Genomic DNA, 144,179 nt, shown 5'->3' with positions numbered 1-144,179 from the left:
GCCGTACTTTGAGTACCGTTGGGTTAGAGCATATACAAAATAAAAATACATAATTTATTTAAAAACTTTAAAAAATTAAAAAAAAAGATACCATACAAAAAATAAACAAATACATTTTTAAACAACAATTGACATCCCTCACTACGAGCCAAAAAAAAAGAAATACCAAAAAAATATAAAAATATAACCAAAACAATAGTAACATTGACATATTGTTTAACTAAAACAAAGACAATATAAAAACACTTATAAATAAAACATACATTTTACAAAGTTTATCATTAAATACACATACTCAATTACGAAATAAATAAAATGCAACAAATAATTTACATAAGAAATAATTAATTAAATAAATAATTTACATGAATATTTACCAAGTAAATATTTGATCAGCAGGAAAACTAATTACAACCAAATTGCGGAGCGCTACAAAGAGCACTGGTTACTCCCGCTACATGAGACACACAGGGAGGAGGGACAGCAAGCTTCACAAACACTTCTGAGAGGGTCGGAGAAGGAGGTGGGTCCAAGGTGCTGATCACTATAAAGCGCACTGGTTATTCCTGCCTGCTGTGGTTGACGCATGTGGGCCGCATCCCAGCAATGCCCGGACCAAGGGCAGGCCCTTCTGCGCCAGGAAGAGGCAGGGCAGGGCCACTCCCTTGGCTCTGCCCGCAAAATATTTTTTTTTATAGCTACCACATCAAGAATTTTAGATTCTATTAAGGACCCGGAGGTGAGGATTATGCTTTCTCTTTCTTTTACTGACAACACAGGAGCCAATGAAAATCAGTAAAAACTTTAAATGACATATCCCATAAACACTAAGCCAACCAATCATGTCCCTGTGGATATAAATAGCTTTAACACTAGAGTTCGTCCCGTTTCTTTGCCATAAACAACAATATTAAGAGTCAATATAGAACTTGCAGAACACCGGTCCATTCACAGTACTCCTGGAACGTGACATCCGTTCGAAAACCACTTCATTTGGTGACCTCAGCCGTAGTACAGACAAACTTCAATTTTGAGCCAACATCTCAACCGGAGAAATCCAGGAAGCATTATTACTCGTCCCTGCAGAAGGAGACAAGCAAAAACTAATATCTACACATGTGTGTATAGGGTTGGGTACTTTTATCAACTATTAACATTTCTGTGATAAACAACAGTTATATCACACAACGCATGAATAGCATAAACTTATGAAGGGTGGGATAATTCTCGCCTCCACGTCCTTAATAGAATCTAAAATTCTTGACGTGATAGCTAGAAAATGTCCAGTTCTATGGCAGGACCGGAGGCTTCGGATTATGCTAGTTTAAAGTCTATTCAGCACTTCAGATACTACATCAACAATAAGCTTGTGATAAAATACTTTGAAAGTAGAATCATTTGACCAGTCTTCTGCTGCCATAATATCCTCCAATCTAGCTCCTGTTGAAAACGCTTTAGAAGCCATAGCTCTTCTGACAGAATGAGCTCCAAAGATGTTTACATCTATACTTGCTTCTGCCAATAACCATTTGACCCAACAAGCCAAAGTTGCTGCAGTGCCTGGTCGAAAAGGCTTCTGCAAAGAAATTAATATTTGACGAGAAACATCCAGTCTGAATTCACGAATACAGTCCGCATAAGCCTTTATATATTGAACAACACACAGCTTTTTATTATGTGGAAAAGACAGATATGAAATACACCTTGATGAAGTCTTAGTACGTCTGATAATGGAAAAGGATACTCCTTACGGAGTAAATACTCTACCTGATAAATCCAAAGCCTTGGCATCTGAAACTCTTCCACAGGAGAGTAAGCACAGTAACATCGTACGTTTCGCTGACAGTTGTTTATGAGGCATGTCCTCGTTAGAAGGCCAACCTCCAAGGCATCGAAGAACAATATTAACATCCCAAAAAGATGAATATTTCGGTTGAGGGTATTGTACCATACGAATGCCCCTGAGAATCTTACAAATTAAAGGATGTTCACCCACCGGTCTACCCTGAATATGGGAATGCCCAGCTGAAAGAGCTGAACGCCAGTTATTAATTGTCCTGTAAGCCAAACCCTGTGATGCTAAATCAGAAAATTGGCTATGACATGAATCTCTGACCCCATGGGATCCATACTCCTTTCACCGCACCAACATGACCACTTCCTCCAGGCTTGCTCATATCTTTTATGAGTGGAGGGGGCCCAAGTCTGGGATAAAAAAAACAGCATGGATTCTGAAGCTCCAGGCACTTGCCATCGTACCCTGAAAGTCTCCAAGCCATCATAGACAATAGTCCTTGTAGAATCAGAGGGTGCGAGTTGCCCAACGGATACTTGAGAAGATCCTTGCACACTGGCAGCATCACTGTTAAGTCGCACGAGAGGGCCATCGCAGATGGGAACCAAGGCTGTGCTCTCCAATAAGGAGTCACCAAGATAACTTCCGCTTGATGTCAAAGTACTTGGGCCAGGACTTGCAGAATCGTGGCAAGGGGGGAGACACATACAGCAGATCCCCTAGTCAAGGCTGAAGGAATGTATCTGTCCCCGTTGACTGAGGATCCGGCCTCCAGCTGAAATAACACAGAACCTGGGTGTCCAACCAGTAAGCAAACAAGTCTATTCCCCATCGCAGTTGCAGAGCATGGAAAATCTGCGGCTTAAGCTTCCAATCCCTGCCATCCTGCAGGAAGCGCGAGTTCTAATCTGCTGTCATACTGGAATGACCCTAATGTATTCCGCTAGACCGATATTTGGTGTTGCATACAGTAATGCCAAAAATCATTCGCGATCTCTGCTAAAAGGCGAGATCTGGTCCCTCCTAGGTGATTGATGTATCTGACCGTGGAAACATTGTCCATCTGGAGGAGGATGCAACATTGGACTTTGCAAGGGGAAAGCGATCTGACTGCAAACGCCTCTGCTAAGAGTTGCCAACAATTTATGAGGTAGTTTAAATCCCCTGGGGACCAACGACCCATGTCTCCACTGAGCCGCAACGAGCTCCCCAGCCCCTCCGGCTGGCATCCATCTCTATTATATTACAGCTGGGCCGTAGGTAAAAATCATTCTGCCATTCCAGGCATCCATGTGGGAGAGCCACCAAGATATCTCGGTCTTGGCTTCCTCCGTGAGCAGAACCAACTCCGAATACTGTAGACCTTTCTGAAGATGTAAAAGCTTTAGTTTCTGAAGAGCCCTGTAATGCAGAGGCCCCGGAAAAATTGCTTGGATTGAAGCTGCAAGAAGGCCTACAAGTCGTACCAACGTCCTCAATTATATAGTCGGAGAGGCAAGGGCTCTCCTCAAATCTTTCTTGATCTAAGCCCGTTTGCAGAGAGGGAGAAGTAACAGGGCTTTGACTGAGTCAATCTGAAAACCTAATAACTCCATATTCTGTGCTGGCACCATGTTGGATTTCTCAGAATTGATGATGAACCCGAGATCCTGTAATAATTGGACTGCCCAACTGAGATTACAAAGGATCGTGTCTTTTCCTGAGCCATAATTAGGATGTTGTAACCAAGGAGCTGAAGACAGCCCGAAGGGAATAGCGGTGAACTCGAACCAATGGGACCCTCACTGGAATTGCTGAAAACGTCTGTGGGATGCGAAAACCATCACTGAAAGGTACGCACTTTTGAGATCCAAGCGTACTATCCAATCATCATTTCTTAACAAATCTTGGAGAAGGTGTATGCCCTCCATTTTGAAATGGCGATATACAATCCATGACTTGAGGTGTTTGAGATTCAATACCAGACGAGAACCGCCTCCTTTCCTTTGTACTAAGAAAATCATGCTTACGAACCCGTGAGAATGAGGCACAGACTCTACTACCGCCCCTTTTTGTAGTAGCGCAAAAATCTCCTACTTGTTAAATGCGCGATCTTTGAGGGAAAAAACGAAGAGAAGGAGGGGAAACCCTCTGAATTGGAGGAGCATAGAACTCTAATTGGAACCCTTGGACAGTTTGTACCACCCACAGATTTTGTGTGATATTCAGTCAAGCAAGGAGGAACTGTTTAATTCTGTCCCCCAAAACTACCTTGGAGAAGGGAATGATCCTTACCTGAGGGATTGGTGTCCTGAGAGGAACCTCCTCCATGGTACCCTATGGAGGAACAGCCAAGTCCTCGGTAACGACTGGAGTAGAAGGTCGCAGAGTCGTATGCACCTCCCCTGCCCCTTTGGGTAGCAATTCTTGAAGCCTGGAATTTACAGCCTGGTGCTTGGCCCCTGAAGCGCCCGGCCCGGGCAAAAAGAGCGTTATTGATAACCTTTTTAACATTAGATTGAGCTTTGTCCAGTGCTGTGAACGCTGCAACATATTTGCCCAAATCCTTGACAAATTTGTCCCCAAAAAGCATGCCATTAGCTAATGATCCAGCTTCGTTCTTTGCCAAGCCTCTCAGTTTGGGGTCCAAGCATATAAGAAAGGAGCGCCTTAGTTCGGTTGATATGGCGCAGTTCGCGTTGCCCAAAAGACAGATAGAACACAGCGCCAATTCCAGCACGACCTCAGGATCCAGCAGGGTATTTGTTTCTTTAGACTGGATAGCCAAATCCAAGATTTTTGTCAAAGGCCAAGCACCGTCAAGTCCTTTTTTGGGGTCTTTGGCAACTTTTTTCAGTAACGTCACCATACTGGGATCTAACTCTGGGGTATCCCCTGCTCTGCCGACCAATGAAGGTCAGAGGCATTCCGACCGGAGAGTGTTGCACGCTTCTTTTTCAAATCTTTTGCGGAGCCTATCCTGCACATAATGGACCAACTCAGCACTAGGGACCCACTCTGTGGATTGTGGATGAATTATATCCTCAGGGGAGAAGAGGAGATTCTGACCACTTGGGACAGGTACATCAGGGGAACATGACAAGATTTGCATTTCTTTTTGAGCGGAATGGAGTCTGTATGTGAGTTGTCCGTCTCAGACATAGAAGAAGAAGACTGATCTTGCAAGTCAACTTGAGATTGAGAGGGCTTGGAGAAAGGACTTGCTGATTCTTGTGGGAACAAACTCCCATACTCTTGATCACGCAGCACTGAAGCTGCATCTGCACCAGTATTTTAGCTGAGGAAGATCCCCCAGAGTGCTGTGAAGGGAGGCCAGAAACCTCCAAAGGATCATAAATTTGCGAACAAGCTTGCTGACTGCCTTCGCCCAAGAGATCTCTCCTGCCAAAGTTGGTCAAGGGTTGAGTGAATGGCTTTAAGGCCCTGATTAGAGCCCAATTCACGGAGTCTTGCACATGATGTCCAAGTGCCTCCACCAATCCTTCCTCCATTTAGGGCTTAAATGGCACTTACTGCAGTTCCTAAAACTGCTCCTCCTCATCGGCGTAGTATACCATGATAGTACTGTTGGGAGGTATGGAGAAGTTCATGGGTGGAGAAAAAAATCCATGGAGCAGGTGAAGTTGAAAATAAAAAAAAGAGCAGCAATATAGCTTCGTAGCCAGTCAGTATACTGTGGAGGGAGCCACCTGCTAATATTCACATCAAAGGATTAATTTCCTATTGGGCCAAGCCCTAGAAACATTTATTACAGCCCCGTCGGGTGATATGAAGAGGCCGAGTGCACTGAGGCGGAATACACGCGTTGATCCGATCGGAAAACAAAAATCTTCCAATTAGGGTCAACGCACATGCGTGTCAAACGTAATAGAAAGAAGACTGCGTCCTCTAAAGAAATAACACACGGAGAAACCTCCGTCGGCCTCGCTCCCGCTCCACACTGGCATGGACGAGGGATCAGGGATCCCTGTGAAATTATTAAGAGAGCAACAGCGTTATAAAAGCAAAAGGAGCGCTCGAGCTTGAAATAATCAAATTACACCATAAAATGGAAACAATCAGATCATGCACGAAAATCACCTATCTAGCTGCTGCAGCAGCAAAGAAAGAGGATGGACTCTAGTGTTAAAGCTATTTATATCGACAGAGAAAGGCCATAATTGGTTGGCTTAGTGTTCATGTGATATGTAGTTTAAAGTTTTTACTGTTTTCATTGGCTGCTGTGTTGCCAGTAAAAGAAAGAGAAAGCATAATCCTCACCTTCGGGTCCAGCCATAGAATCCCTTGTAATCCCGGCTGCCCCCCTCCAGCTTCATAAGTGTTTGGGAAGATTTTGCTCTAAGCCTATGGACCCACTGGGGCACAGTTAAGCCTGAAAACCTATCAGTCGCATTTAACAGTGGATATATTCTTCTCAGCCCTGTGCCATAGTAAACTCTAGAAATGGTAGGCAATTAATTTTTAACATTTACTATTCAACTGTTTTGAAAATCTGTTTTAATCATGGGGCATGGAAAGGCGGCTGAGAACTGTACCCTCCAGGATACAGACGATCTGATGGTGGAAGTTGAGGATGTCCTCAATAAAGAGAGAAAGCAGCTTTCTGTCGGGTTCCTAAAAGCAAAATTACACCATTTTGCAAGGGTACAACTAATTTCAAATGTGATACATCCAAAAGAAACTCACTGGTTGCCAAGACATATCTAGCACCCCCCTAACCTGGAAATTAGGCTCAACATGCTACAAACACGACGAATGTGTTTGGTGCTCAGTTAATCACTTCACCTAAAACAAACCCTCCCCTTCCAGAGAAATTCACTCGCTCCAACAGGGTGCACTGCAGACAGATTTGGACACTTTAACTTATATTAATCCCTATGCCTTGCTTGCGAGCCCCCACTGATAGCCTAAATCTATTCCTGAACTTGATTACGAGTCTTCTACAAGGGATAAATACAATATTATGGTCATTTTAGACTGCTTAAGAAAATATCTTGGTGAACTCAAAAAGCCATTACTATCATTGAATGCAAGCAGCCCATCTGGTTCACCAAGTGGAGTTACCTACAAGTCAACTGGGGACCAGCCCCCACTCCGCATTAAACAGTAAAATTAGCGAGGACACCATGAATTGCCAAACGCTAGTTGGCCTCCAAGTTCTGATTTTGCTTTTATTTCATCTAGATTATACAGTAACAGCCATCGAAATCTTGCTACCTAAGAAAACTTGTGGTCCCGACAAGGTACATGTACCATTCAGAGCCCGCAGTATGGGTCCTTTACATTACCAATTTGTCCAACAGGATTACAGCAGGGGCTAGGGTCCCTGATTTCTAGTGAGGTGCAGAAATAATCCCCACATTCAAAGAAGGAGGCAGGGGTCACCTAGAGAATTATCATCCTAAAGGTCTAATCGACCATCTGCAGAAGATGTTTTGCCACCAACTTGTTGATAAATTACAGGGTTGGATGGCTGAAGCTCAGGTACTGTCTTCGCAGCAGGCTGGCTTTCACACTTAAGTTAGCATAATAGATTAGATATTCTGCTTTACACTAATAATGTAGAAGTATATGCAGCTCAGCAAGGACCATCTGTATATTGCATTAGTTGATTTGAGAGCGGCATTCAGTCTTGTCCCCAGGCAATTCTAAAGTCCGCACTGAAGTCTATGGGCAGACCTCCAGATCTGGTAAGAATCCTCATCTTGCTCCATGAAGGGAATCATGCTCAAGTGAGGTGGGGAGCACAGAGAGAGCTTACAGACCACATATCCATCGAGGGAGGGACACGTCAAGGGTGTGTGCTGACCCCTATCCTATTCTCTCTGTACATAAATGATGTCATATATTTTTTTAGTGGCTGTACCCATGACTCTTCCAAACTGGAAGGTACCCCCATATCAACTCTTATTTGCAGAAGACACCCTTTTAATCTCACAAACACCAATGGGGCTGCAAAACATATTGACCCAATTTTCAAATTTTTGTCACCAGCGGGGACAGGAGGTGAACACGTCTCAAATTATATATATGATTTTCAACTCCCACAAATATAATAAAAAGCTGAGTTATCCTACTAAGTAGAGCCTCAGCCGTTACTAAGAGACATAAAGTTACAACACTCAGATCTGTCTCACAGGCTACTGAGGTTTATCACGCTAATGCACAGAGTGCTGCACTTCATGGAACAGAAACCTAGGGACCCAGGAACACTAAAGAGCTGACAACTAAAGAGTACAGCTTTCTAAAGTAATTATGTAGCCTGCCCCAAAGTACACCCATCATCCCCTTATTGTTTTACACAGAGCTTAACAAGGTAGGTTACATAGATGCTATAAAGCCCCTTCGGTTTTTGGATCAGACTGTGGTCAACTTCCTAGATAATTCCATATAAGAAAGCTCTAGTAGAGATCAGGGGTATGGATAAATCGCACGCCATAGCCTGGATGGGTCATATATAATCTTATTTCTAGACCACAAGGATTTAAAGTCTCTAAAGTGATCCATAAAAGGGGGCATTAGATATAGCGCAAAATCAGCCTTTTGGAATCACGTTATTAAACAGTGTCACAGAAGCTCAAAACCTAATAGCTTGACGGATGGGCTCTTAAATTAGTAATTCATGCCAGCAATAAAACCTTTTATGGACTCCATCATGCCTTCACAAGCCAGAACATCGTATATCAAACTTAAGTTGGGTACTTTGCGTGTGGGTCAGTTTACCAGCAAATGGAAACAAAACACAGATCACCCCTAGTCCTTTGTCCACTCTGCAAAAACAGTATTGAGGACATAGACCATCTATTATTTTTTTGTCCACTAAATAAAAGGGCTAGAAGGACCTGAAACCGACAGCTTTGCAAGAATCCAGGCATCAGGCACTCTCAAGTCACTACCAGGATATTTTGAACGGTTACCAGCCCCATCATTGTTTTTACTCTAAGCAGAAATGTATATGCTGTTTAATTCCAAAGGATGCGGCTGGGGCATTCACTCTGATGTATGGCTACCTAAATTTCTTTTAGCGTACTGTGTTTTATTAGATTTTGGAGCACATCTTTGGTGCTGATGAAAATATCTCCAGTCATCCTGGGATTGTTAAGGCTTTATTGAAGAACGTTTGATATAGATTGTGGAATCTAAAAATGGATTTGTATATATAACTATTTCATTATAGCTTTTCCTCCTCTCTCTTGTGAATGCTACATTCTGTGTTATAATGTATTGTGTTTTTAGCGTTGTTTTATAGGTTTTTTCCCAAAATAAAATTAATCTTGAAGAATAAATAACTAAAACATTTAAGTAACTCTGCACCCTATTCCTCTACAAACCCAACAACCAGCAACTAAATTATGTTACTAATTAAACGTTAAAGAATGTCAGTAACGCCTGTGTGCAAGTCTATTCAGTGCTTATGACTATAATGAATGTTGCCCTGGAGGAGAAACTTTGTTCAGTGGAAAATCGGATGTATTTTCTACAAATATAAAGTTTGTAGCTGACTCACCTTTCAGACCAATGTTACATGTTGCAAGTCTGCTTTGTGCATGGATTGAAAAGTGGGGGCTCATTAATTTAGAAAGGACATTTTTTGCCACCAAAGAGAATTCTTTATGATTGGGATTGTGAAAAAGGATGGTTGAGAAGCCCTCTCCCAATAGGCAGTGATGGCAGCCAAATGTAATTTATTACAAGAAAACTGAAGGCCAGATTTAACCAAGCAAAGCAGATAAGATAATACCATATCTTTTTGACAAGTTCTGTGTTCCACCTCTTCATACAGTCATCTGGATGATTCAATTAGCCCTATTTCAGGTACTCAGGATCCAAGAAGTCAATTTCAAAGAGTTCAGGTTGAGAAAGAAAATCCTGCCTGCACCCCAGAGGGAAGGTCTGGTTAGAGGGACCAATGTGAGAAATTGGGATAAGATCAGAGGTGCTAGAGCCCCACTCAAGTAATAGACACAAACCTTGTCAGGGTGAACCCAAACGTAACTAAATAAATCTGTGCTCAGCACTCTGCTAGCTTGGCACAAAGCATTCAGGCTTAACTTAGAGGTACTATGTAAAGTATTTATGCTGCACTCAAACAGTAATAAAGTGAAAACACAACACAAGAAAAACCTCAAATCAGTTTAATAGAATAGAGTATATTTTAATAAATACAATGACACCAAAAGTGACAAAAACCCTATCAATAGAACCAGAGTTATCAATTTTGATAGTTAATAAGAGAAAACTGCACCAAAAAGCTCTAAGTGCCAATTGTGGTCATCTGGTCGCACTGGACGGAGTCGAAGTCACAAGTTCAGGCCGACCACGTTGGAGCACGGGTCAGACACAGGGACCGGATTTGTCCTATTGAAAACTTTAGCTTCTTAGAGTCCAAGTCCATGTGGAGAGCTGCAGAGGGACTTGGTGTTGCCGATCGATGCAAGGAGACCATTGACACCGTGAGAAGCAGGTCTGGCATTGCAGACAGTTGCTATTTGTCATGAAGACCTGTTCAATCCTGGAGCTTTGCCATGGCGGCCGAGACAGACAGTCAATGTTTGAGTGAGGCTGAAGAAGCAGGTGAAGCATGTCTGAATACCACTACAGTCTGAGCCAGTCCAATGATATGAGGGTCAACTTAATTTTGCACTGTATTGTATTAATGATGACACTAGATAGAAAACGTTAATCGAAAAGTGTAGACAAACGTCTTTGACCAGTCTACCACTAGGGCATTGCCCTTGGATCTGGATTCTGGGAACCTAGAGAAGAAAGTGTGGTATTTCACATAATTCTTCCATGGCAAACAAATCCAGTCACAAAAGATGTTTTGAAGTATGACATCATCTAGCGCCAATTTGTGATGTTCTGTAAGATTCCTGCTGAGCACTTCTATTCTATTGTTTTGTGAGCCTGGCAAGTGTATTGGCATCAGAGAGACGTTCCTTGCTAACATCCAGTGGAAAATCAGCTATGCTTCTCCTGACCGGGCCCTTGATCTAATTACCTCTAGCTTGCTGATTTAGGTCATGGTAGTTGTGTGGTCCATTTGAACAAGTACCGTCCTTGCAGATTTGGAGTGGAGGAAAGAATTTAGAGCTACATGAACAGCTCTCTACTTGATGTCGAACAGTTTCCCCAAAGGGATCAAATGCCCTGGATTGAAAAATGTCTCATGCGGATGCCAAGCCTTCAGTGACCCATATCTGACTGCTGAGACAGAAGACAGAAGAGGGATGTTTCTAGAACAGGACTCCCTTCAGGATGTTCGCTCTTTTGACAATCACCTAAGAGATGGAATCAATGAGATGTTTGAAGTTATTACCTCTTCTCAGTCCCCTGTCCTGAGACACTACTTGGTCTAATGCAACAGGGGCATATGCATTCTGATACTGGGAAATTAGATGATACAAGAAATCTTGCTGCCCTCCATGGTTTCATACTTGTCTGACTGATGGTGGTACTGTTGCTTTCGGTGAAATAATATTCATACAGTCTTTCCTCTAAAGAAGACACTTTTGTTTGAGTGTGCCTGTTGTGGATCCCAAGTAGAGTTTGCTTTGTTCTGGGTGAAGAACATTCAGCTCAAGAGCCAGGTTGCAGAGGAGAATATTATCCATGTTTTGTTGAAGTTTTAGTGCAGAACTGACTTTTATCAGCCAGTTATTCAAATAAAGGATAACACATGCTGCCACTATGAGCATTTGGAAAAAAAACACCCTTGGAGTTGGCTTCAGAGACAAAGGGAGGACATTAAATTAATAGTAAAAGTGTCACACTTGAAAGAGGAGAAACGTCCAATGTGTCTTGCAGATGGGGATGTGGAAGTAAGTATCCTGTACGTCGACAAGGGTGGGCCTGGCTCTGGGGGAAGTGGACAATAGTGCTTTTCTTCAAAGAACCGTGTCCCTGGAGACTTGAATGGGATTAATTGCTCCCCAAATTATAATAATACTGGCCAGAGGAAGGAAGTCTAAACCAGTGAGGAATACCAGGGATAACATCATGAACACGAGCAGGAGAGGGGGGCTTGTGACCAGGTATATCGGTCGCGGGACAGGGAGGCCTGTGACCAGGTATATCGGCCTCCCTGACCAGGGACAGTTTTGCTGCTGTGACTCCCCTAGAGGTCCAAAGCGTGCGAGGCCGGACCCGGAGTCACTGACGGGTTGGTGGGGATGCAGGGCAGCCTGCCATAGAACTGACCATGGTCAAATAACACGCCTTGTGAGAGATGTAGGGAGGCATTTAAATGGCACTTCCTCCCCGCATGGAGGTGGGGATGCAGGGGATGCAAAAACAAAATGGACAAATATGCGGTGGTGGTGTTGGGTCAGTGGTTATTTCAATTAAAGTTATGTTTAACAGTTTTTTGTTTCAGCGGCAAGGCGATACAGACCAATACTGGTGCTAAATGTGTGATGCATTTAGAAGGTGCAGAAAATGGATGCTATTACAGCTGGGGTGGATACAACAAGTAGGGATTATTCCATGGCCACCCTGCTTGGGGGTGGGAGGTTATGAGGCGTTAAAACAGAATATTTTAAAGGTAATGAACTGGAATGCAAATGGGCTGGGAAGTAAATTAAGAGAACCTTGTTACTGCAGTATCTGAAACAACACTCCTCGGACATAGTACGATTGCAAGAGACCCATCTGAAGGGCACTGATACCAGGTGCTGGACAGGATAGGGTACTCCTTGACAGCACATGCGGGTTTCATGACCGACTCCAGAGGGGTGGGGATACTAGTTAAAAAACTGACTTTATTAATACCGCACCACATGTGGCACGACCTCTCCGGGAGATCTGTGGAACAGTCAGGTAAATGGCAGTGGTGTGCCTTGAACTTTTGCTCTGTCTACATTCACCAAGGATGTACACACAAACATTGATGGAACTAAGCTCCACAATGGTGGGAATGCCACCTGGTGTCCGTATTTGGGAGGGACATGAATGCAGTAATGGACACCAACATTGATAGATCCAGAAAGATAGACGGGTATGGTTGGACCTTCTCTGCCAACTTTGTAGACACAATTGGCTTGGTGGATCTTTGGAGGTAACATAACCCATTTGAGCCTCAATATACATTTTACTCAGTGGTGCATTCCAGTAACTCACTTTTAGATTACCTCTTTACACACCGTATGCATGTGCAAAGGTACACTCAGACCCACCATAAGGCCAGGGGTATTTCTAATCACTCCCCGGTAAAGGTGGTCTTTAGTGGTCAGATACCTAGACGAGATGCAATGCCACAAATCGATCCCTCCTATTTTACGGACCGGTCTAAAATGACGCACCTCAAGGGGGTGGCAGTACATTATTTCCAGGTAAGTGTGGGCACTGTTGACTCCTCTAGTATAGTGCGAGAAGCTTTCAAGTCAAACCTACGGGAAACGTTATCTGTATGATAGCAGGGATCAAAAAAGATCACTCCACAGAACTGGAGTACCTGGAGGAGGAAATTTAAGAGCTGGAGAATAGCAGCCAAGACCAGAGGGACCAGGAGAGGGGCCACAGACTGAGGCTTGAATGGAGCTAATTCCTAGCGATCTCAGAGGAGATGGTGGGAACACGTGCCTTGAGTACTCAATGTCAGCTATTCGAGGTTGGAAATAAAGCAGGCAAACTCTTTGCATGGCTGTAGAAGAGCGATCAGGGCAGGAGCTGGGTACCCAAGGTATGTGAAAGGGCAGGGAACCTAGGGGGGTGGCCTCCAAGATTGCAGACGCTTTTGCTTCTTACTATGAGACCATCTATGCACCTACCTCTGAGGCCACACCGGAGTACTGCATTGAGCTCCTCAAAGACAATAAGGTCCTATCCCTGTCAGACGAACAAAAAGAGGCCCTGGAGGGTGATATTAGAGAGCAAACTCATGGGCAACCTGAGGTCTCTATACTCCAGGAAAGTGGTGGGTCCAAATGGTCTTCCTGTTTTGATATATAAAGGAATGGCCACCAAGGTAGCATAACACATGTTGGCAATGTATCAAGAGGTGCTGAGGGAGGGAGAGCTCCCTCTTGATCAAAGCATGTCCACTATCATGGTGCTCCCCAAAAAACACAACCCCTGACTAAATGCTCATCATATTGACCCATATCTCTGCTAAATGTAGAGGCCAACGTCCTGGCCAAGGTACTGGTGTGTAGGCTGCGCAAGGTAATTACCACAAAAATACGCCCTGACCATTCGTGGTTTTTGCCCCATAGGGGAATGTAACTCAATCTACAACACTTATATGGGGTGTTACCCATGACTAGGGACTCCCATGCAGATCCAGCAGCAGTCCTTTCCCTGGACGCAAGAATGGCGTTCAATACTATTGAATGGGAATATCTTTTGCCCGTCCTCCAGCGCCTGCGATTTGGCCCTAGAGTTTGAGCCTGGGTTCGTATGTATATATGTATGTATGTATGTGTGTGTATTTGTAAAGCAGATTCCGGCCATAGCATTGAAGCGCTGGGAAACAGTATGTAGAGTGACAGAGAACAGAACAAGTGGGAGAAAAAGAAGAGCTACCTAGGAATGAGCCAGGTTTTCAGCTGCTTCCTGATGGCCAAAATGTTATGTTCTTTCCTAATCGTCAGTGAGAGCCTGTTCCAAAGTTGGGCGATGGCCACTACAAATGCTTTGTTGCTCCATCTGACCATGCGAGTGCGAGGGGCATGGATAAGGTGAGATCCTGCTGACCTGAGCTGATAACCAGGCATGTACCAGCGAAACGTAAAGGAAAGGTGTTCATATCCTAACAAATGAAGGGACTTATGAGCCAAACACAGAGTCTTGAAAAATATACGCTTCCAGACAGATAACCAGTGTAGCTGTTTAAGGCTGCCGCTAGCAGAGGCTGAGCGGGGAAGATCTAATATAAGACAAGCGGCCGTGTTCTGGATTACTTGAAGTTTACTAAGCAAGTCTTTAGCAATATTTAGCATCAAGGCATTGCAGTATTCCAGTTTGGAGATCACCAGAGCGAGGGACACCGTGATTCTAAATACTTTTTGTAAATATGGAAAGATTGTTTTCAAAATATTGAGAGTCTAAAAACAAGCTTTGGTGATCAAGTTAGCATAAGTCTTAAAAGACAGACAGTTGTCAAACATGACCCCCAGATTTCTGGTGGAGGTTATGGGGACAGGCAGGTCGCTGCATGATGGAGGCCACCAACGTGAGCTCCACAAATCCCTACATGAGCCAAAGAGCAAGATATCTGTCTTATCGCCATTCATTTTGAGCCAATTAAGGCCCATCCATCTGTTAATGTCACTCATGCGGCGATGGGAGCGATTCGCAACTTCCTCCCAGTTCTTATGAACGGGAATCACTAGTTGAGTGTCGTCCACATAAGAGGTGGCCAAAAAGCCAAATGACCGGATAACTCTGGCCAATGGGGCTGCGTACAGATTAAACAATGTGGGGCTAAGAGAGGAGCCCTGAGGGACCCCACATGGTAATTGATATAAGGGAGCTCTGAAATCACCACAGCTTACCATCGTCGATCTTTCCCCTAGGAAGGACTTCAGAATATTTATAGCTGTACCTCTGACACCCGCTCAATGGAGACGGTGTGCCATGAAGTGTGGCAAGATGGTGACAAAAGTGGCAGATAGGTCCAATAGAACTAAGATGGCTCTCTGACCCTCATCAACTAGTCTACGAATTGTGTCTGATGTAGTAATAAGGGCAGATTCAGTGCTATGGGCTTTCTTGAAGCCGTGCTGAGAGGGACCCAGGCCACCAGAGTCTTGGAGAAATATGGCTAATTCTGCATTAATATGTTTTTCAAAGATTTCAGACTGAAAAGGCAGCAGCACAATGGGCTGAAGATTCTTAAGATCATTCACTGCTCCATCAGTTGTAATTTTTGAAGAACCACTATTGCTTCCATCCATGAGGGAGGAAAATCTCCAGTGTTCAGAATCTCCTGGCATACCGGAACAAGGGCTGAGTATACTAGCTCAGGGGCAAGTTGCAATATGTGGTGAGGGCAGGGATCCCCGGGGGAGCCTGACTTAATGCCCATCATGAGCTCTTTGATTTTCTCCAGCTGCAGAGGCTGGAAATTATTTATCAAAGGAAAATCAGAGCTTATTGAACTATTTAAGCTCTCATAGGGGTCTGCTACCCCCAGTGGTTGAGCAAAGCAGGCTTAAATTTGCATAAATTTGTTTTAAAACAAGTTGGCGACCTTGTTGCAGAATTCTTGCAAATTCTCCAGTTGTGGGGGTATGGAGGGAGACGTGATGGAGTGTACCACTCTAAAAAGTTCCCTAGGGACATTTTTTGCTTCCTTAATTTTACGTGAGTAGAACTCGGTTTTAGCTTTTTTTAACACATCTTTATAGGCACTTAGCACTGCTCTGAGCTTTCCTTTTTCCTTTGATTAGGGTCTAACTTCCACCTCCGTTCTTGTTGGCAGTATTTTCTCTGCAGGCTCTAGAGATCATTGGTGAACCAGGGGCAGCTAGCTATTTTTTTGTTCAGAAAGCGAGGGGTCCTGAGAGGTGCCAACTGGTCAATCGCAATTTTGACCCCAAGATTAAACCTGTCGGAAGCCTACAAAGGGAGTTGCTTTACTGCTTCCCCGCCTAGAGCCAGGGCCGGTCTTAACTGCTGTTCCTTAATGCTGTTCCAAAGTCTAATAGGCTTTAGAGAGGGGCCGGGATACAGAGGGGACAGAGATTTTGTCAACCTAAAAGTGAGGAGATGGTGGTCTGTCAAGTCAAGGACCCTATTCTCCAAAAGTATGCAATTATCATGATGAGAAAATATCCCGTCCAGCAAATGGCCTGCCCGGTGATGGCCCGCCCAGTGAGTGGCTGTGGTGACTTTTAACTTCCAGTCAAAACTTGTCATGGAGTGCAGGAACTTGTTAATATGAGAGTCCTGGGTATCATCGCAGTGAATGTTGAAGTCCCCAGAACGATATACCTAGAAGTCATAGTTATAGGTTCAAGTATAGCTGGCCAATGGTGTAGGAAGGTGAGTAAGGGCCAGGAGGCCGGTAGACCAACAGACCCTCAAAAAGCACATTGTTTTTCTGACGAATCTCAAAGAAGACACCCTCACAGATCTCAGATGTGGCATTAATGGCTTCCCAATGGCAGCAGTAAATGGACTTAAAAATGATGGCCAAACCACCTGCTCTACCCGTAATTCTATCGAGTCCGAGGAATGAATAGCCAGGTGGTGAGGCTGCTATTAAATCGGGCCCGAGTCTTCTTTGGCCCAGGTTTCGGTGATGAAGAGGCAGTCTAAATTTTGGTAGACAATCAGGTCTTCAATTTCGGTCTTATGTTTGACCAGGGAGTGCGCATTAATCAGGGCACAGGTCATGAAGTTAGTACTGACGACCTCTACGTTATTACAGCTTTCGAGCACATGCTGTAAAGGAATGTGAGGGAGAGAGGTGCAAGACGGTGTCTCGCATGTCCAACTGCAGTGATCGCAACTCCACCCGTCTAAATTATCTGGGGCAGCCTGAACCCCATGCTTGGTTTGCCTTCTTTATACAAAACTGATAGCAAGATTCAGAGTCAATGGAGTGCTGCCCCAAATGTTCAACATGGGCAAGGGTACCAGACAGGGGTGCCCACTATACCCACTGATTTCCGTGCTCGTTTGGCTGCCTGGGTTTGTGATAACTCACTCATTTGGGGGAATCAGTGGTATAGGTAAATGGGAAGAACGCATATATTTCTTTATGCAGATGATGTTTTACTGTATATAAGCAACCCCGCCTGTCAATTGATAGAGTGTTACAAGTGTTTCCTATATCTAGAGACCACTCTGGTTATCATATGAATTGGGATAAATCATATCTCTTCCCTCTAGCACACTTGGCACGGGGATGGCATTGCCGGTGGAGTTAGATGGCTTTATCTACTTGCACAATGCCACAGAATTCCTGCAGAGGAATTTATATTCCATCCTGGATAGGCTCTGGCAAGACATCAGTCATTGGCAGACGCTGCCTTTGTCCCTGATGGGAAGGCCAGCCCTGTATAAAATGATGGCCTTACCTCAACTTTTATACACCCTGAAAAACACACTATTCCCTATACCGCATACTTTGTTCCACAGAAAAGACCAGCAGGCTCACCTTCTCCTGTGGGATCGATGGAGTGCGCAAATAGCATTGCATAAGCTCCAGAGGGGAGTGTATGATGGTGGATTGGTGGTCTCAGACATCCTTAAATATTACTGAGCTTCCCCAATAGTGGTCATAAATGAGTGGGTATCTGCCGACTGTCAGGAACCAACAATCCAGGCGGACAGAGGGGCAATGGGACCCAGAGACTACCCTAAACTCCTACATATGAAAGGGCTGAGACAAGACTTACCGACACACACTAGGAAATTGGTGGAGGCATTCTTGGTGGCCCTAAGAATTCTGGGTTTCATGGAAGGTGACGGAGCAAACTCCCCTCTGGGAAAGTGATTTGCTGTAGGAAGAGGGTGGACTAAAGGGCTTCTCACGATGGGAGCTCCTAAGTATTGAACGGCTGGGGGATATTTGGAGAAGAGAGTAGCTCCGGCCCTTTGTGACAGTACAGGCAGAGTTTCAACTCGTAAACTCAGAATATTATCACTACAAGTAGTGCACGCCCTGGTGGTACATCTGCCCACTGGATCTCAGGTGGAAGAGTCCTCCCCCCTCAATGGCAGATTATTACTCGACCCACTGTTAGAAAACGCTATTTCCCTAAAATACAAGAAAATTATGAATAACACCCCAGATGTATTGGGTCCCCTTTGAAAACTGTGGGAGGTGGATTTGGGGGTACATAGTTGACGAGGAATGGAGTGAGGCGTTGGAGAGTCTGAGAGTCATAGCTATGAGGACTGGGTTCCACCTGGTACAACTCCTAACTCTACACAGATCATACTATGCAACAACACGGCTACATAAGATGGGTAGGACAACCACATGGGACTGCATACAAGGCTGTGGTCAGGAGGGTACATTGATACACATACTGCAGGCTTGTCCACCGATCCAATCCTATTCGGAAGGTGTCATAAGATTAATGTCCAGAGTTGCAGCAGTGGAGGTCCTGACGGATGCCAAGTGCCTTCTCCTGAATGTGAAGGGGGAGAGGACCTGGTCGAAATATATTATTCTATGGCTTGAGGTTGGGTCCGGAGTGACAAAGAGGAATGTGGCGAGAGCTTGGTGGGGAGTCAATAACTCCCAAGATTCAAGATCGAGAGAGAGACATGGACTAGTGCCAAGAGGCTGTGGAAGTAGTGTATCAAGGCCTGGGCTGTGTCAAAAAATGAGAGTTTTGGGGAAATTAGTGCGCTTTCTGTGATGATGGAATGGGAATGGAATAAAGATGTATGAATTATAGGGCGGAGCAGCCTGGAATGGGTAGAAGCTGAGGAGAGTGTCCAGTACCAGCATGTGAGTTGGAGGAGATCCTGACGTTGTTATGCTGTCAAATGATATGCCTAGTCATGCTGATGCACCAAAAATTGCTTGTATTGTGTAATGCCAACACTGCTATTAATCAAATAAAAAGTTTACAAAAATAAAAAAGTATCTTGTATTTCTATTAATACTATGTATCTCCTCTGTGAAGACAGGAAAAAACTTGGTGTAGAGCCAGAATTCAGAATTTTTCTTTTTGTTACCTATTTGATGGCATATTCAGATCCAGGATGAGACAAGACTAACAATTCTGAGTTTTATTCAGGAAGTGAATCCAGTTGTTCCTTTGCAACTTGGGGACTTTCTCAATAGAGTTTTAAAACAAGAATATTTGAAGGGTCTGCTAGTGAGCCCATGGCAACATGGCCGCAGTCTAGTGCAAATCCGCTGGTTGGGAATCCCAATCTGCCAACAATCCTGCAATCTAGAAAGCATCTGGCCTCTAAACTGGAGATATGGTGTGCAGGGGCATCCTGCGGGCACACCTTTAAAGAATCACGGCAGTGGAAAGCCCCGTACACGAACATATGCGGGCCCAAGGCGCGACTCCCTAACCAGGCCTAAGATGGCGGCCACGTGAGCCACAGTGGTTAAAAGCCACTCTCCCCGTGGGATCCTGCCTTGAGACGGGACAGGTGGTGACAGCCTGACCTCCTTGGCCCTAGCGACATGGGTTCTGCATCGCAGTGAAGGTGAGCACTGCAGCTGGTGTAGTGGGCACCGAGGGAGGCCCTGAGTCCTTATCCCTGCAGAGGGACGTAACTGCAATAGCCGCGCAGCACACACCACTGACGACCACTGAAGGATTGTGAGACCTGCCGCACGGGTATGAAGGAGCGGGCGTGGGCTCGTGGAACCCTGGGAGCAGTGAGGACCCCGCGGGAGGCGATCCCAGTGGCGGGGCAGAGCAGAATGTGAGGTGGCCTACGTGGGGGTGAACAGTTGTGGCCTATGTAGGGCAGCAAGGCCTGTGCCAGCGCTGCACTGAGCTGAGGTTGGCGGGCGCGGTCTCTTGCTGGCCTACTTTACCTGACTGCATTAGGACCTACGACGTAGCCGTTGAGCGCCAGTATCCTTAGAGGGAGTGCCCGTGCTGGCTATCCCTCACATGTGGGGGAGAGAAGCAGCCCCCTCTAGAGAAATTAATGAGGGGCACGCAGCTGTCTGGAGCACTTCGTAGTGCCTGAGGCATGACTGATTGTGTAGCTGCTGATGGGGTCAGATATGCTGAGAGATGATTGATGGGGCAGTGTTGATTACTGAGGGACACATTGACCATTGTGGAGGATCTAAGTCATTTACCAGTTCCTGGGCCTCGCTTCTCCTGCAACATGGCACAATCCCCACACCTAACAAGGGTGGAGAGATCTTAAGGGGGCACCTGAGTGTGGGCTGTCATGTGGACAGCCAAACTTATAGGAACCTGGCCCTTCGCAATGCTGTGTCTGAGGACCAGGTGCAAGGATCGCACCCATGGATAGGCCCTTGAGGTACTCAAGAGTACGTACCAAGAACCAACTACTAACTACCATAGACCGCCTCCTCTGATGTGGTACCTGGGAGTAGAGACCCCATTCTAGCACTCCCTTTACTGTGGCCTATGCTCTGACATCAAGATGGGGAAAGTCAACAAGAATCAGCCTCACCTTACATGTGAGACTCATGACTCACTAAATCTCAGTCTGACCCCCTCTGATCCTGAGCGAGATCCGCTGCCCCAAGGAGCAACTGCACTCAAAAACACACAGCTAGCCATGCAAATTGTTAATCTCAAAATCCACATGGACCACATGGAGGCCAAGTTAGATGAGCAGAACACGTGTATAACAGCAGCGAAGCAATGCATTTCAACTGCAGACGATGACCTGCAGGCAGTCTCCTTGCGATGCTTAAACATTGAAAAAGTGCTGGCGGTGATACAGGCCAAAAATGAAGACCTGGAGGCGTGTTCCTGCTGAAACAATCTGAGGAGTATAGGTGTGCCTGTATCCACTAACACTGGCAAAATGAAACACTTTGTGGTGAATATGCTTAGGGACATCTTTGGTGCAGAGAATCTGTCAGCCATGATGGTGGTGGAGCCGGCACACAGCTTGCTGGTAGCTCTGCCCCCTCTGGGGAAGCGGCTGCATTCCATTATTGTCAGACTCCTCAACTAATGTGATCAGGACACAGTGCTCCACCTTGGGCAAGAGAAAAAGACTATACACTACCAAGGCAATGCTATTCTGTTTTTTCTTGACTTTACGGCAGCGGTACAGGCGTCCTGTAAGAAATTCCTTCTCATCACAAAGAAATTGCAGCAGTTAGAGATCTCCTACGCCATGCTGTACCCAGCCAGGTTGCGCATTCAGTATGGAGGTTTGCACAAAATATTGGGCACCACGTAGGGCAGCACTTGAATATGTGAAAACACACAGTGCAAAACGTCGTAAGCAGACCGAGTCAGATTTGGATGAAGCTGTTGACTAACAAGGCGTATTTCTAAGATCTCTGTTTCAGTCCAAGCTTTTTATATACCATGCCTATGAATAGGGATATGTCCACGTATTTTGGTAATTGGGAAGCCGCCCTTCATGTGCATGGATGATTGTGGTAAGTGACCAGACACCATATCATGGAACAGTTTGGGAACTCTGGGGGTGATTCTAACCCTGGCGGTCGGTGTTAAAGCGGCGGCCAACCCGCCAACAGGCTGGCGGTAAAAAACATGGGATTCTGAGCCTGGCGGGAACCGCCAACACAGACAGCCACCTTAACACTCCGACCGCCACGGCGGTACAAACAAACAGCGCGGCGGTCACCGCCAACAGACAGGCGGCAGACAATGTACCGCCCACACTATTACAACTCACCAATACGCCACCTTTTCCGGGGCGGGAGCACCGCCGATAAAAACACGGCGGAAACAGACTACGGACGGGAAAACGCTCACCACTACGCACTCCAGGAGGAAGGAGGACAGCATGGAACCCGAATTAAACATCCTACCTGCTCTCGTCTACCTTCTCATCTACCACGAGTACGAAGTCCGGCGCAGACGACAACGGTGAGTACTGCACCTACGACACACGGGAGGGGGAGGACGAAAGGTTACGGGCACACACATATGCGACCCCCCCCCCCCAACTATGTACTCACCAATGCAGAGCACCAAGTCACAGTGACACCACCCAAACACCCCTGAAAAATGCTAGGACATAATCATATTTGGAATAAATATTTATGTACCAAAAAGCTCCAGAAAATTAGCGTACAACCATGAAAGATATTCACAACAAAACTAATGACATACACATCCTACGAATTCAGCATGTCCGTGGGCCAAAGTCTTGAGAAACAAGGGCAAAGCCCACACAGGAGACCTGAGTCCTTTGGAGAGAACACTGCAGGGGCATCAGATGTAAAAACTACAGGCACCTCAGGGGGAAGAGAAGGGGGGGGCACCACAGCCACATGAGTCCACAACGCCAGATCCACGAGGAGCCACCATGCCCACTGGACCATCCTGGGGAGTGCAAAGCCACAGTCTCTCAATGTCTCTACAGTGGGTGGGCTGCCCACTGGACCATCCTGGGGAGTGCAAAGCCACAGTCTCTCAATGTCTCTACAGTGGGTGGGCTGCCCACTGGACCATCCGGGGGAGTGCAAAGCCACAGTCTCTCAAGTCTCTGCAGAGGGTGGATTGCCCACTGGACCATCCGGGGGAGTGCAAAGCCACAGTCTCTCAATGTCTCTACAGTGGGTGGGCTGCCCACTGGACCATCCTGGGGAGTGCAAAGCCACAGTCTCTCAATGTCTCTACAGTGGGTGGGCTGCCCACTGGACCATCCGGGGGAGTGCAAAGCCACAGTCTCTCAAGTCTCTGCAGAGGGTGGATTGCCCACTGGACCATCCGGGGGAGTGCAAAGCCACAGTCTCTCAATGTCTCTACAGTGGGTGGGCTGCCCACTGGACCATCCTGGGGAGTGCAAAGCCACAGTCTCTCAATGTCTCTACAGTGGGTGGGCTGCCCACTGGACCATCCGGGGGAGTGCAAAGCCACAGTCTCTCAAGTCTCTGCAGAGGGTGGATTGCCCACTGGACCATCCGGGGGAGTGCAAAGCCACAGTCTCTCAATGTCTCTACAGTGGGTGGGCTGCCCACTGGACCATCCTGGGGAGTGCAAAGCCACAGTCTCTCAATGTCTCTACAGTGGGTGGGCTGCCCACTGGACCATCCGGGGGAGTGCAAAGCCACAGTCTCTCAAGTCTCTGCAGAGGGTGGATTGCCCACTGGACCATCCTGGGGAGTGCAAAGCCACAGTCTCTCAATGTCTCTACAGTGGGTGGGCTGCCCACTGGACCATCCTGGGGAGTGCAAAGCCACAGTCTCTCAATGTCTCTACAGTGGGTGGGCTGCCCACTGGACCATCCGGGGGAGTGCAAAGCCACAGTCTCTCAAGTCTCTGCAGAGGGTGGATTGCCCACTGGACCATCCTGGGGAGTGCAAAGCCACAGTCTCTCAATGTCTCTACAGTGGGTGGGCTGCCCACTGGACCATCCTGGGGAGTGCAAAGCCACAGTCCATCTTGTGGATGACAGTCTCCACTGGTCAAGGAGGAGGCATGGTGGGCACAGTGAACCATAAACGGTGCTTGAGACGGCGGTGCCCAGCAGAGCGGTGCTTGAGACGGCGGTGCCCAGCGGAGCGGTGCTTGAGACGGCGGTGCCCAGCGGAGCGGTGCTTGAGAGGAAGGGCCCAGCGGAGCGGTGCTTGAGACGGCGGTGCCCAGCGGAGCGGTGCTTGAGACGGCGGTGCCCAGCGGAGCGGTGCTTGAGAGGAAGGGCCCAGCGGAGCGGTGCCTCAGAGGAAGGGCCCAGCGGAGCGGTGCTTGAGAGGAAGGGCCCAGCGGAGCAGTGCCTCAGAGGAAGGGCCCAGCGGAGCGGTGCTTGAGAGGAAGGGCCCAGCGGAGCGGTGCTTGAGACGGCGGTGCCCAGCGGAGCAGTGCTTGAGACGGCGGTGCCCAGCGGAGCGGTGCTTGAGAGGAAGGGCCCAGCGGAGCGGTGCCTCAGAGGAAGGGCCCAGCGGAGCGGTGCTTGAGAGGAAGGGCCCAGCGGAGCGGTGCCTCAGAGGAAGGGCCCAGCGGAGCGGTGCTCTTCTCCACGGCGGGGCCCGGTTCAGCGGTGCCTATCTCCACGGCGGGCCCTGTTCAGCGGTGCTCTTCTGCACCGCGGGCCCTGTTCAGCGGTGCTCTTCTCCACGGCGGGGCCCTGTTCAGCGGTGCTCTTCTCCACGGCGGGGCCCTGTTCAGAGGTGCTCTTCTCCACGGCGGGGCCCTGTTCAGCGGTGCTCTTCTCCACGGCGGGGCCCGGTTCAGCGGTGCCTATCTCCACGGCGGGCCCTGTTCAGCGGTGCTCTTCTGCACCGCGGGCCCTGTTCAGCGGTGCTCTTCGCCACGGCGGGGCCCTGTTCAGCGGTGCTCTTCTGCACCGCGGGCCCTGTTCAGCGGTGCTCTTCTCCACGGCGGGGCCCGGTTCAGCGGTGCCTATCTCCACGGCGGGCCCTGTTCAGCGGTGCTCTTCTGCACCGCGGGCCCTGTTCAGCGGTGCTCTTCTCCACGGCGGGGCCCTGTTCAGCGGTGCTCTTCTGCACCGCGGGCCCTGTTCAGCGGTGCTCTTCTCCACGGCGGGGCCCGGTTCAGCGGTGCCTATCTCCACGGCGGGCCCTGTTCAGCGGTGCTCTTCTGCACCGCGGGCCCTGTTCAGCGGTGCTCTTCTCCACGGCGGGGCCCTGTTCAGCGGTGCTCTTCTGCACCGCGGGCCCTGTTCAGCGGTGCTCATCCAGCAGGTCAAGGGAGCCAGACCTGGCCTCGACTCCCTGCTCAGTCGCCCTCGGACCGTGACGTTTCTGGAGCCTTCGGGGACGGACTCCTGGCCTCCTTAGTGTCCTCCTTCCCAGCTGGGATGTGGCTTGTGGGGTCCACCTTCTCCGCGCTCCTGCTGCCCTTCCGCTCCTTTCATGGGGCTCTCGGGCCCTTGCCTCCCCTAGATGGTGTGGGTGGTGAAGTGGCCGCACATTGCTCCTTGGGGGCAGCCCTGTCGGTCCTCGCACGGCGGTCCTTGTTTTTGCGGGTCCTCTTGCCGGGGGGGGGGGGCTGGACATGTCCTTGCTGCTGATCGATGTGTCACTGCTGGCAAAGGGTGGGCTCCAGAACCCAGGCACAACAGTGACACCCGAAGCTGGGCTGGTGGTGGCTGCGGTGCTCTTGGGACTCTTTGAAGATGGATGGGGGAGGTCATCGGGGGGAAAGAGGTTAAGGTTAGCCAGGAAAAGTTTTTTAGGGCCAAGGTAAAGGGTAGGAGAAGTGGAGATGGAAGTGGAGGTAGAGAAGGTGGTTGTAGGAGAGTCAGGTGTGCTGTCATTGGGTGAAGGTGCTGGTGCTGTAGGCTGTCGTGAGGTGGATGGCTGTTGGGTGGGTGGCTGCCTGCGTTTGTGTGTCTTGGAAGAGGGGGTGACAGACACAGTAGGAGAGGACACAGGGGACGTGTACATGGCAGCGGGGGTGGTGACTGCACGAGTGTGGACTGTACTGGAGGGTGAGGTGGTGATGGAAGCACTGGCTGATGTTGGGGTGCATGCAGGTGTGAGTGTAGACGTCACAGGGAGGGAGGAGGGAGACGAGGAGGAGGGGGACACAGGGGTGGCAGTGGCTGTTGGCATGTCTGCATCTGGGTGTTGCTCGGGTGAGTGTTTGCGGGATCTGTGGTGCTTGTGTTTGGATGAGCTGCTCTTGGGTGTTGAGGTGTGTGCAGGCTGGTCTGATGGTGTGGATGGGATAGGCTGAGGAACAGGAGACAGAGACAGGCTGGAGGCAGTCAGAAGAGGGAGGCTGGAAACAGGGACAATGGCTGCCGTCAGTGCTGAGGCCAGAGCAGTGAACGCTCATTGATGGGCAGCCTGACCCGAATGAATGCCCTCCAGGTACGCATTGCTCTGTTGCACCTCCCTTTGCACACCCTGGATGGCATTCAAAAGGGTCGTCTGCCCAACAATGAGCGTCCTTACCAGGTCAATGAGCTCCGCACTGAGGGCAGCAGGGGCAACAGGGGCAGGGGCTGAGGTGCCTGGGGCGAAGGAGACGCGCGCCTTCCTGGGCGAACCGGCACGGAGCGAAGACTGAGGGGCTGCTGGGAGGGCGGGGCTGGTGCGCTGGGTGGCGGCTGTACCTGTAGAGGCGGGGGGCACGGATGTTGCCGCCACCCCTAGGGAGCTCCCATCCGAGGACGTGTCGCTTTCGCTGCTCTCACCAGTGGTCCCCGTCGTGGTGCTCCCCTCGCCCTCCGGATCACTGGTGCCCTCGGTGTCTGTTCCTGGGCCCACCGGGGCCTTGTTTCCTGCAGCTCCCTCGTGCTCCGATGCCATATCTCCTCCGCCTGATGATGCTAATGCACACATGCACAAGAAGATGAAGAGAAAGGGTGGGGGGAGAAAAAAGAAGACCAGGTTGAGTGCATGCAATGTCAACACCGTTGGCGGAGAGGACAGACACAGGTGCCTAATGCACTAAGCCGCGCATTCGGGGTACACTACTCAGTACTACTGACTAAGACAACAGGCCAAGAGACGTCAAACGCGCACATGGGAGATGCTGGACCTTCAATGGCTGTACTTGTCACCCTACAGAGGTGGGGGCCGGGGGCACAGGGCCATGCCTAAGGGAGTGGACTACACTACAGAAAGCGCCCTGGCCTAATGTCACCCACAGCCCTCCTCCCCCACCCAGACGCCTCCACTGCGCAGAAAGATAGGAGAATGTGCTGATACTCACCCCCTTGTGTCTGCTGTGATGTCTTAAAGCGCCCATCCAATTCAGGGTAGGCCACCGCCAGGATCCGGGACATCAGGGGGGTCATGGTGCGACTGGCACCCCTCCTAGGTTGGGAGGCCATCCCCAGCAGTGTTTCTGCGGTCTTCCTTGTTCCGCGGCGGATGTCCTCCCACCTCTTGCGGCAGTGGGTGCCCCGTCTGTTGTGGACCCCCAAGGTCCGGACTTCCTTGGCGATGGCACGCCAAATCTCGATCTTCTGATGGGCGCTGACCTATTAGACATGTACAGGGTGGAAAGGAGGAAATCATCAATGACCTGCATGTTAGATGTAATTGCCCCCCCCCCCCCACTTTGCCATATGGCACATGCTCTCATCTGTCGGGCGTTGCACTCCTCATTCGCCCCCCACCCCACCAACTTACATCCACCCCAATCCACACAGGCATAGGCCATTCCATTAGCACCCGGTGTATTCACTTGTTGGTCTGGAGGACCGTAGAGTAGCGCATACTGGGGGAGGACCCCATCCACGAGCTTCTCCAACTCTTCAGACGTGAAGGCAGGGGCCCTTTCCCCAGTCGCAGCAGCCATTGTATCTTCCAGACCGAGGTCACAGCAGCACTTGCAGTATAGGTCCTCTCCTGTGGATGATCAGGTCTCGAGTGATTAAGCAGATAGAAAATGGCGGTCACGCCCGCGGCGGTGCGTACCGCGGCGGTGCGTACCGCGACCGCCGGCGCACTTCGTTATTGGCTCCTGAAACCCATAGGCTTCAATGTTAACCAATGCGGCTTTGCGCCGCGGTCTTCGACCGCCTACCGCCACGGTGTGCCCCGCCAGCGCATTGACCTCACATCCCATTGTCCCACTTCACAGGTCAGGCAGCCGCCATTTCAAGGGCCTACATGGCTTAATTTTGACTGCGACACACAGGCCTAGGCCTTGCATTGCCACACATACACGCCTTTCAACCCATTGCCATTCTTTAACTGTGCAAGCTGTCTGTACGTACCTGTGGTTTGGCTGACTCTGTGCTCCATGTTGTCCTTCCTAGGCACCGTCCGCTGGGACTTGCGATGAGAAGGAGGAATCCTCGCGTGTACCGACCGCTGGTGGACCTGTCGACAATGGAAGAACGCCATATAATACTTCGATACAGACTTGACCGTGCCACTATCCATGAACTGTGTGCCCAGCTGGAGCCAGCCCTGATGTCCCCCATCCGCCAACCCACAGGGATTCCCCCTCTGGTGCAGGTTTTGTCAGTCCTCCATTTTTTGGCCAGTGGGTTATTCCAGACCACAGTGGCCATGTCATCTGGAATGTCTCAGCCTATGTTTTCTAAGATTTTGAGCAGAGTGTTGTCTGCCCTGATGAAACTCATGCGGAGCTACATCATTTTCCCCGAGGAGGGTGACTTGCCTACAGTGAAGGGTGATTTCTATGCCTTGGACATATCCCCAACATCATTGGTGCCATTGATGGGACCCATGTGGCTTTGGTACCCCCAAATGACGATGAACAGGTGTACAGGAACAGGAAGAATTACCATTCAATGAATATCCAGGTGGTCTGTTTGGCTGACCAGTACATCTCCCATGTAAATGCCAAGTTCCCAGGGTCAGTGCATGACGCGTATGTGATGCGAAATAGCAGCATCCCCTATGTGATGGAGCAGCTACAGAGACAACGTGTGTGGCTAATAGGTGACTCTGGTTACCCCAACCTGCCGTGGCTACTGACCCCAGTAAGGAATCCCCGGACAAGGGCAGAGGAACGCTACAATGAGGCCCGTGGGCGTACTAGGAGGGTGATTGAGCGAACCTTTGGCCTCCTGAAGGCCAGGTTTAGGTGCCTGCATATGACAGGTGGATCCCTAATGTACTCACCAAAGAAGGTGTGCCATATCATCGTGGCGTGCTGTATGCTTCACAACCTGGCTTTGCGACGCCAGGTGCCTTTCCTGCAGGAGGATGGTCCAGATGGTGGTGTTGTAGAAGCCGTGGAGCCTGTGGAGAGTGAAGAGGAGGAAGACTCAGAGGACGACACAGACAATAGGGACAGAGTGATACAACAGTATTTCCAGTAACACCCAGGTAAGAATCACCCACGCCATTTCCCAATTGCTTCTAGCCTCCTGCATCTGTACTTTCTGTAGTTCCCAACAGATATTTTTGGGTAATTTTTGATTTTCCCTTCCCTTCTCAGTGCTGTATGACGCAGTGCCTGACTTCTGCTTGGTTTGCCCATGAACTACAGCGTATTGACATTGGTATGTTGTCATCACTAATTGACAGAACAGATATTGAACATTAATATGTAATACATTTGCTAATAATACAGCATGACTCCAAACTGATTTGTGTGCAATATGTGATTTATTTACAGGGCTAGATATTGGTACATGTGATTATAAGGGTGATGGGTGGGGGTGGAGTAATGTCCATGGCAGAGTCCAGTTCTCATTCTCACAGGTGCATTGTCCTTTTGCCTGTGGAAGGATGGAGCAGAGGCAGTTCATGGTTGGACAGGGTGGCAATGTGGAACAGTGGGAAGAGTTCAGGGGGTATGTCCTGCTGGCGGGGGTCTTGACATCCTACTCTGTCTTTTTTTTGGATCTCAGGCTCCTCTTACGGGGTGGTTGTTCTTCAGCAGGAGGTGGGGTTCTGGTGGCCTGCCGTGGTGTTGGGGCCTCCTGTCCACTAGCGCCGGCGGAGGTGGGAGGCTGTTCCTGGTCCGGGCTAGTGACAGGGGCCCTGTGTGGTGCCACATGGTCCCGCAACGCCTCTTCTATCCTGTTGAGGGCCAGGACGATGGTCCCCATTGCGGTCCCGATGATTCTCAGCTCCTCCCTGAACCCCATGTAGCGTTCCTCCTGCTGTGCCTGGATCTCCGTGAACCTGGCCAGTACCGTCGCCATCGTCTCTTGGGAGTGGTGCTATGCCCCCATGATGGTGGTGAGGGCCTCTTGGAGAGTGGGTTCCCTGGGCCTCTCCTCCCCCCCCTGTCGCGCAGCAGCCCTCCGAGCTGCCCGGTTTCCCCCGGCCTCTGTCCCCTGGACGGTGTGCCCGCTACCACTGCCCCCAGGTCCCTGTTGTTGTTGGGGTGTTGGGTTAGCCTGGGTGCCCTGTAGTGGCAGACACACCGCTGATTGAGCTGTCCTAGAGACAGAGGCATGGGCCCGCTGGGTGGGAGCTGTGCTGGTGTCGGCAGAGGGGGTCGGGTCTGGTGTGGCCAGTGGCTGCCTGAGGGGAACCGACTGCCCAGAGGTCCCCGATGGTCCGGGCTGGTCATCAGGTTCACTGTCGACAGAGCTGCTATCCTCAGTGTGGGCCTGTTCCGGTGGTGGGATGGACACTTCTGGACCCTCCTGGCTGGTGTGTTGTCGTTCGGGTCCTGCATGGGGTAAGAGAGTTTGGTTATTGTTTCTGTGTGTGCAATAGCATGCGTGTTATGGGTGCCCTTGTCCCCCAGTGCAGGCATTCCCTGGAGGGAGGTGTTGTGAGGGTATTTAGTGGGGGGGAGGGGTTAGTGCAGTGGTCATGCTTAGGTGCTGGGTGCCCATGATTTGTGTTGGCATGCAGGAGTTGGTGTTGGGATGGGTGGGTTGTGCTGGTGAGACATTGTCAGGGAGGATGTGTGCTGGGGGGTTGGGGGTGAGGGTGGGGGTGTGGGTTGGCATGCTGGTGGGGTGGGGGGGATATAGTAGTTGAGATGGGACTTACCAGAGTCCATTCCTCCGGCTACTCCAGCGAGGCCCTGAGGATGTAGGATGGTCAAGACCTCTTGCTCCCACGATGTAAATTCGGGAGGGGTGGGTGGGGGTCCGCCGCCAGTCTTCTGGACCGCGATGTTGTGCCTGGAGACCATCGATCGGACCTTCCCCCGTAGGTCGTTCCATCTTTTGCGGATGTCCTCCCTATTCCTGGGATGCTGTCCCACCGCGTTGACCCTGTCCACGATCCGCTGCCATAGCTCCGCCTTCCTGGCTATACTGGTGTGCTGCACCTGCGAGCCGAAGAGCTGGGGTTCCACTCTTAGGATTTCCTCCACCATGACCCGGAGTTCTTGGTCCGAAAAGCGTGGGTGCCTTTGGGGTGCCATGGGGTGGTGTGGGTGAGGTGTGGGGTGGTGTATGTGATGAGGAGTGTGTTGGTGAGTGGTGCTTTGTGCTACTATGTGGTGTGTGTGATGGTGTAGTGTGCCTCAGTGTGTCTTGCTATGGATTGTCTGCTGTGTCTCTCTCTCCTTCTCTCAGTAATTAGGGTCGCAGGGGTTTGTGGGTGATGTGGGTGTGTGTTTTATAGTTGGTTGATTGTGTGGGAGTGGTGTGTGTATGTGTATCAGGTGTGTGTATTTCAAATTGTCCAATGTGGCTGTGTTTTGGGGATGTGTGTGTATTCTGACCGCGGCGGTGTGTACCGCCAATGGAATACCGCGTTTGAATGACCGCCGTGTGGATTCGTGGGTCGTAATGGCATGGGCGTATTTCTGTTGGCGTGACAGTGGAGGTTTGGTCATCTCCAGTTTATCGCTGCCCGCCGATGTGGCGGGCTGCAGTGGAGGACGGATTTTTGGAGGTTTGGCCGTTGTGGGTCAGAGTGACCGTGGCGGTTGACCGCGGCCGCGGCGGTGTTATGGCGGTCTTATGACCGGCGGTAAGGGCATTTTACCGCCGAGGTCAGAATGACCCCCTCTGTGTCCATGTGTGACAGCTGCTGGGCAGTGCATGCTGCCTGAGTGGCTGTGAGATAGGCCTGCTAGCCGCGAGGGCCACATGCCTTCCCTGCAGCAAGACTCTACATAGCTGACCATACATTGTTTCCTAGCCACCTCCACTCAATGGGAGGTTGTTTGTGCCTACAGCTGTCCGATACATGGGAGCACCCCAAACAGATTTCTGCTGTTGTATGGTACTGATTGTTATGCACTGCGCTGTTGTTTCTACTGACTCATGTCAGTTGTTGTTGCTTACGTATAATGATGTCTTTGGCATGTTTGGGATGCTGAAGTGGGAGTGGTTATGAGTTTGGTGTTGGTTTATCACCACTGTACTGCCAATCATAGTTTCCATGAAAAATGTTGTGTTGAGACCTGTCTAACTTGTAATGTCTTCTGGTAAAGGGCACATTACACTGTTGATTTGAAATGTTCATGGGCTGAATAATCCTAGGAAAACGAGGCAGGTGTTGGCATACTTAGACAGGCACTGTGTTCAATTCACCCTGCTGCAAGAGAAACACTTCACCAAAAACACAGAGGGAGGTATTAGGGCACATTGGGTAGGTATTCCTGTGGACTCTTCCTATTCCTCGTACTCTAGAGGGGTCATGCTATTGGTATTGAAGGGAATGCCGTTCACGGACTCAGAAACAGATGACCTGGGGCGCTATATGGTGGTGCAGGGTACCCTCTTTGGTACACGGGTCACCCTGGGGACTACTTACGGACCAAATACAGATGATCCTGAATTCTATACACAACTATGGCACCATTTGCATGTGTTACATCCCACAGCTATTCTTTGAGGAGGGAATACACCTAAATATGTACTTGGACCAGACACTTAACCATTCTGCCACCAAGTACTGACAAGGCAAGCATTCTGCCCGGTTATACGTGCAGGACAGCCTAGTGGATTTATGGGAGCTGTGGAACCCAGATAGTGAAGAAGGCACATTCACTTCCACAGTACACGGCACACGGTCAAGGTTAGATTACTGGTTGGTTACGCAGGTTAGCAACTGGACGGTTGAGGTGCACCATATACCCTGAACACTATCTGATCATCCTCTGGTAAGGCTGGTGACAAAGATACCCGCACATGTCCCTGCACCATTCACTTGGAGATTCCGGCCCACGGCTTTACTGACAAGTATTCCTTGAGTATTTTAAACACAATAAGGACTCTGTGGCGGAAGCTGACACTTTATGGGAAGCGTTTAAGGTATCTGACGGGGGTTCTGTATTGGCACAGACAGCAGTATTAAAGGCCTTACGCACACAATTGCAGATGATAGAGCAGGATATTTGGAATCCGGAAGTTGAATATGAGATTGCACCTAATCCTCTCATTTTAGCTACTATCAGTGATCAAGTTGCAGAGTACAAAGATGTAGAATCTCTCTAAATGACACATGGCATGATCCTATGGTAAGAGGGGTTCTCAGGCTTCAGTCTGGTGGCCAAGCTGAAAGAACCCTGGGCACATACACACAATACAACCAAAACTATCCCGACTTTTCATGATACCCCAGCTCTCCTGGCCACTTTCACTGACTTTTACACTCAAATATATGATACAAGGACCTCAACATTAGAGGCAGAAATGTCTGACTATTTAGAAGATATAGCCTTGGCATGGCTCTCCCAGAGGTAATGACAGTACTTGCTACAGCCCATTACAGTAGTTGAGGTGAAGGAGACTATACGCACCCTGCCTAATGCCAAGGCATCAGGTATGGAGGGCTTCATGGGTGAATACTATAAAGAAGGAGTATGCTGAGATTCTGGCACCACATCTGCATGCCATTTATGAGGAGGCTTATACAAAATAAACATTACCTCCTTCCTTCAGGGAAGCCCTCATCATTACTTTACTTAAGCTAGACAAACCACCTGACAAATGTGAGTCCTACAGGCCACTACTGTTAATAAATATCAATGCTGAAATATTGGCAACAATTATGGCCTCTAGGCCCCAATCCCTACTTATTAACATGGTGTTACCAGACTGATCCAGATTTATTCACTCTTAGTCAATGACTTGGACCTATGTTTGGAGGCCGCAATACTCCTACTGGACGCCGCTAAAACCTTTGACTCCATCGAGTGGACATACATGTTCACAGTGCTACATCGTATGGGGATCCCCCAGCACTTTCTCCAGTAGTAGCGGACAAATGAATACGCACCTGCGCCATTGCACATATACAGAGAAACCCAACAAGACTGCCCGCTATCCCCAATATTATTTGCATTAGCCCTGGAGACTCTGGCGTGTGTAATTCGTATCTCCACCTTTATTATCAATGTGCTCAGGCGCATTTTTCTCACTACTGCTCCGCCCCTACCTACATGCCACATTTAGCAATAGTAAGTGATGAGGCTTATCCTATCCCGCTCGCGGCAAGGCTGTCTTAGGGAAGGCCGAAGAGACCATAGGCAGAGATTAATACCATCAATTGCACCACGAGGGCCTGGAAAGCTCTGTGTGCCCTGAGCAGATAAGCTTCCACTATATGCCCTGGCACTCCCATTACAATATCATCCCAATCTCTCAGTTACTCATGAAATAAGGTTCCTTGAAAACTGAAGGAATACAGGCTAAACAGAATGGGGAACTTCTACAGCAGAAAATTTGTTGTTATAGCGGACTTGCAGCAGACACAGGGACGGACCCCACTCCAGGGTTTTACCTATCACCGATTGCGGACCACCATGAGGGACTTATACCCTCAATTACCTGCTGAACCCCTGAGACACTGCTCACTAGCTCCACAAGTTGGAAACTTGTCACGATGCTGTGCAACACCTCCCAGAAGGATAGACAGATTGCAATACACAAAGCTAAGAAGAAGTTAAATGCAGCCCTAGATGCACCTATAAGGCCCGGAGAATGGAACTTCTGATATGCGTCAACAGGCATAATCACTTCAAATTGTAAATCTGAGAATCATTCATATTAAATATTTGCAGCAAATATTTTACACTCCTGTACAGTTGTTTATGTATGGTTTGTGTGAGGATGCCAATTGTGTGCGCTGTGGGGTGGGGGAGGCAGATTTTCTGCACCTGGCACGGCGGTACGCACAGGTCGGAAGGTTCTGGGAACAGGTGGTCACCGCTATCTCTGATATGGTGCTTGAGTCAGTAGAATGCATGCCTCAGCTGTGCCTGCTTGGAATGGCAAAGCCACTGAAGCTGGTGAATCATAAATTGGTAGCAGTGATACTTGTTAGCGAAAAGAAGGGTTGAGATACACTGAAGAAAAAATTAATACTCAACGTTAATCACTGGCTTAAAGACATGCATATTGTCTAGAACAAATTGAATTCTATGCAGAAGAGCTACCAAGATCCTCAAGAACAAAAGACATTTGGAGCCCGTTCACAGCATACTTATGGGCCAGATCTGAGGAACCCCAAAGTTAAGCAATGTATTGATGTATCTGATCTGTGATGTTCAGATGTGTATACCTGCATTATCTCAGTGATGCCCAACGGCCTGAAGCACTGATGATAAATTGTGCAACATGTCTTGGCAGTTCTTGTATTTTTGGTGTATGTTGTTGTTAGACCTTGATAAAAATAATAATAATAATAAAAAAAAAGAATATTTACCTCATTAGGCAGCCACTTCAAGTACAGAGATTTTGACATCTTTGGAGGGATGTAAAGTGGAATAAACAAATGTGATTTTGTAGCCAGATATGATGATATTTGGCACCTAAATGTATTTTCTTTCATCGTCTGCCACAAGGGAAGTGGGTGCAAGAGTATCCCCTATTGGCTCGCTGGAAGGTGGTGGCAGGACAAGAGAGTCATTGGTTTGCTGGAGGAATCTTAGAAACAACTGTGCATGGCTGTGAGAACCCCCCATTATTCTGAGATGTTGTTCCCAGAAAAAATGTTGTTGAGATTGTTTCTCTTGGCTTCGCAACTGTTACTGCATTTTCCAACAGGGTATATACGTTTGTTCTTATCCATAACCATTACATTTAATTTTAGGGTGTATACCACCAACAGGGAAGGACTGGTTTATTTCCTGTAATCCTAGTTCTCTCCCAGGGGAATCTCCATTAGCACTGAATATTCCCGCTCATGTGCTAGGAACCCGGAGTACTTCTTTACAATAAATATTCTTAAGTGTAGATGTCCACCTTTCTTTGGTAAAGTTAGGATAGGCACTTACTTTATTAAAATGTTTTGCAGCTTATATATTAGGCAATATAGGTCAATTGCTTTAATTTGTATTTAAAAAGGGTTCCTGTATCATTTTAAAAAAACAGGAAAGATTAGCAGAAGTAGCGGTATTTGTCCTTATAACAAACCTTTTTTTAAGGAAAATGGTGAAGAAGGAAGAGGGCATTGTAGAATTATAGGTTGCAGCTCTGCAGATATGAAAAGAGAGCCTGTGCCTTTAGCTGTTCACAGCCCATGATCAATATCCCATCATGCCCAGTAGGTAGCAGTTATCTGAGTTCTTTTTTACTGAGCACACAGATTGTCTGTTAATCGTCTGTTGTTTCTTCCATCAGTAAGGAGGGTAGGTGGCTTATGATTTCAATGGAGATTCCTTGATATTGAAGTAGGATTACAGGTAAGAAACCATTCCTTCTCTGTCCTGGGATATCCATTGATAAATCACAACCACTGAAATGAGTAGCAAGCCAATAGCTGCATGTAAGAGCAAAAAATACAACTCACAGAGAAAACTAAGCAGTGAGATTCCTCAGAGAACCCTGTCCTACTTGGGCATCTGTTTTCACACGAGTCCAAATAATAGTGTCTGATGAAGGTGTGAACTGATCTCCACGTAACTGTTTTGCATATTTTATCAGTATGAATATTCCTCATCAAAGCAGCTGCAGCTGCTTTCCCTCTAGTGAAATGAGCTTTTGGTCTACTAGAAATAACTTGATTTGCTTTCTAGTTGCATAACAAGATGTAAGAAACTATCCACCTGGATATAGATTGTTTAGAAGTGGCTAATCTATGAACGGGACCATAGTTTACAAATAATTGATTAGGCTTGCATATATCCTTTGGTTTGTGTCAATAAAATGTTAAGACCGGCCTAACATCTGAAGTGTGGAAAGATCATTCTGCTGGAGTGGCAAGGTGCTGAAGGAATGTAGGCAAAGTAATGGACTGGTTAATGTGAAAATTCACAGTAACATTGGGTAAGAATTTCGGCTGAGTCCTCGGAATTACCTTTCTGCTTTGCAGTACTTTAGATGGATCATGAGAACATAAAGCTTGAATCTCACTAACCCTACGTGCTGATGTCATACCCACTAGGAAAGCAGCTTTCCAAGTAATGTGCAGTAATTACTTTTTATGAATGGGCTCAAAAGGCAATGACCATGAGATAGGAGAGTACTATGTCCAATTCCCAAGAAGAGGAAGGCCAGGTTATTGGAGGACTAAATTTCTTTATACCTTCTAGGAAGTCTTTAATTCTGAGACTTTAAAAAAAGCGGTTTGTCAAGGAAATTTGCTATACGAAGTAACAGCTGCCAAATGGACTTTAACAGAAGAGAATTGTAAACCAGACTGGACCAAATAAAGCAAGTATGGAAGTATAGCTTCTTCTTGGCACGTAGTTGGATCAAAGGTCCTGTCAGAAAAACAAACACAGAATTTCTTCCATTTAAAAGAGTAAGCTGAATGAGTTAATTAATTTTTAGCCTCTTTGAAAATGGTAATCAATTCCCGTAGTAAATTTAAATGCCCACATTGTACGAGCTCAGGAGTCATACTCCCAAACTTTAAGAGGAGAGATTGGGATGAACCATCTGGCCTCTGAATTTGATCAGAAGGACCAGTCTGTATGGCAGCTTCATGTGTGGACACTACGACAGGTGGAGAAGATCTGTAAGCCACCATTTTCGACGTAGGAATCCGCGGAACAGCCCTGAAATGGATCCACTCCTTCCTCTCCGGAAGTACTCAAAAGGTCAGGCTCCCTCCCTACACACCTAAACCCACAGGAGTCAGCTGTGGAGTTCCCCAAGGATCCTCTCTGAGTCCAACTCTTTTTAACATATACATGACCCCACTTGCAGCCATCGTCAGATGCCATGAAATGAACACCGTGTCATACGCCGATGACACACAACTCATCATTTCCCTCACTGAAGGCCCGGACAGGTCAAAGGAATTTCCACTCAGGAATGAAAGCCGTTGCCACCTGGATGAGAGAAAGCTGCCTCAAGTTCAACTCTGAAAAGACACAGCTCATCATTTTCAGAAATGCCATCTCAGCATGGGACGACACCTAGTGGCCCTCATGAGCATGCCCGAAACCTAGGCACCATCCTCAACTCCTCCCTATATATAACCCGACAGGTAAACTCAGTCACCTCCTTCTGCTGGGACACCCTCCACAAACTCCAGAAAATGTTCAAATGGATCCCAGCAGACTGCCGCAGGACAGTCACCCATGCCTTAGTCACAATCAGGCTTGACTACGGCAATGTTCTCTACGCCGGCACCACAATGAGAAACATCAAAAAGTCGCAACTCATCCAGAACTCTGCTGCCAGACTTCTCTTTAACTTCCCACACCAAGAACATATCTCCCAGCACCTGAGGACCCTCCACTGGCTCCCAACAGAAAAAAACTAATCACCTTCAAGCTACTCACCCACACGTACAAAGCCATACACAACGTCGGACCGGCCTACCTTGGCCACTCCTTCTCCTTCCTCATCCCGCCAGATCCCTCCGCTCTGCTCAACTGGCTCTGGCAACTAATCCTCACATTCGAAAAACTACAGCCAGAGGAAGACCCTTCACCTACATTGCAGCAAAGAACTGGAACCACCTGCCCCTATATCCCAGAAAAAGCTCATTGCTCACCATCTTCAGGAAGAACCTCAAGTCGTGCCTCTTCGGTGAGGCTGCACCCCCCCCCCCCCCCCCAACGCCTTGAGACCCTCATGGGTGAGTAGCTGTGCTTTATAAAAAATGATTGATTGATTGCAGGCCCTTTGAGTAAGACAGGTTGATGATTACTGTTGGAATTAGGAGAATCGAGGGGAAAGCGCAGAGAAATTTGCCAGACAAGTCGCTCCACAGGACATTCCCCAATGTCCCTGACAGGTAGTACGCAGAGGTGAAGTTTGGGCATTTATTTTTTGTTTTCTGTGGTTGCAAATAAATCTATGTGAGGAAAACCTCACATGCAGCAGATGTTTTGAACGACGTTGTCAAGTAGAACCCACTCGTGAGTTTCTTGAAGAAGCCTGCTTATGGAGTCTGCTTGAACATTCTGCACCCCAGAAAGATGGGTTGCAGGGATTCTCAGTTCTCTAGCTAGCAACCACTTCTATATTGTTTGGGCTTCCAGTGACAGGGTTCTGGACTTTATCCCTCCTTGCTTGTTCAGATAGTACATGGTTGTTGTGCTGTGTGTCTGAAAAAGAAGGGTTTTCATCTTTAAGGATGGTACAAAAGTCTTCAAAGCCAAATGACCAGTTCATAGTTCCAGGCTGTTGATATAAGTCACTTCCTTTGTGGACCATGTTCTCTGAATCTGAAGATGATCCATGTGTGCTCCCTAACCTAACAGAGAGGCATCTGTCACTATTGTCTAAGAGGGAAGATCCTGATGAAAAGCATCCCTTGAATTAGATTTTTAAGCTAGCACCACCATTCGAGGGATTGCCTCACTTTGAGGGAAAGTGTGATCTTATCTTCACAGTTGCCTGAGTATTTACTCCACTGGTCTTCCAAACACTTTTGTAGTGATCTCATGTGGAGATGTCCATTTGGATCAGACATATGCAAGAAACCATAGATCCCACAAGAGATTACTTTTCTCACCGTTGGAAGAAAGACTTTCATAAGAAATTTACACTTCAGATGTAGGGATAACAGCGTCTCCAACGAAGGATACACTTATGCTTTTATGGTGTCGATAATTGCTCCTAGATAATGAAGCGACTGAACTGGCGTTGAGGTAAGTGTCTGATGACTGACCTGAAGAGCTAGCTGGCTGAGAAGAGGGTGTTATTCAATAATGAAGCTGTGCTTGTTGTGTAGACGCCTTGATATGCCAGTCTTCCAGGTATAGACAGACAAATATTCTGAGCTTTCGGAGATGTTGAGCAACCACTGCCATCCACTTTGAAAAAGTTCTAGGGGCAGATTTGAGGCTAAAAGGAAGAACTTTCTACTGGTAGTGATTGTGTCCTACTACAAATCTCAGGGCTTTGGGGGGTTTCCTAGTTGGCTGGGAGGTGCAAACTCCACTGCATGCTTCTGCAGAATGATGCTCATTTCTGATGTCAGCATTTGCAGATGCTGACTGGATGATGTTGGTGGAATACTTGGTGAAGAACTGGTGAATCTGAGACAATAACCATTCTGTTCCTGCTTGTGCAAGTTGGAGGCCAGCTCTTCCCTTTATTTGACACCTTTGGTGCTGCTGGAAATGTCTTTGCTGCTGCTGATGGTGGTGTCCTTGCAACCACTGAGGGGTGTGAACCCTGTGGATAGAAAAGCCTTCATAAGATTTCTAAGGGTGCTTTTATTGCTCATTGTGTTTCTCCAGGCCAATCGCCTTTAAGGTCTCCATCTCAGTCTTAATTCAAGCCATTTCATCATCTGTATGACTCCCAGGGTGTTACAAGAGAAAGGAAGATTAAGTATTCTCTGCTGGGATTCCTGCTTCAGTGCCGTATAACAAAGCAAAAAATGACGTGGGAGGGCCAAACCATGACAGTAACTGTGGTTTGCCAGCAAAGATGAATCAGCAGCAGCACCCAATCACTAGGTTCAAGATCATCATGCATTCATTCATGATTTTGAGGATGTCTTCTCTGCTGTCTCTTAGGGGATCTTCAACAAACTGCTGTAGGGTCCCATAAGAATCTGTTATACATGCTTAGCAGGGCAGATGCACTTGCTGCTTTCATGATTGTGGCAGCTGTGTCGCATACCTTGCTTCCCACTGAATCTAGTTTCCTACTATCTTTGTCTGATGGAACTATTGATGAAGGAGTTGCAGAATGTACTTTCCTAGCAGCCAAAATAACAACTGAATCAGGAGGAGGATATGTCCTGCTCTGAAAGCTAATATTTTGTCAGAAGCCTAGCCAGAGCTACTTTGGCTGCAGGTAAAGGAAAGAAAAGTTCCTTGACTGGTTCTAATAAACCTGGAATTAGAGGTAGATGGGGTCTTGATGCTGCACATTGAAGAGTCTAAAAAATCATTGATGTAGATGTTGATGTAGCCAGTAATAAAAATGTTTAGTTCTGCAGCCCCTCGTACAAGCATCTCTTGAAACATGCTGATGTCATCAACAGGCAAGACCTTTTGCCTGGGGAGAATCTGTCAGTGTTGATGAGTATCTTCCAGTAGTGAGGAAGAGGTGGAGGCTAAATTAGTGGAATAGGCACTGAAGGAGCTGACTGAGGAGGTGGCGGAGAGTCCGAAATGAGAATGGGTGATGATTGCGAGTAGGCCCTGGAATATTCTGAGTCAGAAGTTGATAGTAATCTTCTTGGTCTCAATCTCCATACCCCTTCTGCATGTCTGGAATGCCTCAACATCGACAGGTTACTCAATGTCCATTTTTCTTGATGTCAACAGTCGTTTTGACGTCACGTGTCTCCTGTGTCTTAATGTCATGGAATCCTTCAACATCGACCTCCTGTGTCTCAACATTGAATGTCGTCTCCTTCTTGACGTCGACCCAGCTCTCGACGGCGACCATGTAGGCACTGTACCTTGTCTCGATGTTGATGTCCTCAATGTCGACTTTGGACAACTACATTTTTGAGGATTTCCTCTCTTTTTGCATCTGCCTCTCCTGAAGTCCTCAGTGGAAAGTGAAAGAACCCTGGTGGAGGACTGACCCTCTACTTGCACATGTGATGACCCAGCTTCGGCATGCGCCTCATGGTCTCTTCATTTCTCCTCTGCTCCATGAAGGCAAATCTTCTCACTGTCCCTCAGGGTGTGCCTGGAAAAGGTCTTTCAGTATTGACATCTTTTAGGGATTTGGCTGTGAGGAAGGCAGATGATGCATGCATCATGAAGGTCTGATTTCGCTTTCTTTCTGCCATAGGCAGGGAATCTGTCAAATAAAGACTACAAAAATAATTTAATTGACTACGAAAATAATTTTCCTGTCAGAAAATGATAGAAAATGAAATCTGTCAAACGAAGGTGTTGAAAAAAAAAAAGCTTAGAGAAATGTTTGAAGGAAAAGGCCAAAAAAGGCTGACCTCAGTGCTCCAAGATCCTGTCACCAGGAGCCACAAAATAGAACTGAGGTGACTGCCACCTGCTGAGTATAATGGGATACTGGTGTGCTGTGAGCTCTTTTAGGCCCAGGCATTCTTTTTATATCTGCAAGTCTACACTGTCCTCTTCCCTTGTCACCATTTTCCTTTAAAAAGGTTTGTGAATAAGACTTATAAGGACAAATAACAAAACACCTGCTATTGTTCCCTTGTTTTTTTATAATTATATAGTAACCCCTTTTTAAATGCAAATTAAAGCAGTTGGACAACATAGCCTAATTTATAGGCTGCAAAGCATTGTAATAAATTGTTTACCCTGGTTTAGCCTGGCCTTAATGAAGATAGGGGAACAATAACACTTAAGAATACTTATTATAAAGAAGTGATGAGGATCCCCACACGTGGGCAGGCCGATTCAGTGCTGAGAGAGAAAGTAGGTTACTGGCTGGCTGGTATCCCCAGGGACAAATGACTGGGGTGTATTTGAATTAACGGCATTACTGCAGGATAACCCAATACTTCATACGGCTGATGTTTCAGGTTTGGGAGCGCTACTGGAAATATGTAGTCAGAGGTGTCTTCTTTTTGCCTGATATGGTGATATGGACTCACCCAGGATTTCACTCGCTGGCAAGCATTGCAGGAACAGCAGGATGGACTGAGGATGGATGTTGCTAGATGGGAGATCCATATGACAGTTAACTGTTTAACACTTTTGAGTAGGCCAGAGATAGGTTTCAAATTGGTCTAGACCAGTTTCTGACATTTGCTAGATTGACTCCAGCAATAAGTCTTTCCAGGATGCCCCCCTGAATTACATACACCAACTGCCATTATGAAAGTACAAGATGGAGACAAATATGTCTCTGTAGTCTATAGAGCGTTATTGAAGGACAGGATACATGACCCCCTGACAATACGTACCAAAATGGAGCCCAACGTTGGATACCTGATTGTGGATCAAGGCAGGGATACAATACTATGATACCATAAGGTGGTTTGAAGTAATGCTAGATTCTGCCTCTTACTGTTTAAACTCTTGCATCATACTATTTAACCCAATATGTTGTTGGGAAATGTTATCCAACAAACAAAAGAGATTGTCTGTGATGCGCACATTCAGCTGCAGAGCTTTTGCACATGACATGGTGGTGTTTCATGATCAAAGAATATTGGTGTTTGGTGATGGAGGCCTTGGCCTTGGTCAAAATCCCATAGACAAAGGTTGAAAAATTGTTGAGGAACTGTATACTGAGCTTACATCCCATGCCACAGAAGAGTAAAATCCAATAAAAATACAAATCACTGGTGCTGATACTGACCAAGCGCAGGATTATGCTACACTGGCTGCAACCCAGAGTCCCCCAGATACAGATCTGCTATAAGGATCTCAAGGAATGACTATTGGCAGTGCAAATATGAATAAAAAAGGTCTGCACCAATTAAAAAAAACATGAGGACATTCATGACTGGTGTTCAATGACAGACACAATTCTGAAGGAGGACATGCCTCCTAGAGAATTTTCTCCGAGAGTGACACCATCTTAGTGGTCTTTGGCTATATCAAATCTATGACTTGTTGTTATAGGTTTTGTTGATATTATTAAGGACCGAATGCATCGTCTGTGTAATGTCTTTTTCTAGTACTTTGAGCCCTTTATCAAAAGGCTTCTATGGATTACAATGTTTCATGTCACTTTCACTCAAACAATTAATAAAATTGCATTCAAAAAATGAACTTTAGTAAAAATCCTTTCTCTTTTCTAAACTGACAGTTGTCAAGGTACATTTTCTGTTCTCAATCAATGGAGCTCTTCATTGGTGGAGAACTAAAAAGGATATACCTTAATAATGTCCCTGAACTCTTGTTGTGCCAGTGAGGTAAACAAAAATGTGAATGTTAGCCAAGTGTTGTATTTCAAAGAGTAGCCATGACAGATGCCTCATGCTGTCAGACATTACAAACACAACCAATACTTCATCTCCCTAACACTACTAACTAGAGTAAGGATAACTCATCACTGATGCACACATGGAGCAGAAAATGAGCACTTACAAATATCAACAAATGCAATTTTAATTACACAAACTTCTTAATGAATATTCACATTATTACATATACCAAATAGATGACCAGTTTTTATAATAAATATCAATACAACAATTATATACCCTGGGTATCTTAAGCTCCTAAACTCAATTGTACAGACAACTTACATACCAACATACACTCACATACAACTCCAAACAACTGTAGGAGGCTGGCCTGGTGTGTGGTGGGTACCCAAGGTACTTACACCTTATACCAGGTATCCCTCATAACTGTAGTGTAGTCAGTGTCTAGAAGCCAGGCTCTCTAGAGGTAGCCATGGATGAGCCGCCAAGGCTTATCTAGGAAACATACAAAGCTCATGCAATACCACTGTAATCATACCCAGTACACATGAAAGAAAACACTCAGTGTTACAAAAATAAAGGTACTTTATTTTGGTGACACAAATACCAAAAATACCAGAGGCTATACTCCCTTAGTAAGTAATACACAAATTATATACACTAGTATGCAGAAATAGGCATAAAAATAGTTAGAAAACAGTGCAATTAGTAAAATCACAATAGAGAATAATGGCCCTGGGGGAGCACAAACCAAATACTAAAAACATGGAATGCGAGAGTCGGTCCCCCACCTAGGTAAGTGGAGTGTGACGAGGGGAGCTGGGAGTACTAGGAAATCCCAAAGGTAAATACCACAACACCCCCCAGCAACCAGAAAAGCAGCCCCCCAGCAACCTGTAAATTCCCCAGAACACCCACTTGGAAGAAAAGAAGAAGAATGCAAAGCCCAGAAGAGACTGCAAAACACCAACAGTGGATTCCTGGACAAGAGGACCTGTGGAAGAAGGGGGTCAAGTCCCACAAGCACACAGAGTCCAGGAAGGGCCAGAGCCCCTACCCACCAGACTGAGGGTGCAAGAGATGAGTCAATGGTGATGAAGAAGAGTCAGCATTGCACCCAAGACGATGGAGTCGAGTTCCTGGAGGATGCAGGTGATGTCCCATGCTGAAGGGAGGATTGCAGACGGATTTGCGTCTTCGGATTCCACCAACAAGCCTTGGTACACACAAAAATCTACAGGCTGTCTGAGAGCATGGGGATCAGCATTAAGGAGGAAGTCTCCAAAGTGTTGGAATTCAGAGTGATTGAGCACTTCAGTAGTCCCTGTTCCAGCACAGCGGTGCTGGTACCCAAAGCTGCCCCACCGGGCAACATACCAGAACTCAGGTTGTGTGTGGAGTACTGGGGGCTCAGCTCAGTCACCAGGACACATACAAACCCCATTCCCTGAGCTGATGAGCTCATAGACAGGTTGGAGGCTACCAAATTCCTGAGTACTTTTGATGACCTCACTTCAGTGTACTGGCATGTAGACCTAACTTAGGAGGCACAACAGAGGTCCTCATTCTCTAACTGAGAGGGCCACTTTCAGTTCAGAGTGATGCCCTTTGGATTGAAGAATGCCCCTACCACCTTCCAGAGGTTGGTGAACAAGGTCTTAGGTAAGATGGAGGCCTTCAGTGCTGCTTACTTAGATGATTTCGAACTTCAAGAACATTTGAAAGTGGAACCTCCAGAAACTTCTCCTACTTCAAAGGAGGCACCAGGTATTAAATTAGAAGCCTCACACCCACTCATCAGTTCACTTTCTGGATCTGTGGAAGACTCTCAGCGGGCTGTCTACTGCTGTGACTTGCTGTGTACTTCAGAAGACTGCTTTGCTGCAGCAAGATGGAATGTTTTGCTGCCTGCCCTGAGCCCCAGAGGTCTGCCCTGCTGCTTGTGCCCTGCACATCTTCTTAAACCCAGAGTGACTCCAAACGCTAATTGGTTTGCCTCATGATCAGAGCCTCAGGGACAGAAAAGGCTCAATCATCTTGAACCCACATCTGAACCCAGCCTGAGTGAGCTCTTATCCTCCACGTGGTTCTCCTCCAGTCCTGGATCTTTGGATGTGGTACTAAAGGTGCCCAGATAGCCAAATCCAAACCCTTGGACCAAAAACTGATCTGATATCCGACCGAAAGGGGACCGGGACAAATCTGCCCAATCCGCCAAAGTAGCATTGCAGGTCGGCCTGACGTCGCTGCAGCTTGTGGTTGTTCTTCTCCGCAGCAGCAAATCCTGTTAAGCGGCTCCTCGCACAAGGGCCATCTAACCCTGTGCGGCCCTCGTTGGCTACAGAGACTAAACTTTACCTTCTCAGACATTTTTCTGCCAAATGTCTTGTAAGGTAAGCAAAGACCTGTCACAATCCACTTCTTGGTACTCAAACCGCACTCCATCGCAGTCATCCATAACTTTTGACTTTGCCTGAACTGATGTACGCAGATAGTGCTTTGATCTTTTAGATGCTAGTATTCACTTACAACTTTAAAAATTCATTACTCCGGCTCTACTGATTTGATTTCCCGTTTTGATGTCAACTAATTTATTAAAATGTACTCTTGTTTATTAAATTGGTGTAGTGGGTTTTCTTGTGTTGTGGTTTTACTTTATTACTGTTTGTGGGCTGCATTAATACTTTGCACATTGCCTCTATGCCTGAATGCTATTGTGTCAAGCTACCAGAGGGTTAAGCACAGGGTAATTTAGTAACTTTTAATAGTTCACCCTGACAGGGATTTGGCAGTTGCTTAAGCAGGGTTTGGCCCCCTCAACCAACAACCTAATTTCCTACAGTCAGTAAGGAATATGCAGTGAGGTAGAATTTCTACCAGATACGGTTTTACCGAAAGTAAGAAACTTGTTTATCTTATAAAGAATTCTAGCCACAAATTCCTTTCTTTAGATATGTATGCTCAAGCGAAATGTCTCAGGAGGTGGTTCTGAAAACAGATTTTTCCAGGAAGTCCTGAAGGACCAAACAAGCAAAGTTCCCATCACAACGGACCCAACGGTCTGGGCAGTAGTGCTTGGTGAACATGTGCAGAGAAGCCCATGTCACGGTTTGACAGATGTCCAGGACAAGGACTCTGCAAGCTAACACAGTGGTTGCATCCTTTGCTCTAGTGGAAGGGGTGCGCAAGCCCTCATGGGGTTGTCTTCTTGGGCACTGTGTAGCAGATTTTAATGCAGAGTACAATCAATCCTGTGAAAGTCTTTTCCTGCATGACCTTTCTTTTCTTTGCTCCTGCAAACCCAACAAAGAGTTAAATGTCCACATGTATTTCTTTACAATGATCAATGTAGAATGATAACAGTCACGCCGGGGCTCGAAGGGCAATCATATAAAGAATGTGAATACCATATTCAAGTCCCATTGGGCATAATGAAGAGCTTTGGAGAGAACCTATGTTGCAAAATGTAGGAGGCTGGCTCTGTATTTATATTTTTTACAATACCAAAATAAGGTATAGTGTGCACAGAATCCAGGGGTTCCCCCAGACGCTTTACAAAGGATAAAGTAGATAATACTAATGCTCACTTTTGTGGTAGTGTGGTTGAGCAGTTAGGATTATCAGAGGGTAGTGCTAAGCATGTGTTGTAGACACACAGTCAAGAAATGAAGCACACACTCAATGACTAACTCCAGCCCAACGTTATTATGTATAAAAAAAAATACATATTGTTACTTTATTTCAAGAACCAAAATGAACTGTATTGCAGGTAAGAACAGTTTCAAGAATGTATCACTTTCAAGTATCAAATTCACTTTCTTTGTAATTCACAGATAAAACAGTTTTCAGGCAGGTAATACTTTTCAATATCAAAAGTAGATACAATGAAATTGTCATTCAAGATACTGCAGTCCTAGGGGAAGAAAGTACACACACAGTTTACAGGTAAGTACTATACTTACGGTCCCAGTCTTCGGAGTTAAGGTGTCCATGCGGCAAAGTTTAGGAAGACGCCAAGAGTGTACCACCAGCAACACAGTGCGGGCCGGGTGCAGAGGTCAAAGAAGCCCCGGCCTCCAGCGCTCTCCAGCTGCAAGAACGATGTCCTCTCTGAAACTCCTGTGATGCGGGCATCGCTGTTTGCTGTGCTGTTGAGGTCTACCGTCAACTCCCGTTGCCTGCTGCCAGTAGGTCCTCAGGGGTGTGAAATTTAACAAAATATCTACTTGCCCATGGAACCTGTTGCTTCATAAATCTACTTGCCCCTTTGTTGCCATGTAGTGCAGCAACAAATTATGGCAGCACATATTATGTAAGAGCTCTGGTAATAGCCTCCCTGATTATGGCAGGGCTAATACCATAGTAGGGCTTGAATTCTAGGAATTTCAAGCCTATATTCTAAGGGCACAATTTCCTGGACTACGTCTGTAAATTCTTGTGAATTCATGAAAGTCACTGTTATAAATGAAGTCTCTAGTTGGCAGTGGTCTGCACCTTGTCCTAGTAGGGATCCTCACTCTAGTCGAGGTAAGGGAGTCACACAGGTAAGATAACCCCAGCTCACCCCCTTTGGTATCTTGGCACGAGCAGTCAGGGTTATCTCAGAGGCAATGTGTAAAGTATTTGTTTACACACACAGTAACACAGTGGAAACACCACAAAAGTACTCCACACCAGTTTAGAAAAATAGCAAATATTTATCTGAGTTAAACAAGACCAAAATGACAAAACTCCAACATACACAAGTTGAGATACAAATTTTCAAAGATGAAATCTTAGTAAGGCGCTTAGAAACACAATAGCTCCAACTGGGGCTATCGCAGCTTCTTGATGGAGTCATTCCTGAAAGTCCGACTCCACTAGCGTGGGAGTGTGGGACGGTTAGGGAGTCGCACAGACCCTGGGTACAATACCTTGGAAAATGATGAGGAAACAAAGACCGTGCACGGAGCCGGGGAGGTGAGGCATTGTTGGAGCCGGTGTGGCATCAGTGCCTTACTGCTACTGGGGAGGTGAGGCATCGGTTCCCTACTGCTAGGCAAGGGAGGTGAGGCGTTAGTTCCTTACGGTTGCAGAGGAGGTGATGTGGTGTTGATGGCAAGGCATCGGTTCCTTACGACAAGGCAGAGTTGATGAATCCAGCTGGTCAAGATGTCAGGCATTAACTTAGCACTGTCGCAATCACACCACAGGACCACAGAGTTGGGTGTCACAGATGTCAGGGACACTGTACTTGGGACTCACACTGTGGTGGACTTCGGGGGTGTTGATGCGCCATCGGACCTGTGTTGCCTTGGCAGTCTTGCCACTCAGTAGAGGCCATGGCTCTGGTGCAGGCAGCGCCATGGAGTCAGACAGGGGCACCAGTTCCAAAGTCGCTCTGGAGTCTATGTGCTTAGTTTCTTCTTAGTTGCAACAGAGCTCACTTCCAAGGGCCCAGGGACTGAATTTGGCACCACTTGGCAAGTCAGGAGTCTCAGCAAGAGAGTCAAGGCGCTGGCAGGTAAAGTCTTTGATGGCCCTGAGACTTCTTAACAGGAGGCAAGCTCAGTTCAAGCCCTTGGAGAACCTTGGAAAGCAGGATATAGAAAGCAAAGTCCAGTCCTTTAGCTTCAGGACAGAAGCTGCGAGCAGCAGGCCAGCACAACAAAGCAACAGGCATAGTGTACGTTCCTCCTACAGCATCCAGCTCTTCTTCCTGAAAGAATGTCCTCAGTCAAGAAGTGTTCTGAAGTTGTGGTCTCAGAGGCCCAATAATTATACTAATGTATGCCTTTAAAGTAGGCAAACTTCAAAGGAAAGGTTTTGTAGTGCACAACACCCTGCCTTTCCTGCCCTGGCCCCAGACACACCCCAGGGGGTTGGAGACTGCTTTGTGTAAGGCACAGCCCTATTCAGGTGCAAGTGTCAGCTCCTACCTCCACTCTAGCCCAGGAAGACCCAGCAGAATATGCAGGGCACACCTCAGCTTTCTTTGTGTGACAGTCTAGAGTGATTTTACAAACATGCCAACTGTCATCCTGACCCAGAGGGTATTCCACAGCCAGGCAGAGGCACAGAATGGTTAAGCAGGAAAATACCCACTTTCTGATAGTGGCATTTTCAATCTTACAATTTAAAAACCAACTTCGCCAAAAAATGTTATTTTAAATTGTGAGTTTAGAGACCCCAAACTCCACAACTCTATTTGCTCCTAATGGGAAATTACACCTAAAAGATATTTCAAGGCAATCCCCATGTTAACCTATGGGAGAGAAAGGCTTTGCAATAGTGAAAAACGTATTTAGCAGTATTTCACTGTCAGGACATGTAAAACACACAAGTATATGTCCTAACTTTTAAAAACACTGCACCCCGTTCCTGGGGCTGCCTTGGGCCTAATTTAGGGGTGACTTACATGTAGTAAAAGGGAAGGTTTGGGCCTGAAAAGTGGTGCACTTGCAAGGTCGAACTGGCAACTACACCCACAGACACTGCGGTTGCAAGTCTGAGACATGTTTACAGGGCTCAAATATGCCAATCATGGGCAAACCAACTACTAATACAATTTAGATAGAGAGCACTTGCACCTTAGTACTGGACTGCAGTGGTAAAGTGCCCAGAGTTCTAAAGCCAGCAAAAACAAAATTCAGCACAGGATCAAAAACAAGAGGTCAGAAGACAATAAGACAGGGGAACCCCTGCAGAAAGGGCCATTTCCAGAAGCCACTAATGCAAAAACATACACCATGGGTGCCCTTCTGTGACTTTCTTTCAGAATTGGGCCCTAATTAGGTCTAGCTTTAACCCAGACAGTATGGGGGTGATTTACTAACATTTTGCGCTGGCTTTGCCTCACAAATGTGATGCAAACCAGCACACAATGTTTTTTTAAATAATTTATTTTACAGCGCAAAACTTGTTTTTCGCTAGAAATTAACTAAAAGTAGCGGAAAGCAGTACAAAGCGCTGCTTTTCTTTACTTAGCGTCAGGGGGCATTACACAGGTGTTCCCATGCAACTAGTCACACTTTTTGACGCAAAACCCTTTCTACCAAAAAATGTAAGACAAAGTTTTGCATTAAAAAATAACTCCAGGCATTAAAAGGAGAAATGCTGCAGTTGTTCCTTTCTTTTCATACTTTGCATGTATGCTGCACTGTGCAGCACATATATAAAGTAGGACAAGTTTTAAATGTTGTTTAGGCATAGTATTTTGTACTGGAAGGGAACCCTTCCAAGACAAAACCTATGCTAGACTCTCGCACACACCCTTGCACTATGGCGCAAAGGTGTGTATATGGCACTAGGCAGTGTGGAGAAGAGAACCATATCTCTGTAGATATGGCACTCTCCTGCTTCCTCCCTGTCACGCAACGGAGCGCATCACAGCATTTTTGGCTGCTGTGCTGCACTGCTTGACAGTTTAGTAAATCTGCCCTGTTGTTTTTATTAAAATTCTATTTCTCTATCTATCAGCTGACTTTACTGTGTGTGATAGCTTTCTGCTCTTCCACAAGAAGCATACTGGCACACAAAGTAGTTTTGTTCAGTGCCAGGAACTACTGTAGCAGTGTCTGCTTTTTTAGACCAAATTCTCTTTTGCTTTTTGCCAATGTTTGTTACAATGGTAAGGGCCTGGCAGCGCCCACAACAATAAAGTCATATCAAAAGCCATGTCAAAACAAGACGTGCATTGACAAAACCAAAAGACTGACAACCAATATCAGATAGGTTGGCTTTGCTAGTACTTGATTATTTTCATGGTTTCCATAATCTTGTTGACAATGGTTACACTGATTTTCCATTATGAATATTTTTGCAAACACTAGCATGCATCAACACATTTTACTTAATGATGCTTCAAAGAAATAGTACATAACATTTTACAGTAATTTAGGAATACATTTTTATCCCACTTGCATTTTTTGGAACATTTTATTTTGAAAGCAAAGAATCATTAATCTTGCTTACAAGCTGCTGCAAACACTTGCATCTAATCAGAGAGCATTTAAGGGAGTACTATACATAACCTCATATTGTTAAACATTTAAAAAGTGTGTGTAAAATGTTTTTTACTGGAGCCACTGTCAATAGTGCGGTGTGACCTTCCAACGTTTATTTAGAGCGCTCTACCAAGTAATAAGAGCTTTGCATTAATGAACCATAAGAACAAGTTACTTACCTTCGGTAACGCTTTTTCTGGTGGATACATTAGCTAACTGTGGATTCCTCACCTTATGAATTCTCCCAATGCACCAGCATCCAACGTAAAATCTTCTTCCCAGCTCTCCACGCCGACGAGGACGTCACAATTGCACAGCTCCACGTGACTCCGCCTGACGTCACCGTGCCAATAAGAGGTCCTTGCGGGCGTGCTGACGTCAGTTTCACCCATTTTTTACATGCCTTACATGCCAGGTGAAAACCGACCTCATAATAGCTCAAACGAATATATACATAAAACCATAATGATGTAATACAACTATAACCATCATTTATATTTACATATAATAGTAACCAAAACATATATACACTTGTAAAACAAAAGCCTTGGTATGACCAGACAGGCAACGGGGAGGCGGGTGGGACTGTGAGGAATCCACAGGTAGCTAATGTATCCACCGGAAAAAGCGTTACTAAAGGTAAGTAACTTGTTCTTCTGATGGATACAACTATATAACTAAAATCTGCCCTGGTTTTCAGCACCACTTTATCGGGAAAGAATAAAGTAAAGGGAGGCTTAACACTAAAAGCCTGAAGCTCACCGACACACCTAACCGATGTTATAGCTATCAGGGAAACCGTCTTAAGAACTAAAAATCTTAACAGGCAAGAATGCATGGGTTCAAACGTGAACCCACTAAAAAAGTTAAAAAGAGATTCAGATCCCACTGAGGCATAAGAAAAGGAGTGGGAGGAAATGTATTAGTTAAACCCTTTAAGAACCTAATAATAATAGGCGATTTAAACAAGGAGGGTTGATCCGGAAGGCAAAGAAAGGCTGACAGTGCCGCCAAATAGCCTTTAACAGTAGCAACTGCACAACCCTTTTGTGCCAAAGCTAATGCAAACAACAGAACATCAGACAGATGGGCCCTCAAAGATCAATTTGTTTCTCTCCACACCGAGCCACAAATTTTGCCCACCTGCCGGCATAAACAGTCTTAGTGGAGTGTTGCCTGGCCGATAAAATAACATCCACTATCTCTGGTGGGAGAGAGAAAGAACTCAGATTGCTCCGTTCAATCTCCAGGCATGAAGGTGCAGGCTCTGGAGGTGGGGGTGTAGAACCTGCCCCTGCGACTGTGAGAGGAGATCAGCCCTGAGATGGAGACGGAGCGGAGGGCACAGTGAGAGTTGGAGATGGTCCATGTACCACACCCTTCTTGGCCAATCTGGAGCTATTCAAATGACCTGAGCCCGATCTTGGCGAATCTTCCTCAAAACTTGAGGAATCAAGGGTATGGGGGGAAACGCAGAAAGCAACTGGTCGCACCAAGAGATCTGAAACGCGTCCCCCAAAGCTCCTTGCACCAGATCCTGGAGGCGGCAGAACAACGGGCAGTGCGCGTTCTCCCGAGTGGCAAACAGATTTATACTTGGAGAACCCCACATCTGAAAGATGTGAAGGACCAGATCCGGATGGAGACGCCACTCGTGATCGGCCGAGAAATGTCAACTGACAGTGTCCGCACATACGTTGAGCACTCCGGCCAGAGGATTTGCTACAAAGCAAATCTAATGGTCCTGAAGCCAGGACCAGAGCCGCAGAGCCTCTGCAGAGAAGGTACGACCCCACTCCTCCCTGCTTGTTTATACACCACATTGAGGTAGTGTTGTACGTCAGGACCTGAACTGACCGACCGTGAAGGGACGGGAGGAAGGCCTTGAAAGCCAGATGTATCGCCCGCAATTCTTACAGATTGATATGAAAAGTCTATTCCACTGGAGACCAACGACCCTTGATCTCCAGGTCCCCCAGATGAGCTCCCAACCCTGGAGTGGAAGCATCCTTCATGACCCTGGCCACCGGAGGCGGCAGTGAAAACGGCCTTCCTTGAGAAAGGTTGCCGTCCACAGCCCACCATCGTAGATCTGCTGTAGCGTCTCTGGAGATAGATATCGACTCCTTGAGATCCCCTTTGAGTTGAAACCACTGCTTCCGGAGGCACCATTGGAGAGCCTTCATGTGCCAACGTGCATGAATGACCAACAGAATGCAAGAAGCGAACAGACTGAGCAGGCATAGGACCTTGAGGACTGGAACAACTGCTCCATTTTGAAACATTGGAATCAACGCCTGGATGTCCTGAATCCGCTGAGGCGGAGGATAGGCTCGATTGAATGCTGTATCCAGCACTGCCCCTATGAACAGGAGGTGCTGCAAGGGCTCCAGGTGATACTTGGTTAATCAAAAACCCCAGACTGAACTACAACTGAGTTGTCATTTGCAAGTGATGCAGCACAAGCTCCGGAGACTTGGCTTTGATCAACCAATTGTTCAGGTAAGAGAATACCGACATTCCCTGTCTTCTGAGACTTGATGCAACCACCGCCATCACCTTCGTGAAGACTCGAGGTGCTGAAGTCAGACCAAACGGAAGGACCGCAAACTGGTAGTGTTGCAACCCACAAACCGGAGATACTTCCTGTGTGACTTGAGTATAGGGATATGAAAGTAAGCATCCTGCAAGTCGACAGACACCATCCAACCCTCTTTGTTCAACGCAAGAAGCACCTGCGCCAGAGTCAGCATCTTGAATTTCTCTTGTTTAAGGAACCAATTCAAAATCCTCAGGTCTAGGATTGGTCTCAATCAACCATCCTTCTTGGAAATCAGGAAATATCTTGAATAACAACCCTGACCCCTTTCCTGCTCTGGAACCAACTCCACTGCACCTTTTGATAACAGGATTTGAACCTCCTGCTGCAACAACAGGAGATGGTCTTCGGAACAAAACAAGGGATGGGGAGGGATGGCAGGGGGAAACTCCTGAAAAGGAAGAGCATATCCTTTCCTCACAATGTTCAGAACCCAGGAGTCTGATTTGATTAGCTCACACTCGCGGAGAAAAACACGTAATCTTCCCCCTACAGGAGAAGTCTGGATGAAAATGGGCAGAAAACTAGGGCTGCTTCCCTTGTTGTTATCCCCCAGAGGAAGAGGATGATGCAGGGTGCTGCTGGGTGGCCCCTCTTGTCCGAACCCTCTCCCACCCTCCAAAGGACCTATATGGGAGGCTGGCAGGCTGTTGGACTGTGGACGGAGGTCCCCACGGTAAACGGCTCCACGCCCAAACCCCCTGAACCTCCGGAAGGACCTGAAAGAGGTAGTAGTGGAAGCCTGCAGACCCAAAGACTTTGCTGTGGCCCTACTGTCCTTAAAGCACTCTAAGGCAGAGTCAGCTTTAGCACCAAAAAGCTTTTCCCCATCAAAAGGCAAGTCCAAGAGAGTAGACTGGACATCCGAAGAAAAGCCAGAGGACCTCAACGACACATGCCTCCTGGTAGCGATAGAGGTACCCATAGCCCTGGCCACTGAATCTGTAGAATCCAGACCAGACTGGATAATCTGTTTTGCTGCCGCCTGAGCATCTGACAGGAGTTCTCCAAATTGTCCTTGCACCTCCTGCAGTAGGTCTGGAACCATAGCCTTAGCTGTGTCCATCAGTACGTGCACATATCAACCTAATGCACAGGTAATGTTTGCTGCTTTGAGGGCCATACTACAAGAAGAAAAAGTCTTCTTCGATGATTGCTCCATCCTCTTGGACTCCCTGTCCGACAGAATCACAGGGAAGGAGCCTGGTGCAGACCGTGTGGAACATGAGGCTTGAACAACTAGACTCTCCAGGGTAGGATGTTTTGACAAAAATCCCAGATCTCCAGGAGCCACCCTATACCTCCTTGCCACAGATCTGTTGAAAGCTGGGGACAACACAGGCTTCCTCCATACCTCTAAGATAGGCTCCTTAAGAGCATCATTAAAATGAGGTAATGGTTCCGCTGAAGCCGAAGAAGGATGCAGGACCTCAGTTAGAATATTCGTTTTGACCTCTGCAGCAGGCAACGGAATATCCAAAAAACTTGCCGCCTTCCTGACCACAGCATGGAAAGAGGCCGCCTACTCCGTAAACTCCCCTGGAGAAGAAAGGTCCCATTCCGGGGAAATGTCTAGCCCAATGGCTGAGTCAAGTCCTTGATATTCCCCCCTCGGGCTCCACAATCTTTCCTTCCTCCAGCAGCTGCCTTTGGTACTCCTGCTCCTCCAAAAGCCTTAAAGCTTTTCTGCACGACCTCAGCCTGGCCTCTAACCTTGGCGTCGACATAGAATTAGCCGACGTTGATGACACCGGCTTCAAGACTGAAAGACGCGGACCAGGAGAAGAAGGCTGACTACGGCCTAATCCGGAGCCATCCGGCAACGGAGCGGATCCCATCGGCGCCGTGGTCACCTGAGGCTCTGTCATCAGCATCGACTGATAAGATGATTTATAAGGTGATGTCATCGACGCCGCAGGTCTTTGTGGCGACGTACCAACACCCTCAGCCGGATAAAAGGGCATAAACAACGGCGCCTTGTAAGGAGCCGGGGAGCCCCACGTAAATGCCAAAGGATCCGTGGGACCAGCCGGTGAACCAGCAGGGGTCAAAGCATTAAACATACTAAACATGGCATTTAAAAATGCCGCCGGATCTGGTCCCGGAGCCGGGAAGGCACGATACCGCTGTTCTCCATGCGGCACTTGCGCCAGTTGAGCATCCAAATCCTGCGCCACAGGTGAAAAGGGAGGACTCACTGGAGGCGCGACCACCTCGAAGACTGACGGCGCCGGAGAAGCCTGAGGGCTTTGAGGCTGTGAAGTCACAGTAGGACTCCCAAGTCGCACAGCGCTGTCTAGATGGAGACCAGCACCTTGAACGGCTCCGAGCCGAACAACGCAGAGAGTCATGACGACGTCGTTTCTTGTGCTTCTTCGACGAAGTGTGAAAGACGATCTATGATGGCTCTTATGTCCTTTCTTCGCCTTAGCCAAAAAGAGTCTTTGGATTCATGCTCTGGCAGGATACACACTCCTCGACGTCATGCTCAGAGCTTAAACACCAAAGGCAATCATCATGAGGATGGGTAACCAACATGCGACCCCCGCATTCTTGCCAAGGTTTAAATCCTGACTCCCTAGGAGGAGACATTGTAACCAGAAACAAGAATGTAACCAGAAACAAGATGGAAAACCTTCAACAGTTGCAAGAGGTGGGAGAAAACCGTTAGCGTCAAAGGCACGGAAAAAAGGGAACTGACGTCAGCACGCCGGTGAGGGCCTCTTATTGGCACAATGACATCAGACGGAGTCGCGTGGAGCCATCCAATTGCGACGTCCTCATTGACGTGGAGAGCTGGGAAGAAGATTTTCCGTCAGATGCTGGCGCATTGGGAGAATTCATAAGGTAGTTGTATCCATCAGAAATACAAATTGGAACAGCAAAAACAGGGACACAAATATTACCTCTGCTGCAGATAATTTCACTCCATGTAAAATGGCAGCTAAAGGGTTTGTGCTGCAGGGGTTTGGGCCTACTTGTCTAAAGGACAAAATAAACAAGAAAACTTGCTGTCCCTGACCCCAGTCAATATGTGCTGGGTGTCAGGCTATAGGAATTCCATCCACGGGGGTCCTGCTGGGGGCTCCATCAATTACCACTGGCTCACCTGCTTCCTGAGAGCTGGTCTACCTGCAAAGTTTGGGTCACCTGGACCATGCTGGTCCCCACAAATCCTGCAAAACTTCGTGCAGAGTTTCCCTGCATTTGCCAAGGCTTGTTGGTGGTCCGACTGACCTCGGACTACCCTGCAATTCGACAACCATTGTGGGACAGCTTGTATACAACTTCAAGGGTCTTCCTGTGTCACTTGGACTCCACAGCTGCCCTTTTCGACCACCGTCCAACAGGTAAGCATCTCCTACACCACCTCTGCACCTCCAGGTGGTCTGAACTCTGTACCCTTTCTCCTTGGGTCTGCTTCTTCAGGAATCCACACCTGGGTTCCACCATCCCAGTCCATGGGTCACAACAGCAACTGGACAACCAAGGTCTCCAATGGCTTCAACTGAAGGTACAGACACACCCATATGCACATGGGCTCACTGGTGTAGGAACTCCACTGTTCTGGATATCCACGGGTGGGGACACTATCCAACCTCCCTTGTCACAGCAGGGTCCTCTGGGAAGGGTCTTAGAACTCACAAACTCCAACCCCAACTTCACCATATTATCATATGGACACTGACCCAGGGTTACAACTCTGCACACGGGCACCCAGGGAATCCTATCTTCTTACCTTAGGTGTTCCTGTGCTTCGCCACTCCTAAGGGTCCTTGGGTGGTAGTTTGGGTTGGGAGTGATTTTCGCATTCCATTCACTTAGTACATGGTTTGGCCCTCCAATAGGGGCACATGTTATTATATGTCTGTACATAACTTTTTCTAAGTATATTTTTGTATGGCCATATCTCCGGTTAGGAGATATACCAAAGTTAGTTCTAGTGTGTGTTACAGTAAGTATTGACTATTTTTTCGAACACTGCTGTGGTTCTTCCTGTGTGTACATTACCGAATGACTTCTGTGGTATTTGCAACTGCTTTAAACCTACCTGGATTAGCCTTAGCTGCTCTCCACATGTACCTCTCCGAGAGCTCTGGTTATCTAGAACCTCTTGCACTATCTCTAAGGGTTGCCTGGACTCAGTACAGGGTGCCTCACCTATAGGTGACACCATATACTCAGCCAGCCTCCTACACTGGATGACCAGGGGCAAGCAGGACGCGCTTCCAAGCCATTACTGAGTGTTTTTGTAAGTACTATGCTAATTTATATAGAGCACAGACTGTCAAGGAAGAGAACTGAACTGAAGACTACCTGGTGCATATAGCTATGCTGTGGTTTACTAATGAGCATAGAGAAAGATTGATGGTCCCATTACAACCCGGAGAGATACAATCAATCAATACATCAATCAATTAAATTTATAAAGCGCGCTACTCACCCGTGAGGGTCTCAAGGCGCTAGGGGTGGGGGTCACTGCTGCTCGAAGAGCCAGGTCTTGAGCTGCCTCCGGAAGGCGAGGTGGTCCTGAGGTGGGCGGGGAGGGAGTTCCACGTCTTGGCTGCCAGGTAGGAGAAGGATTTCCCACCTGCAGTGGTACGGCGGATGCGAGATACGGCGGCGGATGCGAGGCTGGTGGAACGAAGTTGACGGGTGGGCGTGTGGAAGGTGAGGCAACGGTTGAGGTATTCGGGGCCCTTGTTGTGGAGGGCTTTGTGTGCGTGGGTGAGGAGCCTGAAGGTGATCCTTTTGTTGACGGGTAGCCAGTGCAGGTGTCTCAGGTGGGCGGAGATGTGGCTGTGGCGGGGTACGTCGAGGATAAGGCGTGCAGAGGCGTTTTGTATTCGCTGAAGACGTTTCTGAAGTTTTGCTGTGATTCCTGCGTATATCGTAGTCTAGGCGGCTTGTGACGAGGGCGTGGGTCACAGTTTTTCTGGTGTCGGCGGGGATCCAGCAGAAGATCTTTCGGAGCATGCGGAGTTTGAGGAAGCAAGAAGACGAGACGGCGTTGACTTGTTTGGTCATGGTGAGAAGGGGGTCCAGGATGAATCCGGGGTTGCGTGCGTGGTCTGAGGGGGTCGGTGCGGTGCCCTGGGCCGTGGGCCACCAGGAATCGTCCCAGGCGGACGGGGTGTTTCCGAGGATGAGGACTTCCGTTTTGTCTGAGTTCATCTTCAGGCGGCTGAGTTTCATCCATTCTGCAATGTCTTTCGTTCCATCCTGCAGGTTGGTTTTGGCGGTGGCTGGGTCTTTGGTGAGGGAAAGTATCCGCTGGGTATCGTCGGTGTAGGAGATGATGTTGATGTTGTGTTTGCGTGCGATGTCGGCGAGGGGGCTCATGTAGACATTTTATTGAAGAGAGTCGGGCTGAGCGAGGAGCCCTGTGGGACGCCGCAGATGATCTCGGTGGGATCCGAGCGGAACGGCGGGAGGTAGACTGTTTGGGAGCGGTCAGAGAGAAAAGAGGCGATCCTGTCCAGGGCCTGTCCTTGGATACCGGTGGAGCGGAGGCGGGATATTAGGGTGCGGTGGCAGACGGTGTTGAAGGCAGCCGAGAGGTCGAGGAGGATGAGGGTGGCTGTTTCTCCATTGTCCAGCAGAGTTCGAATGTAGTCGGTGACTGCGATGAGGGCGGTTTCCGTGCTGTGGTTGGCCCGGAATCCGGATTGGGAGGGGTCGAGCAGGTTGTTGTCTTCGAGGAAGTTTGTCAGTTGTTTGTTGACGGCCTTCTCGATTACTTTGGCCGGGAAGGGGAGGAGCGAGATGGGGCGGAAGTTCTTCTGGTCGCTGGGGTCCGACGTGGGTTTCTTCAGGAGGGCGTTGACTTCCGCATTTTTCCAGCTCTCGGGGAAGGTGGCAGATGCAAACGAGCTGTTGATGATGGTCTGGAGATGGGGGGCGATGATGTCGTCGGCTTTGTTGAAGATGTAGTGTGGGCAAGTGTCCGAGGGGGCACCGGAGTGGATGGTGTTCATGGTAGTTTTGGTCTCTTTGGCGCTGATGGGTGTCCAGGCGTTGAGGGTGACGGCTGGGCTGTGGGATCCGTGGTGGTCGGCGGGGTCTGTGGACCGAAGCTGTCGTGTAGGTCGGTGATCTTTCGATGGAAGAAGGTAGCGAGGGAGTTGCAGAGTTCTTGTGTGAGCGGGATGGAGTTGGAGCTGGCGTTGGGATTGGAGAGCTCTTTGATGATGTTGAAGAGTTCTTTGCTGTTGTGAGTTTTCTTGTCCAGTCTTTCTTTGAAGGATGCTCTTTTGGTGGCGCGGATCAGCTGGTGGTGTTCGCGGGTGGCGATTTTGAGGGCTGACATGTTTTTTGCGGTGTGATCTTTGCGCCAGGTTTTCTCAAGGGTACGGCAGTTTTTTTGGGATTCTTTGAGGGCGTCTGTGAACCATTGAGGTTTCCTGGTGTTGGTCTGTCTTGGGAGACGTCTGAGGGGGGCGAGGTTGTCAGCGCAGTTGGTGATCGACTGTGAGAGGCTGAGGGCTGCGTTGTTGGCGTCGGAGGTGATGGTAGGTTGGTTGTGGTTGAGAGTGAAGAGTAGCTGTTCTGTGGAGATTTTGTTCCAAGGTCTGCGAGGGATGAGTTGTGTGCGAAGGTGGAGAGTCTTGCGTCTGAAGGTGAAGTGGACACATCTGTGGTCGGTCCAGTGTATTTCGGAGGAGTGGCTGAAGGATACATGGTCGCTGGCGGTGAAGATGGGGTCGAGCGTGTGTCCGGCGATGTGGGTGGGGGTGTTCACCAGTTGCTTGAGACTGAGGTTGGCGAGGTTGTCGAGCAGGGTGGTGGTGTTGGTGTCGTTGTTCTGCTCAAGGTGGAAGTTCAGGTCTCCGAGGAGGATGTAGTCTGGCGAGGCTAGGGCGTGTGGGGAAATGAAGTCTGTGATGGATTTGCTGAAAAGGGCACGTGGTCCAGGGGGCCTGTAGATGAGAGTTCCTCTGAGGGTGGTCCTAGGGGCGGTGGGGATCTGGAAGTGCATGTGTTCGGTGGCGAGGGGGGTGTCTTCGGTGGAGGTAGTGACGTCGATGGAGTTCTTGAATATGATGGCGATTCCTCCTCCGACTTGGTTGGTGCGGTCTTTCCTGGCGATCTTGTAGCCGTCGGGGATGGCTATGGCGATGTCGGGGGCCGAAGAGGCATTCATCCAGGTCTCAGTGATGAAGGCGACATCTGGAGCGGTAGAGTCCAGGAGGTCCCATAGTTCAATGGCGTGCTTGTGGACGGAGCGTGCGTTGATGAGGATGCACTTGAGGTGGTTATTGGCGCGTGGGCTGGTGGGCGGGGGTGCAGTCGCGGTGGAAGGTATGCTTGCAGGTTTGACATGCGTAGGGTCCATGAGTGCGTTTCGGGCTGGCTTGGTAGCAGGTTGTAGTACGTCCCGGGTTGAGTGCATGGAGGGAGGCGGCGTCGTAGTGGTGCTGCAGGGTTTGGGAGTGCTGGGGGCCAGGGGTACTGGCACTGAGCGCGGTCCAGGCGCGGACGGGCCCAGATGGGCTTGCCTTTGGCGCGCCAGCGGCGCGGCCACCATAAGAGGGAGGTGGTGGGGAGGAGGGGTCAGCTGGGGGCGGGAGGGAGGTCGACGAATGGGAGCGGGGGGTGGGGCCGCACGGGTGGCAGCAGCGGAAAGGCAGAGGGCGGGGGGGGAAGGGGGCCAGAAAGAAGGGAAGGGGTGAAAAAGGGAAAAAAATCACAGGAGAAGGAGGCGAAAAACAAGGAGCAAGGACAGAGAGACAGCAGAGGACGGAGGAAAATGGACACTACAAGAACAGCAGAAAACAAAGGAAAATGGACACAAGGGAGAAGAACAGCAGAAAACGAAGGTAAATGGACACTACAAGAACAGCAGAAAACAAAGGAAAATGGACACTACAAAGAACAGCAGAAAACGAAGGTAAATGGACACTACAAAGAACAGCAGAAAACGAAGCTGAATGGACAAGGGAGAAGAACAGCAGAAAACGAAGGTAAATGGACAAGGGAGAAGACCAGCAGAAAACGAAGGTAAATGGACACAAGGGAGAGGAGCAGCAGAAAACGAAGGTAAATGGACACAAGCGAGAGGAGCAGCACAAAACGAAGGTAAATGGACACAAGGGAGAAGAACAGCAGAAAACAAAGGAAAATGGACACAAGGGAGAAGAACAGCAGAAAATGAAGGTAAATGGACACAAGGGAGAAGAACAGCAGAAAACGAAGGTAAATGGACACTACAAGAACAGCAGAAAACAAAGGAAAATGGACACAAGGGAGAAGAACAGCAGAAAACGAAGGTAAATGGACAAAACAGAGAACAGCAGAGGACGGAGGAAAATGGACACTACAAAGAACAGCAGAAAAGGAAGGTGAATGGACAAGGGAGAACAACAGCAGAAAACAAAGGAAAATGGACCAAACAGAGAACAGCAGAAAACGAAGGTAGATGGATAAGGGAGAAGACCAGCAGAAAACAAAGGTAAATGGACACAAGGGAGAGGAGCAGCAGAAGACGAAGGTAAATGGACACAAGGGAAAAGAACAGCAGAAAACAAAGGAAAATGGACACAAGGGAGAAGAACAGCAGAAAACGAAGGTAAATGGACACAAGGGAGAAGAACAGCAGAAAACGAAGGTAAATGGACACTACAAAGAACACCAGAAAACGAAGGAAAATGGACAAAACAGAGAACAACAGAAAATAAAGGAAAATGGATAAGGGAAAAGAACAGCAGAAAACGAAGGAAAATGGACAAGCGAGAAGAACAGCAGAGAACGGAGAAAAATGGACAAGACAGAGAACAGCAGAGGAACGAAGGAGATTGGACAGGGGATAGAGCACAGAAGACAGAAGAGTAAAACGAGGGGTTGAACAGGGGGGAGCGCAAAGGAGTACTTACGGTCTGCTGGAGGTGGCAGGAGCCTGGGCAGGTGGAGCTGCAGCGGCGGGGGAAGCGACCTATTCTAGGCAGCCCTAAAAAAAAAAATGCCATCTGAGAAGGCACTGGCTATGGATGGACTCACAGTAGCCGTTTATAAGGCTTACCAAGATCTATTGATCTCGCACCTGGCTACACTGTTCGAAGAAATGGTGGTTGAAGGACAAACGCCTTTGTCTATGGGAGAGGCGCTATTAATCACCTTCCTAAAGCCAGTCAAACCTGCCAATAACTGCTCATCATATCGGCCACTGTCTATACTAAATGTGGACACTAAACTATATGCCAAGATAATAGCAAACATTCTGGCATCAATGCTCCCGGTAGTGATAGGATCAGAGCAGTCAATGTTTGACCCTAGTTCCAACTTACAGTACACCCTCAGAACCATTTTTGGGGCAGTTCAAAGTCTCAGCCCGGACGTTTTTTCAGTGGCGCTTTTTATGAATGCTGAAAAAGCATTTGATTTAGTATACTGGGCTTTTATGAGAGCAGTATTAAAACAAATTGGGGTGGGTGATATATTCTCGCAACTAGTCAATGTCCTATATACAAACCCATTCGCCCGGATTCAAATAAATGGCACAATTTCAGACCTGAGAGAAATCGGCTGAGGAACTAGACAGGGATGCCCCCTGTCTCCACTCTTGTATGTGATAGTGGCAGAACCGCTTGCCTGTGCACTTTGGGGGTACCAAGCATTTAGGGCCCTTCAGTTTCCTGGCTACAGCCTGGTTGTCTCTGCATATGCAGACGACACACTGCTATACATATGAAACCCAGAAAATAACTTGGAGCCAATACTACAAGAGTTGGTCTTCTATGGGCATGGGGGGGTGTTTGGGGCTTCAAATAAACTGGTATAAAACAATCCTCTTTCCACTAAATGTGGCGATTCCTGTGTATACAGAGTACCCACTATAGTGGACAACTGATCATGTTCGCTATCTGGGGATCCAGGTACACACATAGCCAAAGTTGGTACTTCTGGAAATTATGGCAGGGCAGTGCAAACGCTGGCAGAGCAACAGAATGTGGGATCAGACTACCGTAGTCCCTGGCAGGCCACAAAGCCATTATGAAGATAGTGGTACTCCCTCGCTTGTTATTTCTCTCGCTTGTTATTTCTCTTTTTGAATATACTGATCATGCTTCCCAGTTCAGTCTGGAGAACCTTTAAAAACATACATGATCTGACTGGACTGTGCTGGGAAACAAAAACAACAAGTGATGGACGGAATGCTGAACATTGTCAAACACTCACCCCCAGTCATAGATCTGGGTTTAATCCATCGTTCTTTTGCTCACCATGCCACCCCAGTTTGGACCCAGCCATATGCAAATCAGTCTTGACCCTGTTCCTCATGGGAACAGTCCAGACCGAACTGCCAAGCCAGGTCCTCACTGGACCGGAAACAAGCATCCTGGGACCGGTTTCGGGGTTTCACCCCTCATCAGCCAGGCTAGCTTGAATCCAGTGGCATGGGAAGCACGGGACCCACGTCTGGGCATACCCTTCCCACTTAGGGCGACAAAGCAAAAACAACAAGTGATGGACGGAATGCTGAACATTGTCAAACACTCACCCCCAGTCATAGATCTGGGTTTAATCCATCGTTCTTTTGCTCACCATGCCACCCCAGTTTGGACCCAGCCATATGCAAATCAGTCTTGACCCTGTTCCTCATGGGAACAGTCCAGACCGAACTGCCAAGCCAGGTCCTCACTGGACCGGAAACAAGCATCCTGGGACCGGTTTCGGGGTTTCACCCCTCATCAGCCAGGCTAGCTTGAATCCAGTGGCATGGGAAGCACGGGACCCACGTCTGGGCATACCCTTCCCACTTAGGGCGACAAAGCAAAAACAACAAGTGATGGACGGAATGCTGAACATTGTCAAACACTCACCCCCAGTCATAGATCTGGGTTTAATCCATCGTTCTTTTGCTCACCATGCCACCCCAGTTTGGACCCAGCCATATGCAAATCAGTCTTGACCCTGTTCCTCATGGGAACAGTCCAGACCGAACTGCCAAGCCAGGTCCTCACTGGACCGGAAACAAGCATCCTGGGATCGGTTTCGGGGTTTCACCCCTCATCAGCCAGGCTAGCTTGAAACCAGTGGCATGGGAAGCACGGGACCCACGTCTGGGCATACCCTTCCCACTTAGGGCGACAAAGCAAAAACAACAAGTGATGGACGGAATGCTGAACATTGTCAAACACTCACCCCCAGTCATAGATCTGGGTTTAATCCATCGTTCTTTTGCTCACCATGCCACCCCAGTTTGGACCCAGCCATATGCAAATCAGTCTTGACCCTGTTCCTCATGGGAACAGTCCAGACCGAACTGCCAAGCCAGGTCCTCACTGGACCGGTTTCGGGGTTTCACCCCTCATCAGCCAGGCTAGCTTGAATCCAGTGGCATGGGAAGCACGGGACCCACGTCTGGGCATACCCTTCCCACTTAGGGCGACAAAGCAAAAACAACAAGTGATGGACGGAATGCTGAACATTGTCAAACACTCACCCCCAGTCATAGATCTGGGTTTAATCCATCGTTCTTTTGCTCACCATGCCACCCCAGTTTGGACCCAGCCATATGCAAATCAGTCTTGACCCTGTTCCTCATGGGAACAGTCCAGACCGAACTGCCAAGCCAGGTCCTCACTGGACCGGAAACAAGCATCCTGGGACCGGTTTCGGGGTTTCACCCCTCATCAGCCAGGCTAGCTTGAATCCAGTGGCATGGGAAGCACGGGACCCACATCTGGGCATACCCTTCCCACTTCGAGCCACAAAGCAAAAACAACAAGTGATGGACGGAATGCTGAACATTGTCAAACACTCACCCCCAGTCATAGATCTGGGTTTAATCCATCGTTCTTTTGCTCACCATGCCACCCCAGTTTGGACCCAGCCATATGCAAATCAGTCTTGACCCTGTTCCTCATAGGAACAGTCCAGACCGAACTGCCAAGCCAGGTCCTCACTGGACCGGAAACAAGCATCCTAGGACCGGTTTCGGGGTTTCACCCCTCATCAGCCAGGCTAGCTTGAATCCAGTGGCATGGGAAGCACGGGACCCACGTCTGGGCATACCCTTCCCACTTAGGGCGACAAAGCAAAAACAACAAGTGATGGACGGAATGCTGAACATAGTCAAACACTCACCCCCCAGTCAAAGATCTGGGTTTAATCCATCGTTCTTTTGCTCACCATGCCACCCCAGTTTGGACCCAGCCATATGCAAATCAGTCTTGACCCTGTTCCTCATGGGAACAGTCCAGACCGAACTGCCAAGCCAGGTCCTCACTGGACCGGAAACAAGCATCCTGGGACCGGTTTCGGGGTTTCACCCCTCATCAGCCAGGTTAGCTTGAATCCAGTGGCATGGGAAGCACGGGACCCACGTCTGGGCATACCCTTCCCACTTAGGGCGACAAAGCAAAAACAACAAGTGATGGACGGAATGCTGAACATTGGCAAACACTCACCCCCAGTCAGGGAGTGCTGGGAAACAACCCAGAGTGAGCTGGGAAACTCTGACACTTATGACGGGGGGAGGAGGGCTGGGTGCCCTGGATCTCGATGCCTTCCTCATGGCAGCCCAGTGCAGTTTTGTGCACTACTACAGATCGGATTTTGAAGGTTTTTAAAGTGGTTGAATTCATATAAACTGGTAGTGGAGAGTGGGAGGAAGAGGGAACTAAGGTGTGGGGAAAAACTGAAATAGGTGGAAAAGTTGATGTGAACAAGAGGAAATTACGATTTATTTAGGAGAAGGAGCACTGCACTTTTGGTCAGACTGCATTTTCCTGGCCTGACCATTGGTTTTTTTAAGGTCAGCCGATTAGCACATTTTATTGCAAAGTTTTTAAACATCTTTTTAAAATTGTATTGAATTTGTAATGAAGTTCGGTTTTTAAGGGGCAGCCATTTTTACTACACTGTAGAGGCCCAAGGAGGTCCACCATCTTGGGGGGTTGGCGGTCTAGTTGACCGCTTCCCAGCTTTAATAAAACCGGTCCCGGCGTCCGTGCAACGGATGCGTGCAGCGGGCGTGCCGTCTGCGCGCCAAAGGCAAGCCCGTCTGCGCCCGACCGTGCCACAACAGGGCTAGGGGCCACCCCCCGCATCAATTAAGTATGGTAAGTCCAGATACCTTTACCTATTCGTCAGGTGCGCTAAAGGACCTTAGGAAAAGAGTAGGAGAGGGCTGCTACATTTGTCCCAGCAATGCGAGGGAGACATGGTCCTGCCCTAGATGTGATTGGACTCTGGAAAAGCCTATGGGTCCTGACTGAGATCAGGCAGAACCCTCCAAATATAATGTGAGGATTCAGCTAATAAATTGCCGCTCTCTGCCAGCACACAAACTATACATAAATCTCTTGCTGAGCGAGGGGGCACCAGATGCCCTCTTTTTGACAGAAACGTGGCTCCATGAGGGTTCAGGACCGGATTTAGCTCTTGCAGTACCCAAAGGGTATGTGATAGCAAGAACCGATAGAGATAAAGGGAAAGGAGGGGGAATAGCAATTATTTTTAAACAAGATTTTCTCTTTAACTATAGTCCCCTTGACCTCGCAGGGTGTGAGGGAATGATCTTTTCCATTACCTTCAATCCTACGTTTACATTTACAGGAGTACTACTCTACCGCCCCCGGGGACTTATGATGAATTCCTCAACCTATTACCAGAGTGGATGGCAAGTCTCATTTGCAATAGGCCGAATTTGACTTTATTAGGAGATTTTAATATCCAAGTTGATAATTTAGAACTGATGGCAACTAAGCGGTTAGTGAATGGTCTGGAAGCTCTGGGATTACACCAATTGATCAGAGGCCCCACACAGGAGAAAGGGCATACTTTAGACCTGGTGTTTAGTAATCTTTCATCGTTGGTCGCACTACCCCTACCCCTGTAGCATGGTCCGATCATTTTTTAATCACCTTAAAGGCTAATATAACTAATAGGTTTGGACACCACCATCACTCCAACAGTAAGATTAGGAAGTGGAATAAACTAAAGGCAACAGAATGGGTCAATTCACTGAATAGAAATAAAAAATATTTTATGAGGGACCGGCAGATAGACCCTACCTCTTTTAATGAGTGGATCTCTGATAGTCTGGACAGAGTGCTGCCCTAAACACCCCTCTCTGGGCAAAAGAAGGGAGGAAAGGCTCCCTGGTTCAATAACCGCTTAATGACATTAAAGAGGAACTGTAGGAAGATTGAAAGGAAATGGAGGAAATCATTAAAGGAAGAGGACAGAGAAGAGTACAGAGGTTCAATTAGGTTGTACCAGAAGGAGATCATATTAGCCCAAGCGAACTTTCATGGAGATAAAATTGAAAAGGCGGCAGGATCTCCAAAATAAACTTATGGTGTGCGCAAGGAGCTATTGTATATTCCTGCATGCCCGGAAGCAATGGAAGCTTCAGAAGAACATAGTAACAATTTTGCCTCCTTCTTCTTAAAGAAGATTGAGGACATCTATGAAAACTTCTCAGGGGAAGTAGGGGGTGTCGCAGGGCATGCGATGGAGAAGAAGGAAGGTGACAATGTTTTACAGAGTTTTCTTCCCATCTCTGAGGAAGGAGCTTTGGGGCTCCTCAGTAAATTAAAATCAGGCTCTCCACTTGATCCCGCACCTCCCCATATTATTATGCAGGGACGAGTAGCGCTAAATCCGGTAATAAACGAGCTGTTAAACAGCTCGCTACAAAGTGGGATGGTGCCGGACTCCTGGAAACAAGCAGTGGTCAAGCCCCTTCTAAAGAAGCCTAATCTAAATAGAGTGGTCTTTAAAAACTACAGGCCTATCTCGCTCCTTCCCATGATGGCAAAACTTATTGATAAGCACGTAAATATACAACTATTGGGCTTTTTGGAGGAACATAAGATTTTGCATATAACTCAAATGGGCTTTAGACCGGGCCACAGCACTGAATCTGTCATGATTGCGGTTACGGAAGAAGCGAGAAAACAAATGGACCAAGGTCAGGCAACTGTAATAATAATGCTAGATTTGAGCGCGGCATTTGATACGGTCAATAATGATCTACTCATTCAAAGAATGGGAAATAGTGGGATTAAAGGAAGGGCGCTTAAATGGTTAAGCTCGTTCTTACAAAATAGAACCTTTCAAGTCCTGGATCGTTCTTTTTTCTCAGCCCAGTTGAAACTTTTATGCGGAGTTCCGCAGGGCTCATCTTTGAGTCCCACTCTGTTCAACATTTACATGTCCCCCCTAGCAGAAGTCATAGAACCTTTTGGGGTATCCCTGATGTCATATGCGGACGACACACAGCTGGTGGTTTCCTTCTACCCCAATAAGGAGGCGGACAACTCGGCCTTGCCTGCCTGTCTCCAAGCGATTGCTGCCTGGATGACAGAAAGCAGGCTGCAACTCAACAAAGAAAAGACAGAAATTCTGTTTTTAGGAAAACTGGCCAACCCTGCTAAAAATATAGGACCAGTAATACATTTAGATTACTTACCCCCCCCCCCTTTCCTCTCCTCCCCAAAACTCAGATTAAAGCCTTGGGAGTTTGGTTGGATCCCAAACTCACCATGGAACATCAAGCCAAGAGAACGTCAGCCACCTGTTTTGGGATTCTTAAGCTACTAAGGAAGATTATTGGTCTGCTTCCGCCATTGGCCAAAAAATTGGCCGTACAAGCCCTGATTTTATCCAGATTAGATTATGGAAACAGCATCTTTTTGGGATCTCCAGGTTATGTGGTTAACAAACTACAGGTGGTAAAAAATGCTGCAGCACGCTTGCTCTTTAATCTGCCTAGGACCACATCAGCTTAAAAAGCTCTGATTGAACTGCACTGGCTTCCAGTGTCAAAAAGGATAAAGTTTAAGGCTCTTTGCTTCTTCCACAGAGCTCTATATAAAAAGGATCCTCATTATCTAAAATCATTAATTTCACCATATACACCCACAAGAGTTTTGAGATCGGCCTCTAAAGCCCTGGTAGTGGTACCCAAAGTAAAGAGAACATCATGGGGAGGAAGATCCCTAAAGTACCAGGGAGCCAGACTTTGGAACTCCCTACCCACGAATATTCGCATGATGAATCAGGAGACTGAATTTAGGAAGGCCAATAAAACCTGGCTTTTCTAAATTCTTCTAAGTTCCCCCTCTCCAGGGAAGTCTGAGATTCCTCCAGTGTGTTCTAAACTTTTCAAACTGATATGCGCTACGAGGCCTCCGGGTAGCTGGCGCTATATAAGTCTCAATAACATAACATAACATGGCACGTGAGAACTCACCCATCTGTGGCTGGAGCAAGTGCTAGCGCCCCCCTTTACACTGCCTCAGGCGCTTTTTCGTAACTCTAAACGCAGTCATAACATCTTCGACTCATTTAATGTTACTATCAGTTGTTGGCAGCAGTTGTTGGAAAGTCAGGCAGGTGCATGTCTGTACTCTCCACACATGCAGGTATCCTGGTGCTTATGGTTAGCGATGGCACAAGGAAAGACTGTAGTGTGGGCCTTTCGCACACTGAATATACATACGATGGGTGACTTTTACTGGGGTGATGCAGGACTGGAATCACATCAGTAATCAACATACACAGCCCTCCCTTTTGACACAATACCATTATTACAGAGTGCGACACACAATGCACCAGCTTCTGGGGGCGAGGACCTTCAACAGCTCCTGGAGCTACAGACCCTCTCCTTTCTTATACAGTCGTCAACTCCGGCTCACATGGTAGCTAAAATCTATGCATACACGCACGAAGCGAGTCACCTGACCCTCACCAAGGCGAGACTACATTGGCAAAGGGATCTGAGTGTAAACATCACAGATAATCAAAGGCAATACTGCTTCACCATTATAACGAGAGTCTCATCAGACAGTAGGCACAGACTCGTTTTCCCATTTGGCATGGTTCTGTCCAGGGATTCAGTGATTTTGGGAAGAGGTGTTCCAGGCACTGGAGATTATCACAATCAAACTCCTGCCCAGGGGGCCATTACTAGCATTATTGGGATATGATAGGGATGTCACAGGCACAGTCAGAAAGCTGGTGGCGATAGGATTGCTGCAGGCTCGGCGTAGGATATCAATGCTTTGGGCTCGTGGACCAGTCATCACAATCAAGGAATGGCACATCGACATGACATACTGTAATATACAATCTGACAATTTTAGGGATTTACAGCCAGTCACCTCCCACCAAGAGATATTTGGGGACTGTATCAAGCTTACCTGCAAGGTATTGATGGTGGACAAAGAGGGGAGGCAGAGGAGAGGATGTGAGTGTTATAAGAGGGGATGTAGACAAACCAAGTCGCTAGCCAAAATCTCTCCCCATATGATAGAAACAAGAGGTTGATTGTGGTTGAGCAACATCAAACTCAATGTACCACTAATACCATTGAAGGTAACTTGTCAACCCTGAACTGTGTGATGCAGACAATTCGATACAATGATACAACAAAGTTCAGATACAGGGACATTGTGGAATCATTCCATGTAAGGTCACTGTTATTATTAGGATACATCTAAGGTAAGAAGCCACCTCGGTTGCGTGTATCATTGTTTCAGACGAACCTGTACTTAACCAACATGATATGACTTAATGCTGATACATGTTAAATATAAAAGCTTTAAATAAAGTTAAAAAAAAGACCTCCTACAACATAAAGGTTTCCAGAAGCCTGTGTGAACTATCTCTCACACTAGAAGGATCCAGAAGGTGTAGTGTCCAGGGATTTAGAGATTATTCTACTAAATAGATTTTAGGAGCAAACAAAATTCGTTCAGCATTCATTTAAATAAATCTGTGCATTTTATACATTACTTGATATGATAAAGAATTGGCTATAATACCATTGATGACATTGTGCAGTGTTTTTAAACATCAAAGCAGCAATAGCACCTTCTTCTTTTCCTGCAAACATAAAAGAAGCAACTTAGGTTATTTATGAATCTTAATTCAAAGACCTATATTCATTCTCACTGATTTGTTACCTACCTGGAACAATAGGCTGCTTTCTTAGGTACTTATAGTAGGATACACACATATTTATAGGAAAGGTAGTAGGAAAGGTGTATGGAGTTACCACTATGAACATGCTTGTGTGCCTTGCAAACAATTCACAACACCAGCTGATGTATTCCATGTACCCGCACTGAAGGCCTGATGTATGAAAAGATAGTGCCGCCTTTGTGTAATTCTTTGACGCAAAAGCAGCACAAACTTACAAAATATAATTATATTTTGTACGTTTGCGCCGCTTTTGCATAAAAAAATGGCGCCAAGGCACGCTATCTTTTCATAATTCAGGCCCTCAATGTTCATACCCCTTGTTCAATTTAGAGTAGACTTTTTATAAGTGCCACCTGCAGTCGCCTTCCTTTCACACCCTTTCAGGGCTGCGACCCATTATCTGGACTTTTGTGAGGTTTAAACGCTGTCCCCTTCAGGCCCCTAATAGACCGTGACTGAAAGCTCTTGAATTGAGGCTGAAGGCAGTGTGAGTTTCTCACAGTGCCTGCCAGTGGGTCAAAACACTAAAAAATAAATATTTACTTACCCACTGGTTCACCTCCTCCGGTCCTCACCGGTACTCTTCAGTCCGTCGCGGAGCTAACAGCCTAACCACTGGAGATGAGGCTTTCATGCAGCTGATAATGTTAAGCAGCATGAGAGAAGCACCAGGATTGGTTAGAGTGGGCTGGCTCAATGCCCCCTTAGGCACTGGGGGTTTGTGTTTGCTCTCCAAAAATCTAAGGGCTATGGCATAGCGCTTTGTATCTCTTTACTTTAAGAATTGTTGCACAGCAGCCCATACCACTTTGCAATATGCCTTTATTAAGCAAAGGAGGGTTGGGGAGTGGCAAGCAACACTCTTCTCCGAGGACAGGATGTGGCGTAACGGCCAGAGCCTCCGACTGGAGATCCAGGTTCGAGTCTCAACATTGGCTCAACATCCTGTGATTCTCGACAAATCACTTAGGCCCTCATTATGACAGTGGCGGTAAAAAGCGTCGACAGCCGCCGAAAGACCGTCGCCGGGGCTACCAGCCGTCCGCCATATTATGACCGTAGCTGGAATTCCACCAGAAGGATGGCGGAATTCCGGCTCCGGTCATGGCCGCGGATTGTGGTAAGGTGGTGCTGCTACCAGCAGCAGCACCACGCCAGTAGACTGCCACAGACCGTATCATGATCAGCGCCCGTCCCATCTCCTGCCGGAGGACCCCCTGAAATCAGGTTTGTTGGGTGCTCCGACAGGGGAGGGGGGTGGGGGACGTTGTGTGGGGGTGTATGTTTGTGTGTGTGTGAATGCAGGTGTGCATTGCGTGTGGTCTGTGTGTGCATGTGTGTATGTGTGAGTGCGTGTATTGTGTGTTGTGTGAATGTGTGTGTGCTTGTATGTATGTCATTGTGTTTGGATGTGTGTGTGAATGGATGTATGCATGCGTGGGTGTATGTGGGTGCATATGGGTGTGTGTATGAGAGTGTGTGATGGTGTGTGAAGGTTCGTGTATGTTGGGGGTGGATCTGAGAGGGGGATGGGGGAAATCTGGGGAGGGGGTGGGGAAGACCCCTATTAGTGACAGGGAAGGTATTCCCTGTCACTGATAGTGCCTACCGCCATGGTTTTCATGGCAGTAAGGAGGCCACGAAAACCACTGCGGTAGGCGGGTCATAATCCTGCAGGCGGGCTAGTGAGGGCTGCCTGGCTGGAGACTAACGGCTCCTGCCCGGTGGCTGTTCCCACCATGGCGGACGGAGTGGTACATTGGCGGTTTGGCTTGAGCCAAACCACCAATGTCATATTGTGGAGAAAAGTACCGCCAGCCTGTTGGCAGTACTTTTCTTGATAATACCGCCGTCCGCTAGGGTTGTAATGAGGGCCTTAATCTCCAAGTGCCTACAAAACGTAACATGTGTAATGTAACTGGTGCTGATTTAAAGTGCTCCAGTGCCATTGGGTCGGTTTGTGCCATATAAATATGAAAAAAAAAACATAAGAAGAATGACGGTGGGAAACAAAACCTGTGTAGCAGGAGGGAGTAGGGTAAGTTAAAGAGGAAGATGGGGGATGATGTTCTAAAAACATCGGAAGAGTGAGGAGTGCAGGGGTGAAGGAGAGGGACTGCAAAGGCATGCACTTTCTAAGAGTGTGCGGCAAAAACTAGAAACTAAAAAAAGGGTATCTGAAAGAGTTTGTGGCCTGTGGAACGATACAGGCCACAGAATGCAGTACTCAGTCCATGATCCATGGCAGGGACAAAGACTAAAGCACAGGAGGACATAGGATAAGGAGTAGGCACTGGCCAATAGGAAGGCACGAAAGAAAAGCAACTTGGGAGCCAACCAATAGTAAGTAAAGGCAAATAATGGGCAGGCTTTAAGCCTGTTTAAAGATTTTTTTTTTACTACAGGAGATTTTGCAAGCACAGCGCAAGACCCGTGGAAGCAAAACCTAAAAGGGAACATTCTAGATTGCCTACTGTTGGTGATTGACAGAGAACTGTTTTCTCTGCCTCAATCGTCTTTAAGACGTCTTATGTGTAGGTATGCACGAGGTGTAAGAGGCTTAATAATATTCAACATGTCAATGATTCCAGTATTGCACAAACAGTCTGACAGTAGGACAAAGATGTTTCTAGAGAAACATACTTTTTAAACTTTAGTGTCTGAAAACACTCCCAGGTAATGAATACTCTATATACCATTCTTGAAGTTGTATTGTTGAGATTTATATGGACCATCAGTTTCAGATGATCTCTGAAGTGTGTGTTAAAAATTCTCCACAACCTTTCATGAGGACAAGCTTTCATAGCCTGTCCTCCAAATATAGAAAGCAATTTTCTCTTACTCAAGCAAGTTTCAACCACATTGTCGGAGAAGGCATGTTTTGTGGACTTTAGATGAAATGGAAGAACTTTGTATTGGTGGTGATGGCTGTTGACCAAGAACTTCGAAGGCATTCTCTGGTTTTATATGTTTTGCCTTCCCAAAGCTTGTGCTGTGCTTGCAAAATTTCTTGTATTTACAAAAAAATCTTAAAAGGGGCTTAAAATCTGCCCATTACTTACATTTACGCACCACTAGTGGCTTCCACGTCAATTTACATCCCATTGGCTAGCTCCCACATGGATCCCACATCATTTAACTTACCTTTGGGTGGCTCCCCTGGGTCTCCTATGTCCAGGCCTCGAAAAATCATTAAAATGTTACTAGACCTGCAGGCCAAGTAACTTGAATAATCTACTTGACCTAACTGTAACGTACTTGACGGGTCTCAAATTATGTGATCCTAGGCAAATATTTTACTTTACAGAGTCACCTTTTTCTTCATTCTCACATATGAGTGCATCTTCAAGAATGTGAGTAGAGCATTTCTGCTTGTGAAGAATAAGAGGAATCAGGAAATGTTTTTTAGAGTTGGGTGGTGGTTAATGTGATTTATTTAAGTTTTTAGTTTGGTGAAAGTCTTTTATAATTCGTCTTTTATCCTTTCTTCTCTTGCAGGATCTTCCTGTTCTTGGACCACCATTCATGGATGCCCCTCAAAAGAAATCCAATGATTTAAAGGGTTGTTCCTCATTCTGATGAACCAACTGCCACGCATTTTGTAGAGTTGCATCATTCATTTGGGAATACCTAAGGTTTCTTTCTATCTCCCAAGGTTTGGGGTTTATGAGTACGTCTTCGGGTTTGGAATCTAGGTATAGTGACTTTTCCTTCAATAGCTCTAGAAAATCCGTATTGTCTGTACCCAGTATGATATTCTCTGGGAGGTGTTCTAAAATCCTTACTCTGATGGTTCTCTTAATCCCTTCTGGGGTGCCCACTGTAAGCTGTGCCAGAGGGTATGGTTTCACATCTCCATGCACACAGCGTATATACACCTGGTGGGCCGGTACCATTTGGGAAGGAGGAAACAAATCTTGTCTAACAACCAACTGTTTTCAGCCGGAATCCAAGAGGGCCTCCACCCATTGTCCATTTACGAAGAGACTTGCATAAAAACAGGGCCCAAGCTCCTGGGTATAGAAAATAGAATGTGGTATGTAGTTGACTTCCATACGTTCCTCTCCGTTCTTTTTAGCGGGACAAAACCTGCCGATATGGTCCCATTCACCGCACTCCAACATTGGGGTCGTCTAGACACAGCCCTTTTCACATGCAGGAGTTTATTTTTCATATTATCAGGTGGGCCTTTCCCTCCTCTTTTCTCTGTTTTGTTTCCTCATACAACATGTAAGGTCTTGTGTCCTCTTCCGTTATCCCACAAAATGACCTGGGGTTGCGCTCTTGCAAAAGAAGTCGCCATGTCAACTGCTCGTTTCACAGTGAGGTTGTTATGTTGTCTTAACCACTTTTGGGTGGCCAAGGGAAGGGCTTCTAAATATTGTTCCAAATACATCTTGGACGTTATTTCTTCTTTATTACTGTCTTTGGGTTTTAGCCATTTATTGGGTGCTATTTTCACTCTGAAAAACAAGGTTTTGGGATTGTCTCCCGGAGTCCCCTTTTCTTTACGAAATCGGATCCAATATGATTTTGCATCCATAGGTTAAAGTTCGTCTTCTGCTACCTTTTAGAGGTTAGACACCTGGGCTTTTACCGAATCATGAAACAATTCTCGGTCCTCCTTGGCAGCAGACATTTGCCTCTGTATGGCCCATTCCAGCTTCTGCTGTCCTCGTATTAAGTGTTGCACCACTGCGTCAATTATGGCTTCAATGGACAGTAGCCTGCATTCTCACCACCACGTGGAAGAAATAAGCAGAATGAGGACATGTTTTTTTTTAGAGTTGGATGGTGGTTAATTTGTTTTAAGTCTTTAGTTTGGGGAATGTCTTTTATAATTCATCTTTATTCTTTCTTCTCTTGCAGGATCTTCCTGTTCTTGGACCACTGTTTTTGGATGCCCCTTTAGAGAAGGATAAGGTTTGCGTAAGTGTTTGCCAGAGGATTGGTATTTACCAGTCCGCTATTCAGCTCACTAGTCAGACAATTAGTAAGAAGGTGCTAGCAAATGAAACAGTGCAGGTACTTGATTCGAACTCGGATCAGTGTGTGTCGATTGAACAGCTGGAAACTATGCTACATACTGCCTTGGATCTAAAGCTGAAACCAATACTTGAGCACCTAGACTTCATTGAAGTTGAGCTAAAACAGACCGGAACGCCTATACCAGTGTATCACATTTCCCATATTCTGTGAAACTGACTGGTCATACGTGTTTGGAGCACCGGGCAGTCTCTGAGGCCCAGGCAGTCTGTTCTACTAGGGCTGCTGTCGGTCCGTCTGGGCATCCCGCACTGTGCACGGAGAATAGGCCTCTTACTGATAAAGGGCCTAATGAGGTTTTTGATCAATTATGTATGGACCACTCCTTGTTAGCTAGAGGCAAGGCGAACTCCGGGCCTCCCTCGCCAAGCTCTGGAATTTCTGATGTGCGACCCTGCTTACCACTGGAACATACTCCATACATTATCGTTCTTGAGAATGTGCCACGTCGAGTTCCCGTCATGCTCCGTGACTGAGGATGAGCTTTCTGGAGGCAGCAGGATGGCGGAGCTCTGCTCAGCATCGGAAGACGCGCTGAGGCGGTGATGAATCAATCCACAGTGAGATTGCAGAGCCGAACTCGGCTGCGCAGTGTGGACTTAGTGGCAACCAGCGCCCGGGCACCCAGGACTCAATGCTTTCAGGCCGGAACAGGAGCAGGAGTTGGGAGTCGGGAAGATCATCCGAGGCCCACCCGGCAGTTGGACTCAGCCGGCGGGGTCCTCACTCGGTCTTGGTTTGGGCTCTGCATTTTCCACACTTCCACACTCTGCTAAATTGATAAAAGACCGGTGCAAAAAAGAAACTGCGGTCTCAAGATAGGTACTGAGTTATCAACTGAGTAAATTAACGTTGCGAGTGTGGGGTAAGATTTGATTTATGCCTGATTGTGCGTGACTGTGCAACAGGGGTGGACTGGGTGCTTTTTCTTTTGGAAGTATAACAACCATATGCCTACAGGAAACTAAGCTTTTGGGCGCTATAGGAATGGTGAGAGTCGCTTAAGGTATCTGGATACAGTTTGTACCTTTTTGGCATTCCCAGCCTTCGTAAAACTTCTTGGAGTATTTTGGCAGAGGGGGACAGCAAAAGATCCCTCTTTCTCCCCTCTTTTTTCTTTTTTTAGGAAGAGGAAGGGGGGAATGGAAAGAAGAAAAGTAAGGGGGAAAAAAACCTCCTTTGCTCTGGACATTATTATAATGAAACGTATGACACGTGAATCAGCTTTAAAATCATGTACAATGGGGCAAGACCTCAAAAAGGCAAAAAATGTGACCCCCATCTTGAGAAATCAAAAACAGGATACCACTATGCAAGAGCATTTAAACTAAAAATACTTTTAGGGACTCTGAAGGGTCTCAAGGCACAGTAATCAATCCCTCGGCTCCCCCTGGGACTTGTTCCCCAATTAGCTAAAAATCGGAGACACTGCAGTCCCCCTCTACATACTCCGTTGTGGCATTGGACAGCTTGAATACTGTTAGCTCAAGCAATGAATGATACCCTTAAGTGCAAGGGTGGGCACCAACTCACTTTCTGAATTAATTTCAAGCGAGGGGCAGCACAAGGATAGACCTGTCTATCCTTTGTTTTTTGGCCGGCAGCTCAAGTGCAAAGAGAACAATAAAGGAGAAACATAAAGGGGCAAGCATGATAAGCACGACACATATGACTAAATGGAGTGTGCATGGTGGACCAACGACTATTGGACTCCATGTCAGGTGGTCCATCACCAACTTCACCTGTTTTGGTATCTTTTGGCACAACCCCCACTCAAGCGTCTCCAGCTTTCGTAGCTACCCCAGAGCTAACAAAAGAATCAGAGAGTACAACTATAGTAGAGGTCATGCTTGGTCAAGTTCTGGAAGAACTCTGCACAATTTAAATCTCACAGGAGGAGGCCTGTAAATAAAATCATGAGCAGCTGAAGCAATTAAATGCTAATCTAACTCTTCTTTCTACAAGGGTCTCTCAAGTGGAACAAAGGGTGTCAGACCTCGAGGGTGCAAAAAATCGACAAGGGTCAGAAAGATCACAAGTTCAGGTTGAACTTGAGGAACTTCAGCTTAAACTCGATGAGCAGGAAAATATATATGACGATCTGATCTAAGGTTCATATGAATCCCATAAGAGACAGAGACAGCATCATCTGGGACTAAAGGAACTTCTGACCTAATATATAAATGTATCCTTCCCGAGAGCGCTGGGACCAAAGACGATCTTTCCATCATGCAGGCTCATCGAGTCCCTGCAAAACGTACCGCAAATTTTAAATATCCACGAACTATATTGGTCAATTTTGGTGACTATAGGATCAAAGAGCAAATACTGTCTAAGGCCATAAGGATGAAACATTTTAAGTTCAACGACAGCTTTAGTTTCCGGGTCTTTTCCCACATGTCGGGCTCAGTCGCACAACGACGTCGCAAATTTGTAGGATTGATAGAATGACTAAGAAACTGGGTGCTCCAGCAGTCATTGTGCAATTAGCCAAACTTATATCTTTCAAAATGTACAGCAGGTGAAATATCTTTTGGACACATTAAGGCAACAATCATAGCGGTCATGAGTAAACTGTGTGGTTTGGATAGGTAGTTCATATATCACTGCTGCCTCCCAAGGCTTAGGCCCTAGAGTGCCATACCAATGCCCTCAATTTTCGGGTGAGGGGAGGATAGGGTTGGTAGGGTGGGTTTCAGGAGGGTGTGGTAGGTCACCAGGAAGCAATGGGAGGGTGGGACGGGGATGGGTAAGGCCCTTGTTGATGGGTAGGGGAGGGGAGCATTGGGTGGAGATCAGGGGAGGGGAGCACTGGATGGTGATAGGGGAGAAAATGCAGGTGGAATATAGCCATCTTTATCGGGTACTGGGGGATACAGTAATTGAAGGGGAAGCAGTAAAAAATGCAGATAAGTACAGTTGTCTATGTACAGGACAAAATGCAGGAGAATTGCAACTGGTCATATTTGCTCGGTGGGGACAGAGCAGGTGGTGGGGGTGTGGCAATTGTTTTGTGGAACTTTATAAGTAGATAAGGGATGGAGGAGAATAGAGTAAAAATCGCTTCATGTAATTTGAATGGTGCCAACAACAATGTACAATTGCAAGCAATACTTAAATGGTTAAAAGCATGGCAAGTGCAGGTATTTCTCTTGCAATAAATCTATTTGAAAATCCCTGCAAAACTCCCTAAACTCCCCAACTTTATTAAGCATTCATTTTTTGCGTCGGCCAAGGCTGCAGTGAGGGGAGTGGCGGTGTTAATTTCTTGTGACTTTCTGGGGGTGGTGAAACGGGTCTCTAGGAATCCACTGGCAAGATGGATAGTATTGACCACAACAGTAGCAAATAAGGAGATTCACTTTGTGAGTTTTTATGGCCCCATTGAGGACGATGTAGTGTCCATATGGACCTTATATGCATATCTATCCTTGCTTCCGGGCTATTATATCGTAGGAGGGGATTTTAATATCATACCAAATATCCAGATAGATAAATCATGTAAGAACAAAACACAGAATAAACCAAGAGCATCTCATATGCTTACCAAGTTAGCTCAGGACTTAGCATTGATAGATGTTTGGCGGCCTGAACATCCCCAGGAAAGGGAATTCACCTGTTTTTCTAATACTGCCTCAAGGATTGATTACATCTTAACTTCATATGCTTTGGTAAGACAGGAGTCGGGTATACTGGCCACTCTCAGATCACTCCGTCCCCTGGGGCAGCATAACGGGACCTAGTAGGCAGACAAGCCGTCCGCACTGGAGTTTGGATAAATCTCTTTCAACAGAGGAAGGCTGGATTAGATCCCTCAAAGCATCAGTCACAGAATTTTTTAAGATTAATAATGGCTCTGCTTCCCTTTTTAATATATGGGAAGCCATCAAAGCCCACATACGAGGCAAGGCAGTTTAATTTAAAGCTCATTTAGGGAAGGTAGCTAGGGAAAAAAACACTACACTTCAACAAGAGCTTCAACATAGGACAAGGCAGCACCAATTAATATGTAATAATGAGACGGCCTCTTTGCTCAAAAGGGCCCAGACTAGATTAAGAGATTTTTACATAACTCATGAAATACTAAATAGGCACACAAGCTTTCAGAAGCAGTATGAAAAGAATGAGCATGCAGGCTTGGTCGGTCAAAAAAATATCTAATTACAATATGATAAAAAATACTTTTGATGCAGAATAGGGAATAATGGTAAATCAACCCCAAGAGATACAGAGAGTCTTTCTCTCCAATTATACAAAGCTCTATACAGAGATAATAAAAGCAATCTCATCGCAAATTCAATAGTACCTACATGCAGTGGTATTGCTAGGGCTAGATCAAGAATTACAAGCAGTACTTGTGGTTCCCATTTCTCTAGCGGAAGTAAAAGAGGCAATTCGAGCAGCAACTAATAGGAAGGCACCAGGGGAGGATGGTCTTCAGGTGGAAGTTTATAAAATTCTGGAGGGCCAAAGAGCCAAAATATTAGTGGATTTATTTAATGAAATATTAGAAGGGGGAAAGGTTCCCCTTTCATTTTTTATGGCCACAGTGGTTTGTTTTAAAAAAAAAAGACAAGCCACCGGAATACCCAGGTTCATATCACCTGATTAGGCTTCTCAATCAGGATTACAAGCTATTTACAAAGATTCTGGCAGTACGCACAGCCCAAATTTATTCACCAGGACCAATGCGGTTTTCTCCCATGAAGGCTATTGTCTACTAATACTAATTTCTTTGTGCAGGCAATTGACTATTTATCCCAAAATAAGCATCCGGCTGCAATCATAATGCTAGACGCCGAGAAGGCATTCAATTTAGTTCAATGGGAAGTTTTGTTCATGACTCCAGAAAGGTTTGGGTTTCCAGGGACGTTTATTCAGACATTATGTAATGTTTATGCTGGAGCTCAAGCTAAGGTCCTAATAAACACACAAGTAGCAGGGCTAATACATACATCACGAGGCACGCAACAAGGCTGCCCTCTTTCCCCGGTACTTTTTGCACTTTTCATCAAACCATTGGCAGCGGCAACTTGACATGACAAACATATATATCCCCCACTTTCTCAAGCACTTAAACTTAAATTATTTGCCAATTATATGATTTTATATCTCCGTTCAGATTTGCGTAATATTGCCAGAGTATTCTCAAAGACTGCGATCTTTTCAGACCTGGGAGGATATAGAATCAACCGCTCTAAGTCAGAAGCCCTTTTGTACAATGCTGAGAAAACAGTTCCACCAATGGACATTCGGGTCCAATCTGCAACCATTAGATACTTAGGAATATTTGTATCTAACGATTTCTATGATCTTTTTTGGCTAAACTACATAAGCACTCTCAAGAAAATACAAGGTTTATTACAGAAATGGCTAGCATCCCCTCTGACGATTATAGGGCGGGTGGCATTGGTCAAAATGATGATTCTTCCTTTGGTGTTATTTATTTTCTCAAGCATAATCTTGAGGGTTCCTCAAAAATAAATTGGGGAAATCGATCTGCTGATTAGACAATTTATATGGGCTAACAAAAAAAACTCATCTGCAGCTAGAGAAGGTTGCTTTTTTCAGTGGAAGATGGGGGGCTAACACTCCCCAATATTAAAACCTACTATGAGGCATCCTTCTTGGATTGGGCTTCAAAGACTACATTATTGCCGACCACTAGCTTTTATCTTAACCGTATGCTAGCTGACAGTGACTTACAGTTTCCTCGATTCCTTAAACAACCTAGTCTTCCGAAACGAGTGAGGTACAAACTTTCGGGAATGATTTAGGCCAGCATGTTGTCGATATAGGTAAAATACCAAATCTGTAAGGTTTACCCATACCTAGAGCTCAATCAAGGACATGTGCGGGAATGGGAAGTGGCGGGGTCAAGAGCTTTGGGGATTTTTTTATAGGAGATCATGTTAAAACATGGACGCAGTGTCTAGCCGAGGGAGATACCATCTTGGATGATTTCAGGTTTTCTTATTATCAAATCCAGCATTTTCTGCAAACAATGGAGAGAACAACAGAAAGCTCCAGCTTTACCATTGGTCAGGCCTATTATGGGAACCTACTGGGCATAGGTAACTGGTATAGGAGGCTCTGCGCACGGCACACATCTGACACACTCGTTTAATTTTTAACTAAAGTGGAGAAACTCACTGGATGCAAAATAGAAACACAACAATGGAAATTCCATAACAACTTATCATATAAAGCACTTGGGAGGGCAAATAAAAAATAAAAAAAACTACATTTTATTCTAAATGGTTGCTCTATTACACTCCAGCTAGATTAAAGGAAATGTTTCCTGAGGTATCAGGCTCTTGTCCACGCTGTCAGGCACTTCAGGGAGACTAGCTTCATATAAGTTTTACATGTAAACACCTGATAACATTTTGGGGAAAAATATTTCAGAGGATCAGTGTCTTTAAATCCTATAAACTGGTTCCAAATCTGCTGGAGGCACTATTTGGCATCTCGCAATACTCAGGTTTACCTACTCGCTCCAAGAAAATTATATTTATCGCTACTTTAATCGCTAAGTCACTGATACTTCAGACCTGGAAATCACCAATGCCCCCTTCCTATTCAGCATGGGAAGCAAAGATGAAAATGGTGCGGGAAAGAGAAAAGCTGTATGTTCAGCCGATGGGAGCCTTGCGCAGATTTGAGGGCATATGGGGGAATGAATAACTATTATTTGATTATAGAATTCTACTTTCAAGACATGATCAGAGTTCAAATGTATTTATGTGATGTAATGTAATTGCACCTGTGGCAAAAAAAAGAGAATGTGCCACGATTATCCACAGAGAAGCGAGAGTCGCATGACTCTTTATTAAACAAAGTCGCTCATTGGTTACGGGAACACTCGAGATGGACATATGATCTTAGATGGGAAATTATTACCACTTGGAGGGTCTCATGGGAAGCTCCCACACCAAAATCTTCACAGGGTGACTGTGTAATTGTGAACTTTAAAGCACCTCGTTGTGTCCAATCTTTGCTACATCTGCTCTGACAAAAAGTACATGGAAACGAGGGCATTAGAGCCCTCCCCTTGGGGTTCTTTTACTCCCCAGCAGGGGCAGGCACAAGCCTCTACCACACAGTCCGATACACAGAGTTTGCATCAAGTGCGAGGTATTTATAACACTAACTATATTACTATCTGTAACCGATTTCCTCCCCTTGACAAGCTAGATCAGCAGGACTGACTACGTCCGCCGGAGCAACAGCCAGCTACTGGAAGTAGTTACTTGTTTCATGTTGCTGCACTTGGGCCGAATCTGGTTGTTACCCCTACTGGGGCATCTTGCCATTTTGTAGGTGCAGAACAAGACAACTCTCTTCTTAATCCAGGGGCTAGATTTAGGACAGATCTTCACTTACTCTATTGGAATGTGGCAGGGGTGAACTCAAAGCTGATCGATGAGGACTGGATTATCCTTATAGGAAAGTATGATGTTTGTTTGTTTCAAGAAACATGGGCTCTCCACCTAAGAAAATGGGGTGGGCATTGGGGGGCTTTTATGATCTTGGTTAGCAATAACATTGCTTGTGTGCAGGAACCACTCAAAATAGATTTGTCCAATTTAATGGGCATTAAGTTGATGTTCCCTAGGGGCTTGGCACTGACCATATTGAATATATATGCTCACTCTGTTACAGAGAAAAGTGAATCACCAGTCTTAGGCACAATAGGCAGTCTAGTGGGGACTCACAAACTGTATTCCAGAATAATATTGGCTGGAGATTTTAATGCCTCGTTTGAAACTTGAAATGTCCTTAAACTGGTCACCAGGGAAGAGGATGAGTATTCGGGTGTCCCCCAGTTGGTAGGTAACCCGGAGAGCCACTTTACTAAGACCGCTCTCCAAATAGCCGCATTGGTGGTAGCGCATGGGCTCTGAGCCTGCAATGGAGAACCCACTCAGATCAGGTCAGAGTGTTCAAGTTTAGAAGGGGCGGTCAGAGGAGAGTTATCAATTAAGTGCTAGTGGATGTCCAGCTATGGCCGGAACTTTGCGATTTGGAGGTGCTGAACACCACCAATAGTGACCATAATCCCTTGGCCACCTCTTTAGGGGGGGATCAATGCCTTAGGTCTCTTAGCTCGGAGCAAGCAGCATTGCCAGATCCTAGTGTAACAAATAACAGTTGCAGAGTAGCGTGGCCCAGAGTTGTAGCAGACCAAAATATGCTTTTAGAGATATATTGATTATTTGTCCATCATATGTTGGAATTTGATGGGCCAATTGTTGATCCTAATCTCATGTCAAGTATTCATACCTCATTTTTTGATAAACGTAATTTTATTTTTTTAAGGCTGCCAGGACAGACCTATGACGCTCAGGAAAGTTCCTAGATGGTTCAATCAGGATTGTAGGTTGGCCAAACGTTCCCTTTTGTCTGCGATGAAGGAGTACAGCAGGGTAGATATCAAATGTGCTCGCGCTAGGTATAAAAGGGCACTTGAAGTGGCAAAGAAAAAATGGGATGAGAACAAATGGCAAGAACTATTCCAATCTCTGAAAGCAAGAGATAACTACAGCTTCTGGTCACTAGTAGCAAATGGGATTAGAGAACATGGAAAACTTAGATGTTCTCATATCTCACCGGACAAGTGGTAGGATCACTTTGGTGCATTATACTCTGTGAGTCACAACGATTAGCACTCCCAGAAGTAGGGGAAGAGGAGATGCCTATTTGCAGTTCAAGCTCTGTGTCCAATGTATGTGCCCTATTCCTCACTTTGGAGGAAACTTTGGCAGCAACTAACAGTTTGAAACCCCTAAAAGCACCTGGCCCGGAAACTATTCATGGGGATTTATATAAATCGGAACCCCGTCTATGGGCCTGGTACATAAATACCCTATCAAATGAAATAGCTAGAGGGGGCAAGACGCCGGACACTTGGAAGGGGCCGATATTATCCCAGTATTTAAAAAAGGAGATGCAAGTGATCCTGCTAATTATTGACCCATTAGCTTACTGGATAATCTCCAAACAATCTTTGCGAGACAAGTGCTTGACAATTTACTGACGTGGGCAGCCACAGAAGTAGTATTCTCGTGCCTGCAAGCGGGCTTCCGGCCTAAGATTAGTACTATTGACCAGGTAATTAGGTTTTCTGTTTTCTACTGGAAATATGTCCTCCTAGGACAGCAGAAGCTATATGTAGTTTTTGTTGATCTTCGAGCTGCCTTTGATTTGATCCGGCGCGATAATCTCTGGAGGGTCATGAAGAAGATGGGCATCCCGAGTGACCTTGTAGATATCTTGATTGGATTGCACACCGAAAACTACGTTCAGGTACGCAGGGGGGGGGCATGGAGACCTGACGGCCAGAATTCCTACTGGGCATGGTGTGCGCAAGGGATGTGTGCTGACCCCATGCTCTTCTCTCTTTATATGAATGAAGTTGTCGAATAGGTTGGCCAGTGCGTCAAAACTTCCCTGACTATAAATGGAGGGAAATTTCCAATCCTCTTATTCGCAGATGACTCATTGCTGATCTCCAACACCCCAATGGGGCTCCAGAATCTGTTGATCAAGTTTGAGTTGTCCTGCGATGAGAGAGGATTTCGATAAGAGGATTGGAGATAAACTGTGCAAAAACTAAATATATGGTTTTTAGCAAGTGCCCTGTAAAATCGAAGAGTGTTAGAGTGGGCAATATAATCCTTGAAAGGGTGTCATGTTTTGATTATTTAGGTATCACGCTCTTGGACAAGTTTAAGTGGGATCCCCAAATTTTAAAGTGTTCTTTGATGTTTTTTCACAAGTCAAATGCTATTTTGCGCTTTTTTAGAGCGACTACCACTCGCTCTATTTCACCTGCTCTCGAGGCTTACCGCGCTAAGGCCCTGTCCGCCTCCAGTTATGGCGCTCCTATTTGGGGGTATACTAATTCACACAACTTATTTAGGGCGCTGGTCAATGTCCCAGCAAGTACACCTCTTACCACCCTTCGCTATGATTTGGGTTCTAATGGGGGGGGGGGTCAGACCTTGTCCAGCTAAAACACCTTCTTTCCTGGGTTTGCGTTTGGTCCACCCCATAATTGGCCCTGTATAGTGCCTGCATAGGCCACTTATTAAGGCTGGGAGCAGCCCTAAAAGTTACCTGGCTGTGTTTCATTTATACTTGGTGTAAAAAGCTGAAGCCGGGCACTTTGCGAGCATCCTCCAAATCAGATAAACAGTTTGTAAAAACGGTATTTTGGCACCACATCTTGGAGTGCCATCAATTAAGGGCCAAGCAGGGCCATTTAACTGAAAAGTTTTTGGGGTTCAAACAAGTGCCGAAGTTTGAAGATTTTTTAGATACTATAAATCCCCCATGGGCAAAAAGCCTTTACTTGTGCTTTAGATATGGTTGCTTACCGCTGAATGCTTTTTGTAATTCTTGGCGCAAAGGTGGCACACTGGCTTCTTGTCCTGTCTAATTCTGTGCCTGAGACAGTGAATAATATTGTTGTTGTATGCTCAGGGCATCGAGACATAAGGCTGCGTTGGCTTAGGCCTATTTGTCTAACTCTGGGGATCAGGGATTACCAGGCAGGGATACACTTATTCATAACAAACACTGAAGAGTCCATTGTTCATTCAGTAAGCTGCTTCCTTCTTAGTGTCTGGCACAAGCGAGTTAAGATACTTACCCAGACAGTGCAAGAGTAGTTAATTACTGCCCAACTGGGGGTTGGGTAAGTTAATACTACTAGCGTAGTTTTATTGAAGGAATTTGGGTTTTTAATCATTTGTTTTGTACGCACCTTAAAGACTATCTTGATTAAAGAATGGGGCAGGGCAAGAAAGTAGGCAAGTAGCAGAGATCCATCTTGCACTGGTTGCTTTAGTAATAGGTGTGCCTTGTCTAGACTGTCCGTTAGCAACCAAGAGCTGTTTAGTTTTACGAAACTGGCTTGTATCGTGTAGGTAAAACTTAATACATCTCTTAATGTCTAGTGTATATAGAGACTGTTCTACTGGAGTGGCCGGGTTTGGGAAAAAAGCTTGTAAAATGATAGGCTTATTAAGGTGAAATTCCTTGGGAACTTTAGGAATAAATTTTGGATTAGTCATTAGTCATTAGAATAACCCCATTGTATGTGAACCTGAGAAAAGGCTTCTGGGTCGTGAATTCCTGAATCTCACTCAATCTTCTAGTGGATGCTAGCGCCAATAGTATAGCTACTTTCCAGGTAAGGAATTTCAGATCTGCCAAGTGAATCAGTTCAAATGGTGGTTTAATGAGTTAGAAGAGAACAACGTTAGGATGCCATTCCGGTGGAGGGACTCGGACTAGAGGGAAAACTCTTAAGAGACCATTCATAAATTGCTTGACTATCCTAGTGGAGCATAACGAAGAGCCTTGTGAGAAATGTCTATATCTGGATATAGCTCAAGATGTACTTTTACTGATGCATGCACCAAACCAAAACGAGCCAGAGAGAAAATAATGTAAGATTTGCTCCAGTGATGCTTTCAGCGGGTGCAGATTGCATTGTTGAAACCATATGCAAAACCTTTTCCATTTCAACCTGTAGGACTAATTAGTTGATTCTGTCAAGGGGTTGGAATTCCTATAGTCCGGTGCCCAGGACATATTGTTTGGGGTCAAGGAAAACAAGTTTTTATGTTTATTTTGTCCTTGGGACAAATAGGCCCAACCCCATGCAGCACAAACCCTTTGGATGCCAGGTTACACGGAAGGGAACTGTCTGCAGTTGAGATAGTATTTGTGTCCATATGCTAATGCTGTTCGAACCTGTATTTATGGTTCATTAATGCAAAGCCTTTTTATTAGGGATGAGTTCTCACAATAAACATTAAAAACATTGTAAACATTGTAAGGTATGCTAGTATTTAAAAAAATATTCATAATGGAAAATCACCTCTCTGCCTTCATTTTGCTGAGAACTTTCAGTATCATGGGAATGGGGGAGAAAGCGTACACATATATCAAAAAGGCATTCCCCCATGATCCTGTGAGTGGGTGCCGACTGGCATAGAAGCCGCATTTGCTGTTCTCATTCATGGCAAAAAGGCCTAGTTCTGGTTTGTCCCAAAGCTGAAAAAGTTTGTTTAATTCCTCCTGGTTCAGTTGTCATTTGTGGCAGCTCTGTAGGGATCTGCTGAGATTGTCCTCCAAAGTGTTGCTTTTGCCTGCTACATGCTTGGCCTTCAGAGTGATGTGTGTTGTCAGCAAGTGCCATAGGTCCTGGGCTTCCTGGGAGACAGCAAGCAACCTCGTACCTCCCTGTTTGTTTACATAGTGCATGCTGGTCATGTTATCTGTACGCACCAGCACTGGAGATCCTTGAACGTGAGGTAAGAAAGTCTAGAGAGTGAGAAAGATCGCCTTGAGCTCCAGGCGGTTTATATGCATGGACCTTTGGAAGGCAGACCATTTTCCCTGGATCTGCCGGCCCTATAGATGTCGGCCCCAACTTTTCAGAGAGGCGTCCGTTGTAATGGTGAAGTCTGGTATTAATGGCAGAAACGTGAGACCCATGGAGATTTGAAGAGTGAGGGGTTGCCATCTCAGAGCTTGGACCATTCTTGGAGTTATTTTGATGAGAACAACCCTGTCATCTGTATCCACTGGAGTTGTAGCTCCTCTTGCAAAGGTCTCATCTTCAGGTGTGCTAAGGAAATTAGATTTATTGCAGATGAAATAATCCCTAGAAATAACTTGTAGAAACGCACTGAAGCAGGCTTTTTTCTTGAGGGTCAGTTGAGTAAATTTTTGGCGTCTTTCTGGGGAAAGAAATGCTTTGTCCTGCTCGGTACCTAGTGTTGCACCTAGAAACAGCATGTTTTGCTGTGCAGAAACAGAAGACTTCTGAAGGTTTAGTGTAATTCCCAAATCGTGAAACAATTCAATGTAATCCTGGGTTGCCTTGGATGTTTGCGTAGGTGTTTATGTTTTCAGCAGCCAGTTGTCCAGGTAGGGCAAAACCTGGTGACTGCGCTTCCTGAGGATAGTTGCAACGGGGGCCAGGCATTTGATAAAAATGCAGGGAGCTGATTTGAGGCCGAATGTAAGGACTTTGAACTGGTAATGGGTGCCAGTTACGGTGAAGCAAGGTTTGGAGTGCATGGGGATGTTTAAATATGCATCCTGCATTTAAAGAGTTGTCATATAATCCATATGGTTCTGGAGTATCAGGATGTCTGTTAGAGTGACCATGCAGAACGAATGCTTCATCAAAGATTTGTTGAGCTTTCTGAGGTCCAGAATGGGTCTCCACTCTCCTAATTTCTTTTTGACAAGGAAAAAACCAGAGTAGAAACCAGAGTCCTTCTGGTTTAAAGGTACTCGTTCTAGCGCCCCCTTGGCGAGCATGATGAGAAGTTCTTTCCACAGTAAGTGAAAATGAGGGGGGTGCGCATCTTTTGGTGGCATGTTTGGCTGCTGTTGTATAAATTCCAGGTTATGACCATAGGTGACACAGTCTAGTACCTACTTGTCTGTAGTTATTTGCTGCCATTGGTGAAGATGGTTCAAGATGTTTTCACCCACAGGTTGAGCTAATGCAATGGTTGCTGTCACATGATCGAGGTCATAGTTTACTGGCAGCGCCCCTAGACTGGTTGGGTGCTTGAGTCAGGCAGGCTGCTTTGAGTATGCCGCTTGTGGTAGGCCTATACTGTGATTGAAAGAGTTGGTACTGGTGGAAAGGTTGGTAACCTCCTCTGTAGGTAGAGAAACCGCTACGGCATGCTCCTCGAAAGAGAAATTTATGGAACTGTAGAGTGCCCAATGATTTTGCAGTGTCTCTATCAGTTTTGATGGCGAGTAAGGCAAGATCTGTTTTCCCCAAATAGTGTCTCTCCATCATATGCCATGTCGAGCATTTTGGATTGCACCTCTGGCCTGAACGATGTAGGTTTTAGCCAGCTTTGCCTCCGTAAAATAGGTTCTCCTGCCAGCTGTCTGAAGCAAGTGGAAGAAATATCCATTGCACAGTTGATTATTTCAAAGGATGTATGTTCTCCTTCTTGTAATATTTTAGGTGCTTCCGACTTCCTGTCTTCAGGCACTAAATCCATCAGAGCGCTGATGTCAGACCACATCTGCCTACTGTAACGGCCTATGATGGCGAATGAATTGGCTGCACAAATTTTAATAGCAGACATAGTGGAGAAACGCTTTCCAATGTTATCTAATTGCCTATCAGGTGGAGCAAAGATCGGGGTAGAAGGATTCCTTGAGCGTCGCTGTGCCGCTTGTGAGACTACAGGATCTGCCTTGGGATGCCCTGTAAGGGAAACAAAAGAATCCTTGGAGGCCTTGTACTTTTTGTCGATGCATGGAGCCACTGCCGCTACAGTTGCTGGAGCCCAGCATCAGTTTGGCACCTTCTTCCCAAATGTGATCTATTACTGGATAAACCAAATAGATTTATGTGCCTGTTCCTTGAAGTCACAGAGGAAGCAATCTCATTGCTTCACCGAAACAGGCAAGTCAAAACTAGTTGCAGCGCACTTCATCAAATTATGGAAGTCCCCGATGTCCTCAGGGGGGAATCTGAGGGGCGTGCTGCTGGTGGCAATGAAGTGGGGATTAAACAGTCATCCCACTCATCATGGGGAGGACGGATGTCCTGAATCTCACCCTCTTCCCAATTATCTTCTGATGTGGCTGGATCACCCATTGGCGGTGCTGCGACAGTGGAAACCGGAGTCATTCTTGGCAGCATTGGTGGGGGAATAGGCCTTGCGGTTGCTGGTACAGTTGGTGGTGGAGATGGTTGTTGATCCTCTGAAGGTTCCGGAAACCTTCCATGGTAGCCCTGCAGCATATCCTGCAGGTCTTGTACCAATGATAGGGGTATTTGCACTTCTGGTTGGGTAGCAGGACGTTCTGTATAATTTTGGTAGTATGGATACCGGTGTTTGACTTGCAGATTGTAATAATTACCATAATAGAATTCTTCTACTTCCTCCTCTTTCTCATCTTGATATTTCACCTATAATTCAGATGAGCTGTGTGCAGGGTCAAACAAACCTTCATCCTACGAATCCTTCAGATCAAGTAAGCGCCTAGGAGGATATGGTGAAACGTTGCTGGGGGAGGTGTCTTTAGACCTTAAGAAGGTCTTTGTAACCTAAATCATTGTCGAAGACGTAGTTGACAAGGGAATATGGGTATTTGTCGACTTCATGATCATCATCGATGGTGTGTTACTGACGATGATGATCTCTTTGACTGTGCTTTTGATAATGGTCTCGGCATTGGTGGTGCAAACGATGATGTCGTCAAAGTCTTTGCTGACAAGGAAATCTTAGTCAATGGAACTGGAGCGTCGATGGCTGAAGTCTTTGTCATCATCTATGGTCTCTTCGACGAGACAGTGGTAACCGTCATGATGGTGGTCATTGACGACAGCATCATCGATGGTGAAGATCTCATCAACTGTGCCTTTACCTGTATCTTCGGCTCGTCAATGGTTCTGAAGAGGTATGGGGACGGTCTGAAGACTTAGAAGTTGGTGTAGCAGGCTAAGAAGAAGATGTTTTTGAGAATTTTTGTGCTTTATCCTTTTTTTGAATGTCCTTCAGAGACCCATGACAGGAGATGTTTTGTGACTTCCTGATTTCCTTAGAGGTCCCTTGATCATGGGAACTTTCCCTCTAGCGGGACCAAAGAGAGGTGTCGCTTTCCTCACCTGAAGATGTATCTTTTTGCAGCTTGACCTTTTGGATCCACAAAAAAAGCCTTGCTTCTTAGTCTTTGATGAAAAAGTGCAACATGTCATGCAATCCATTACTTTGTCCTGAGGATAAAGGCTGTCCTTATGTGGGTCATCCACATGTAATCTCTTTTTCCCACAAGATTTGGAGGATCCAAAGAGTCCGTTCTTTGAAATATCAGACATTTTGATGTATTTTTTTTAGAAGTTGAAATGAAGAAAAACTGACCTCAGGGAGATTCCCTTTAAACGACGTGCGGTAGAATGTGTGAGAGACAGGAGCTTCTCTGGTGAGGGTTCTAAAGGATGCTGTCGTCTGACTGTCTAGACTTTGGGTCTTTTCAAATTATGTGAATAAACTGTGAAAGTGAATGCATTTTAACATTGTTTTATAAGTAAAATGTATCTATACTGCTATTTTATAATTATGTGGAACTCCCACTTCAACAATGGGGAATGATTCAAACATGTGAATCTATGAAAGATCCAATACTGGAGAAGTATATATAAAACAATGTCAATACTTTGCCATTTGCCCACCCTCTTAACCTGTTTAATTTCCCCTCTTCATGCTCCAGTCACAGTCGATGTGTCAGGTTGCTCAATCACTCTTAAGTTCTTTCCTGCTTAATATGATCATCTCATAACACATTATGCAGTACGTGCATTCTATTTCCGTGGACGACAGACTTGTTTCTATGGTCACGTTGTTAAGGTTGTCAAGTCTCCTTGTATACTGACTAACAAGATGGGCATACTGGGGCCACGTTACTTTTCAGTGTCTAACTCATTTGACCGTCACTACAATTGACGTAGGCTTACGTAGTTAGGCTGATGTTGCGACTGGGATGGAGAATCCAGTCTTCATCTTGAGTGTGACTGTGAAGGTGATTGTGAACCAAAATGATGATGACTGGATCCTGAAATTGATCTAGACTTAAACATGTTGCGAGGGATGGTATGCCGTGAACCATATCTAGAGTGCCGCAGTGGATGTATCACTTGTGCAGGAGACTGCAGTGGCTTAGACTGCATGGCTGGCAGATTTAATGGCAGGAATACAGCTGAAATTACCAGTTGAGGAAGAAGAGGTAGATTCCGTAAGAGTTTGAGGAGGTGGTGTAGAAGGTGTGGGACGTGGAGAAGGAGAATTCAGTATGAAGACTGGAGAGGCCGGTCCTGATGGAGAGTAGGTAATGTGTTACTCGGAATCTGTTTCTGATGGGAGCTTGTGATTCCCTGTACAAAAGTCATTCCGCCATGTTAGAGTAGTAGAAAGATGTCTCAATGTCAAACCATATCGCAAAGTTCTTGACACTGACTGAAGCTGTAATACTAAAGTTCCTCTTGACATCGACAGTCTCCATCTCTTTGACGTTGTATGTATCCCCAACATCAAACCAGCCTTTGACGGTAAGCAAGTAAGTGATGTACCTCTTTTGAATGTCAATGTACATGAGGTCAAACAGGGACATCGTATCTCACTAGCTTTTCTCCTTTTGGATCTCCCCCAGTGTGATTCCTCAGAGAGTGAGCGGGAGAGAATGGTAGAGGGAGCAGTCTCACCTTGCCTCTCAGATGTACCTCCAGGTAGGGAATCTTGCAATCTGTGTCGGTCTATTTAGCCATGCAGGCAATTTCTCTTTTTTTTTTCTCTCTCTCTCTCTCTCTCTCTCTCTCTCTCTCTCTCTCTCTCTCTCTCTCTCTCGGGAAACAAACAATACAGATCCTGTGTCAGTCTGCCTTTGCCATTTTCCTGCCACATTCTAGACATTTCACAATAAGAGATGGTATTTTGCCATAAAATAGCAATATTTCCTGTCAGAAAAGTATGAGAAAATATTTTTCGCCCCAAAGCATGTCAAGTGACCCACTTTAACAATTGTTTTGGTGAAAATTCTGAGTAAAAACAGACTTAAAAATTAACAACTCTGCTCCAGGATAATGTCAGAAGGAAAAGAACTGGGTAATTTGCCTTAAAGGGACTAGCTGATCTGGCCAAATTTGAGAAATTTGGTATGCAGCTCCAAGCAAAACTGAACAACCACCTAACGTGCATATAGGCTCCCTGTTTCAGCCATAAACTGTTTTTTACTTGGGTCACATCTTACGTATATATTAATTGTATATTTTCTATCTTTTTGCAAAGATTTCAGCTAATCACGCAATAACATTTATGATGATGAACTGCGTAAGTTACCACCTGTAGGGCATGATGAGATACTGGAGGCCAGGGTGCCCTTAAAGGTTACAGTGTGCTATTCTCAATGTTTCAATGGAGTGCAGCCTGTACATTACATTACCTTATCCTTCCCTACTATTTACTTTAAAAGAGAGTAAAAAGAGTTTGTGAACGTCACTTGTAATTATGTTTTGTTAGTGATTTTTTAAGGATGAGCGTGTTTTTGTCCATTTCTTAAAGTATAGATGGAGTTGGCAATATAGGCTGTCTTAAGGCTACAAAATTGTATCATCTTTTTCACATGCACCTCCTGGCCTTTCCAACGTGAGGCAAAGATGCTGTAAAAAATGTGACAGTGAAAGAAGTGCTCCAAGGTCCCCACACATGGGCAGGAATATTCAGTACTTATGATTCCCTGAGAGAGAAATAAACTTACGTGGGTAGCATCATGGAACTGTCAAATAAAATTAGTTATTCACCTGTAACTTCAGTACTCGAGTGTTGGTATCTTTTATTTTTTTTAGATATTCAGCTGCTTGAATCAATTTTCGTTGTCAGACTTGAAATCCACATTAAATTTAAGCAGCAATAAACAGGGTTAAAAAGGCAATTGGGCTCAACAACTGTGTAAGCTAAATAGCACGTCTACGTCATCTGAAAGAACCCAGACTTCAGCCAATGTGGTGGATGTGTGAAGCTTTTCTACTCCCCTAGAGGACACCAAAGTTCAGATTTCATAGTACAAATGTGATTAGAGTAAAAAGAATATATATATATATATTCACTTAAAAAAAACATAGAAATTTACTAAAACTAAAGGTTACAGGGACATTATAGTTAGGCTCACATTTTAAACATACAAAACCTTAGAAACTCGCTAGTTATAGTTAGAGTTATCTCAACTAACTATAACCCGTGCCCTAAGGTAACTATAACTTGCACCCTCGCCATGCACTGGTAATGGCACTTATGACATCTTTGATGACATCATTGATAATATCAGTGTACTATTCGAGTAAAAGGTTTTGACGAAAAAACTGTGCATGGGGGGGGCGTGAGTTATATGTACCCTTTTCTTTTTTTTTGTCTTTTTTTCTGGGATGCCGAGTCCCAAGATGGCTGCCAACACTTCCTTGCTGTTCTGGTCCAATCAGATATCAGTACGGGACAGTTGGATCTGAGGAGGATCCGCTTCCCTATATATCTATATTTTTTGGCCTTACATTTAACCAAATCACAAAAAGCGTGATCTGCGGAACAGAATCTAGCTTTGTGCCGAATTTGGTGTAACTCCGTTCAGTGGTTCGGGCTGTAAGCGTGTCTACAGGTCCTATGGAAAAATGAATGGGGAAAATGCGTTTTGGGACCCCCCCTTTTTCCTCTGCCCCACTTGACAGATCACCCCGAAACCTTCAAGACAGAAACTGGATTTAGCAAAGTATACGTTTTGAAAATTTCGTGAAGCAAGTGGTGCCAAAGTTATAGGCAAAACAATAAACACTCTTTCTATAGCTAGGTCCTACCTATAACTACCTAGTGGCAATTATACATATACATATACATATATATACACACACACACAGAAAAAAAACAAAGGTTAAAGTAACATGTTAGACCTGCCATCCTTGGTGTGGTTTCCCCTGTTTTTTTGCCTCTGCTTCCTGTAATTTTGACTGTGTGCTGGATTTAGGTCTTGCTGGTTTTTGGTACTCTGGGCACTTTACCACTGCTAAACAGTGCTGACGTGCAAGCACTCCCTGTGTAAACTGTGATTAGAATTGGTTATCCATATCTGATTTACTGGTAAGTCCCTAGTAAAGTGCACTATGGGGCTCATTACGACCACGGCAGTTGGCGGTAATATGGCGGTAAGTACCGCCAACAGGCTGGCGGTACTCACTGCCATATTATGACATTGGCGGGTTGGCTAAAACCAACCTGCCAATGTACCACTCCGACCACCACGGCCGTAACAGCCGCCGGGCTGGAGATATCCTTCTCCAGCCCGGCTGCCGTCATTGTTCCGCCTGCAGGATTATGACCCCGCCTACCGCCATGGTGTTCATACCGCCACGAAAACCATGGCCGTAGGCCATATCAGTGACAGGGAATTCCTTCCCTGTCACTGATAGGGTCCCCCCTTCCACTCCAGTTACCTCCCACCTTTCCAGGCCCCCCAAACCCTCTCCAGCATTCACACACCAATTCCAACATGCATCCACACATGCATACATCCATTCATACACACATCCACACACACTTTCACACATACATGTAGACATGCATTTCAATTACACAACAGACTCGCACTCACACCTCCATACATGCACACACACATTCATCACGCAACACATCCCCGCATCCATGCACACACAGACATTCACACACACCCCCCACACACACAACACCCTCCTCCCCTGTCGGAGACCCGACTTACATGTAGTCAGGGGGTCCTCCGGCAGGAGACGGGATGGGGCGCTGCTACCGCCAGCAGAACATCGCCAGGTTGTATTATTTCTCATAATATGGCTGGCGGCGGTCTACTGGCGTGGCGCTGCTGGTGGCAGCAGTGCCACCTTACCGCCATCCGCCGGTATGGCCACAGCTGGATTTCCGCCCTTCTTGTGGCGGAAATCCAGCTGTGGTTATAATACGGCACATGGCTGGTAGCCACGGTGACGGTCTTTTGGTGGCCGTCGCTGCGGCGGTAGGCGTTTTTTACCGCCAATGTCAAAATGAGGGCCTATGTGTGCCCAGGGCCTGTAAAGCAAATGCTACTAGCGGGCATGCAGCACTGATTGTTCCATCCACATGAGTAGCCCTGTAAACATGTCTCAGACCAACCACTGCAGTGTCAGTGTGTTCAGCTGTAAGCTGCCAGTTCGACATGGCAAGTGTACCCACTTGCCAGGCCTAAACCTTCCCTAGGTAGCTCCATGGGCAGGGTGAAGTGTATTTAATAGATAGGACATGTACTGGCATGTTTTACATGTCCTGATAGTGAAATACTGCCAATTTTGTTTTTCACTATTGCAAAGCCTTTCTCTCCAATTGGTTACCATGGGGATTTCCTTTAAATATCTTTTAAGTGCAGTTTCCCATTGGGAACAGATAGAGTTTTAGGGTTTGGGGTCTCCGAACTCACAATTTTAAACTACATCTTTGGCAAAATTGGTGTTTACATTGTCTGTTTGCAAATGCCTCTTGTAGAAAGTGGGCAGTTTCTTGCTTAACCATTCTGTGTCTCTGCTTGGCTGCGGAATCCACGTCTGGGTCAGACTAACAGTTGGGCTGTTTGTGAATTCACCTTAGACAGTAACACAAAGGGAGCTGTGGTGTGTCCTGCATATCCTGATGAGTCTTCCTGGGCTGAAGTGGGAGGGAGGTGCTGTCACCTGCAAGGACTCTGTCTGTTCCCTCACAATACAGTCTCCAAACACCCTTGAGTGAGGCAGGGGCACAGCAAGAAAGAGGCAGGGTCTTGTGCACTACAAACACTTTCCTTTGACGTTTGCCTACTTCAAATGCAAAAATGAGTATAAGTAGGGGACCCAAAACCCCAGACTTTTAGAATACGTCTGGATCAAGAGGGACCTCTGCCAAGGAGAAGAGCTCAAGAGCCGTCAGGAGGAGTACTGCCCCTTTGCTGTGTGTGCTTTGCTGGGTTGGCCTGCAGGTGCTGCTTCTGCCTTTGAGAGGACAAAGACCGGAATTTGCTGTGTATCCTGCTTGTGAAGATTCTCCAAGAGCTTGGATTGAGCTTGCCTCCTGTCAAGAAGTTTCAGGGACATCAAAGACTTCATCTGCATCTTTTGCTAAGACCCCCTAATTTGCCAAGTGGTGCCACATCCAGTCTCTGGGGCCTTGGAAGAAGAAGTTGGCAGAACCTGAGAGAAAATCCATGTACCAGACCTAAGCAGCATAACAATCGATGCAGTGACTGCGCTGCGACTGAAAAATCAATGCAGCACTGGTGAAATCTATGCATCGCCAGCTCAGCGTGGATTCATCCCTTCTGTCCGTCTGGATTTTCCACACATCGTCCCTGGGCGTCAAAAGCTTCAAAATCACCACACAGACCTAAGGCTGCTTGTCCAGAAAGCAATGCAAACCTTTCCCTGCGAGGAAAGAATCAAAGTGTCGCTTACTCAGCAGAGAAAGAATCAACAAACTGCCTCGCTTGCGAGTAAGGAATCAATGCATCGCTTGCTTTTCTGATGCACACTTGCCCATTCGGCCTTTTTTTCACGCATACCAGGTACTTTGTGCTAAAACAACTCATCCATTGATTTTCATGGAGTAAGACTACTTTACTTTTAAAATGTATATATTTTCTTGTGTATGTTGGATTTTTGTCATTTGTGTCTTGTTTGAATTAGATAAATATTGGCTATTTTTCTAAACTGGTGTGGAATCCTTTTGTGGTGTTTTCACTGTGTTACTGTGTGTGTTTGTACAAATACTTTACACACTGCCTCTGAGATTAGCCTGACTGCTTGTGCCAAGTTACCAAGGGGTGAGTAGGGGTTATATGAGCTATGTATTCCCCTTACCCTGACTAGAGTGAGGGTCCCTACTTGGACAGCATGTAAACTGACTGCCAACTAGAGACCCAATTGCTAACATAACGTTATATTTAGGTGAATGTCAGTGACAACATTAACGTTCGGAACAAAAAAAAAAATCAGAAATTCACCAGTTATAGTTAGCAGAGCTAACTATAACCTGGCCCTCGCCACACACTGCTTATGAGCTCACAAATTAGACCACTCATGGCATGTTCTATGACACCATTTATGACATCATAGATAACACCTCAAATGACATCATTGATGACATCAAAGATTACATCACTAATGACATCATCCATTGCTCTCTAAACTAGTATGGCATTAAAGGCCTAAACAAAAGTACAAAATAACTCTGAATAATATGAAGCATCATTAATGCCATCACAGATACAACTCCCTTGGGTGTAGCAAGCATGGGTTATGTGCAACACTGACCCTCTACAATGCACTTCACGGGTAGCATAGTGCATATTACCCATCAACCAAAGATATATGGGAAACCATTATTACACATGGTGTTCAATCTATATACAAGTGCTCAGAGATTCTCAGTGTCTCATCCAAAATGAATAAACTACAACTGACAGCCTTTATCATTATCAAAAGTCTCACCAACACTGAACCTACAATGAGAAATTAAGTTGATATGAGTAAAACAAAGTGGGTAATTTAAGCAATGTGTACTCTATGGAGAGAGTTTACTCAGTATCACACTGTTTGCAGGCAGTGAAACTCTCATGAGAGGTATCTAAAGAGTGTTGAAAAGTATCTATTAAGAACAGTATACACTCTATACAAAACGTGTTCAAAGAAACACTATTCACTCAAAATAACCACGTTCTGAAGGTGCTAAAGGTCATACTATCTGTAGACCTTATATTGTGCTGAAACCTTTATAGATACATCATCTAAAGCTAAACAAGTACAAGTATATAGGTTATTACCTGGAGTCTTTTATGTTAATTGTCATGCTGAGACGATTCTGTTTAATAACTCAAGACTGCTTAGCTCTGCAGAGCCAAAAAGCTTGTGTGGAACATTCTGAACAGATGTTGTCAACTGTCATCTGAACACACAGTTATTCTTCAATACAAAGCTTTATAACATGTTCAATGCCTCCACACATCAATGATGCATTAGAAGAGCATCCGTTCTGTTAACACTTACACAAAGTACCTGGACACAGGTTGTCCAAAATTAGGTATAAAGGTAAATGTAATATGGTCCAATGGGATGCACCACTCTTCTCAAAATGATGTGGATCCCTTGCTATCTTTATGTTTTGGTGAACTTCCCCCTATTTTACACCTCAGGAGTGGTTCTGATCCCTAACATCTAAAATTACGACTTTCACATGGAATGGGGGGCAGCACAAAGTAGCCTTCAACTCGTCGCAAAAAGCTCCATTCAAAGGGGGGCTGGGAATTCCAGACTTATATATTTATTATCTCGTCTCACAACAAGTGCCTGTCAATGATTGGTTTGCAGAGGGCTGGGATGACCCAGCTTACCGACTATAAATTTACTTTGTGAGTTTTAATCGACTTCTTGGTCTGCTGTATGGGGGTAAAATATCCGAAGAGATGCCCTCTTGCACTCCAGTAGCCATATACTGCTGGAGAGTGGCCTTGCGCTTAATGCAATGGGACCGTCGTTTAACACGGATGGCGCCCTTGTGGCAGGGTACGGGGCTACAACAGCTTACACTTAAGGGTTTTCAATGCTGGGATAAGATATGGATTACTTACTTGGGAGACGTCTATAGAGGGTGAAATCTAATGTCAATATGATTTAGCTAATACACAATTTTTCCGCTATCTACAGATGCGGCATGCACTAGGGGCGCACGTCCCACAGTAAACTCAACTCCCTGAATGCAATCCACTTGAAGTAAAGATACTAATGGGACATTTGGGGAAAAAGCATTATTCCAAATTGACAGATCATTGCTCACCAATGCCCCAGATGGCTTTGGCTTCCTGAGACAGAAATGGGAAAAGTGGATTGGTGACCTAGATGATGATTGGTGGGAGGCATCCCTTGCCCCAAGGGAACAAGTCATATTGGCAAGACTACGCATGGTACAATTCAACTGCTTTCAAGCAACCTACCTAGCCCCTGCACAATTGCAGCAAATGTCACCAAAGACTCACCCAACCTGTGCTGGCCGTAACTTTCCTTTGAAAGGCTTTTTCCATGTGGTTTCGGACTGTCCTCAGAGAAAACTCTTGTGGGTGGCAGTTGGCAAAGAGATATTGAAGGTCCTGGGGCATCAAATTGTTCAGACCCCTAAAACAGCGCTACTAGGACTATTGGAGGAACTGGGAGGACCTGCGCTGAGCGGATCTTTATAGGAGTGCCTTGCCTCATTGCGAAAAGAGGCAGAGCCCGTATGTGGAAGCAACCTACAATTCCATTGATGGCGGTGTGGAGGGCGGGGGTGGACTGGTGAACACACCAAGAAAAGGCAATTTATGCCTCCCAAGGATGTCCAAAGAAACATTACAAAGTGTGGGGTAAATGGTGGAACTATTATGGAGTACCAAGGTAATGCTGTTTATAATGTATATGGATGAGAAGCGGTATGAAGTACCTGATCTAAATATTCAATGTTCGCTAATACCGATGTATCATTTACCTAATAGCTCTAAACAATAAAATCTGGTTATTAAAAAAAATGTCATATGGTAGCTATCCATAACTGTGTAGATAATAAGACAAACTAGCACACTCATCAGATGATGTTATCAGTGATGTCATAAATGATATCAAAGAACATGTCATGAGTGATGTAATATGTGAGTCCATAAGCCATGCATGGCGGGGGCGCAAGTTACAGTTAGCTATGCTAACTATAGCTGGTGAAATTCTGTGTTTTTTCTTTAGTTTATAATGTTAATGCTGTCACTGATATACTCACCTAACTATAAAGTTACTTTAACATTTGTTTTTTTTTTCAGTGAGATCCTGAGGCTTTTTTTTAAAATAAGATTTTTTTTTTTTTAATCAAACCTAACTATAATCATACTTTAACCTTTGTTTATTCAGTGAATTCCTAGTTTGTTTTTTTTAACGCGACGATACCAGTGAAAAGGGTAGGGAGACCGTTTGGCCTCCCTCCCTGAGCCTCATTAAGCCCTGGGGACCCCATTACGCAGGGCCTTATGTATTTGACCGGGAGTGGGGCCAAGTGCTCCCCTCCTCCCCAAGCCTTAATAGGCCCTGGTGACCCCATACCGTAGGGCCTTTTTTTTCCTCTTTTAAAGGGGAGGATTCCACGTGGTACCCATCCACGGGCCTATTATGGCCATGGGGATCACATCCTCCTGAGCCATATATATTTTACGCGGAGGTGGTCCACGTGGCCCTCCTCCCTGAGCCTCTTTAGGCTCTCTGGGCCTTATCCTCTAGGGCCATTTTTTTATTTTGAAGGGGAGAGGGCCATGTGGTCTTCCTTCCTGAGCCTATTATGGCCCTTGGCACTGCATTCCCCAGGGCCATATAAAAATTTGACAGGGAAAGGAGGGTCACATGGCCTCCCTCCCTGAGCCTCTTTAGGTCCTTGAGACCTTATCCCCTAGGGCTTTTTTTTATTTTAAAGGGTAGTGGGGCCACATGGCCCTCCCTCTCTGAGCCTACTATGAACCTGGGAACCCCATTCCCCAGGGCCATATATATGTTAAAGTAAAGGGGAGCCTTGTGGCCCCACTTCCCTGAGCCTGATCCTTGGGGAAATTATCCCCTAGGGCCGATTTTCTTATTTTAAAAGGTAGGTGGGTTCCCTCCACAAGCTATTAGAGGCCCAGGGGAGCCCACTACCGGGACAAAAAATCCTCTTCCCAAGTCTTATTAGGTATGCTGCGTGTGCCACCACTACTTCCGCCCAGAGGGAGAAGCTATTTATGGTGCTTCCTCCATGTGGGAGCAATCTCTTGATCTGTTTCCCTGCCCATACCAGTGCGGACCAGGAAACAGATCAAAGTCTACTCCCAGCTGTTGTGAGCATTTTCAAAGCTCCAGTCACCTGGGAAAAGACTTTGGCATTTATTACAACCCTGGCGGTAAAGGCCGTTGACCGCCGTGCTGACGGCCGCCAACATACAGTGGCCGTGGAGGAAATCCGCTACAGGTATTATGAGCCACATCTAGAAACCCGCCACAAAACAGACACCCACATAAGTCCGCCACACCAAAGGTCAGTGATAAACTGCTGATAGCAAAACCCACAAGTTACGCCAACAGGAATACACCCACACTATCACGACCCACGAATCAACGCAGCGGTCTTTCAACCACAGTAAACCATTGGCAGTACACACGACTGCGCTCAAAATACACACACAATTTCGAATTGTCCAATATGGTTGTGTTTTGTACAAAACACAACCATATTGGACAATTCGAAATACACACACCTGACACACATACACACACCACACCCACACACCAACACCACTATAAAAAACATACCCACATTACCCACAACCCCTTACAATGACATTTTTGGAAGAAGCAGAGATAGAGAATAGCAAAGACAACACCAGCATCCAGAGGCACACAACACCATCACTCATACACCATCCACGTCCTCAAAAAACACACCCCAACACATGACAGCACACATCACATCAACCATCACCTCACACATCTCCCACACCACATCATGGCACCTCAAAGACACCCCAGGTTTTCTGAGGAGCTGCTCAGGATCATGGTGGAGGAAATCATCCGGGTTGAGCCACAGCTATTTGGAACACAGGTGCAGCAGACATCCATTGCAAGGAAGATGGAGCTATGGCAGAGAATTGTCGACAGGATCAACGCAGTGGGACAGCATCCAAGAACAAGGAGTGACATCAGGAAGAGGTGGAACGACCTACGGGCGAAGGTGCGTTCCGTGGTATCTAGACACCAGGTAGCAGTACAGAGGATTGGCGGTGGACCCCCACCTCCTCCCCCACAACTAACAACATGGGAGGAGCAAGTCTTGGCGATCATGCATCCTGAGGGCCTCGCAGGAGTAGCAGGAGGAATGGACTCCGGTAAGTCAAAACTTTACTACTATATCTACCTACATGCCATCACAAACCCCTACTCCTACCCTCACCCCCATCACTCCACTAACTCACATATACCCCAATAGCTCAACCCACACATACCAATACCAAGCCCTGTATGTCACAACAATGCATGGAGACCCATCACAGACCTGCATGGACACCCATCACCAAAGCACGTCCAGTAGAGAGACTCAGCCAGGGCACACAATCACCACTCACACATGGGCCAAGGCGATAATGCAAGCACAGGAGTAGAGGGAAACACACCCATTGCACAAGATGGCACTCACAGATACAATAACTATGCATTTACACCCCAACAGGACCTCTACCCAACATCACCGGACAGGAGGTGCCCATATCCAGGCCCCCCACAGACGAGGCCCACAGTGACGCCTGCAGCTCTGCACGCCTGGATCAAGATGACCAGCCCGGCCCATCAGGGACCTCTAGACAGTCGGTTCCCCTGCCACAGTCCCAAACCACCACTGAACCTCCCCCTCAGGAAACATCACCACAGCACCCACCGGGCCCATGCCACTGTCCCCAGGACACGTCAATCAGCAGTGTGTCCACCACTACAGGGACCCCAGGCAAACCCACTAACACAGGACAATCATGTACCTGGGGTCAGTGGCAGTGGGCACACGGTTCAGGGGACAGAGGCACAGGACAACAGGGAAACTGGGAGGACTGCTTTGCGACATCGGGTGTCACGACTCACGTGCTGCTTGCGCCTGGAGTTTGCAGATCTTGAGGCGTGGATCTTGAGAGTTCGACTTTGGCCCAAAAAGGGGCGACTCTTTCTGGTAGCCACGGTGCTGTAGGCAAGGGAAACGCCAAGGACAGACCGTGACCGTGAGAAAGTAGCGCCAGAGGGAAAAAACCCCTTCAGAAGAAGAGGAAAAAACCTCCAAGAAGATTCGCAGAGGATTCCTGAAACAAGAACAGAGGAACAGGAATCAAAAGAACTGACGAATAACCCAGAAATGGCGAAATCCAGAGCTAAAGGCTAGGAAATCAGGAGCGAGGACACTAACTGAACAGAAAGTGTTGCAGCGCAAAGAGGAGAAGAAAACACCACCCTTATATACCATAAAACAGGAAGTGACCCACAGGAAGAAAAAGGACACCATCTTGGATAGGGAAAAGTAGATAGAATAGACTGGAGCAGAAACCATAGAGAATAGGGAAGGAGGAATGCTGGGAAGACAAGGGTAACCTGGGAAGGGGAAAAGACATAAAGGAAAGAGTAAGAAACAGACCCAAAAAGGAAGAAGACAGAAGAAAGAAGAAAAGGAGCCCAAACAGGTAAGAGGGGTCAGGAGACCCCAACAAAACGGAGGGAGAGAGCAGCGCGAGGCCCCAAGTAAGCCCTGGGGCCTCGTAGTGTGCAGGAAAGGCTCGGGGCGCGCCGCGTCTTAAAGACGCGAAGCGCGGCCCGAGCCGAACGCGCGGCTTGTGCCGAACGCTCGGCTCGCGCCGCGCGGTGCGGCGCGACAGTAGGTCCCCCTCCCGAAGGCCCTGGTTTGAAAGGAAATAAACGGTGAAAGCGCTGAGTCAGAAGAGGAGGATGAACAGAAGATGCATCTTCCCAAGAACATTCACTGAGAGGATAACCCTTCCAATGAATCAGATACTGCAGACGGGTGTGAAAAAGACGAGAGTCACAAATCTCCTGAACCTCATATTCAGGAACATCATCCACTAAGACAGGAGGAGGACAGGAAAACTGACGAGAATACGGATCCGGTACATAAGGTTTGAGTTGGGAGACATGGAAGACTGGATGAATCTTCCACGTGTGAGGCAAGTGAAGACGGACAGTGACAGGATTAAGCAACTGGAGAATGCGGAAAGGCCCGTAGTAGCGAGGTGTGAATTTGTTCTGAGAAAGACGTGAGGGTAAGAACTTTGAAGAAAGCCAAACTTTATCCTGTGGATGGTAGTCCGGAGAGGCCCTACGTTTCTTGTCTGCGACTTTCTTCATATATCTCTTGGTGTGTAAGAGATTAGAACGAATCAGTCTATGGATTTGTAGAAGACGTTTGGAAAAATGAGTAATAGCGGGCAAGGGAGTGGGAGACAGAGAAGAAGTAGGAAAAGAGGTAGGATGAAAACCATAAGAACAGAAAAAAGGAGTGGTCTTGGAGGCACTATGGACTGAATTATTGTAAGAGAATTCAGCAATAGGGAGATAAGTGTTCCAGTTGCTTTGAGTTGAGTTGCAAAAACAACGAAGGTATTGTTCTAAGCCTTGGTTCAGACGCTCGGTCTGTCCATTGGTCTGAGGATGGAAGCCCGATGACAGAGCTCTTTCGATGTTTAGTGTCTTACAAAAATACCTCCAAAACCGGGAAATGTACTGAGGTCCTCTATCAGATATAATAGTATGAGGAAGTCCATGAAGACGGAAGATATGTTCGATGAATATCTGGCTTAACTCTTGGGATGTAGGTAGCTTTTTCAAGGCAGTGAAGTGAGCCACCTTAGTAAAGGAGTCCACAGTGACCATGATTACCCGGTTTCCTGCTGAAAGTGGTAACGAACACATAAAATCAGTAGAGATGGTGTGCCATGGAGTTGGCGGAACCGGCAAGGGCTGGAGTAATCCTGCAGGTCTGGTTCGGGGAATCTTGACTTGAGCGCATGTGGGACAAGCCTGAACGTATGTTTCAATATCCTGTTTCCAAGTAGGCCACCAGAAAAATCGTGATAACAGTTCTTGTGTGGCCTTGATGCCTCTATGACCAGCAACCGGTGAATCATGACACATTTGTAATGCCTTTTCTCTCACTCTGTTAGTAGGGATGAATAACAGATCGTGATAATAATAGTATCCTTGTCTCTTATGTAGAAGAGGCCTTAAGTTCTCTACTTCATCATCAGATAGATTGGGGTATTCCAGTTGTACCTCCTCCAGAAAAGACTGTGCTACCCCAATGATCTTATTAGGTTCCAGTAGGGGTTGAACTGGGACAGGAGTACAATATGGATAACGACGCGACAGAGCATCAGCCAGAATGTTTTGGGAGCCAGGAATATATGTAATGTAGAAATCATACTGGCTGAAGAAGAAGGCCCAACGAGCTTGACGACTATTTTGGCATACAAAATTTCGTAAACATTGTAAGTTTCGATGGTCGGTTCTCACTTCAAAAGGTTCCTTGGAACCCATCAGAAACTGTCTCCATTCACTACAAGCTGTTTTCAGAGCCAACAATTCCCTTTCCAGTACTGAGTAATGTTGTTCTGCAATAGAGAGTATGTGAGACAAATAGAAAACAGGATGTTCAAGACCATCATCCTCTTGTTGTTGGAGTAGGACGGCACCAATGGCCTTTTCGGAAGCATCGGTGACGACAATAAATTGTTTGTTGGTATCTGGATGTCTTAAGATGGGAGCTTGTGTAAATGCCTTCTTTAAATCCTGAAAGGCTGTTTCGGCAGCTTCAGTCCAGACAAACCCTTTAATAAGATTTTCCTTCTTTAAAGTGTGAGTTATATGGCTAGTTTGTTTTGCAAAGTCTGCGATGAATTGTCGATAGAAGTTCGCTAATCCTAGAAAGCATTGTGTTTCTTTAATAGAAGATGGAGAAGGCCAATCTAGAATAGCTTGTACCTTTTCTTGATCCATAGCTACACCGGTGGTACTTAAATGATATCCTAGATATTTGACTTCCGTCTTGTCAAACTCACACTTTTCGGGTTTGCAAAATAGTTGATGTGCCCGGAGTCGTTGAAGGACTTGTTTCACATGGGAAGAATGGAGTTCGGGATTTCTGGAATAAATAAGAATATCATCAAGGTAGATTACAACTGTCTGATTCAGGAGATCCGAAAATACTGAGTCCATAAATCTCTGAAAGATTGCCGGGGCATTAGTAAGACCGAAAGGCATTACCCTGTATTCAAAGTGGCCAAATGGAGTCCTAAAGGCCGTTTTCCACTCATCTCCTTCTTTAATGCGTAAGAGGTGATAGGCTCCCCGTAGATCTAGTTTGGTAAACCGTCGGGCCCCTCTGACTGCCTCTAAAATGTCCCTTATGAGAGGCAAAGGATAACGATCTTTAATAGTTATTTTATTCAGGCCTCGAAAATCCAGGCAAGGGCGAAGATCCTTTGTCTTCTTGGGTACGAAAAAGAGAGGAGCCCCGGCCGGAGAAGACGATGGAACAATAAGACCACTTTGAATATTTTCATCCAAATACTCCTTTAGTACTTCCTTTTCAGTTTCCGTGAGGGAATACATCCTGCCAAAAGGAACGATAGAGCCAGGTTCCAAGGGAATAGCACAATCGTAATCCCGATGTGGAGGTAACACAGGTTTGGAAGGTTTTTGGAAGACATCTTGAAAATCCAAATAGTGTTCAGGAACTCCTTGGACTGTATTTATGGTCGAACCGGTAGTACCCTCCGTGATTATTGATTTCTTAGGCGACCAATACTTGTCTGAAGCAAAACAGTGCTCGTGACAGAACTGTGAAGACAAGGAAACCGTCCGGGTAGCCCAGTTCACATATGGATTATGTCGGATGAACCACGGGATTCCAAGAATGATGGTATGGTTGGGGGAAGTTATAAGATCAAAGGAGATGTGTTCCTGATGGTTACCGATCTGTAGATTCAGCATCAGGGTAGTTGTATCTACTGGACCTGATGATATCAAAGATCCGTCCACCGTGTGTACTTGTTCTGGAATCTCCTTAGGTTGTATAGGAACTTGTTGAGTAGTGGCCCACTTCTTATCCATATAAATACCACTAGCTCCACAATCTAGTAGTGCCATAGTCTTCTCTTGACGGCCATCAGGTAATTGTAACAAGACTGGTAAAATGAACAAGGATGTGGTATTGTCATTGAAAGAACTGATGGAAGGTATAGCTGCAAATCCCGTCCCCTCCCTTCTTACAGAGGACGGGAAGCGGCGTTTCCCGATGGTCTTGATGGACGTACTGGACAGGTACGCAGTATGTGGCCGGCAGAACCGCAGTATAAACACAAACCCTTCTTTCGTCTATCTTCTCGTTCGCTAGCGGAGAGAGGGCCTCGAGTTGTATCCACCTGCATGGGTTCTCCTTCGGTGTCTCTGACAGGAGGGCGAGGTTCCTCAGAACGATGCGGAAAAACTCGTGAGGTGCTTGGTGGAAAAGACCCTCTGCTCTTTCTCTTCTCTGTTCTCCGTTCCTGAAGGCGATACTCGATGGAGAGGGCCTGATCCATCAGGCCACGAAGATCTTCCACTCTGGTGGAATGTACTAGTTCATCTTTTATTTCTTCTTTGAGTCCTCTACGAAACAAAGTCACCAAAGTACGTTCCACCCAGGTGGTCTCTGCCGCTAGTTGACGAAAGCGTGTAATGTATTGAAGGACATCTTGTGAACCTTGATGAATATCGCATAAGGCTTCTTCCGCTGAAGCCTCCAATCCCGGACGACTAAACATCAGCTTGAAGCGGTTCACAAAGGCGGAATAATCCGACAATACCGGATCGTTAGATGATACCATCGGGGTTGTCCAGGCCAAGGCAGGACCAGATAAGGCACTGATGAGATAACCCACCTTTGTTCTGTCATGGGAGAATTGGGTGGGTCGGAAGGCGAAGTACACTGTTAAGGTATCAAGGAACTCACGCAGCTTGGTTGGTTCACCAGAAAAACGATGGGTAGAGGCGGAGAGCGTCGGAACATCACCACTGCGGAAAGCCAAAGCCTGTCGCAGCGCAGCATTCTCACTACGTAGTTGCTGTAATTCTTGAGCTTGTTGCTGAATTGTAGTTAGAAGAGCTTGATCCGGATCTGCAGCAGCTACCACAGTGTCTTCCATGGTGTTAGAAGACGTCGGGATGGTTAGGCGCTGCAATCTGTCACGACTCACGTGCTGCTTGCGCCTGGAGTTTGCAGATCTTGAGGCGTGGATCTTGAGAGTTCGACATTGGCCCAAAAAGGGGCGACTCTTTCTGGTAGCCACGGTGCTGTAGGCAAGGGAAACGCCAAGGACAGACCGTGACCGTGAGAAAGTAGCGCCAGAGGGAAAAAAACCCTTCAGAAGAAGAGGAAAAAACCTCCAAGAAGATTCGCAGAGGATTCCTGAAACAAGAACAGAGGAACAGGAATCAAAAGAACTGACGAATAACCCAGAAATGGCGAAATCCAGAGCTAAAGGCTAGGAAATCAGGAGCGAGGACACTAACTGAACAGAAAGTGTTGCAGCGCAAAGAGGAGAAGAAAACACCACCCTTATATACCATAAAACAGGAAGTGACCCACAGGAAGAAAAAGGACACCATCTTGGATAGGGAAAAGTAGATAGAATAGACTGGAGCAGAAACCATAGAGAATAGGGAAGGAGGAATGCTGGGAAGACAAGGGTAACCTGGGAAGGGGAAAAGACATAAAGGAAAGAGTAAGAAACAGACCCAAAAAGGAAGAAGACAGAAGAAAGAAGAAAAGGAGCCCAAAAAGGTAAGAGGGGTCAGGAGACCCCAACAAAACGGAGGGAGAGAGCAGCGCGAGGCCCCAAGTAAGCCCTGGGGCCTCGTAGTGTGCAGGAAAGGCTCGGGGCGCGCCGCGTCTTAAAGACGCGAAGCGCGGCCCGAGCCGAACGCTCGGCTCGCGCCGCGCGGTGCGGCGCGACATGGGGAGGACAGGCCCAGGGAACCCACTCTCCACGAGGCACTCTCAAACATCATGGGAGCATACCACCATTCCCAGGAGACCATGGGCACGGTACTGGCCAAGTTGCAGCAGACCCAGCGGCTGCAGGAGGAACAGTACATGGGGATCAGGGAGGACTTGAAGTCCATTAACACCACCCTGGTCACCATAGCAGGGGTGCTGGCAGACATGGCCAACACCATGAGGGAGATAGTGGCACACCACCGGGCCACTGACACCAGCCCGAATGATAAACAGCCCTCCACGTCTGCCGGCGATAGTGGACAGGAGGTCCCGCCACAGGACCAACAGGCCACCAGCACCCCACCCCCTGCAGAAGGAGAACCACCACGCAAACAGTCCCTGCGATCCAGGAACAAGACAGAGAACATTGCCAAGACCCCCACCAGGAAATAAGACTCTCCTGATTGTCACCCTTCTGTCCCACTATGTCACCCTGACCACCTTGAACTGCCATTGCTCCACTTCCTATGCCCCCTTGGACAATGCACCTGTGATCCAAAGAGACTGGACTCTACCATGGATATTCCTCCACCATCACCCCAGCCCATTGCACATCCCCCTCCACTTATTAGCACTTAAATAAACACCCTTGAATCACAAAACAATCTGGAGTCAGTCTGTACTTTCACAAATGTGTTATTACAATCTCTTTGACAAATAGCAATGTTAATGTTCATTTGCTCATACCAAAGTATGACAGTTGTTGGGCAGCAGTGAACATAGCAGAAGGCAGAATGTGGTACCCAGATCTGTGAAAATGAAAGCCAAAGTGGACTGTCAGGGTCCATACACAGAGGTAAAAAGGCAGACATATAATGTCCTACAGTAGTCTGATATGAGAGGAGCAGTGCCAGTCTCTTACCTGTGTCTCACTGGAAGTACTGTATGATGACGTTGTTTGGGTTGTCAATATCTTCTTCTTCTGCCTCCTCTTCTTCACTGTCCACAGGCTCCACAGCTGACACAAGACCAACATCAGGCACATCCTCCTGCAGAAACAGCACCTGGCGTCGCAAAGTCAGTTCGTGCAACATACAGCATACCACGATGATCTGGCACACCTTCTTTGGTAAATAGTATAGGGAGCCACTTGTTAAATGGAGGCACCGGAATCTGGCCTTCAGGGGGCTGAAAGTCCGCTCTATAATCCTCCTAGTTCGCCCATGTGCCTCATTGTAGCGTTCCTCTGCCCTTGTCCTGGGATTCCTCACTGGGGTCAGTAGCCATGACAGGTTGGGGTAACCAGAGTCACCTGCAAATGTCAAGGGATACCTGTTAGACATACACCAACCCTTAGGGACTATCCTATACCCAGACACCTATTCATACTGTGTGGGGACCTTGCGCTCACCCATTAGCCACACACGGTGCCTCTGGAGTTGCCCCATCACATGAGGGATGCTGCTATTCCTCAAAATGTAAACGTCATGCACAGAGCCAGGATACTTGGCATTCACATGAGAGATGTACTGGTCTTCCAAACACACCATCTGCACATTCATGGAATGGTAGCTTTTACGATTTCTGTACACCTGTTCATTCCTGAGGGGGGGGGGGTGGGTGGAGACTGCCCCATGTGGACCATCAATGGCACCAATGATGTTGGGGATATGTCCCAGGACATAGAAGTCTTCTTTCACTGTGGGCTAATCCTCCACCTGGGGGAAAACGATGTACCTGCGCATGTGTTCCAGCAGGGCAGACAAAACTCTGGTCAACACATTGGCTGTGACATCCCTGATGCCATGGCCACTGTTGTTTGAAAGGAACCACTGGCCAGAAAATGGAGCACTGACAGGACCTGCACTAAGGGGGGGATACCTGTGGGCTGGCGGATAGCTGACATCAGGTCAGGCTCCAATTCGGTACACTTCTTGGATTGTGGCACGATCAAGTCTGTAGGTGACAATGATATGTCTGTCTTCCACTGTCGACCAGTCCACCCGGGGTTTGTACACTGGAGGATGACGCCATCTCATCATCTGCCCCAGCGGATTTGCCCTATGGAGAAGAATGGTGAGCAGATGGTCATGTACCACATAGGTTGCACAAGGGTGTTTAGCACTATTGTGATTTAATCAGTGTGTGGCGCTGTCTGTTTGTATTCCTGCCCAAATGTGGTGTGACGCAGTTAAGTGCCCTGCCATGTGCCCCCCTGAAATGGCAGCTGCCTGACCTGTAAGGAGGGACAAGGGGAAATGAGGTAACTGCTCTGGCATTGTGCAACGTTGCTGTAGGCGGTCGAAGACCGCCGCGCAATTCAGCATTGTTTATCATTGGGCCCTATGGGTTCCAGGAGCCAATGGCAATGTACGCCGCCGGTGACGGAACACGCCGCCGCAGACGTGCCCGCCATTTTCTATCTGTTCACTCACTTGATACCTGACCTTCAACAGGTGAGGACCTACACTGCAAGTGCTGCTGTGACCTCAGTCTGCAATCGACAATGGCTCATGTGTCTGGGGAAAGGGCCCCTGCCTTCACCGTGGAGGAGTTGGACAAACAGGTGGATGGGGTCATCCCCCAGTACACGCAACTCTACAGTCCTCCAGACAAACAGGTGAGTACACTGTGAGCATGATGGATGTGACATGAATGTATGGAGTGGTCTGGATAGAAGATGCATGTTGGTGAGGGGGCTGTGGCCTGCATGTGAGCATCGTCAGTGTATGTGTTTCAGGGCATGGGTGGTAACTGGTGGGCAATGAGTAAGAAGAACCAGACGGTGGAGTAAGTTCCATTCTTAATTTACCTTTCCTCTAGGTCAGCGCCCACTAGAAGAAGGGTATTTGGCATGCCATTGCCAAGGAAGTGCGGACCCTGGGGGTCTATCATAGACGGAGCACCCACTGCCGCAAGAGATGGGAGGACCTGCGCCGCTGGAGCAAGAAGACGGCGGAGGCCCAGCTGGGGATGGCCTCCCAACGTGGAAGGGGTGCCCGTCGCACCATGACCCCCCTGATGTTCCCGATCCTGGCGGTGGCATATCCGGAGTTGGATGGACGCTTGAGGGCATCACAGAAGCCACAAGGGGGTGAGTACAGTCTCATTCAGCTGACTCTGTGTGCTTTACGGGGTGTCTGGGTGGGGGATGTGGGCTGTGGGTTTCCCTAGGCCAGGGCGCACTTGCTAGGGTAGGTCCCTTGTCAGGCAGGCTCTGTGCCACTCCAACCCCAATAGTGGTAGTGGGCATCTACAATTAGTCAGGCTCCTGCGGGTTCCAGGTGTGCAGCAAATGGGGTTAGGCATCGTCCCCATGGGCAGGTGATTTTCCTAAGAACTGTTAATGCATGGGCTAGTGCATAGGGCTGCTCCCTGTGTGTTGTGCCCGGCAACGGTAGTAGTGTTGCTGGCATTGACCATGTGTCTCCTCTGTCTTTCCCCCCTTTTTTTTTGTCACCCTGTCCTTGTGTGCATTAGCATCATCTGACGGAGGAGCAGTAGCACCGGAGGAGAAGGGAGCTGCAACCCACATGGCCCAGGAGGGTGAATGTACAGAGTCTGAAGGCACCAGTGGGACAGAGGGTGAGGGAGCTCCACGACGGGGACAGGAGGGGACAAAAGCGACTCCTCCTCTGATGGGAGCTCCCTTGCGGTGGCGGGAACATCTGTGCCCACTGCAACAACAGGTACAGCCGCCACCCCCCCTACCAGCACCGCCCTCCCTGCAGCCCCTCAGCGTGTTTCCCGTGCCCGCTCACCCAGGAGGGTGGTCATCTCCTTCGCCCCAGGCACCTCAGGCCCTGCCCCAGTCAGCACTGCTGCCCTCAGTAAGGAGGCTATTGACCTCCTTAGATCCCTCACTGTTGGGCAGTCAACCATTTTGAATGCCATCCAGGGAGTCGAGAGGCATTTGCAGCAAACAAATGCATACCTGGAGGGCACCCAACAGAGAGCAATTCAGGCTCTGGCCTCAGCACTGATGGCAGCCATTGTCCCTGTGTCCAGCACCCCCCTCCAACTTCCACTACCCAGACCCAATCCCCTCTACCTCAGCGTATCCCAAGCACACCATCAGACCAGCATGCACACACATTAACACGCGAAAGTTTCTCAGGCAAACATAAGCACCACACATCCCACAGGCACTCACACAAGCACCATACCCATGTAGACACAGCAACATCCACTGCTTCCACTGTGTCCCCCTCCTCCACCTCCCTCCCAGTCTCGTCCCACTCACACCTGCATGCACTACATCCTCAGCCACTACCTTCATCACCAGCATGCCCATCACCACACACCGCTCTCGTGCAATCACCACCCCCACTACATTCACACGTCCCCTGTGTCCTCTCCCAGTGTGTCCGTGAGCCCTCCTCCCAAAGTACACAAACGCAGGCACACAGCCACTCAACAGCCATCCACCTCACACCAGCCTCCAACCCATGCACCTTCACCCAAACTCAGCAGACGTACACCTCCTACAACCACTGCCTCTTCCTCCATTCCCAAAACCCCTTCATCTTCCTGTGCCAGTGTGTCTAAGAAACTTTTCCTGGCTAGCATTGACCTCTTCCCTACACCTCCCCCCCATCCTTTCCTTAGGGCCAGGTTTTCTAGAGCCCTGACCAGCACCTCAGCCACCAAATCCTCACCCAGTGTGGTCCCTGCAAGTCCGGGAACATCGAAGGGGGCACCCATCAGGGTTGCCAGTGTGCCATCTGGTGAATCCAAGAACCACCCTATTCCGCCACCTGCCAAGGTAAAGATGGGGCCAGCATGCAGAAGAGAAAAAACGCACTTACCACCCAGCAAGGCCTCTTCCAGAACCAAAGAGGACAGTGCCAAGGTCCCAGCAGCGACTTCCAAGTTGGGGAAGGGACACAAGAGCAAAGGGAAGTCAGCTCAGGGCATGGAGCCTCCGGATGAGGGACTAGTGTCATCCCTTCCACAAGACAGCCCAGTAACCTGTACCATGGTGGGCACCGCCGCAACGACCGCCACCTGCACCGCCACCTGCACAGCAGTTGCCTCAACTACAGTTACCAGCATCATCCCCAGTAGGCAGCCTTCCGAGGCAGCAGGAGACGGCCTGGTGTCTCCCTCCACAAGTGCAGACACCTGCACCGCCGGCAGCATCTCCGTCACAGACTCCGCCGCAGCCACCGCCACCTGCTCCGCGACGTGCCCAGCCAGTGCCTCTACAGCGGACGTCAGCAGCATCTCCATTGGGCAGACGTCCGAGCCTGCAGGAGACGTCCTGGACCCTGCACACACTCCATGAGGCACCAGCACTGGCACTTCCAGCAGTTTGCAGCCTTAGTCGTCGCAAGGAGGAGTGTGGCTCTGCCTCCATCGAGTATCATGCTACCTGTTACCGGTAAATCTCGTGGCTCAGACACACATGTGAGGGAATGGGAACTGCCACACCGCTGGTGCAGCATCACTGGGCACCATGCCCCCTCCAGAACCAGTGGAGAACAGCATCCACTCCCCCAGTCCTTGGCAGGATGAAGCACTCTGGGCACCATTCCCCCTCCAGAACCAGTGGAGAACAGCATCCTCTACGTCAGTCCTTGGCAGGATGAAGCACTCTGGGCACCAGGCCCCCTCCAGAACCAGTGGAGAACAGCATCCACTACCCCAGTCCTTGGCAGGATGAAACACTCTGGGCACCATGCCCCCTCCAGAACCAGTGGAGAACAACATCCACTACCCCAGTCCTTGGCAGGATGAAGCACTCTGGGCACCATGCCCCCTCCAGAACCAATGGAGAACAGCATCCACTACCCCAGTCCTTGGCAGGATGAAGCACTCTGGGCACCAGGCCCCCTCCAGAACCAGTGGAGAACAGAATCCACTACCCCAGTCCTTGGCAGGATTAAGCACTCTGGGAACCAGGCCCCCTCCAGACCCAGTGGAGGAAGGCATCCACTAGAGAGACTGTGGCTTTGCACTCCCCAGGAGCAAGCAGTGGGCAACCCCCTCACTTGAGAGACTTGAGAGACTGTGGCTTTGCACTCCCCAGGACCAGGCAGTGGGCAGCCCACCCACTTGAGAGACTGTGGCTTTGTACTCCCCAGGACCAAGCAGTGGGCATGGAGCCCCCTCGAGGAGCAGTGGCGTCGTCCCATCATCCGGCTGAGGTGCCCCCCTCCCCTTCACCCCTGAGGCGCCTGTGTGGTTTTCGAGCTGATGCCCCTGAAGTGTTCTCTCCGTTTTGAGGCAGGAGTCATGTGCAGGATTCACCCATGCTTTTTGGGACCACTGGTCCACGGACCTGTAATGGGACAGTGTACAGACTTGTGTACTTGAGGTAAATATTTGTATATACTGATGATTTGAAGTTGTCTTGGGCTACCTGATTTTTCGAATATTACACTTGTTAAACTCATTTTGTTTGGTCCTTGCGTTCTTCCAGGGGGTGACGGGGTGTATCTGTGATGTAACTGGGTGTGTGTGCGTGTGTATGTTGTTGTGGGTGGGGGTGTTGCGTGTGTGTGTGTGTGTGTCACTCTCTTTTTCCTCTCCCCCTCCCCTGTGTACTAGATGCAGTACTCGCCGTCGTCGTCGCCGCCGCCGTCTTTGATGTTCCTGGTAGAAGAGGAGGTAAACCAACATTGGTAACACCTGTAACTCGGGCTCCATGGCGTCCTGGTTCCTCGTTGGGTGTCGAGAGGTGAGTGGTTTCCCTTCTGTGTACTGTTTCCGCCGTGCTTTTGATGCCGTTGGTACCGCCCCGGAAAGCTGGTGGATTCGTACCTTGTAATAGTGTGGGCGGTACATTGTCTTCCGCCTGTCTGTTGGCAGTTATCGCCCCGGTGTTTGTTTCTACCGCCGTGGCGGTCGGAGTGTTAAAGTGGCTGTCTGTGTTGGCAGTTGCCGCCATGGTCGTCATTCAATTTTGTTTTACAGCCGACTTGATGGCGGTGTTACCGCCGCTTTATCACTGACCGCCAGGGTTTTAATGAGGGCCTTTGTGTTTGCACCCACATGGCGGGAGATTCAAAAATGCTCCTGCCAAGCAGGAGCAAACACGAGTTTCCCTGCCCGCGACAATGTGGGAGGGTAGCCACTATGTCCCAGGGGTGGGCTCCCCGGGACACCGCATGTGAGCCAGCACCATGGGATGGGGTCCCCTTGGCCATAGAAGGCTCAAGGAGTGGGCTGTCCTTTTTAAAAGGTTATAGGCCCTGGGCGATGGGATCCCTGGCGCCTTTGGAACCTTAGGTAGGGCTAGGAGGTCCCTCCCCTTTTTTGAGAAATGTTAGCACAGGGGGTGGGCTTTCCAGGGCCTGTAATGGATTGGGTAAGGGGCTGCTTTTTACTGTAATTTCGGCCCCAACCTGGGGCTTGTAATGGCCCAGTGATGGGGCAATGCGCCCCTCTCCCTTTAATAAAAGAACGCAGTCACTGCTGCCAGTTTGTGTTTTTTAAGATCCAGGTGGAAGAAACTGACTTTTTTTTTTATTTTGGCCTGTTGGGTGTGGGGGGGGGGGGGTGCTCTCTGGGTAGGGTGTACCTATCCATCATTCTTAGATTATGTTTTTTTACATGCTCAAGGCAGGGGACTAGGGGCCACATGTAGGTAGCTTTTTGCACCTCACAAGCAGCGAATTTGGCTGTTTGCAACGTGCAAAAAGCACATTGCGATGCACAAACCCAGTTTTGTGATTCGGTAACCTGGTTACCGAATCGCAAAACAGGTTTGCGACTCACAATTAGGAAGGGGTGTTCCATTCCTAATTGCGACTTGCAGTGCAAAGCAGGATTGTTTTGTGACTGCGAACGTGGTCGCAAAACAATCGCAGTTTGCGCCCATTTCAAATCGGTGCTAACCCATTCACAAAAGGGAAGGGGTCCCATGGGACCCCTTCCCCGTTGTGAATGTCACTGTAAACATTTTTTCAGAGCAGGCAGTGGTCCTATGGACCACTGCCTGCTCTGTAAAAATGAAAAGAAAACGTTTATTTTTTTAGTTTTTGTAATGCATCTCGTTTTCCTTTAGGGAAAACGGGCTGCATTACAAAAAAAAAATGCTTAATTGAGAAGCAGTCACAGACATGGTGGTCTGCTGTCTCCAGCAGGCCACCATCCCTGTGAGGGCCGCTATTCCCAAGGGGGTCGCAAACTGCGACCTACCTCATGATTATTCATGAGGTGGGCATTTGCGACCCCCTTGCGAATCGCAAATGGTGTTAAGGACACCATCCTACATTCAGATTTGCGAGTCGCTATGAATCGCAATTTGCGAATCGCAAATCTGAACCTACGTACATGTGGCCCCCAGTTCCCAAGTCCTGTGTGGCTGCCAGCAACATTTTTCTCATGTTGCTGGCAGTTAATCAGAGCACTCACTTCCACAAGAGTATGACTCCCACAGGAGAGAGAATGCCCAAGGACAATAAAGCCCCTTTGGCCCGTCAGATCACTAATTTTTGACCTGGCACCACCACACGAGTCTCTTGCGGGCCTAACCATCCAGATATCTTTATCTATGTATCTGTGTAACTCAGAAGTTTTTGAAGTATCCCTGTGTAAAGAAGTCTATGGACAACGCATGTGAATTTTATATTTTGGACATCTCTTTTTTCTTGTCCCTGCTTGAAGGATCCCCCTGAAACTTTCCATGCACAAATTAGTCAAAAAGTAGCACCTTTGGGAAAGTTTTGTGGAAATTCATCAAACTATGCCAAACTTATTAGCATATTAGCAACATAAAAAAAGCTGTTCCTATGGTACAGCGGACCTACCTAAAACAACCCAGTGGTGACGACCACGGAGTAAAGTATATATATATATTCCCCCCACTGTAAAAACCAAAGGTTACAGGTACGTTATAGTTAGATTCAAATTTTAAACTTACAAAGCCATAGAAATTCGGTTACAGTTATACTTATCTCAGGAAACTATAACTTGTGTCCTAAGGTAACTATAGCCTGTGCCCTTGTGATGCACTGCTATTTACCCTACATATTACATCAGTAATGACATCTTGTATGACATCATTCATTATATAACTGCAACATTTCCTATAACATTAGTGATGGCAACTATGCATGGCGGGGGCTTGAGTTAGTTACCTTAGGGCACATGTTATAGTTCAAAATTTAAACCTAAACTGTAATGCCCCTGTAACCTTTGTTTTTTCAGTTAATATATAAATAAATATATATATATATATATATATATATATATATATATATATATATATATATATATATATATCTTTCTCTCTCTCTCTATATATATATATATATATGTATATATATATATATATATATATATATATATTACATACACTATCTACCGGCAGTCGCCAGTAGGTAGTTATAGTTAGGACTTCAGAGCCGTCCTGATTGAGAACATCCAAGACTGCCATCAGCCCGTGAGGATCAGAGATCATGGCAGAGATGGCAGTTTTTTGACGGTCCAACCGCCAGACTTCTAATGTGGCAGTCGGACCGTCATAGCCGTGGCGGTCCGACCATGAGTCTGGCAGTCTGAGACCATCAGACTCTGAATCTGGACCAAAGCCTATTTTCCTCATCAATATGTTTAAAGGTTGGCCCATGTCTGAATGTTGCTGTGTACCAGAATATGAATGCAGTGTCATTCAATGTTGCCATCCTCAAATTTAAATATGGCTGAGGTGCGTGTGCACGTCTCTCGTGTCGATTTCGGAGTTGATTACAATTATTACTTTTGAACTGGGTAGCAATATGTATATATGTATTCACTTAAAAAAACAAAGGTTACAGGGACGTTATAGATAGACTCACATTTTAAATGTACCTAGAGGCGCACCACTTTGCTGAGTACCATTATTGAAATAGGGACTTGTTAGAATACTTTGCGATGGATCAGATAAGATGGGAACCTAGAGGAGGGGACAGAGAACTAAAACTTTGTAGAATGGAGTCCAGAATCATAATAGATTTGTAAACGAATGACCTTTTTGGCCTCATTATGGAAGAATAACTGAGCATTTGGGGAAATAATTGTTGCTGCATTTAGTGCTGTTTTTCTTTCCTTGGGGCTTCAAAGTTCCTGAGTAATTTTTAATCTCCATATTTTACTCTTTACAGGAAGAAGAAGAGGAAGGGATTGAATAAATTTTCCCAAGACAATCAGTCAGATCTACCCCTCTTCCCCTACCCTTTTCTCCTCATGGGACCTTTCAGTTTGAGCTAAGGTTTTGTTTATTTTGTATTATACTTATTGTTCTTTTTATGTGAAAAACGCTTAGTAGTTGTGGAAGAGAATGTTTGTCACCTGAGGTTCTATTTGGGTCGTTATTGTGTTTTTGGGGCAATACTATGATGCCCACTTGGGAAACCTGTAGACGAGGAAGCATTTTACATTAGGTAACTGGTGACCGTATTGTAGGATATTAGGTTGCATTACTTAGGAGACTAGAGCAGGTCATCATTCTCCTCCATACTCCCGGTGCACCCACATATCAGGCTATATAATAGGAGTTTTGATTCTCCTCTATACGAACAAGTTACTTACCTTCGGTAACGCCTTTTCTGGTGGATACATTAGCTACCTGTGGATTCCTCACCTCAAGAAGTTTCCCCCACGCGCCAGCTTCAATGGAAATTTTCTTCTAGCTATGCACGTCGACGATGACGTCACAATTGCCCGACTCCACGCGACACTATATGACGTTATCCAGACAATAAGAAGCCCTTGTCGACGTGCAGACGTCAGTTATCACCACTTTTCTACGTGCCTTTGAGGCAAACAGGTGACATTGAGTTTGCAGAGAAATATACTTACATCAAATAAAATTATATACCAACATTTATTGAACAATATAAAACAATACTAATTGAAACAACTCACCCATATGGAAGCAAATATATATATATATATAGATATATACATATACCTATCCGAACATGTTTCCTTTTAAAAAATACCATATATATAAATAAATATGTACATATACATCTAATCATTATATACAAATATACAAGAAAGCGGTGCTCACTCAAGGAATTCTTGGTATGACCAAACAGGCAACGGGAGGCGGGAGGGACCATGAGGAATCCACAGGTAGGTAATGTATCCACCAGAAAAGGCGATACCGAAGGTAAGTAACTTCTGATGGATACAACTACCTGTGGATTCCTCACCTCAAGAATAGAGTCCCAAAGCAGTACCACCTCCGGAGGTGGGTGCCTGAATGGTCAAACCAAGAAATCCTGCAGCACTGAGTGGGCAAAATAGCCATCCCTCCTGACCTCAGAGTCCAAACAATCATGTTTGACAAAAGTGTGGAGGGATGCCCAAGATGCCGCTTTGCAGATGTCAACCACAGGAACACCCCTAGCCAAGGCCGACGAAGCAGCCTTAGCCCTAGTGGAATGAGCTCAGAGTCCTACAGGGGGTTCTTTCTTTGCTAAGGAATAACAAAGTTTGATACAGAGAATGACCCACCTGGATAGTGTTCTCTTGGGGACGGCTCTGCCTCTCCTCTTCCCCACGTATCCAACGAAGAGCTGATTGTCTTGCCTGAACTCCCTCGTCCTGTCGACAAAGAAGCTCAACGCTCTTCGCGGATCCAACCGGTGGAGCCTCTCCTCCTCCTTGGATGGATGAGGCGGAGGGTAAAAGGAAGCAAGAGTAATAGTCTGCCCCAAATGAAAGGGTGTAACAACCTTGAGGAGGAAAGCTGCCTTGGTCCTTAACACCACTTTGTCTCTAAAAAAAGGAAAGATATGGGGACTCCACACTAAGAGCCTGGAGCTCACTCACTCTTCTGGCCGAAGTTATGGCCACTAAAAATACAGTTTTTAAAACTAGTAATCATAAGGAACAAGAATGTATCGGCTCAAATGGCGACCCCATAAGAAAGGTCAACACTAAATTAAGATCCCATTGAGGCATAACAAGTGGAATGAGTGGGTGGAAACTTATTAGTGAGACCCTTAATGAATCTCAACACCAAAGGCGACCTAAACAGAGAGGGTTGGTCTGGGAGACACAGAAAAGCTGACAGCGCTGATAAATAGCCCTTAACTGTGGCAACTGCACAACCTTTCTGCGCCAAGGTTAAAGCAAATAACAACACATCAAACAAATGAGCCCTCAAGGGATCAATTTGGTTCTCTCCACACCATCTGACAAAATCTGACAAATCTGGCCCACCTGTTTGCATAGATTGAATTGGTGGAGTGTCGCCTGGCCGATAAAATAACATCCACCACCTCCGGCGGGAGAGAAATGGAACTCAGGTTGCCCGTTCAATCTCCAGGCATGAAGGTGCAGGCTCTGGAGGTGGGGGTGTAGAACCTGCCCCTGCAAGAGGAGGTCTGCCCTGTAAGGGAGACTGAGCAGAGGGCACAGAGAGAGTTGGAGAAGTTCTGAATACCACACCCTTCTCGGCCAATCCGGGGCTATTAAGATGACTTGGGCCCGGTCCTGGCGAATCTTCCTCAACACCCGAGGAATCAAAGGTATGGGGGAAACGCGTAAAGCAACTGACCCGTCCAGGATATCTGAAACGCGCCCCCCAAAGCTCCTTGCACCGGATACTGGAGGCTGCAGAACTACGGGCAGAGAGCGTTCTCCCGAGTGACAAACAGGTCTATCTGATGAAACCCCCACATCTGGAAGATGTAAAGAACCAGATCCGGACAAAGACACCACTCGTAATCGGACGAGATGAGCCGACTGAGAACGTCCGCACGCACATTCAGAACTCCGGCCAAATGATTTGCTACCAAGCAAATCTTGTGGTCCTGAAGCCAGGACCAGAGTCGAAGAGCTTCTCTGAAGAGAAGATACGACCCCACTCCTCCCTGCTTGTTTACATACCACATCGCAGTAGTGTTGTCCGGCAGGACCTTTACTGGCTGACCGCGAAGGGAATGGAGGAAGGCCTTGAGAGCCAGATGTATCGCCTGCAATTCCAACAGATTGATGTGAAAACTCTGTTCCACTGGAGACCAAAGACCTTCTGGTCCCCCAGATGAGCCCCCCACCCTAGAGTGGAAGCATCCGTTACAACTGTGACCACTGGCAGAGGCAGCGAGAACGGCCTTCCTTGCGACAGGTTGCCGACCACAGCCCACCATTGAAGATCCGCTGCAGTGTCTCTGGAGATCCTGATCGAATCCTCGAGATCTCCCTTGTTTTGAAACCACTGCTTGCGGACGCACCACTGAAGAGCCCTCATGCGCCAGCATGCATGAGTGACCAGCAGAATGCAAGAAGCAAACAAACCGAGCAGACGAAGGACCTTGAGGACTGGAACAACCGCTCCATCTTGAAACATTGGAATCAACGCCTGAATGTCCTGAATCCACTGCGGCGGAGAAAAGGCCCGATTCAATGTTGTGTCCAGTACTGCCCCTATGAACAGGAGGCATTGAGAGGGCTCCAGGTGAGATTTGGGCACATTCACTGAGAATCCTAGGTCGAACAACAACTGAGTTGTCGACTGCAGGTGACACCGTAAGAGCTCCAGAGACTTTGCTTTGATCAACCAATCGTCCAGATAAGGAAATACTGCTATTCCCTTTCTTCGGAGCTCCGCTGCTACCACCACCATCACCTTCGTAAAGACTCGAGGGGCTGAAGTAAGACCAAACGGAAGGACCGCAAACTGATAATGCTGCAACCCCACCACAAACCGGAGATACTTCCTGTGCGACTTGAGGATCGGAATATGGAAGTACGCATCCTGCAAATTGACAGTCACCATCCAATCTCCTTCGTTCAACTGCAAAAGAACCTGTGACTGGGTCAGCATCTTGAATTTTTCCTGCTTGAGGAACCAATTCAAAATCCTCAGGTCCAGGATTGGCCTCAACCGACCATCCTTTTTGGGGATCAGGAAGTACCTTGAATAGCAGCCCTGACCCCTCTCCTGCTCTGGAACCAACTCCACTGCGCCTTTCAACAAAAGGGACATCACCTCCTGTTGCAATAACAGAAGATGGTCGTCCGAACAGAAGGAGGGACGGGGAGGGAAGGGAGAAGGAATTTCCCGAAAGGGAAGAGTATCCCCTTCTACACAATGCTGATGACCCAGGAGTCTGATGTTATAGACTCCCACATGCAAAAAAAAGTGGGTAAGTCTCCCCCCTACCGGAGACGTGTGAGCAGGTAGTGGTGGGGGACTATGGCTGCTTTCCTTGCTGCATCCCTCCGGAGGAAGAGGCAGAGTGCTGCTGGGTGGCACCTCTAGTGCTTACTCTACCCCTGCCCCTGAAGGATCTGTAAGGAAGAGTTCCCGCCGATTGCTGTCCTGCCGCATGGAGCGTGCCACGAACGGAAGCGCCACGACCAAAACCTCTAAACTTCCTAAAAGATCTAAAAGTAGAGGAAGGGGCTGCTTGAAGTCCCAATGACCTCACTGTGGCTCTACTCTCTTTAAAACGTTCTAGAGCAGAATCGGCTTTTGCCCCAAAAAGTTTGTCTCCATCAAATGGCAGATCCAGGAGAGTAGTCTGTACATCCGGGGAGAATTCTGACGAACGCAGCCAGGCCTGCCATCTCGTCGCTATGGATGTGCCCATAGCTCTTGCCACTGAATCCGAGGTGTCCAGCCCAGATTGAATTACCTGCGTCGCCGCTGCCTGAGCGTCCGACAACAGGTTCAATACCTCCTGTGGCAAACCCGGGTGGCCCTTAGCCTCATCCAAAAAGGCATGAATATAACGCCCCAAAATGCAAGTCGCATTGGTTGACTTTAATGCCATGCTGCAAGAAGAAAAGGTATTTTTCGCTGCCTGTTCCATCTTCTTAGACTCCCTGTCCGCAGGGGCCCCGGGGAACGAACCAGGAGCAGAACAGGAGGAGCACGACGCCTAGACAACCAAACTCTCCGGAGTCAGATGCTTGGTGAGAAAATCTGGATCAACTGGAGCCACACGATAGCGCCTCGCTACCGCCCTGTTGATGGCCGCCGAAAGTCACTGGCTTTTTCCAGATGTCTTTAATGGGGTCCAAAAGAGCCTCATTGAAAGGCAAAAGAGGCTTCGCCACCGCAGACGCTGGATGCAGCACTTCGGTCAGGAGGTTTGTCTTCACCTCCGCAGCAGGAAGTGGAAGGTCCAAAAAATCTGCTGCCTTCCTCACCACAGCATGAAATGAAGAAGCCTCCTCCGTATACTCCCCCAGGGAGGCCAGATCCCATTCCGGGGAAGTGTCCAGGCCACTTGCTGTATTTAAGCCATGCAGGTTCCCCGAAGGCTCCACGACCTCACCATACTCCTCTTCTTCCAGGAGCCGTAAAGCCAATCTCCTGGATCGGAGCCTCGATTCGAGCCCCGTTGTCGATAACGTGTCAGCCGACACCGAAGATCTTCGATGGCGCCACTCCTCAGAGCCATCCGACGCCGGACCCTCCAGCGCCACAGGCAACTTCACCGTCGACTGGACCTGTGGCGAATCTATCGGCGCCGGAGCAGCGGACGTCGTCAGCGTCACAGGTCTTCTGGGTGACGCCAAGGGCATTGACGCCGAAGCAGTTCCAGAAGGAAGAAAGGGCATGAAGGGTGTCGGCTTCTAAGGAGCCGGAGCACCCAAGTTAAAGGCCAAAGGGGCTGTCGGACCCGCATGCCCTCCACCAGGCGCCATGGTGGCAAAAATATTAAACATTGCTTTATAAAATGCAGCGGGATCCGTGCCCGGCGCCGGGAAAGCCAGACAAGTTTGAGGAACCGGCGCCGGAGGAGAAGCCGATAATGGTCTAGGTATCTCCTGCCCCAGAGAAGCCCTCTGCTCCTGAAGTGGCTCGACCTCCAATACCGACAGTGGAGACGTCGGAGAAGCCAGAGTAGTTGGAGGTGGAGGCGTGACAGTCGGGCTAATCTCCCATGTCTGCCGGTGTGATTCATGACAACGCCGAGAGTCCCCATGGCGCCGATGAGTCTTTGGAGAACGTGAAGATGAGGCCTCTCCTTCCTCTTCTTCAAACGGGCAAGAAACAATTTTGCCTCTCGTTCCTTAAGGGCCTTAGGATTCATGCATTGGCATGAACCGCATGACTCGACCTCATGGTCGGAACTAAGGCACCATAAACAATTTTCATGGTGGTCCGTGACTGACATTCGACCCCCACACCTGTTACAGGGTTTAAAATCTGACTTCCTCGGTTGAGACATATTTACACCGGAATGAAACTGTAGCTCCCTGGTAGCCTCGAAGAAAAAACGTTACTTGAAGACACGGAAAAAAGGGAACTGATGTCTGCACGTCGACGAGGGCTTCTTATTGTCTGGACGACATCATACAGCGAAGCGTGGAGTCGGGCAATTGTGACGTCATCGTCGGCGTGCGGAGCTAGAAGAAAATTTCCATCGAAACTGGCGCGTGGGGGAAAATTCTTGAGGTGAGTAACCCACAGGTAGTTGTATCCATCAGAAATATATGGTATTTATTAGGCTGTAAAATGAAAATACGATGATATGTGGGACTGATTTTTGCTAATGTTTATTTTGGGTTCACTATGAGCTGACATGCATTATTATTGATTTTTCATTTTTTTCTCGATAGATGTTTAACGTGTGGTAGAATGTTACAACCTGGCACTCATTTTTTAGTTCTTCTCCATCGTGTAATTTTAGTCCCTTTTAACTTTCAATGGATTCTACACATTTCTACACTTCCTACTGGTGTACTGGTATTGCTAGTATGAACAAGACCTTATGGTCGAAGCACGTCACCTGGGGTAATAAATTGTTTCACTCTCACAGTCCGCCTGAGTGTGCATCTTTTGTGACTACAAGCGCTTGGAAGATATTCACGGCCATTTCCACCGTATATCGCACCACCACGGCTTGGGCTTCGCGTCAGGAATAACTAAGTGGTACTATATATATATATATATATATATATATATATATATATATATATATAAAAAAAACACAGCTTCCTCATCAAGCCGGGTCCTCTGCGGATTCCATCCTACATGTGGGTCCACGGAGAAAGAGGCAGCACGACCAGGTACATGCTCATTTGGTAATTTATTCATTTGAGTTCAACATATAAGCGCAGGTAATGGCGGAGAAAAGTGGCAATGTGTTACAGTCAAAGCATTCAACTGCCCATTAATACAAACAGTGCCACGGCATTAAAAGGAGGTTACGAGCTCCTCCCATTCCTACACAAAAAAACATACAAAGAAACACCCTTTAACAATTACACAATTTGAATTTTTTTACCTGCTGGTCATTTCTTGAGTATGTCCAAAAGCAACTTTCTTATATATCTTCCAGTATAATGACATCATTGAATCACCTTTTTCAAATTTAATGAGCATTAACTTTTTGTCTTTTAAGTTTGTCCATCCACATTCTCATTTTTCATTTGTTCAAGAGTGAAATTGAGATGCCAATTACTTCCACAACACATATGCGTACAGTACGTCTATTTCATCAAAGTCACTGGTGCATACTCAGCAAGGTGCGCTTCCGTATCGTTAAGTCCACGGTAATATATAATCGTGACTTGTATATATAATTCCAAATTCACAGATCTCGCTATACTTCATATTTACCCCAGTAAACTCATTAAATGTGTATTGATTCCAAATTCTCATTTCTGACTTATACCAGAGCTTTTAACTTGATGAACATCAACATTATATATGCGACGGTCCCCCAACTACAATCTCATTTTTCTTTTGTACATAAGTGCAGATGAAATGTCTGTTCTTGCCACAGTATATATAAATATAAAAATCTGTTCCCAATCCTGCAATTCCTGGCCTCATCCACCTCCCGGAGTTGGTGTGAGTTGCAGGTGCAGGTCCCCCTGGCCAAATGAAAAGAAAATGTGCTGTATAATGACACCACAGGAAGACTCGTACTCCTGGACTTGGTTTCAGAGATTTTAATTACTGGCAACGCGTTGCGACATTGCAGTCTTCGTCATGGCCCCTGAATTTACAGTTCACTATCACCATTAAGAACAATTCCAAACCATAAACATACAAGAAATATACGCGTTAAGCGTGCGAAGTGTGAAAAGAAGAGAAAACACTTTCTAACTGAATGAATGATATAGCTGTCAGGCATTTGCAAACATTCCCTATCTCCACGCAAACAGCAACCAACCACAGAAACTGAAATGGAGCCTTCCATTTCGAAGGTTATTAAGGGCAAAGCGCAACTATAGCACCAAATACATGTCTGAGGAGGAACAGAGGAGAAAGTTGACGAGGTCCAGAAATTGGGGTTACCCTTTGAAGGTACTGCAACAAAAGAAAGAAAGAAAGAAAGAGAGAGAGAGAGAGAGAGATGTTATGAGCAGAGCATGGCGGGGGCGCAAGTTATAGATATCAAAACTGCCATTTTCACCTAACTACTACTTCACTTTAATCTTTGATTTTTTCAGTTAATTTCTGTCTTTTTTAAGCGAAAGTAAATCTTAATACAATACCTAACAATAACTCCCCTTTAACTGTTAGCCAACCTCTGCAAGTGGCCAACCCCCCACTTTGTACTGCGTGTGAGGTTGTCCATAGGGCCTTCCTGCTACTACCACTCCAAAAGCAGTCTAGTGCTGTGAGCGGCAAACCACCCACGGGCTTCCACCCCACATTCTCCCAACACGAGAGCCTGGGTACACCTAGGACCTTATTTTGTTCTAAGTTTCAGACTACAGACCGATTCCCTGTGTCCTAAAACAGCAGCAGCAACAGTTTCTTTCAGGTTGCGGTCAGCAAACTAGGTCCTTCAGTGCTGCTGGACATACCTGGCTAATAAGCCTTTGTGACCAATAAAAATGTCGTATTTTTTTTTTAAATTTTCGTCCCGCCAGACTCCTGCTGGACTCCTTGACTCCTGTGGGACCAACTTTGCAGATACAGTGATTTTTTTAATCGTAATTTCTCCAAAAAGACTAAACAGATTTACACCAAAGCACAAAAATAATGTTTTCTTGGTAAAAATCGTGCTTTCTGCCAATTTTGGTATATTTCTGTACAGCCGTTCTCTCCGCATTGCTGTTAAAAACCTTTGTATGGGAATTACATGGGGAAATTGTGTATTGAAATCACCATTTTTTTCTCAGCCTTTGCTTGATAGATCACCCCCGAAACGTTCTAGAATTGTGCTGGGGTGGATGAACATTTTTGGAAGTTTTCTGAAGATTCTTCAAACGATGCCACATTTATTAGCAAAACAAACATGCTCTTCCTATGGAAACTCTGACCAAACTATTAACTACACATTTGGCCTAATCCTAGTGGTCACAAAACACAACAGTTGGACACATAAACGTAATGGTCTTCGTCTTGGCATGTAAAAGTTAATGCACACGCATACATCTGGCAAGTACAATGATTTTTCTTCTGATGCTCTGAATTTGGGGAAGGAGCATAGAATAACAGGTTAACTCAGATGTAATTCAATATGGACAGTAAACATGAATTTAGGGTTGGTCCATAAGGTGACTTTGGAGTGTAAAGTGGAGAAAGGGTTTTTTCAGACTAAACACTTGCATCTTTTCTACTCTCCTTGCCGATGTACGTACCAGTAAAAGGAATGGTTTCCTGCCTGTAATTGTAACTCTCCCAGGGCAGTCTCCATTGAAATTATAACCACTGAATAATCCCACCCATGTGCAGGGACCCCAGAGCACTTCTTTACAATATATCTTCTTAAATGTAGATGTTTGCTTTCTTCCATAAGACCAGCAGAACCACTTATGTTTTTAAATATTTTGCAGCCTATAAATGAAGCTATACTGGCCAACTGCTTTAATTTTCATTTGCTTTAATTTTCATTTAAAAAAGATTAATATATACAACTTTAAAAAATCAGTAAAAAAAAGTATCTAGAACTGCTCTATTTGCCCTTACAAATCTCTTCCACAAACCTTTTTTTAGAGGAAAATGATGAAGAAGGAAGAGGACAATGTAGACTTACAGGCTGCAGCCCTGCGGATATGAAAAGAGAATCTGTGCCCCCACCAGTATCCCATCATGCCCAGTAGGTGGCAGGTACCTCTTCTTTACTACCAAACCCAGGGTATTATTAGCTAGGAAAACTGATTGTCTATTATTCATCTCTGTTTCTTCTTCCGGGGAGGAGGGTGGGTTGCTATTTTCGAGATTCCCCTGAGACAAAACTAGGATTACAGCTAAGAAACCATTCCTTATCTCTCAGGGAATCTCCATTGATAATCATAAGCAATGCATATAGTAACAAACCGATCCCTATAAACTGCAGTGGAAAAGAAAAGAGGTGACACAAATATATTCTACAAAGAAGCCTGTCCTACTTGAACATCTGTTATCGCATCTCAGTCAAACAATAGTGTTTGGTAAAAGTGTGAACTGATCTCCACATAGCTGCTTTGTATATGTCAGCAATGTAAATATTCCTCATTAGAACACTGGAATGTTAGGAGCTCCATTGAACACAATGGAGTGCTCTGTGCTTCTAATGGCAGGTAGAAGCCTGGAACTCCAACATTCCAAAGTTTTCGATCAAAGCTCTTGCTGTGAACAAAGACCTCACGAATCCGAGGGGATTTCAATCCCCTCGTGCTCCGTGAGGCCTTTGTTTTAATTATTAGAACATTTTAATAGCCTTATAGCCCTCTGTAGCTTGGCTATACTGAAATGTAAGTCCTGCTCCCTTATTAAAGGCTTGGGCCTTTAACGCTGGAGCAGGCCTTTAATGGCCGGTATAGCCTGCTACGGCAGGCTATAAGGGTATATTAAAGCAGATGTTGCTGCTTTCCCTCTAGTGGAATGAGCTTAAGGCTTACCAGACAGAACTTAATTTGCTTTCTGGTAGCATTCACAAGATGCAAGACAAAACCATCTGGATATAGATTGTTCAGAAGTAGCTAACCCTGATTGTAAAGGGATAGTTTACAAACAACTGATTAGACATGCATATGTCTTTTGTTCTTTCTAGATAACATTTTAAGACTCACCTAACATCAAAAGTGCAGAAACCGTTTTCTGCTGGAGTGAAAGGGGGCTGAACGAAAACAGGCACGGTAATGTTAATGTGAAAATCCAAAACATCTTTGGGTAAGAATAACAGAGGTGTCCTCATAACCACCTTACTGCTGTGGAGCACCGTATTTGGTTCCTGAGACCACCAAGACGGAATCTCACTAACTATGTGCTGACCTGATAGCCACTAGGAAGGCAGCCTTCCAAGAAAGGTGTTGTAATGAGGCCTTATGGATAGGCTCAAAAGGAGACTGTATGGGAAGTGAGAGTACTATGTACAATTCCCAAAGAAGAAAGGGACGGCGTATTAGAGGGAAAACTTTACTCAAACCCTCTAAGAAGGCTTTAATAACAGGAACTTTGAAAAATGAGGTTTGTGGAGGACATTTTTTTATAGACAATAATCAGCCGTGAAATAGACCTTAATAGAAGAGAATTGTAAGCCTGACTTGGCCAGCAAATATGCTTCTTCTTAGTACACTGTTAGATCAAAGTTCTTGTTAGAACACCAGATACACAATCTCCTCCATTTAAAAGAATAAGCTGAAAGTGTTGATGGGCATTTAGTTTCCTTGAGAATGTTCTTGTATTCTTGTTGAAGATTTCAGTCAAGGCTGCCTCCAGGAAGGGGTGGGGGAGGCAGTGCGCAGAGTGTGGAATGTGGGTGCTGTTAAAAAAAATTATAGACTTACCGGCCCCTCCACGATCCGCCGCTCCCACCAGCTGTCTCATCTTGTGTGCTTCCCTCCCCAACCAATCACAACGCTTCTCTCATGCTGCTACACAGCATGAAAGAAGTGTCGCGTTGGCCTGAGCGGCAGGAAATGCAGCCCAGGGAGGGAGTGGGGCACTGGGCTTGGTCTCCACCTGTCTGTAAAATTACAGCCGGGTGGAGAGTTTCTAAGTGCACATGTCAGTTTGGACGGCCTTGGACGGACAGCCAAACTGACAGGCGCACTTAGAAGCTCACATACCAATCCTCCTCCAATTGACGTGAAGGAGGCTGGCTCTGCCCCGGCAGAATAAAGGATAATAAAATACTTTTTTGTTAGAACTGGGGTCTTTGTTTGGCAGTCAGGTTACCCCCTGTCCAAACAAGGTCCCTCCCTCTAGTCAGGGTAGAGGAGAATCACACTCAGTTAAACCCCACTCACCCCCTTGGTAGCTTGGCACAAGCAGGCAGGCTTAACTTCAGAAGCATTGTGTAAAGTATTTGTACCAACACACACAGTAAACCAGTGAAGACACTACAAAACGGCACAACACAGGTTTAGAAAAATAGGTGATATTTATCTAAACACAACAAGACCAAAACTACAAAAATCCAACAAACACAAGTCACAATATGATTTTTTAGAAAGAATGAGTCTTAATCCTTAAAAAACAGTGAGAATGCTGCTATTGCACAAAAGTACCTGCGTAGTGTCAAAATAAAGCCACACGAGCCAGCCTGCTTCGAAAAAAGGCCAGCGATACGTTGATTTCTCACTCACAAGCGAGACAGTGCATCATTCCTCCACCGGTCGGATCAGCGTGCGGCATTTCTTCTCTCCCGCAAGAGAGCAATGCGTCGATCCCCGACGGGCAGCTTGGGTCCGGGCAGGCTGTTGCGTTGAAATCCGGTTGATACCAGATGCCAATGTTCCGGCTGATCGGGCAGGAACAAGCGGAGCCCCGAAAAATAAGACATCTCAGAAGTCTTTGACTGTGGCCTTTTGATACATCGAAGCAGATGTCACGTATTTAAACAAAAATGCTTGTTGACAGATTGGGATCTGTGGCCCTGATGAAGGTGGTATAAAGGACCTATTTATTTCAGAATCCACCGAAACGCGCGTTGGCATTTCACTTTGTGGCTGGCCAAAGGACTCTAAGTACGGGACATCAAGGATGGTTTTTTACTTTGTGGCTGGCCAAAGGATTGTAAACATGGGACAGTAAGGATGGCTGATTAAGTTGTGCCGGTGCATCTAGAGTTCGGCTCTTCACGTTGTGGCCGGCCTTAGGACTTTGTGTACTACGATTGAGGCTGGTTTATGGAATCAGATGTATTGATATATTAGAATGAATATAGTGGATGAATTGTTAAAAGATCTTTTGATATTAGTTTGGATGAAAGATTAAGGAGAAACATGTGTAATTTTGAAATGCATTTGTTAATTTAATTTCTTTTGTGGAAATCTCATTTGTCTATCTGTTGTCTCAATATGAGTGTGGTCTGAGTGAGGTGTTGTGTTGATTATTTATTGTTTGTCTTTGTGTCTTTATGCTAGTTGGAATAGTATTTTGGCTTTATATTTTATGTTTTTTTTTTATTTATAATAACATTTATATAGTTTCAGAATTTGTGGCATTTGTGATGGATGTCTGTATGTAGAAATATATAGGAGACAGACATGTTTGTACAAAGATTGAAATCGGGTCGCATGGTGTCAAGAAACCGCGCTGCGTAGGGACTTTCATTGTTAACAGCAGCCGCTGCGCATGTTGGGTGTCGTTTCTCCAGTCTCGTTACATCGATCTCCCTGCCGCGATGCAGGTGGAGCATCAATTTTAGCCACAAGGCCGGTGGTGCATCGTTTATAAGCCGTGGGGCGGGTGGTGTGTCGAAAGTTTCCCACCACGGCAGTCTTTTTGTGGATTTCAGTCCTTTTCCACCAGCTGCACCTTTCAAGGGTCCAGAGTCAGGTTAGGGCACCACTTGGTAGGCAGGACTCTCAGCAGAAAGCCCAGGTGCTGTCCCTGAGACTTCAACAACAGGAGACAAGCTCAGTTCAAACCTTTGGAGATTCTTCACCAGTGGGAAGTCACACAAAAGTCAGTTTTTGTCCCCTCTCAGGTAGAAGCAGCTACTGCAGGCCAACCCACCAAAGCACAGTCCCAGAGAAAGGGGCAGTACTCCTCCTCCAGCTCTTCTCCTTGGCAGAGGTTCCTCCTGGTCCCAGAAGTAATCTGATTTTCAGGGGTTTGGGGTCCTCTTCTTATACCCCTTTCTGCCTTTGAAGTAGGCCTTCTTCAAAGAGAAGTCTCTGTTGTTTTCAAGATCCTGACTTGCCCAGGCCAGGCCCCAGACACACACCTGGGGGATGGAGACTGCATTGTGTGAGGGCAGGCACAGCCCTTTCAGATGAAAGTGACCACTCCTCCCCCTCCAGCACAGATGGCTCATCAGGATATGCGGGCTACACCCCAGGCCCCTTTGTGTCACTGTCTAGAGAGAGGTGCAAACAGCCCAATTGTCAAATGGAGAAAGACAGGAAATCCACAAACAGGCAGAGTCATAGAATGGTTTAAGCAAGTAAATGCCTACTTTCTAAAAGTGGCATTTTCAAACACACAATCTCAAAACCAACTTTACTGAAAGATGTATTTTTAAATTGTGAGCTCAGAGACCCTAAACTCCATATTTCTATCTGCTCCGGAAGGGAATCTGCACTTTAACATTTGAAGGCAGCCCCCATGTTAACCCATGAGAAAGATAGGCCTCGCAACAGTGAAAACCAAATTTGGCAGTATTTCACTGTTAGGACATGTAAAACACATAAGTACATGTCCCACCTTTAACATTCACTGCATCCTGCCCATGGGGCTACCTAAGTCCTACCTTAGGGGTGCCTTACATGTACAAAAAGGGAATGTTTTGGCCTGGCAAGTGGGTACAAAAAGTTGAATTGGCACTGCAAGACTGCACACACAGACACTGCAGTGGCAGGTCTGAGACATGTTTACTAACATGGCTACTAATGTGGGTGGCACAATCAGTGCTGCAGGCCTACTAGTAGCATTTGATTTACAGGCGCTGGGCCCCTTTAGTGCACTGTACTAGGGACTTACCAGTAAATCAAATATGGCAATCATGGAAAGCCAATTACACATACATTTTACATAGGAGCATATGCACTTTAGCAATGTTTAGCAGTGGTACAGTGCCCAGAGTCCTAATGCCAACAAAAACAGGTCAGAAGAAATAGGAGGAGGAAGCAAAAAGATTGGGGATGACCCTAGAAAAAGGGCCAAGTCCACCACTTTTATTATCCCTTTATTTTTCTGCTTCTGTTCAGTGGGGCGACGCTCCTCCTCCATAGCACAGGGGGCCGCCACTGTACGGGTTTAGGAGCCATGCTGCCAAACTCAAAGAGAAGAGATTGGGATGAACCATCTGACCACCGAACTTCATTAGAAGGTCTAGTCTGTATGGCAGCTTCATGTGTGGATGCTTTGACATGTCGAGAAGGTCTGTGAACCACCATTGTTGAGGCCCCTACGGAGGTATCAAATCATTCTGGCCTTTGAGTAAGACAGCTCAATGATTGCTGATGGAATGAGGGGAACTTGACGAAAAGCCTAGAGAAAGTTGCCGGACCAGTCGATCCAGTCCCTAATGTCGCTAGTTCGTAATACCTAAAAAGTGAAGTTTAGGTATTTTTTTGTTGCGGCTGTGAATAAATCTTCGTGAGAAAGGGTGTGTGGCCTGCAGAGCATGACCAGGCTGCATAGTTGCAGAGCTCCGGCATGCTGTGCTGCTGTGAAGGGCAGTTATCCTGGAAAAACGCTCCCCTCAGCTGGTTTTAAGAGCCTCCATACGAGAGGGGGACTGCCTGTACAAGACGGAGAAGAGCGAATTCCCCACAACAAACACGATCGGGAAGTTTGAGGAGGCATCACCTCAGCATCAGGGCTCTCAAGATGGCGCCACTGCTCCACTGGAGTGAAGAAAGGTGTCTCTGCCTCAAAGTGTAAAGGAGCAGCGAGGCGCCTGTCCTGAACAAACCCAAGATCCGGGGCTTACTTGATTCAGGCCGGTGGGGGAACATTGCAGGCGTAGGCAGTGCTGCTGGTTGTGTGAGAGGGTGCCTGGATCTGTGGAGAAACCACAACTCTTTGGGCTTCGGAAGCTGAGTGTGTCGTCGTCCTGCTCTCCCCCTTTGACTGCACTGTGGAGGGCCGACCTTGCAGAAGGGTGGACTTGGGCCCGAGGCCCAATTGGATATTTGTGGTGGTGGCCCTGCTCAGACATGCAGAACCTTTATCTTCAATGGGCTTGAAGAGTGCCTGAAATGGGGTGGAACAGTGAGGACTGGACTCAGTGTGGGCACTTGGAAATGTGGAGCAGAAGCCATGGGTACAGACATGCGTGCCTGGGGACTTTGAAGGGCTTGGGGTCTACAAGCCTGGGAGGGTGTGATTCTGATTCTTCTCTGAGAGTGAGAGAAGTGATTTACACACAGATCTGCGCTTGGGCCGGGGGGTGCCCCAGGAGCTTTTGTAAATGATTGAATTGGACTATGGGCCTCATTTATCTGTCAGGACCACAGGGGAAACACACATATTGGTACTATGCCCGAGTACCAGTAATGGCTTATTTGAGGCTGACTGGGAGCCAAACCCTAGGGACTGGCCAGATGAGCTCTAGACTGCAAACCTGCCCAGGTCTTCCATTCTATCTACCTGATATGGCATAAAGTAATATTTAATCTTTCAGAGGCTTGAGAAATAAATTTGCTGCACTTTGCAGGTAAAAAGCTCACTAACCTTCACTGCAGACCTTCAATGAAATATTTTGTGCATAGGATAAAGCAAAAGGACCAACTAGCACATCTGCTGTCTACAAAACAGACGTGAGGACCATAAGAACTGTACTACTTGGCTCGTTAAAGAGAAGCATCCAGCCATGTCCATAGGGAAGATGGTGCCACAAAACTCACATTCTAGAGGGGGAAACGTCTTAGATGGTGCGCACAGACTTTGCAGCAAACTCGTGGTGAGGCTGGAGAGGGATTCACGGAGGACTCACCTGCACCACCACAAAGTACAGCTGTTGACAGACATAAATCGCATTCAGCAATGCTTTTGGCGGCCATCAAAGAAACTAAAGAGACTCTGGATCGGAAAATTGAAACTGTGGCAATAGATGTTAATCTCCTGTGAGAAGATCACAAGAAGCTGGCGGACAGCATGGCAGAAACTGAATCAACTGTAGCGCATAAGAGGCCCAGAATCCTGTCCCACAGCGAGTAGGTAGACCAACTGGAAAAGGGAGTGAAAGTGACCCAGGGCAGGATGGAAGACTCAGCAGGATGATCACAAAGAAATAATATTAGAGTGGTAGGTCTCCTTGAGAAGGTTGAAGACCTGCCCATGGAGTTATATATGGACGATTGGTTAGCTAACAGTGTTAGAGGGCGAAGAACTCCAAATGTTTTACAATGGAAAGGATACAATGAGTACCTACCAAGAAACCAAACCGGGCACACTCTCGAGAGTGACAATAGTGCAACTCCTAAATTATAAAGACATGGATGCACTATTACAAAAAGACAGAACACATGGACCCTAGCAATTGGACGGAGCCAGTGTGGCTATATATCTGGATTATACAATGGCAGTGCAAAAACAGAGAAACACCTAACTAGGGGTCAAGCGCTATCTCTGGTTTTTAAACATCCAATATGCGCTGTTCTTTCCAGTGAGATGCCACGTCATCGTGGGAGGCCAGACCCACTTATTTTCAAACCCAATGGAGGTATGGGAGTGGCTGGAGCTTCTGGGATATCCACCACTACAGACCGGACCAGGAGAGCAAGCTCAGAATAACCGTATTGAAGTAAAAAGAAGACGTAAACCACGTAAGAAGTTAATGCAGAAACCCTCTCGCGACCAAGGGGAAAACAAAAGGGCAAAGGTGATGGAAGGCCTGCATCGGCAACAGGTGGCATTGGGAGGTATGAGATGGGATGCACTCCAGGAAGCTGCAGATGATTCAGATGCAGACTGATCACGGTCCATTGACTCTGGGACAGCAACACCACCACCGGTGGCGACACCAATGACCTCAGGTGAAATAATTTAGTCAATATTTGGAAGTTGGAAGACCCCTCCAGATCAGGGTGAAAATGTATCTCTCGCAGACTTCACTATAGCTGCCTTCAACATCGGAACCCCCGATATAACTGGTTATTGTTTAACTGTCTTTCTCGTTTTATTTTTATCTACTTGCATGGAGAATGGCGTATCATGAATTGGGGAAGCGGCTAGTTGGGTTTCTAAGGCTCGGTAAAATAGGGTGGGTGGGGAGTTGGGGTGATGTTTCTAGCTTGTTTTAGAATCTGGGGAACAGAACTTGGGGGAGGTCACTGAACAAATAAAACAGATAGGTGGGGACAATGCAATAGAGACACCTGTACATGAATGCTAATAGTATAACAGTACTCCCATCGAATGTCAATGGGCTGGGACACAAAATTAAGCTGGTCTGGTGTGTAAAGCCTTGTCACAGTCCGCAGCAGACCTGGTGTTTCTTCAGGAGACACATATGTGTGGCACGAATGCACCTGAATTGAACAGAGGGAAATATATATATGGGTCATGCTGGTTACACTAGGGGATCTAGGGGAGTAGCTATTTGAGCTCTGAAATCTCTTCCTTTTGAAATTACTAAAACTAGGAGAGATACATTAGGTTGTTCGATAATATACAATAGTACGCCACATATAGGCCCTCATTACGACTTCGGTGGTCTTACTAAAAGACCGCCAAGGGTGCCACTATACCGCCAGTGCTGAGGGTATATGTGGCTCCCTATTATGTCTTTTCCGCTGGGCCAGCGGACGGAAATAGTGTTTCCGTCCGCTGGCCCAGCGGAAAATCACATCAACATTGCAGCCGGCTCATAATAGAGCCAGCGACAATGTTGATGTGCAGCAGCACCCGTCCCGCATTTGCACGATGGGGCTGTGCCTGAGGGCCCCTGCACTGCCCATGCCAAGTGCATGGCAAGTGCAGGGGCACCCCAAGTCCCCCTTACAGCCAGCCTTTCCATGGCGGTGTTTACCGCCATGGACAGCCTGGCGGTTGGGGATTATGACCGCCTGGCAGAAGCCTGGCGGTATGGCCATGGCTAATGCGCCACGGGCATTATACAACGCTGGTACACCGCCAGCCTGTTGGCGGTGTTACCGCCGGCCGCCAGGGCCATAATAAGGCCCATAATGTACTATTGTATGTCGTTGGGAGTGAGAAGTGCCGGCACTTATTAATACATATGTCCCTCTGGGTCTTTAAATTGATACGTTAGAAGTGTTAAGTAGGGCAGTGACAGAGATCCCACAGGCCCTGACAATAAAAGGGGGAGATTTTTTATGTTAATGGATCCATCTGTGGATAGGACATATACGAAACAAGTACGAACATTCCATGAGGGAAAACTTAAAGGATTCACTTGAGTGATGGGAATGGAGGATAAGCCTGTATCCTCAAGATAAGGCTTATTCTTATTATTCTGGGACTCACAACACACTCTCATATTGTCTAAATGTTTACACCTGCATTGACACTCCACAGATGTATAGATGCTTAATTTTAAGCACAGGGTATCTCGAAACACTCCCCCCTTGAGATCAGACTACAGGCTCACAATGCAAGACGGATGGGTAACTGGCGGAAGGCGGCTTGGCGCCTAACCTCCCCAGAGTAATTAGAGAGACTGGCCAAAGTCACAGATATCTACTCTGAAGAAAGTAGAGACATGTACGAGACTCTGTTATAGGAGGTATATAAAGTGACATTAAGAAGGGAGATAATAGCTGGGGCAGATAAGTGGCAGATGAAAAGAGGAGGGACAAAGAATGCAAATGTTTGAAAAGGGCTTTATGCCACATAGTTATACCCGCTTTAATCTTACAAAATATGACAGCAGCGGAAAGGTTGCAGGTGCCGCTGGCTGTGACCTACCTAGACACTCAAAGTATTTGACTCAGAGGAGTAGGCCTATAAGTTTGCAGTAGTAGCAAAAATGGGCTTTGGCCCATCATCATCATTCAACTTTATTTCGGTAAGTAGAAACATACCATAAAAGTACATTACAGACAGTAACATTTAAAATTAAGGAACACTAAAAATACGTACACAATAAAAAATTAAAAAGTAAAAAAAGATTAAAATCCAAACAGAATATCCAAGGGCAAGTCTCTTGACAATAAAGGGGGCCCCTAAACGAGGGACCAATTCCCAGGGTACATAAATACTCAATAGTATGGCGAGACAATATCTTTATGCTAAAAGCAAAAATGTTGGAATCAATCGTCAGGAATCAATAAATATACATAAATAAATCTAAAAGTTAACTACCCAATCTTATTCTTTAAAATAGCTAGTCTAAAACGCCACATTGCTTCGAGAAATTTTGCCACTGGTAAAACTACCTGGACAGATGAATCAGATGTTAAAATTCTCTCAGCATGAAGATAAGACCTAACACCTATAGATTTACAAAGCAGAGTGATCCAAAGGGCTCTTTGTTTGTGATATGCATGGCAATAGAAAAAAACATGTGAAACAGACTCTTCACTTTTACAACCAAATGGGCAAAACTTGGATCTATTGGTAGAACTAGGCCATTTGTGCGTTAAAGTGCATAAAGGGAGAGACCCTACTCTAAGTCTGACAAAAAGAGCTCGGGCAAATGGGGATAATGCAATGTCCATGAAGGGCTCAAATTCATAATGACATTTAGCTGATAAATAACTGTCAGACATAGACAGTGGGACAATGTTAGCAAATTGCATAGACTGGACGTTGAGCCAAAAAGCATCCTTCAGTACCTCTACAGCATTTTTAGGAATAGAAGATGGGTCCAGCCAATAGGACCCTAGACCGAGGTGAGTTAAAGACTGTTCGACATAAACACACCATTTGGTTTTAGTGATAATATTACGTCCCACCGAATTAAGAAGCCCACAACGAAATGGAGAAAGGGCGTCTGTTAACCAAAGCCAGATCCAGAATAACAAGGGCCTTAAGGCAGCAATCTGCGAAATAGAAAAAAGGTTTAGATCCATTCGGATGGGCAGAGATGGAGTACTGGAGGGGACTTTTAGCAACATTTTCAAGAATTGGTTTTCTGCCCTTGCCAAGTTCACCAAATTACAATGGCCCCAGAGTTCAGCACCATATAGGGCCCCCCTCCCCGGCTTGAGATTTGTATATTTCGAGGGCGGGAGACATTGCAAATTTGGGAGATCTAGAGGCAAATCTTACAATGCCACCTGCCCTTTGCTTCAAGCACAGTAAAGATTTCTGGCGGTGGGCATGCCAAAGATGCGAGTCTTCCAATTTGATACCCAAGTAATCGAAGGTGCCCACTCTTTCCAGGGGAACACCTTCTAGGTATACCGGCCTCTTCATTTTGCACCTATTGTCCCCAAAGACCATATATTTTGTTTTTGCTGAGTTGATTTCCAACCCATGGTCCTTGCAGAACTCCGTAAATCGAGAGAGCAATCTTGAAAGGCCCATAGCAGTTTGTGAGAGTAACAGGGTGTCATCCGCAAACAAAAGGCAAGGGAACTTTTGCCCACCCAAACTTGGGGCATCACAGTGGGAATCTAAAAGGTATGGAATACATGCATTTATAAACAACAGAAATAAGGTAGGCGCAAGAACACACCCCTGCCTCACGCCACGGACTGTAGGAAAAGCTGAAGACAAACTACCAGCCAAACCCCAACGAACTCTAGCATAATTATCGGAATAAAGATCTTTGATAATGTTGATCATAGAACCCGGAACTCCAGTGATACTCAGCACCTCCCAGAGCTTAGCACGCGGGACAAGGTTGAACGCAGATTTCAGATCGACAAAGGCCACAAATAAGGGGCCTCGATCTGCATCTACGATCTTCCACTTGATGGTATTAAATCGGAAGACCTGATCGATGGTACTGACCTTGTCCCTAAATCCAGCCTGGAGATGACTTAAGACCTGATTTTTCGTTATCCAGTTTTTTAATCTGGATAGGAGCTGGAAAGAAAATATTTTTTGCAAGCTGTGAAATAGACTAATAGGTCTATAGTTCCCTGGGGAGCTCTTATCTCCTTTTTTGTGGATGGGGACAATAATTGCCACCTTCCACGAGTCCGGGTAAGATCGAGTTGACAAAACACTATTCAATACCCTATTGATGTACCGGGTCCATACGGATAAGTCCGATTTGTACAAATCCGAAGGGATACCATCTGAACCAGGAGACTTCCCTATTTTTTGGGCACAAAATTGACAGCTCTGTTTCTTTTAATGTAAAAGGCGGGACAGCAGGAGAACACAATAAAGAGCCAGTAGTAGTGTTGTCCAGATCCGGGCAAGACCCATACAGATCCCCAAAGTGAGAGAGCCAGGTTTCTGCATCAATGTGACACTCAGGAATAGAAGAAAGGGCAGGATCTTTACGTGAAACCAGAGACCAAAATAATTTGACGTCACGAGCACTGCCCGCCTCCGCCAAACACTTCCATAAATTTTCCTCCTATTTAAGTTTAGATAACTTGCACGTAGAAACGTAGTTTCGTCTCGTCTGTACAATGGCATCCCGGAACTTTAGCTTTAGAGCTTTGGACAAAAGGCTCTTAGCCTCCCGACACTCCTTGTCAAACCATTTGCAATTAAATGCAGGAGATTTCTTGTGAATTATAGGAGATTTAGAAAAAAGCTCCTTAAGATCCGCAAAAAGAGCCACATGAGAAGACATGACTTCTAAGGGAGAAAATACAGTAGATTCATCAAAGAGCTGGTGGCAGGAAACTAAGACGCAAAACTTGCCTTTAAGCAAGTTCGATTTCAGAAACGAAGACCATC

This window comes from Pleurodeles waltl, chromosome 9 (genome assembly GCF_031143425.1).
Source record: "Pleurodeles waltl isolate 20211129_DDA chromosome 9, aPleWal1.hap1.20221129, whole genome shotgun sequence".
NCBI lineage: Eukaryota > Metazoa > Chordata > Amphibia > Caudata > Salamandridae > Pleurodeles > Pleurodeles waltl.
This window is presented reverse-complemented; position numbering follows the sequence as displayed.